This window comes from Acipenser ruthenus, chromosome 31, assembly GCF_902713425.1.
Source record: "Acipenser ruthenus chromosome 31, fAciRut3.2 maternal haplotype, whole genome shotgun sequence".
Lineage (NCBI taxonomy): Eukaryota > Metazoa > Chordata > Actinopteri > Acipenseriformes > Acipenseridae > Acipenser > Acipenser ruthenus.
Window position 1 is genome coordinate 6,474,376 of NC_081219.1, and position 102,343 is coordinate 6,576,718.

General features: G+C 40.6%; 2 protein-coding genes across 7 annotated transcripts; both read left to right on the forward strand.

Annotated features, from left to right (window-relative positions):
* The first annotated feature begins 3,640 nt into the window (after positions 1-3,640).
* LOC117396768 (HAUS augmin-like complex subunit 4) lies at positions 3,641-13,515 on the forward strand. 3 transcript variants are annotated; one of them, XM_059005514.1, is made up of 11 exons: positions 3,641-3,730; positions 4,085-4,147; positions 5,533-5,633; positions 6,283-6,422; positions 8,392-8,523; positions 9,197-9,337; positions 9,632-9,728; positions 11,399-11,544; positions 12,069-12,199; positions 12,325-12,393; positions 12,924-13,515. In XM_059005514.1, the coding sequence occupies exons 1-11, from the start codon at positions 3,663-3,665 to the stop codon at positions 13,105-13,107; spliced, it is 1,272 nt and encodes a 423-aa protein (XP_058861497.1). In that variant the 5' UTR covers positions 3,641-3,662; the 3' UTR covers positions 13,108-13,515. The 3 variants fall into 3 exon arrangements, with proteins under 3 accessions (XP_058861497.1, XP_033850842.3, XP_058861498.1); XM_033994951.3 differs by having other exon boundaries at positions 3,648-3,730; positions 4,046-4,147; XM_059005515.1 differs by lacking the exons at positions 3,641-3,730; positions 4,085-4,147 and adding an exon at positions 4,206-4,475.
* An 8,420-nt stretch (positions 13,516-21,935) lies between these two features.
* Positions 21,936-101,893, forward strand: LOC117964728 (golgin subfamily A member 2-like). Of its 4 annotated transcripts, XM_059005379.1 has the most exons (29): positions 21,936-22,126; positions 34,235-34,354; positions 38,423-38,503; positions 39,900-40,070; positions 40,677-40,720; positions 44,471-44,537; positions 44,699-44,761; positions 46,192-46,272; positions 47,404-47,442; positions 48,018-48,080; positions 48,760-48,853; positions 51,385-51,491; positions 53,882-53,940; positions 54,615-54,756; positions 58,707-58,796; positions 59,368-59,475; positions 59,808-59,895; positions 60,172-60,308; positions 63,513-63,731; positions 66,722-66,835; positions 72,875-73,099; positions 75,902-76,001; positions 84,805-84,893; positions 85,976-86,129; positions 86,605-86,672; positions 87,088-87,190; positions 92,299-92,405; positions 92,879-93,047; positions 98,743-101,893. In XM_059005379.1, exons 1-29 carry the CDS (start codon positions 22,079-22,081, stop codon positions 98,979-98,981), a joined length of 3,189 nt encoding a protein of 1,062 aa, XP_058861362.1. In that variant the 5' UTR covers positions 21,936-22,078; the 3' UTR covers positions 98,982-101,893. The 4 variants fall into 4 exon arrangements, with proteins under 4 accessions (XP_058861362.1, XP_058861364.1, XP_058861363.1 ...); XM_059005381.1 differs by lacking the exon at positions 39,900-40,070; XM_059005380.1 differs by lacking the exon at positions 38,423-38,503.
* The last annotated feature ends 450 nt before the right edge of the window (positions 101,894-102,343 follow it).

The following is a 102,343-nucleotide window of genomic DNA, read 5'->3' on the forward strand; positions in this document are numbered from 1 at the left end:
TTTTGGGACATGTCTGCTTGACAGGTGTTTGCTGAGTATTTTATATCAAAGTTGCCAATAGGCCCCTCCGTGGAGTGACGTCCTCGATCCCACCTCCCCAGGTAATAAATAGTCACTATATGGCGCCTTCAGTCTCTTTTGCCTTTCACGAACAGGTAGGTAGGGTGAGCATAAAAACTAACTTCTTTAGTTGTGTGACTGACTCTTTTAAGAGCTCTTTCTCTTGAATTTTCTGTAGTTCCCTAGCAATTTTATTGCTGATAGAAGGCTCGCCACTTCCCCGGAATCAGAAACTCGGCAGCTGAAGGCTGAGCTTATAACGCTACGCAACTGCATTTCGTTTAAGGAAAAAAAAAAAATTATCTTTTCGAGCCTACATCATGTAGCGATCGTAGTCTGCTTCAAGGTTAGTAATGTTAAAACTTTACAATGCATTAGTAAGACCTCATCTAGAATATTGTGTTCAGTTCTGGTCACCTCACTACAAAAAGGATATTGCTGCTCTTGAAAGGGTGCAAAGAAAAGTGACCAGAATTAATCTGGTTTTAAAAGGCATGTTATATGCAGACAGGCTTAAAGAATTGAATCTATTCAGTCTTGAACAAAGAAGACTACACTGCGATCTGATTCAAGCATTCAAAATTCTAAAAGGCATTGACAATGTCAACCCAAGGGACTTTTTCGACCTGAAAAAAGAAACAAGGACCAGGGGTCACAAATGGAGATTAGATAAAGGGGCATTCAGAACAGAAGATAGGAGGCACTTTCTTACAGAGAATCGTGGGATTCTGGAACCAACTCCTCAGTAATGTTGTTGAAGCTGACACCCAGGGATTCTTTAAGAAGCTGCTTGATGAGATTCTGGGATCAATAAGCTACTAACAACCAAACGAGCAAGATTGGCCGAATGTTCTAATCTTAAGAGTTAGTTAAAACATTTAATCAATTAGAAATCACTACTTATCAATGTAGCTATTTGTAACGGGAGATCTGTGCTGACTGTCTGGTGTGTCCATGGTTCTGCAGGAAGAGGGCAGCAGTCTTGCAAGATCCGCCTGTCAGTCATGGCGATGACACGGAGAGGTGGGGAAAAGGGTGTGTTGGCGTTCCCTCTCTCTGAGTGGCTGAGAGGCGGGCCTTGGGGGATTGCTCAGCCCAAAAGAACTGAGCTTGGTTGTGCATTCGGGTGGCCGGAGAGAGGATACCCAGTGACGCTTGCGGAAGACGTCAGTGTAAACAAAGAACAGGCAAGCACGGCTGAGTGAGACAGCCTTCCTTAAAAGAAACTAAAAAGTAAATTAAATAATTACGTACCCAAGGGGACGTGTGCAGTTGTACGGGGAAATCTGGCCACCCCAGTGTATAGGAATTAACTGAGCATAGGTCGGAGGCTCATACTGACCAGCTTAACGGCAGTGGGGGCACTGCGTAAGCAGCACTTTTGTAGTTTTATTACTGTGTTTTATTTTCCCTTTTTCTTTCGCCTTTTGTTTTCATTATTATTTTTGAGCACTTGTATGTGCACTGGACTGTATACCAACACTTGTAAACCCATGGTCCTGTGTACTGTTGCCAGTATTCAGGCCACGGACAACAGCGCCCTCTTCGGGTAAAAATAAATCAGTGCGCCTGAGCTGCGTTACTATAAAACTTCTGTCTCCCATGTGTGCCCACCACCCTTCCACGCTATATTATAAAACCATCAGCTGTAAAACAACTGAAGCAAAGCAGTTTGTGCACTTAGCAGAGCATAGTTCAACTGAAACTACAGAAAGAAGTGGACGTCCCAGGAAAATTACGACTGTATAGCATGTAGGAGAATTCTTCGAGCAGTTCGCAAAAATCCAGCATTAACAGCCAAGGATTTAAAGAAGCATCTGTCATAGCAGTGCATGAAATAACTGTACAAAAATCATCTAAACACAAAAGGCTTGTACATAGACCTTGATGATAACCACATCTGACATCAATTCAATAATAGAAACGCCTTAAATTATCTATTAGTTAAGGGTGTCGATACTATTGTCTGCAACTGCTTCTCTGCATCAGGGCCTGGAAAGCTCGTGAAGATATAGGGCAAAATGGATGCAGCAAAGTACAGAGAAATCCTGGAGGAAAACCTGCTGAAGTCTGCAAGAGACCTGGGACTTGGGAGAAGATTCATCTTCCAGCAGGACAATGACCCCAAACATACAGCCAAAGCCACACTGGAGTGGCTTAAAAACAAAAAGGTCAATGTCCTGGAGTGGCCCAGTCAAAGCCCAGACCTCAATCCAATTGAGAATATGTGGAAAGAGTTGAAAATTGCTGGTCCTCATCCAACTTGACGGAGCTTGAGCAATTTTGCAAAGAAGAATGGGCAAAAATTGCAGTGTCCAGATGTGCAAAGCTGGTTGAGACTTATCCAAATAGACTCATGGCTGTAATTGCTGCCAAAGGTGCCTCTACCAAATTTTGACTCAAGGGGGTGAATACTTATGCAATCAATTGTTTTCTGTTTTGTATTTGTAATTAATTTAGAACAATTTGTAGATTTTATTTTTCACTTTGACATTATGGACTTTTTTGTGTTGATCAGTGGCAAAAACCCCTAATTAAATCAATTTTGATTCCATGTTGTAACACAATAAAATGTGGAAAAGTTTTTTCTATGTACAATGTTTAACTGTACCATAAGCGTCAGTAAACACTAGTTCATGTATTTTATATTTACTGCAAAGGCTTGTATATCTCCCTTTTCAATTTACCGCGGGATGATCTTTTGTAAGTTTTACAACTCCTGAATTCAGCTTTTTATTTATATACAGTAGGTGCTGCTTGGTAGCCATTAAAGTTGTCATTATTTGAAAGTTGTTCATAAGCGAAAAAACCATAGGGTTGGTTCCTGTAAAAATGTTTATAACCAAGAGTTGTCTTTATCAGAGTTGCTAATAAGCGGCATCTATTGATGCATAAATAAATTGTCTGTTTATTGTCTGCATCTATTAATTAATAGCAACTGCTTCATTTATAAAGATGTATTTCTTTAAGAAGCTTGTCATAGGTTGAAGTCTGTTTCATATCCTTTCTCCTTATATGTATGATCCATTGTTTACGCATTATTAAGTGTATTATTAAAAATACAAAGTCTATTATTGAAAATAGTGTCTTATAAAAAAAAATACTGTATATTTATGTGTTATTAATTAAGCAACGGCTTAATTTAAACAGATGTAAGTATGTCTCTTTAAAATGATCAGCTTGTATTATATTCTTAGCTCAGTTCTCAGTTACGGTTGCAATTCATGACTGCACAGTTTTTAATATTCTAACAATCGTAGTTAATGTATTTTATGTATGTTTTAATTATATCCTCTTAAACTTTATATTTGATTTACGGATATCAAAAGATCATCCCGCGTAAAAATAAAAAGGTAGATATCACTATTTTTTTTCAATATTGCCACAACCTCCGATGCATTATACTGTACTACTAGTTGAGATTTTGCCAGGTGAAATCATCGATCGTAGAAATAATAACACGTCTGTGTTAAGGAGGAGTGTCTCTAAACAAATCCAGGTGAGTCGTTTCTAAAAATGCAATAGTTTTAAAAAGAGAAGAATAGGAAATGAGGCAGATTTGACCTTATACAGAGTCGCTACAGGAACGCTCGATTCCCATAATGCACCGCTTCGACAGAGTCGGGAGAAAAGGGGGAGTTTACTATTTTGTCTATATAGAAGATCTTTGGTATTGAGCCATAATTATAATAAAAGCTAACACAAGTTACAGATTTCGTTTTAATATTTGTAAAATACCGCATATTTGTAATAATTGTTGTATTGATTTACCCCCGTTTCAATTATTAACTACCCCCTTGTAATACAAAATAAGTAGATAATCAACAGCAAACTGGGAAAGACCAAATGTAACAAAAAGGGGACAATTTAAATATAAATAAGTAATACGTGCTTAGAAATCAATTATTTTATATTATTACCTAAATGGTAATCTAGATTATTGCCAAGGAACACTGTTAAATAAAACTTATCTTTTTATTTTAAGGATTACATGTTACCCTTTCTCTTCTGTCTGTTGCTCCAGTGGTGCGGTCTATTTTGACTGGAAACGAGCGCGATCTGGGACTGGAAAGTGGGAGGAAGTCTGGTAATATTACATAGATTTTACTTTTTGACTGTTTATTTGTTTATTTGTTTTCTGACACGTTTGAAGTAGATATCTGGCACTCAGCAAACAATTATTACTGTTTACTATGCAAATGATAAAAGAATGCCTGAAACTTTCAGTAGTGTTGTTAAGAACATAAGAAAGTTTACAAACGAGAGGAGGCCATTCAGCCCATCTTGCTCGTTTGGTTGTGAGAAGCTTAAGTTATTGATCCCAGAATCTCATCAAGCAGCTTTTTGAAGGATCCCCGGGTGTCAGCTTCAACATTACTGGGGAGTTGGTTCCAGACCCTCACAATTCTCTACGTGTACGTGAGAGAAAGCAATTTGTTACTTGTCGTTAAAGGCAATACATCATTTTTGTAAAATGTTGTTGATATAACGTAAACATCTTATATGTTTTAGGTAGTGTAAGCAGATTGGAACGTCAACAGTGTCTGTTGCGCGGAAGGCTTTTAAGTTATATTTCCTGCATAATTAGAGCTGCAGGTAGAACTGTCTACTTTTGTCTACCTCACTTTTGTGGTCTTTAGTTTTGATATGACATATATGAACTGTGCAAACAGTTGAATGTTTTTTTTGACTGTTCCTCGAGACAAACTAATTCTATTTTTAACATGCCCTTTGGACACTGGGAAGACAGCAGCCATTAAAACGGTGGTGTTGTGTGTTTTTATACTGTTTGATGTCTAAAAAGTGCATTTCCTTTGTAATGCTACAGTAAACCACGCCAATGAATAGCGTAAATAATCACATGGACAAAATACAACGAACCGCTGATGCATGTGCATATCACAAAGTAATGCAAAATTCAGCGGGGTGCAAAATTCGGCTCTACAAGAAATTGTTACTTTCAAAACATTGGGTGCTGTTTTTTTTTTTTTTCATTGACCACATGGACACTATTTTCAACACAAGTAAGACTTCAGTGTGCTATTCCAGTAAGCCTTATAAAACTCATAGTCTTCATCAGTCCATATTACAATTAGAATTCCCAATTACATGGAGTGGGAGATTGTCATAACCAAAAAGATAATGTTTTGTGACCACATGAATTCATCGTGGTAGCTTTCAATTCTAGTTTCCAGAACTTCCAACCCTTTTCCTGGATAGTGCTCTTTCAGCATGCACTTTGACCAACTGCACTGCACTGTGCTGAAACTGCATTTTCCCATTTCCCATCGATACCATTCTACATGAGTTTTGAACTATTGCATGCCAGCAACCATAGGGATGGAATGGCCCTAAATGGTCCATAGACTACTTGAAGACTTTGCCTGCTGTACTGTTGGATTTTGCCTTACATTCCCAGTTAAATATCTCTGTTTTTACAATGTCTGTCATTTGTGTTTGCATCCACTCCAGGATTTTGAAGACTTGTCTCTGGATGTCTGCCCGGATGTCTGTGTGTCCGGACCCTGCCTCTGTTCCCTCGCTGGCCAGGGGAGATGGCCTGCATGAGCAAGGTGGGGAGCCTCTCCCTGCTCTCAACCCTGGCTCTTACATCTTCTCATGCAAAGTTTGGGTCCCTACTAAGCTGGACATGCTCATTTGCAATTAATGTATCTTGGCTTGTAAAATGGCTGCTAGTTATTTTACAGGAAAAAATTTCTAAACAAAAATTACAGTTTCTGAGTTTCTCTATTTGTTAACTTACGGTTGCCAGAGTACAGAGAGTGCAGAAATGAAAGTTGCATCCCTTATGTTTTTTCATATTTCTAGGAACAAACCCAGTCTGTCTAATGATGAATGATTGACAATCCAGAGGTTGAAAAGGAACATACCTCTAGTTAGTAATCCTAGTAAATAACGATCTAATCAAGGACAACAGAGAGTTATAGAGATCACACATAAGGTATTAAACAAGAAATTCAAAAGAAAATATTGATACTCCTTTGGTGGGTATAATACAGTACAGGAGAGATGTCTCGCAGTACTACTCACAGGATTCTACTAGGCTAAAACATGTTTGTTCAGCAGCCTTGGTTTGGATCACCTTTCCTTCTCCCCTGCTGGGGATGCATATCCAAGCCGGGGGATAGTTCAGGCTGGTGTGTGTGTACATACGTCACACTTTAGAGTTTTAATGACTGAGACTGGTCTCTACTCCCACAGTGTTGACATCTTTACCCATGTGTCAGATGAGTGAAGATGACCTTTCCCAGAATCCTCAGTTCTCCAAACTGCTGTCTGCACTCTGTCAACACATGGATGAAACCGGACTGACCATACAACTGAAGAAAAAACTACAGAAGGTAAGAGCTGTACACGAGCAGAACAGGTTGAAACGACAGAGTGATGCCCTGTGGTGCAAGTACACGAGAGGATGTTCCCAAACACCTGCTGGAATAGTTACTGTATGTGATGAAACTGCATGGGGATTGGTTTCAGCGATGCCAGAAACTATAAATGTAGGTAAGCGAAAGAATGCTATTTCTTATTTATTGTTTTGTATCAGGTCACAGGAAGACATTACAAATAAAACAATACCATCCAAACCAATACAATGTAGATGGACAAATAAGGACTGTTAAAATGATGAAAAGCTTGATCCTTATCATGACAAGGTGATTTCTGGTTTGAATTGATTTTGTTTCTAGTGTTTTAAAAAAAAAAAAAAACATGACGTTAATGATAATTACACTGAACAAAAATATAAACGCAAACATGTAAAGTGTTGGTCCCATGTTTCGTGAGCTGAAATAAAAGATCCCAGAAATTTTCCATACGCACAAAAAGCTTATTTCTCTCAAATTTTGTGCACAAATTTGTTCACATCCCTGTTAGTGAGCATTTCTCCTTTGCCAAGATAATCCATCCACCTGACAGGTGTGGCATATCAAGAAGCTGATTAAACAGCATGATCATTACACAGGTGCACCTTGTGCTGGGGACAATAAAAGGCCACTAAAAAATGTGCAGTTTTGTCACACAACACAATGCCACAGATGTCTCAAGTTTTGAGGGAACGTGCAATTGGCATGCTGACTGCAGGAATGTCCACCAAAGCTGTTGCCAGAGAATTGAATGTTCATTTCTCTGGCAGTACGTCAAACCGGCCTCACAACCGCAGACCACGTGTAACCACGCCAGCCCAGGACCTCCACACCCGGCTTCTTCACCTGCGGTACCGTCTGAGACCAGCCACTCGGACAGCTGATGAAACTGTGGGTTTGCACAACCGAAGAATTTCTGCACAAACTGTCAGAAACCGTCTCAGGGAAGCTCATCTGCGTGCTCGTCGTCCTCACCACGGTCTTGACCTGACTGCAGTTCGGCGTCGTAACCGACTTCAGTGGGCAAATGCTCACCTTCGATGGCCACTGGCACGCTGGAGAAGTGTGCTCTTCACGGATCAATCCCGGTTTCAACTGTACCGGGCAGATGGTAGACAGCGTGTATGGCGTTGTGTGGGCGAGCGGTTTGCTGATGTCAACGTTGTGAACAGAGTGCCCCATGGTGGCGGTGGGGTTATGGTATGGGCAGGCATAAGCTACGGACAACGAACACAATTGCATTTTATCGATGGCAACTTGAATGCACACAGATACCGTGACGAGATCCTGAGGCCCATTGTCGTGCCATTCATCCGCCGCCATCACCTCATGTTTCAGCATGATAATGCACGGCCCCATGTCGCAAGGATCTGTACACAATTCCTGGAAGCTGAAAATGTCCCAGTTCTTCCATGGCCTGCATACTCACCAGACATGTCACCCATTGAGCATGTTTGGGATGCTCTGGATCGACGTGTATGACAGCGTGTTCCTGTTCCTGCCAATATCCAGCAACTTCGCACAGCCATTGAAGAGGAGTGGGACAACATTCCACAGGCCACAATCAACAGCCTGATCAACTCTATGCGAAGGAGATGTGTCGCGCTGCATGAGGCAAATGGTGGTCACACCAGATACTGACTGGTTTTCTGATCCACGCCCCTACCTTTTTTTTTTTTTTTTTTTTAAGGTATCTGTGACCAACAGATGCATATCCGTATTCCCAGTCATGTGAAATCCATAGATTAGGGCCTAATGAATTTATTTCAATTGACTGATTTCCTTATATGAACTGTAACTCAGTAAAATCTTTGAAATTGTTGTATGTTGCGTTTATATTTTTGTTCAGTGTAGCTATTTAAATTATTGAGTGAAATGTTCTATTGGTCTTGAATTTTTTTTTTTAATTGTCCTGGTTGAAAGAAATTTAAACTGAATTTCTTTGCAGGCTGAGCGGGAGGTTCAGTTACAGAAGTTGTCCTGGCTGAGATCAGAGAGTTTGTTTCGTTTAATTCAGGAGATGATTCAAGAATATCACATCAGAAAACAGGATTCACAACTGTTGCACGAGGATTGTAAGGTACAGGAAAAACAAAGGGCTAGGGTTCTGAAGCCATCCCAGTTTTCTCGCAGGAACTTCGTAAAACATCTACTGACTGCTTGTGTGGCTTCTTTCTGTCCATGTTTATTGTCTACACTAGTAGTGGTGCTATAATATAATATTCACTTTTATGACTAGCCAGGAAAACAGGCTAAAACCTTTTCATAGAAGTTCACTGTAAAGAAAGAACCAATCAGCATTTATTCAAGCCCTCAAACTGCCAGGGCCAATCAAGAGGGGAATTTTATAGAAGGTTTTAGCCCAGAATCTGGGCGACTTTGTAACTTGACGAGGGGGGTGGACACAGTTTTCTTCTTTATTTTTTTTGGGTGTGTTTGGTACCCCCGTATAATTTATTTTGGCAGCTGCCGGTTTAATTTGAGACTAAATGTTACACGAAGGTCACAGATAACCTGTACAACATGTAGCACTTTTCTCACGTGTGTGACGTGTGCGTGAAAAAATCACTCGAATAGTACACATGGCTATTTAGATTGTCATCTGAAAGTCAGTTTTTTTTTTTAAGTTAGTTATGCGAAGCTTCATGTTATTTCAGCCTCAGGTTTAAAAACTTATTAATTATTGGAAACAAAGAATTAATTGTTTTACACTGGATAAAAATAATGAATCTCTCTTTTTATGTCTTTTTTAGTTATATGAGACTCTTGAACAGTGCTTACTGGTGACACAGTGCGTGAGGGAACTGGATCCCAGTTCAACCACAGCGGAAGACAAACCACAGCTTCTGGGCCTCAGCAAGCAGAATGTTCTCAATCGCATGCCACCTGATCAGGTAGGGACACAAACAAAATTTTAAAAAAATTGTGATTTTTTGAACAAGAACCACAAATCATGTTTACTTTCTTTTTTTTAAATCCATAACTTCAAACACTGATGTAAAATGTTTACGTATTGTTTTAATAACTAGTAAGTTTTACCCGAAGAGAGAACGTTGTCAAATATTTTGCTGATGTGTAAATTTAATTGCCACTGAGCAATTAAAGTTTGCTTGCAAAGTGGCTAACTGGTATTATAATAATTACTCTGTACTGTATATTGAAAAATCAAGTTATTTTTTTGTGAACAGGATGCCAAGCGAATGAGGCAACGATTGGTGAGAGAGTTTGAAGACAGGTTGAAGAGGAAATGTTTTACCATCCTCTCATACTACCAGCCAGACTGGGGTAATTGCACCATTTGTGCAGTAATAAGAAGAATACAACTTTTATATAGCCCCTTTTATCACTAGTGATCTGAAAGCACTTTACAATAAAAACATTAAATGAGGGCAGCAGTGTGGAGTAGTGGTTAGGGCTCTGGACTCTTGACCGGAGGGTCGTGGGTTCAGTCCCAGCTGGGGGACACTGCTGCTGTACCCTTGAGCAAGGTACTTTACCTAGATTGTTCCAGTAAAAACCCAACTGTATAAATGGGTAATTGTATGTAAAAATAATGTGATATCTTGTAACAATTGTAAGTCGCCCTGTATAAGGGCGTCTGCTAAGAAATAAATAATAATAATAATAATAATAATAATAATAATAATAATAATAAATGAATAAAACAATTGGATCCATCAAAACCCAAAAGCCCAATCTCACCCTGGCCAGTCATCATAACCCCATCCCGAGACACCGAAGCCACAAGGCTAGACCGGTGGTGTGGTGGGAAATAAAAAAGTGGGTACACGCCCCTGTTTGGTGGAGTTGAACATATAAACATGAACACATATATTATAATTGGCTCTCAGCCTACCAGAGCCCCCCTATACAGTTATTTCCCTCTCAGGTGCTGTTCATGTATGAACAGTCACAGACCCAACGGCGCGCTTCACATGAACAGTTCTGTGAGTGTCCTTTCACGGGCTAGGATGAAGGCTACTAGCACTGCCCTGCAGGTCCAGTGTGCATAACAACAGAACATAAACAACCAATCACAGAACACACACACAAACAGAACACACAGTCCAGTGGCCACACCCCCTACTCCCATCACAGTTCTGACTGAGAGCTCTCAGCTGCCAGTCTCGTGCACAGCAACACAACACAGACACTCACCGTTAAAATGTATTGTCTTTAACCCAGGATTTGCACATCACAGGATAGTAGAAGTGAGTAAACTCTGTATCCCTTATATGGAAGTGGGTAAACGCACCAGGGGTCACAAATGGAGATTAGCTAAAGGGGCATTCAGAACATAAAATAGGAGGGACTTTTTTACACAGAAAATTGTGAGGGTCTGGAACCAACTCCCCAGTATTGTTGTTGAAGCTGACACCCTGGGATCCTTCAAGAAGCTGCTTGATGAGATTCTGGGATCAATAAGCTACTAACAACCAAACGAGCAAGATGGGCCGAATGGCCTCCTCTCGTTTGTAAACTTTCTTATGTTCTTATATTGCCCAAATGAAAAGTGTTTTTTTTTCAATTCCAATTCCTTTTTAAAATGAATTCCCAATTCCAATTCCCATTCCCTTTTAAGCAATTCCAAGGCCTAGAGGCCTTGGAATTGGAATTGATAAAAATGGAATGGGAATTGGAATTGATTTTGAAATGGAATTGGAATTGGAATTGATTTTGAAATGGAATTGGAATTGGAATTGATTTTGAAATGGAATTGGAATTGGAATTGATTTTGAAATGGAATTGGAATTGGAATTGGCCCCATACCTGATTGCAAGCTTGAATGTCTGAAAAGGAACTATGTGTTCACAGGATGTGTTCTTGTTCAATCATACACACGTGTTTGTTTTGATACTCTAGTAAAAATAGTGTGGAACCACTAACACACGTTCACCTTGAGAACCACATCTTTGTTCCAATGAAGTTGTGCTCGTTTATCTTTCCACCACCAGAGGGAGAAAGCGAGGGTCTGAAGACCTTGAAGCTCTCAAGACTGCCAGAGAGCCTGGAGAATGAGAGCAAGAGACTAGAGAGCCAGCGAGCAAAAGAAAGAGAGAGTGCCATTCTGCTGCACAGGCAGACTCACTGCTACCTCAGTGTGAGCTCCAGCTGGTTGTATAGAGTCTTAAAGGAGTTACATTTTCATACTTGTTATTAGCTTTAGTTTTATATTATTACTAGCCACCCTTTTATTGTGCTAAGAATCTTTTGTAAATATTTCAGATGCAGCGTTGTAGACAAACAGCTGCATCTTGATACCCATGCTTTAAGTGACATGGTCTGATTGCAGCTAGAGAGTTTAAGCTACACATGAAGTGATTTGGTACCAGGAAGTTACTGCAACTTGTCATCTGTTGTGTTGTCTTTGAAATATCTGCATATTCCAAATGAAAGTTGTCCAGTTGTACACTACAGTATATATTCACTGCATTGTTTCATAGTTTAGCCTTCAGTGCACTCTGCTTTGTCAGAAGGTGGTGAGATGGTTTTGGGCAGAGTTGATTGTAAATTATGTGATGGTATTGAGGAGATTTCCTGTATCTCCATTTACGATTGTATTTGTAAGAACGTGTAAGGTTGTGATGTAGATTTCTTACCATCCCTGTATCTCTCTCCCTGCAGGAGCTACTGGGCTGTATACAGATCTTGCAGTCGCTCATCCTGGATCACCGACTGAGGGCTCAGAATGATCTTGATCGAAAGAAAACCGAGTACATGGAGGCCAAGTGTCAAATCATCATTCTGAAGATCAGGTCAGACAGCCATAAGACTGCTCTTTCCATCAAAATACATATTATTGGCAAATTACCTTGGGAGCGATGTGTACAGGCTCTTAATTGCATACCAACCATGGCTAACTCTTTCCTTTTTTCTGCAGGATGGAGATGTTGCAGGTTCAGTTAGACACCTACACACCCAAGAAGATAGCTGTGCATCGCACAATCAGGTTAGTGAGAGAGGATAGTTCCAGTATTGTTCTTGTGCAAGTAAGCAAAAACTCACTAGAATATGTATGAACCTGCATAGCAACCTACACCACAATTTTCTTGCCTCATGCTGTAATTAGTATGTTTTTTAAGTCGGTCAGTTGTGAGTTAAGAGTGAGTTAAAAGTGGTTGATCCACTTTTCAAATACATGACACCATACCAATTTTCATAGGTGGAGTACAATGGACCTTACAATGTAGTAATGTAATTCCTGAGTCAATGAGGGAGTTTATTGACTCAGGAGTATTGAGAGCGGGGTGAAGCCTCCATGTGAAGTGTTTCAGCATCAGTAAGCAGTGGTTTTAGAGCAGGTGTCGTTAATTAGTGTCTAATAATTGACTAATAACAGAGTGGCTGACCTCCAAAGACAACAGCAGGAGAGAAATGTCTAGTAGTTGTATAATTACTATAGTCTGGTTGTTTTTTTCCTTGTTTCTTCCTTTGCCAACAGTTGCAATGCTTGAACCTCTCTCTGTCCCTCTCTTTCAGGGACACTCTGGAATCAGCCCTGAAGTCAGAGCAAGTTGAGCGGCAGTCCTCTCAAAGAATGTTGTCGTCATTTGAGATTTTGGGGCAGGACTTTGAAGCAGTGGTGAAGGAATACTCCCGTCTCCAACAGGAAATAAAGAACAAAAAGTGGGCCCTGCAGGAATTCTCCCAGTACAACCACTGAACTGGCACCAGTGCCAGACAGATACCTCCCTCCTCTATACACCACAGATATAGTCCTCTAGTTAGCGGCTATTAAAGAATAATCCACTCCAGAATGGACATATAACCTCACCAGTGGAAAGTGCCGCCATTCATTTTGAGCCTTTTTCAGGAATATGGTTTAACAAAATAAACAAAAGTGATATGGAATATGGATTTTTAGGCTTTCCACTTGTGGATGTATTTATAAATGATCACTAATATTAAAAAGAACCAACCTGTGTGACATGGGTGACACCTCACTTACTGTATACTGTACCATGTGGAGGCTGCTGCTGCAAAGTTCAATCTGAAAATAATAATCAACACTGGTGTTATTTCTTATGTATAATAAAACTTGTTAATAAAATTGAATGTGTCATTTTCATTACCAGCAATGTGTGTGTGTGTAATGTTATATAGATAGATAGATAGATAGATAGATAGATAGATACAGTGCCTTGCAAAAGTATTCAGACCCCTGACCAATTCTCTCATATTACTGAATTACAAATGATACATTGAAATTTCGTTCTGTTTGATATTTTATTTTCAAACACTGAAACTCAAAATCAATTATTGTAAGGTGACATTGGTTTTATGTTGGGAAATATTTTTAAGAAAAATAAAAAACTGAAATATCTTGCTTGCATAAGTATTAAACCCCTGTGCTGTGGAAGCTCCCAGTTTACACCTCGTTGCCCTAACGAGGACACAATTACCTTACCATTGGCCTCCATCTCTGAAGCATTAAAGTTGCTGTCACATTTTCTGGATAAAAACCCCAATGTTGAAGGATCATTGGTCAGGCTGTGAATCTGAAGGAAAATGAAGACCAAAGAGCATTCTACAGAAGTTAGAGATAAAGTAATACAAATGCATAGATTAGGGAAAGGGTACAAAATAATATCCAAGTGTTTGGATATCCCGGTGAGCACAGTTGGATCAATAATCAGGAAGTGGAAGCTGCATCACACCACCCAGGCACTGCCAAGAAAAGGCCGTCCCTCAAAACTCAGCGCTCAGACAAGGAGGAGACTTGTGAGAGAAGCCACAGAGAGGCCAACAATCACTTTGAAGGAGCTACAGAGTTCAGTGGCTGGGAGTGGAGTAATGGTGCACCAGTCAACCATATCAAGAGCTCTGCATAATACTGGCCCGTATGGGAGGGTGGCAAGAAAGAAGCCGTTACTCAAAAAGTACCATCTGAAAGCACGTCTCGAGTTTGCCAGAAAGCATAAGAGTGACCCAGCTGCGATGTGGGAAAAGCTTTTGTGGTCAGATGAGACCAAGATAGAGCTTTTTGGCCAAAACTCAAAGCGCTATGTGTAGCGCAAACCTAACACTGCCCATGCCTCAAGACACACCATCCCTACAGTGAAGTATGGTGGTGGCAGCATCATGCTGTGGGGATGCTTCTCATCAGCAGGGACTGGGCATCTTGTTAAAATTGAAGGAAGAATGGATGGAGCAAAATACAGGGAAATACTGCAAGAGAACCTACTTCAGTCCGCTAAAAAACTGAAGCTTGGGAGGAAATTCACCTTTCAGCAGGACAATGATCCCAAGCACAAGGCTAAAGCAACATTGGCGTGGCTCAAGAACAAAAAGGTGAATGTCCTACAGTGGCCCAGTCAAAGTCCTGATCTCAATCCCATTGAGAATCTGTGGCACTATTTGAAAATTGCGGTCCACAAGTGTCCAACCAACCTGAACAACCTGGCACAAATCTGCCAAGAAGAATGGGCCAAAATCACTCCGACACTGTGTGCAAAGCTGGTACATACTTACCCCAAAAGACTTAAAGCTGTTATTGCAGCGAAAGGTGGCTCTACCAAATATTAATGTGTGGGGGTTGAATACTTATGCAAGCAAGATATTTCAGTTTTTTATTTTTCTTAAAAATATTTCCCAACATAAAACCAATGTCACCTTACAATAATTGATTTTGAGTTCCAGTGTTTTAAAATAAATATCAAACAGAACGAAATTTCAATGTACCATTTGTAATTCAGTAATATGAGAGAATTGGTCAGGGGTCTGAATACTTTTGCAAGGCACTGATATATATATATATATATATATATTATATATATATATATATATATATATATATTTTAGCTCAAAGAGCCAGCTGCCCAACGTTTCGATATGTTGTACATATCTTTCTCAAGGGAGCCTGTGTTTGAATCCAAACATTGGAGGTATTTATAGGTTTTTGACGGCATGACAACTACTTGTTATTGTTTACATTCAAATTCATGATTTATTCTTATATATATATATATATATATATACACACAGTGCCTATAGAAAGTCTACACCCCCTTTCAAAATGTTCACCTTTTGTTGCCTTATAGCCTGGAATTAAAATGCATTAAAATAGTTTTTTTTTTTTTCATTTATCTACACATCCTACCCCACAACTTCCAAGTGAAGAAAATATTCTAGAAATGTGTAGAAAATTAATTAAAAATAAAAACTGAAATAGCTTGGTTGGATAAGTGTCCACCCCCCTTGTAATAGCAATCCTAAATTAGTTCGGGTGTAACCAATCGCCTTCAAAATCACACACCAAGTTAAGTGGCCTCCACCTGTGTTAAATTGTAGTGAGTCACATGATTTCAGGATAAATTCAGCAGTTCCTGTAGGTTCCCTTTGCTGGGTAGTGCATTCCAAAGCAAAGACTCAACCATAAGCACCAAGGCAAAGAACTCCGGGACAAAGTTGTTGAAAGGCACAGATCAGGGGATGGGTATAAAAAAATATCAAAGGCCTTGAATATCCCTTGGAGCCCGGTCAAGACGATTATTAAGAAGTGGAAGGTGTATGGCACCACCAAGACCCTGCCTAGATCAGGCCGTCCCTCCAAACTGGATGACCGAGCAAGGAGGAGACTGATCAGAGAGGCTACCAAGAGGCCAATGGCAACTTTGCAAGAGCTACAGGCTTTTATGGCCAAGACTGGTCAAAGTGTGCATGTGACAACAATATCCCAAGCACGCCACAAATCTGGCCTGTATGGTAGGGTGGCAAGAAGGAAGCCATTACTCAAGAAAGCCCACCTTGAATCCTGTTTGAAGTATGCAAAAAAACACTCAGGAGAGTCTGTAGCCATGTGGCAAAAAGTTTTGTAGTCTGACGAAACTAAAATGGAACATTTTGGCCTAAATGCAAAGCGTTATGTTTGGTGCAAACCCAACACAGCGCATCACCCAAAGAACATCATCCCTACTGTGAAGCATGGTGGTGGCAGCATCATGCTATGGGGATGTTTCTCATCGGTAGGGACTGGGGCACTTGTCAGCATAGAAGGGAAAATGAATGGAGCAAAGTACAAAGAAGTCCATAAGGAAAACCTGCTGCCCTCTGCAAGAAAGCTGAAACGACCCAAAGCACACAGCCAAAGCTACACTGGAGTGGCTAAGGAACTGAGGCTTCCAGTGTGGTCCAATGGTTAAAGAAAAAGGCTTCTAACCAGAAGGTCCCCGGTTCAAATCCCACCTCAGCCAGTGACTCATTGTGTGACCCTGAGCAAGTCACTTAACCTCCTTGTGCTCTGTCTTTCGGGTGAGATGTAATCGTAAGTGACTCTGCAGCTGATGCATAGTTCACACACCCTAGTCTCTGTAAGTCGCCTTGGATAAAGGTGTCTGCTAAATAAACAAATAATAATAATAAGCAACAAAATGTCCTTGAGTAAATGTCCTTGAGTGGCCCAGTCAGAGCCCCGACCTAAATCCAATCAAAAATTTGTGGCATGACTTGAAGATTGGTGTCCATCAACACTCCCCAAGGAACTTCACAGAGCTTGAACAGTTTTGTAAAGAAGAATGGTCAAATATTGCCAAATCTAGGTGTGCAAAGTTGGTAGAGACCTATACCAACAGAATCACAGTTGTAATTGCTGCCAAAGGTGCTTCCACCAAGTATTAAATCAGGGGGTGGAGACTTATCCACTTATTATCTTTCAGTTTTGTATTTTTAATATATCATTTTTTTATATAATATATCAATAAAAACTTTTTTTCCCCTTAACAGTGTGTAGATAAGTGGAAAAAAAAATCATCATTTAAATGCATGAAACTCTGAGGCACTGACAACAAAATGTGAAAAAAGTTCAATGGGGTGTAGACTTTCTATAGGCACTGTATATATACAGACGTGCTCAAATTTGTTGGTACCCCTCCACAAAAAACGAAGAATGCACAATTTTCTCTGAAATAACTTGAAACTGACAAAAGTAATTGGCATCCGCCATTGTTTATTCCATATTTAATAGAAATCAGACTTTGCTTTTGATTTTATATTCAACATAATATTGTAAATAAGAAAACAAATGAAAATGGCATGGACAAAAATGATGGCACCGCTACCTAATATTTTGTTGCACAACCTTTAGAGGCAATCACTGCAATCAAACGTTTTCTGTAGCTCTCAATGAGACTTCTGCACCTGTTAACAGGTAGTTTGGCCCACTCTTCCTGAGCAAACTGCTCCAGCTGTCTCAGGTCTGATGGGTGCCTTCTCCAGACTGCAAGTTTCAGCTCTTTCCATAGATGTTCGATAGGATTCAGATCAGGACTCATAGAAGGCCACTTCAGAATAGTCCAATGTTTTGTTCTTATCCATTCTTGGGTGCTTTTAGCTGTGTGTTTTGGGTCATTATCCTGTTGGAGGACCCATGACCTGCGACTGAGACAGAGCTTTCTGACACTGGGCAGTACGTTTCGCTCCAGAATGCCTTGATAGTCTTGAGATTTCATTGTGCCCTGCACAGATTCAAGGCACCCTGTGCCAGGCGCAGCAAAGCAGCCCCAAAACATAACCGAGCCTCCTCCATGTTTCACTGTAGGTATGGTGTTCTTTTCTTTGAAAGCTTCATTTTTTCGTCAGTGAACATAGAGCTGATGTGACTTGCCAAAAAGCTCCAGTTTTGACTCATCTGTCCAAAGGACATTCTCCCAGAAGGATTGTGGCTTGTCAATATGCATTTTAGCAAATTCCAGTCTCGCTTTTTTATGTTTTTCTGTCAAAAGTGGAGTCCTCCTGGGTCTTCTTCCATGGAGCCCACTTTCGCTCAAAAAGCGATGGATGGTGCGATCAGAAACTGGCGTACCTTCACCTTGGAGTTCAGCTTGTATCTCTTTGGCAGTTATCCTTGGTTCTTTTTCTACCATTCGCACTATCCTTCTGTTCACTCTGGGGTCGATTTTCCTCTTGCGGCCGCGCCCAGGGAGGTTGGCTACAGTTCCATGGACCTTAAACTTCTTAATAATATTTGCAACTGTTGTCACAGGAACATCAAGCTGCTTGGAGATGGTCTTGTAGCCTTTACCTTTACCATGCTTGTCTATTATTTTCTTTCTGATCTCCTCAGACAACTCTCTCCTTTGCTTTCTCTGGCCCATATTCAGTGTGGTGCACACAATGATACCAAACAGCACAGTGACTACTTTTCTCCATTTAAATAGGCTGAATGACTGATTACAAGATTGGAGACATGTGTGATACTAATTAAAGAAACTAATTAGTTTGAAATATCACTATAATCCAATAATTTATTATCTTTTCTAAGGGGTACCAACAAATGTGTCCAGGCCATTTTAGAATATCTTTGTAGAATAAGCAATAATTCATCTCTTTTCACAGCTTCTTTGCTTTATTCTATGACATACCAAAGGCATGCAAGTATACATGATAAAATAGCTTTTAATTTCATCACCTTTCAGGAGGAATGAAGCATTATTTCAATGAGCTGTAAGGGTACCAACAAATTTGAGCACGTCTGTATATACACACACACACACACAGTGGTTTGCAGAAGTATTCACCCCCTACCTATAATGTCACATTTTGTTAAATTACAAATAATGTATGCATAGTTTTTATTCAAAGCTGTAGTGGTTAAACTGAACACTGTTATATGAGGAGGAGGTTAAATGTCAGCAAAACTTGCAAAGAAAATGTACAAAATGAAATGTACTGGTTGCATAAGTATTCAGCACCTTAAGTCGGTACTTGGTAGAAGCACCTTTTACAGCAGTTTCTGCTATGAGTCTTTTTGGATAGGTCTCTACCAGCTTTACACAATAGAATGGTGACATTTTTGCCCATTCTTCATGGGAAAATTGCTCCAGTTCTGATAAGTTTGTTGGGGATCGTCGATGGACTGCAATCTTCAAGTCTCGCCATAAATGTTCAATTGGATTCAAGTCAAGACTTTGACTGGGCCACTCAAGAACATTAATTCTCTTCTTGTTCAACCACTACAGTGTGGCTTTGGCTTTGGGTTTCAGGTCATTGTCCTGCTGAAATGTGAATTTCCTCCTCAGTTTGAGTCTTGGCTGACTCAAACAGGTTTTCCTCAAGGATTGGCCCATACTTTGCACCATCCATTCTCCCCTCTATCCTGACAAGCTTCCCAGTCCCTGCTGAAGAGAAGCATCCCCATAACATGATGCTGCCACCACCATGCTTGACAGTTGGGTTGGTGTTGACTGGGTGATGTGCAGTGTTGGGATTGCACCAGACGTAACGCTTGGAATTTAGACCGCAAAGTTCCATTTTTGTCTTGTCTAACCACAAAACCTTTTCCCACATGTCTGCAGTATCATCTACATGCTTTTATCCAAACTCCATACGTGTTTTAAGATGAGGCTTTTTGAATAATGGGTTCTTCTTTCCACACGTCTATACAGGCCAGGTTTGTGTAGGGACCGGCTTATTGTTGATGTGTGAACACTGACTCCCATCTCAGACACAGAACTTTGCAGATCTCTCAAGATCATTGTTGGCTTCAGAGTGACATCCTGAACCAGTTTCCTGCTTGCCTGGCTGCTCAGTTTGGGAGGGTGACCTGATCTGGGTAGTGTCTGGGTGGTATGATGCATCTTCCACTTCTTAATGATGGACTTCACTGTGCTGAGAGGGATAATCAGCGTGTGAGTTGCAGCTTGAAAGTCTTTATATACCTGAGGGAAATGACCTACAAGTTAAACCACTTTGAGTACACACAGGCTGAAACCATTTCACTAATTTTGTGACCTTTCAAACAGATCATTTGCACCTGAGCTGATTTAGGGCTGCAGTAGCAAAGGGGTTGAATACTTATGCAAGTGAGATTAATCTGTTTTTCTCTTTAAATCTTACTTATTTATATTCTATATGCATTTTTTAACTTTAACAATGTGGAGTAGTTTGTGTAGATTCTACATGTAAAGTGTAATTTGAAAGCGTAGTGGAGTACGCTCAGGTGCCAACAAAATGTGAAAACTTTGCAGGGGGATGAATACTTTTGCAAGCCTCTGGCGTTTATTTACAATATTTGCCAGCAGACCCGGCGCGTATTTGAGACCAGCGATTATATTAGATCACTAGCTCCATATGCTCCATGCGGTCAAGCCGCTAACACACAATCTTGTAACAATATCGTAACTCCAAAAAAAAAAAAAAAAAGTTAAAAAAGGGAAAGGGGTCTGAGCGCATTGTGCGACACCCAAGATCGGCAACTTTTAGGAAACCGTTCCCCAATTTGTCATGCATGAAATATAGAAATTTCCTCGGGCAACGCCGGGTACTTCAGCGCGTATTGGAGACAGGCCATTATTTGATGCTTCAGCTTTATTTGGATGATTGCCTTTACCTTGTTTTAATTCCCCGTTCCTCTTCAGTTTGTCTGAGATACGAATGTACCAGTTTTACATCATTTTTTTTTAAAAAATGTATTCACATTTTGTTGATCATTAATGAACTTAAATTAATTTCTGTACCGTGGGTGTTGTCGAGTGATTGAAAACGAGACATTTTGTGTTTGAATTGAAAGTGATGGTCTCGGAGTCGAATGGGTCAAAAGTTCGAGTATATTTTCCTCTAGAGGAATTATCACTCTTTGACGTCACTACTGTGGTTTATGCCTTTTTTTCGAATGGCTCAGGATGCAAATATAGCCTTCATCCATATATATATATATATATATATATATATATATATATATATATATATATATATATATATATAATCAAAGTAAATGAAAAAAAAGATGCACTGTCATTGATGTTAGGGATAATTTTCAACATCATGATGCTGTACGTTTGTGATAAGGGAAGTTTTAGGGTATATTTAGTAAGGCTGGGTAATAATAGAAGAGAAGGTAGGAATGTGTTTTTTTTTGTTTGTTTGTTTTTAAATATGCATGCAATAGTTTATAAGGTGAGATACAAAATAAAAAAATCACTATGGAATTAGATCCCATCAAATTCCTCACATTTACTGTGCCCTGCGGAAGCAGTGACCCAGCGCTGCACTCGCGCACACTGCAAACATGGGAAACTTTAGTTTTGCGTGATTACGTGGATATCCAGGAAGCACAGTAGAAAGGGATACGCTTGCTTTTATAGTTGTTTTGAGTCGCTACCATTCTTTTCTATGCAGATTTAGACATTACTATTTAATCTTGAAGGCCAAATGATTACCTCCTAGTGCAGCAAGTAGGATCCAGTAGGGTTCAATATTTTGTTCTCAGATTGCCATTGTAAATAATAACCACAGGTTATAAAAGTGGGCGGGGCAGGGAGCCCCTATCAAACTACCCTGATCATGTAAACAAACGGGACTGTCAATAATTTCTAACACGGTTAGAAGCGCCCACAACTCGTAACTATGGACACATGTATTCAATTATAAGAACATGAATGTAGGACATCTAAAAACATTCCAATGGCACTACTGCCAAGCGGTAAGCAAACTACAAGTGACCTTGTTGCTATTTAGGGTTTGATTAATCTGTGACCGGTGATACGTGGCAAACCAGTGACAGTAACTTGGGGATAAACCGCCTACCCTTCGCTGCCTTGATTGTCTTGTTTTGTCCAGTGTGTGCCTGGTGGTGGTTTGTGAAATTGCTCTGCCGAGCTCTTGATGACGTGTGCCGTTTACATCCAGGTTGATGCAGAATGGCTGACGAGAACAGACAAATCAAACTAGCTGCGGCCAAGAAAAAGGTACATACTTCTTACTTAAATAAACTGTAGACCGTAAAGAACCATGCAGGGGAAGGGACCTTGGTTTTGTTTATCCATAGTATAAACTTGGTAAGGTGTCTTGGACAGAAATCACAAGGACTTCCACGTCTACCGGCTTCTCTCCGGCTGCTGACCGACACTGAAGCGCTGTCTCTGGGTAGCATTATAGCTGGAAAGGCCGGGGTTCGTGTCGGCCCTAGAAGTGAGGTTTAAGCACAATAACCGCTTTATTTAAAAGATAAAATATGTCAGCTTGATATTTAGGCAGAGAAACGACGGGATGTTCATGTTATGACTGCATTTTCTTGTAACTTATGTGCTGTTACACTTTGATGATTTTTTAGGTAGGCCATGCACTGTGTGTTAATTTGGATGCTTATCAAATTAGTGACATTAATTAGCATAGCAGTTATTAATGTTTGTGTTTTTAAATGTATTTAATAGCAAAACGGAGAATGTCGACTCGTTGCATGCTACTCTGCAGCTTTATTGTTTGACGTGTACTGTGGGTGCTATGATTTAATAATGTGACGCGTATTTATTACTTTGTATTCTTTTAAAGATAGTTTTTTTATTTTATTTTATTTAATAACGTAGTGTATGCTTGTAATTTGTTACCAGCCCACGAGCCCAACCCAGCCGGAGCTACGACCAGGAAGAAGTGTTGTGGTTGCGTTGAGTCACGTCAGTTGTGTCACGTCAGTTGTCAACACGGTCATTTTTTCCTGTTAATGTAGTTCTAACGAGTGATAACAATTCACCGAACAAGAGGCAATTATCAAACTGGAATTGTAAATTCACAAACTATATATGAAACAATATGGGATTTATTTATAATATATTGAACTTTACATATACAGTATTTTTCATAGTGCACTGTTAATTTCTCGGTTTTTCTGTGTGGGTTAACAGCCTAAAATGGGATATTTCACCTATAAATAAAATGGATAGAATTGCACACGGTTGAATCCTGTTTTACCATTATACACAGCTGTAACAATGACTATATTCACACAATGATTGTTTTGAGATTAACCTTTTATGAGGGAGCTCCCCTAAACCCCTTGTTTAGAAAGATACAGGGTATTAATGCTTGTGCCAGAGTAGCAGTCTGCTGTGTGGGTGTGTGCATTGGCTGCTGAGTGACTGGCAGGAGATAGAGATGGAGATTGAGGTTGAAGTTGATATGCCCCAGCAGGCGAACAGGATTTATTTACATATCAACACACTGAACAGCTCACGTGACAACACCAGCAGTGGTTGCAACAGGTAGTGGACAAAAAAATGGAAACACCAATGTAAAGTCACTTAATAGGGCGTTGGGCCACTATGGTATCCCGATCTGTGGAGTTCTCTGCGGACCGTTTTTGATGAAACTGGCTGCTTGCGCCCCAGGTTAAAATTTGGAGTCAATTGATCTGCGGTTGCTCGTCTGTTTTGCCTTGCACGTTGAATTAATGCACGGATGTCACGATCCTGGAGTATGCGCTTCCGTCCACTGTTGCCCTTTGCTGATGATGTCTTTCCCTTGGAGTTCCATGCCGACATCACCTTAGATATCGTTGCTCATGAAACATCAGCATGTTGAGCTGTCTTGGTCACTGAAGCTCCTGCCAAATGCACCCCAACAATCACCCATCTTTCAAAGTCACTGTCTCCTCTTGCAGCCATGCTAGCCATAATTATAGGCAACCAAGCCTGTCCAGCATTTTTATACATGACCCTAAGCATGCTGGGATGTTATTTGCTTAATTAACGCATGAGCCACACCTGTGTGGAAGCCCTTGCTTTCAATATACTTGGTGTCCCTCATTTACCCAGGTGTTTCCATTTTTTTGTCCACTACCTGTACAACACACTTGCACAGCTGAGCTGAGCCCTCACGGTAGGGCTAGTTTAACACTTGTCATTTTGTCGAGCTGAGCAGATCTGGAACTGTGAAACTCTAGCCTCGCAAGATATCTGGTAGGTGTTGAGCAAGGCTGGGGGCGAGGTTAACTTGTACTGTCCGAAATGATAAAGTCTACCATAAGATTTCACAGGATTTGAGAAATATGGGACTAAAGTGCAGCGCTAAACAGTGTTGTGAAAAAATAAAATAAGTAAAAACAGGATTACAAAAAACAAAAGCTCAGAGCAATAAAAGCGGGTCAGACTGCAAAAAAAAATAAAAAATATATAATATAATGGATGCAGTTCTTGGTCACAGACCTGCAATGAGCGCCGATGTGTTGAATTCGGCGACTTGTCTTCTGGAATCGTTGTGCAGTCCCACACGGAATGAAGCAGAGTTTACATATTATAACATTCTTTAAGCTTTGCTGTTTTTTATTATTTTTTTTAAAGTATTTTGCCTTTAAATTGTTTAACGCTGACAGGTATCATTTAACAGACAAAAAAAAACTTAGTGTGTGTTAACTGCAAGATCTGCTGCTGTTTCATCAATTGTATTCCATATATTTTTTCTAACAAATAAAGTGATCAGTAATTGTGCATATTATGTTGTGGTTCTATATAAACCAGTCCTTAACAGAAAAAAAGATACATGTATTGAAATGTGCAAAGTATCTGAAAATCACATTCAATATGGTAATTGCTTTGTAAAAATACCATATATTAACATTGCATGTATAAAAATAAGTTGAATGAATCTGACATCACGTTCCACAGGGCAGCTTCTACTTTGAAAAGCAGTGCGAAGCAGCACACATGAATACCCCCTAGAAAGTGTCCTGAGGGCATCAGATGCTTCTTAATGGTTAGGTATTGGGTTTGAGGTTCGGTTTTAGGGCAAGGTTTGCTTAAGATTAGGGTTAGGGTTGGGGTTGGGTTAGGGACAGGGTGGCTTGATTTCGTAGAGTTGCCGAGCTCTGGAAGTGAAAGGTGGGAGTAAATGGCAAATGCCCTCGAATCATCTGATGCCCTCAGGACACTTTCTAGGGGATATTCCTTTACGCTGCTAGTGCGAACACACCCAAGCCGCGCTGGGTGGACTTGGCTTGGTTCCGGCTTGGCTTGGCTCGCGTGTGCAAGTGTGAAAAGGCTAACCGTGTACGAAAACTTTGGTGGGATCTGCGATCTCTGAACTAGAAGGTTCTTCGATACTAATTTGCATAATTTACTGGGGAACATCACCATAGCTGCTACTAGTTTTATATTTGATTGAAAATCCTATTATTTTTACAGGTAAGCTATATAAATGGCATAAAACATTAAGGCTGGGGTGATGCCTAATTTTTCACTATTGATATATTGTTCTACAAAAAGCAGATGCATCGACGTTATTGAAAGGTTAAAAAAGCAAAGTAATACATGTGGAGCTGTGGATTAGTAATACATGTGGAGCTGTGGATTACTGTGTAACATTGCTAGTTATGCTTTAAAACTAGAAGGACCGGAGATACACCCTAGAAGCCCCGCAGCAGTCTCTCTGACGGCTGTATTCAAAACACTGTAAATTAGTATAACGAAAGGAGAAACAGTCGGATGTAATTTGTTTTTTTTTTATTGAGTATGTCACATAAACATCTGAACCACCAAAGCATATATATATATATAATATATAATAATGTGAACATTTATTTTACGAATCAAAACAAGAAAATGTAAATAAATAAACATCTGAACAGACATCAGAAAACTGAAACGATAGCAATAAATTTAACTTTTTAATCGGTTTATTATCAGATGAGCAAAAGCAACTGAACAACGTAGATAAATAAACTTAGAAAAAAACATTTTACAGAGGCGCACAGCACAAGAAGTATTAAAAAAAGTCTTAATTTTCTTTTTTTTTGACAAAAGGGGTTTCCTTTACCTTGAGTCTAAGGCTGTTCACAATCAACACAGATAATGCGCTTCTCCACGCCGCCTTTCTGTACAGGGCACAGCTGTCCGAAGTTTTATTTTTATTGCACTTGCCAACCTGGCATTGGCGTCTCTTGTGGCTCTCAGCGGGGTTGCCAGCTTCAGCTGTAGGTACACGCTTGGCAGTCTCCCTCTGTTCCAAATGCTTCTTGCGAAGTTGCTGTGCTAACTGTAAAATATGTTCTCTCCTTGGTAAATTCTTCTCCGTGCATTCTTTGTAACGTACCCAGGAGTTGATGGCTGCTAGGTCCAATACATTGTAAAACACCTGAACAGACCACAGTCGGGAGCCAGCTTTCACAGAATACTTCCGTGCCATCTAATCCAAAACATCAACTCCATATTTTGTTGCGTTGTAAAACTCCACGGTCTCTGGTATTTATTTTCGCTAGTCCCAATGCTAATTGACTGACCAAAGCAGCGCAGCTGGTAAGCAGGCTCCAGCCTTCAAAACGCTGATTGAAAACAATAGTCTGTCAGTCATTCACTCATGAAGAGAGTAGAGACTAATCTAATTACAGCTAAACGCATTGCGACTGGTAAATAAAAATAATAAAGTAGAATACCTTTCTGTATAATCACAATACAATTGTTTTATGTGTGGCCGTCAATGTGACTGCTCCCGGGGCTTTTAGGTGTAATGTAATATGTCTCCTTTATTTCTGCACTCCCGTGTTTCATGCTTTGTGAGAATATTTAATACATGCGGACAGAAAGGTACATGAACGCACAGCCCCATATGTGCTACACGACTGGAGAAAATTACATTTTAAAACCAAAAACCACGAAAATGACTGCCGCGGGGCTTCTAGTGTTAAAAACTATTATGCATATTAAATTGATTACATCAGTTTATGCATATATAGTAGTAATTTAAATATTTTTTTGGATTTGTACTAGTTGGGGGTCAAAGCAAAATCCCAAAAAACGTTGTTTAAATCCATAACAAGTCAGAGTTACAACCAATTGAGAAAAAAAAAAAAAATTAAAAAACAGTTTAGTAACAAGAGTGTTGCCCAATGCTTATATTTAAATTGTGTTAAGGGACATGATAGAGTCCACTTTTTTTTTTTTTTTTTTTTTTTTTTTTTTAATAAATTTAGTTGTTGCCTATTATTTTCTCCCAATTTGGAATGGCCAATTATTTATTTATTTTTTTAAGCTCAGCTCACTGCTACCACCCCTGTGCTGACTCGGGAGGGCAAAGACAAACACACACTGTCCTCTGAAGCGTGTGCCGTCGGCCGACTGCATTTTTTCACACTGCGGACTCAAATGCAGCCACCCAAGAGCTACAGCGTCGGAGGACAACGCAGCTCTCGGGCAGCTTACAGGCAAGCCCGCAGGCGCCCGGCCAGACTACAGGGGTCGCTGGTGCGCGTTGAGCCGAGGACACCCTGGTCGACCTAACCCTCCCTCACCCCAGGCGACGCTTGGCCAATTGCTCACCGCCCCGTGGGAGCTCCCGTCCTCGGTCGGCTGTGGAATAGCCTGGACTCGAACTCGCGACTTCCAGAGTATAGAGCGCATCCTGCACTCCACGTAGAGCGCCTTTACTGGATGCGCCACTCGGGAGCCCCCACATTTTGTTTTAATTAAGCGATGACTGGTACTTGCTTACAATTTGCCCAGCATTACAGAATACCTGGGGACTGACGTTGCCGGGATGCTTCATACTTCTGACCAAAGATACAAGTTTTGGAACGATCGTGGTTGTTTTTCTTCATTTTTACGGGGTAGTTCAAATGAATAAATGCAGATTTGGTTTCAAGTTTTGTAGGGTGTCATCTCCAGAGGTCGCGTTTACGCAGGACATTTTAATAAAACGCAAACAGTAACAGCAGTCCGTTTCTAAAATGCAGATGTAAAAGACAACATTTCCTCTTTTCATCCCTATCCAATAATTTTGTTTATTATAAAGTAGGTATATGCAATGCAACATGTAAAAATGGTTCCACTGCTCCCTGCGTCCTCTTTCTTTTATTTATTTATTTTTTTAAAAGCAGTGGAGGTCTCAGTATCCCATGTAGCACTGCACATGTCTCTGGTATTAGAGCGACTCAGTAATCTGTAGCAGAGCATCTTACCTGTTGACTCTCAGCCAAGAATTTTGACAAGATTAATTCTCAAACTGAACGCATTAGGGATTCAAGGAAATGCATGCACATGAATTAGGGAGTGGTTAACATGTAGAGAACAGAAAGTACAGATTAGAGGAGAAACCTCAAAATGGAGCGAGGTAACCAGTATTAGATCCTTTGCTCTTCCTAATCTACATTAATGACTTAGATTGTGGTATAGTAAGTAAACCTGTTAATTACTATATGCGTAATATTTTTTAAAGCGTTACTAACAATGTTACACAGTAATCCACAGCTCCACATGTATTACTGCAGTTATTATTTTTTTTACCCTTTCATAACGTGGATAAATCGATGCATCTGCTTTTTTGGAGAACGATATATTGACAGTGAAAAATTAAGCATCACCTCAGCCTTACCATGATTTTTGAGCATGTGTTCTACTTGTAACATAAGAAAGTTTACAAACAAGAGGAGGCCATTAGGCCCATCTTGTTTGTTTGGTTGTTAGTATCTTATTGCTCCCATAATCTCATCAAGCAGCTTCTTGAAGGATCCCAGGGTGTCAGCTTCAACAAGATTACTGGGGAGTTGGTTCCAGACCCTCACAATTCTCTGTGTAAAAAAGTGCCTCATTTTCTGTTCTGAATGCCCCTTTATCTAATCTCCATTTGTGACCCCTGGTCCTTGTTTCTTTTTTCAGGTCGACATTGGGGACCCATATCCCTTGGGTCGACATTGTCAATACCTTTTAGAATTTGGAATGCTTGAATCAGATCACCGCATAGTCTTCTTTGTTCAAGACTGAACCGATTCAATTCTTTGAGCCTGTCTGCATATGACATGCCTTTTAAACTCCGTATAATTCTGGTCGCTCTTCTTTGCACTCTTTCTAGAGCAGCAATTGTAGCGAGGTGACCAGAACTGAACACAATTTTCTAGATGAGGTCTTATTAATGCATTGTAAAGTTTTAACATTACTTCCCTTGATTTTAAATTCAACACTTTTCACAATATATCCGAGCATCTTGTTGGCCTTTTTTATAGCTTCTCCACATTGTCTAGATGAAGACATTTCTGAGTCAACATAAACTCCTAGGTCTTTTTCATAGATTCCTTCTTCATTTTCAATATCTCCCTGGGGCAGGATGGCTGCAGTGGTGACGTCACTGTCCCGGAAGAACACAAACACACAGCAGCTGTGGGTTAAAACCGAGACGCGAAAGCGCTCGTTTTCTTTATTAAATAATAATGAAATGAAGGGTTTTATACAAACCACAAAACAAACGGGCACAAGGGCCAAACAAACCAGACAAACAAACAAGTAAGTGTCGTGCTGGCTAACCCAGCACGTTTTAACAGTTGTTATTTTTAGATTGTCTCCTCTCTATCTCCTCTCTGTACACCCCACCCCGACTGAGTGACAATGTGCGTCTTTTATGCAGTTGTACCGAGACTCGATTGCGAATCAATCATTCAATTAGAATCTCGGTACAACTGCACATGGATTAATTACGTGTCCTTCCCCGTGCTCACATAGTATTACATTTTAATCAGCACGTGAAGTGATGTGCAACCCTCGTGGCTAAATACAAATATACATTTTATCACACGTGCTACACAGACCCATTTATATCTCGTGTACCAATGACTATACACCAACATTTAACACACTACATGCAACATATAAACAAACAATACGCACAAGGCAGGGTCACACTGCCACTCTCCCATATGGTATTTATAACGCACATTTTTATTGCCTACGTGCAGTACCTTACACTTTTGTCTATTAAATGTCATTTGCCGTGTGTCTGCCCAGTTCTGAAAGCTGTCGATCATTTTGAATGACCTTTGCTGCTGCAACAGTGTTTGCCACTCCTCCTATTTTTGTGTCGTCTGCAAATTTAAGAAGTTTGCTTACTATACCAGAATCTAAATCATTAATGTAGATTAGGAAGAGCAGAGGACCCAATACTGATCCCTGTGGTACTCCACCTCTTATCAGTACTTTCTGTTTTCTACATGTTAACCACTCCCTAATCCATGTGCATGCATTTCCTTGAATCCCTACTGCGTTCAGTTTGAGGATTAACAGTAGGTAATTTGCATTGTACAGTAGAAACCAGGGCGCTACATGGCGCTTTCTATTGAGCGATCTTTACACTGCGAGTGCTTCCTAACAGTAGCGAGTCAAGCTCAGAGCTGCTTCGCTGGAGGTTCAAAATGGCAGACCTGCATGCGGTGGCTGCAGATTGATTTTTTAAAATATGAATTTGTTTGACCAACGCATGTGTGACAAGTAATATTTTTGTTGTCATTTTGGCTTTTTAAAACCGATTTATGGTATTTTTTATAAGTGATGATTATTTTAGGACTATTGAACTATTTATAACTTGAGAAATATGACTTGTGCTTCAAGATGCTAAACCAAAAAAAAGATTAGGGGCCGAGCCATTTTCGCCTGTTTTTACTGCTGTTAGATTTGTGGCTATAACTCCAACTATTAAGGTTACAGGTACATGTGCACACACTAGGCTTTCATGAAAATAAGTGAAATAGGCTGAAACTCACCTTGTTCAATACAAATAACAAAAACCACAGAAAAGGAGAGAGAGTTTTTAGAAAAAAACATTATTTATTATTTATAAAAAATATTTTAGCATGGCCAGCTCAAATCTGTCAGTTCACAATGAAACTTCAACATGTAGGGAACATGGAAAAAAAATGAACAAATTGGATGATAAATAAGGGAATTATGGCCATATACAAAAGAGACCAAAAGCAACCAAAAAAAAAGATTCATTGAAAATGTGCAAAAGGAAACAAAAAAGAAACAAAAACCCGTTCAAATTATTCATCCCAGGTACCCTGATTTATTATTATTATTATTATTATTATTTATTTCTTAGCAGGCTCCTTTATCCAGGGCGACTTACAGTCGTAAAACAAAAATACATTTCAAGAACCACAGTACAAGTAATAATACAATTAAGAGCAAGATTAATACAATGACTTTGGTTCCAGCAAGTACAAGTATGACAAAATACGATTCAGTAACGGAGCAGATAAGTGTCCGTGATAGTTACATCAGGATATAATTAAATTCAAAATACTACAGATTAAGTAATTTGACAGATTACAGTACTCTAAAGTAAAGGATCAAATGCAAAAAAATAGGGGGCAGATAAGAGCAAGTAAAGCGCATTTAAGGAAGAGTGATAAGTGTCCAGAGGGAACAAAAGAGGAGTTTTACAGGTGAGAGGACCCAAGACTGACCCTTGGGGGGACTCCTGTTGAGAGAGGGCGAGGTGTGGAGGTTGCTCCACGCCAGGTTACCTGATAAGTGCGATTGGAGAGGTAGGAGGAGAACCAGGCCAGAGCAGTGCCAGAGATTCCCAGGTCAGCGAGAGAGGATAGTTGAATAGAGTGATCGACAGTGTCAAAGGCAGCAGAGAGGTCGAGGAGAATTAGGACAGAGGAGAGAGAGGCAGCTCAGGCAGAGTTAAGTGGTTGGAGAGGAAAGCAGAGAGCTGGCGGTGTACAGCCCGCTCGAGGGTTTTGGAGAGGAAGGGTAGCAGGGAGACAGGACGGTATCTCTGGAGGGAGGTGGGGTCGGGGTAGGTTTTTTAAGGAGGGGAGTGATAGAAGCTTGTTTGAAGGCAGAGGGAAAGAGACCAGAAAGGAGAGAGATGTTGAGAAGGGAGGAGATGAAGAGAAGTAGAGCAGGAGCAGTAGCTTGAAAGAGGTGAGTGGGGAGGGGTCCAGGGCACGTGGTGGGTTTGTGACCCTGGAGCAGGGAGGAGAGGTAGGAGTCTGAGAGGGGGGAGAGAAGGTGGAGTAGTGGTTAGGGCTCTGGACTCTTGACCGGAGGGTTGTGGGTTCAATCCCCAGTGGGGGACACTGCTGTTGTACCCTTGAGCAAGGTACTTTACCTAGATTGCTCCAGTAAAAACCCAACTGTATAAATGGGTAATTGTATGTAAAAATAATTTGATATCTGTATAATGTGAAATAATGTATAATGTGATATCTTGTAACAATTGTAAGTCGCCCTGGATAAGGGCGTCTGCTAAGAAATAAATAATAATAATAATAATAAAGAAGGAGGGTGAGTTAGTAGGGGATGCAGTGGGTGTAGGGGTTGGAGCGGGAGGGGGTGCGGGGGAGGGAGAGGTGTTAAAGAGTTTGCAGATATCTGAGATTTTAGAAGAGAAGAAAGAGGCAAAGTCATCAGAGGAAATTGAGGAGGGAGGAGGAGGGGGGAGGGTTTAGGAGGGAGGAGAAGGTAGATAATAGTTTACGTGGGTTATTAGTGGAGGCTTGTATTACAGATTGGAAATAAGTACATTTAGCAGAGGAGAGAGAAGAGGAGAAGGAGGAGAGGAGAGTGCGGTAGAGGTCTAGGGCAGCAGGGAGTTTGGTTCTCTTTCATTTCTTTTCAGCAGATCGCAGTGTGGTTCTTGCTGAGCGGAGCGCAGAGGAGAACCAGGGTTGGGAAGGGGAGGGGACAGAGGGAGTCGAAGGAGGAGAAGAGGGTGGAGGTAGTAGAGTCTACAGAGAGTTGGGAGAAGGAGTCGATAGGAGGGAGGTGAGAGACAGCAGTGGAGGCAAGGACAGAGGGGGAGAGAGAGCGGAGGTTACGGCGAGAGGTGACAGCGGGGGTAGGAGAAGCAGGGAGAGAGGGGAGAGACAGAGACAAATAGATGAAATAGTGATCAGAGAGGAGTCGAAGGAGTGAAGTAGAGGGATGAATCCGGCAGAGTGACTGGGGTCGGAGAAATGGATATTGAAGTCACCTAACAGGACAGCTGGGGTAGACAGAGAGGGGAGGGAGGAGAGTAGATAGTCGAGTTCATCGAGAAAGTGAGCGAGAGGTCCAGGGGGGTGGTACAGTACAATTAGCAGGAGTTGACAGGGAGAGGTTAGTTGGACAGCATGAAATTCAAAGGTGTTGACAGAGAGTGAGGAGAGGTCAGAGAGGACAGAAAAGAGTAAGGAGTGAGAGAGGAGAACACCAGTCCCACCTCCCTGTCCAGTGAGACGCGGGGTATGGGACAAGATGTAGAGAGAGTTACAGTGTTATCAGAGGACAGCCAGGTTTCAGTGAGAGCAAGGAAATTGAGAGAGGTGGGAGGCAAAGGCAGAGATGAAATCAGCTTTGTTAGCAGAAGAGTGACAGTTCCAGAGTGCACCAGAGAGGGGCGAGGGCGAGAGGACAGAACAGGGATGTGAGAGACAGTCATAGCAGGACAGACGAGACAAATAGGTACAGTGGGAGCGGTGGGGTGGAAGGTACAGACCTGACTAGTAGATGGCATCTTCCAGAGCGCTGTTAGGTTCGGATCTATTCCAACAGCGTCTCGGCGCAGGCCTCCCCTCGCTGGACTCCCACAGCTAGACTCCCACAGCTAGACTCCCGGCTCTTTTGTTGAGGCTCTTCGGTTGGCTGGCGCTTCGTGCTGGCGTGGAAATAGCCTGCCTGATTAATATAACAACTGGGTGGGAAAAGAAACAACTAAACTGTGTGGAAGCCAATCAAATAGCAAATCAACTTCTATTCAGTTTAACCAATTTGGCACAAGAGGGAGCTGTTCACTTTGGCTTGAATGGCCAGCAAGGTGGCGACCAGTGCTTGTCTTGTGCATCTGATCCACAAACACGAAAAACAAATATGTATTTATCGGGAAATAGGTCCTTATGCCTTTGAAGTCGCCATTTCTCTTATTTTGTAAATTTTTTGTGTGAAAATGTTTGTTTACTGCACAAGGTAGGTCTGTTTATCCGCGTCGCAGCAACATTCCAAAACACTCGCATTCAAGCCTGTCTCTTACTATTGTCATCTACCGGAAATACACAAGTAGGACCTCGTTTGAAAGCCCTGTCTCTCACAGTGCCTGTGTAAAAATAGTTAGAGCCATTGGGCAGACCCTAAAGAGTTAAAGCGACTGTTTTAATACACCGTGATGTATTGCTGCTGCTGTTATACTGCTCGCTCCTAACAGAACGCTCAATAACTGCTAACATGTTACGGGGCGCCAAGAGAGAGCGCTCTGCTATTGAATGCACTGCAGGTTGTTGTTTTCGTGTCATGCATCTTGCATTTTCATTTATGTTTTTCTCTTTTGGTTCCCAACAGCTGAAGGAGTATCAGCAGAAAACCACCCCAATATCAAATGCAGGGGCCAAGAAAAAGAGGAAGGTGCGAGACGGGAGCCGTCCAGACACCCCCTCCAATGACAGACACTCCCCTGACAATGTGAGTCAAGTTGGAATTCCTTATGAGCAATAGCTTATCTTGCCATGCTCTTCAAATAAAATACTACTGTGTGTTTTATTAAAGTACTTTGCTCAGTTCTGTTTTATTCACCCTCTTTTCATTTCTGTGTACCTGTTTCAGTTTCATTAGTCTGTTTCATTAGATTTTGCAGTGTAATATGCCTGAGTTTTACAATTGAACATTTATATACAGGTAACCACTTCCTTGTTAGGCCTAGAACATTTCGATTTTGCATGAGATGAAATAGATCTTCTACGTCATAACATTTCAATTAAAAAATAACTGACAGTGGAATTTGGCATTTTAGATTTGAAATAGAAGCACATACACTATTTGAGTGATATTTATCACAATTACTAATGAGTGAAAATGTTTCTCCCATAAAATGGTGTACTGTACACATGCATTCTTTATGTAGGCACCACTTCCAAAATGCAAGCTGCTGTTTATTTTTTGGAGTTAAGGGATACTGTGGTATTTAGATTTCCAGAAAGCTTTTGACAAAGTCCCGCATAAAAGATTAATTCTCAAACTGAACGCAGTAGGGAAATGCATGCACATGAATTAGGCAGTGGTTAACATGTAGAAAACAGAAAGTACTGATTAGAGGAGAAACCTCAAAATGGAGCGAGGTAACCAGTGGTGTAACACTGGGATCAGTTTTAGGTCCTCTGCTATTCCTAATCTACATTAATGATTTAGATTCTGGTATAGTAAGCAAACTTGTTAAATTTGCAGACGACACAAAAATAGGAGGAGTGGCAAACACTGTTGCAGCAGCAAAGGTCATTCAAAATGATCTAGACAGCATTCAGAACTGGGCAGACACATGGCAAATGACATTTAATAGAGAGAAGTGTAAAGTATTGCATGCAGGCAATAAAAATGTGCATTATAAGTATCATATGGGAGATACTGAAATTGAAGAAGGGACTATGAAAAAGACCTAGGAGTTTATGTTGACTCAGAAATGTCTTCATCTAGACAATGTGGGGAAGCTATAAAAAAGGCCAACAAGTGTTGAATTTAAGTCAAGGGAAGTAAATGTTAAAACTTTACAATGCATTAGTAAGACCTCACCTAGAATATTGTGTTCAGTTCTGGTCACCTCGTTACAAAAAGGATATTGCTGCTGTAGAAAGAGTGCAAAAGAAGAGCAACCAGAATTATCCCTGGTTTAAAAGGCATGTCATATGCAGACAGGCTAAAAGAATTGAATCTATCCAGTCTTGAACAAAGAAGACTGTGGCGATCTGATTCAAACATTCAAAATCCTAAAAGGTATAGACAATGTCGACCCAGGGGACTTTTTTGACCTGAAAAAAGAAACAAGGACCAGGGGTCACAAATGGAGATTAGATAAAGGGGTATTCAGAACAGAACATAGGAGGCACTTTTTTACACAGAGAATTGTGAGGGTCTGGAACCAACTCCCCAGTAATGTTGTTGAAGCTGACACCCTGGGATCCTTCAAGAAGCTGCTTGATGAGATTCTGGGATCAATAAGCTACTAACAACCAAACTAGCAAGATGGGCTGAATGGCCTCCTCTCGTTTGTAAACTTTCTTATGTTCACTGTGCTGAGGGATAATCAGCGTCTTTGAAATTTTCTTGTACCCTTCTCCTGCTCTGTGCCTCTCTAACACTTTATCCCTGACTTGTTTCGAAAGCTTGAAGCTTGGTCTTCATGGTTGCTTTGTTGGATCACTATGTGAGTTGCAGCTTGAAAGTCTTTATATACCTGAGGGAAATTACGTACAAGTTAAACTACTTTGAGTACACACAGGCTGAAACCATTTCACTAATTTTGTGACCTTTCAAACAAATCATTTGCATCTGAGCTGATTTAGGGCTGCAGTAACAAAGGGGTTGAATACTTATGCAACTGAGATTAATCTGTTTTTCTCTGTTAATCTTACTTATTTATATTCTATATGCATTTTTTTTAACTTTATCAGTGTGGAGTAGTTTGTGTTGATTCTACATGTAAAGTCTAATTTGAAAGTAATCTGTGCTCACTCTACTGCTTGTGTTCACTGTTCAGGAAAGTAAAAAACCTAATCTGGCTGACCAGCCTTTTCGCTCGGCAAAAAAGTAGCGCACTGCATTGAATATTCCTAACTCTGTTTTTAATATATATATTATACAGTACCATTGTACTTTCACACTGATAACATTACATTATACCTTGTTCTAAAATACAGTGGTCAGGTACCACATGGTACATTTTTTATAGGGGTAGCAGACACTTTTACTTCTCCAAAAAAATACTTCATTTACACGTTGGCTTTTTATTAATATTTTTTGTAGAGAAGCAGAATTACAAATTTTGTTTGCAAATTAATTTTTTGGGGGAGTTGTTTTTACCAGCGCCACAAGATAATTATTTATCGAGTCAGTGTTGATATATTCTTTGTTGACAATTATAAATACTTTACATAAAATATGAATTATCAAGCATTAATTGAAGAAAGAGCAGAATAACTTAGTTTTTAAATAACTGTTCACTATTTCAAGCTAATCAAATAAACAAACAAAAAAATACTATAGAGATTTGTTTTTACTGATTACTTCAGCTCGTCCTATGATACCTACTTTTACCATAAACCATCCGCTCAACCGTGCAGTCGAGCACGTTTTTAATTAATTCCTTATGCTGCTGTTGTTTAACGCATTTGGCTTTTATTAATATCTTTCTGTTCCTTGTAATGTCTAAAATATGAAAAAATTGCCCCTTACCTATGGAGAAGCTTTTGAAAAAAATAAGTAAATTGGAGTTTTCGTACATCTACACTTCCTGAAATGTGACCACTAATAAGTGTAATTAGATGCTGCAGTGAAAAACAAGGAGTATACACTTCTAACCGCTAGTAGAGATGGCCGGTTCAGTCACTGGAAAATCCTGCAATTTTAATTAATGTGGATGTTAATGTGTGCTCGACCGCCCGGTTGAGCTGGCCGTTAAATAATTAAATCTGGGTTTGAAACAAATACATCTTTGAATTATTTTTTATTTTTATTTATTTATTTTTGCACTTGGCAAGTCCAACATTTGCTAACATTTCTAACAAATAAATCTGTGAAAAAGTACATGTAACTTAAATTCTTTTTTTTTTTTTTTTTTTTTAAACTTGCCGATTTCAACATTTACCTAACTGATACATCTGAAAAACATTATCGTTCAGCAATTACATCTAAAAAAAAAAGAATCTGAAAAAGTAAATCTGGGTTAAAAAATAAATAAATAAAAATGCTAGCTACCGTTATATCTGAAGCTGACATGCAAACCCACGTCCATTGACGCGTTTGATTTGGCATTGTATGCTGCAGAGCTGCCTACACTTGTCACCCCATACATGGAAACCACCATTCCGGCTGTGTTCACTGCAGTTTCACTCACACTCGCCACTTCAAACATCATTTCTCTGGTTGTACAAGTCCTAGAGTGATCGTCAATGGCTCATTTGAAAGGTAAGAACTTGGACTAATTAGCTGTCATTTTATGTATTTATTTAAACTGCCCCTTTTGTCATAGTCGTGCCCCCCTTCCTGACTCTCTGCGCCGCCCGCTTCGCGTACCACTGATCTATATGCAGGTGTATGAAATGAACGATCAGCTTAGCAAAGAAACATACAATACATTGCTGACAGCAAGTAGCCTACTACTAGTGTTAGAAAATATATACTTTTATAGCCAGTTATTTAGTAAAAATAGTAGAACTACAGAAATAATAAAAAAGAAAGTCAAAATGTCCTTTTAACTTAAAGCGTTAGATGAATGAGGAATTGCACAATGCAATACTGAATTGCAGCTCTCTGGATCTGTAGCTAACCTCTTGTTAAAGGAGAGAAAGTTGAACTGTGTTCAGTTTTTAATGCATGTTCTGTTACTAAAACACATGGATCCGATGACTGAATCGATTTGCTAATCCTCTGCAAACAGGAATGAGAGTACTCTGCTGCATATCTCTCCCAGCGGTTTGGCTTGTCCCTTCCTATCACTCTTTTTGAGCTCGCTTTTCTCTCCATTTTCTAACCCTCTTCCAGATTCAGAACATTCTGAAGGTGTTGGTGTCTGATCTTTGTCTCTCTAATGGGGTAGCAGTACCTCCATTGGATAAAGGCCAGGTGAGGTCTCTATAGCTGGATTTCTCTTGCCACTGCATGCTTACATTTCTTCAGATGACTTGGGTAGCCTGTGGTTTTGCTCAGGTTAAGGTTTTCACCTTTTGAATTGTCTTTTATTTTTTTGTGTTTAGTGAGTATATTTTACAGTTTGCTGTTTTCTTTGTCTTGCATGGTTTGTGAGCATTGTGTCTTGGGTTCAGACTCCAGGGTTTCTTCTTGCTTAATATTTTGAAGATTAACAGTTAGTAGGACTGAGACTTGCCAAACCCTCCTTTTCAGTGGCACAATCAGACCCCTGCATGTTTTTTCTTAAGGATGTAAGGTACCAAAAAATGCAAAAATCTACCTTTTCAGCATTTGACACTACAATCTATCAAAGCCTTTAGCTGAGAGGCTTGGGAACAGATCTCTTCTGTTAGAAGATGGTTAGACCGAGCCAAGAGTGGGGAGGGGGGTGACATGTATTCAAATGGTAGGATCAAAACCTTGTCTTACACTACTTAAAACTGTGCAAGAAGTGGTGGTAGTCAATCACACTAGATAAATAATAAAATGCTTGCTAAATGTATTGGCCAATACAGTTGTTCTGAGAGATGGCAGTAATGTTGTGTTTGGTGAGTAAACTAATTATGCGAGTACCGTGTGGTACCGGGGACGTGAGTACTCTACTATGTGGCCCCATGTGTTTAACTGGGGTCTGCACAACTTTGAATAGTGTTTATGTTCAGGGATTTTTTTTACATATCCTGCTAAAGTATACGGAGGGTATGTCAGGGAGAAGGTTCCTGCAGCGGGACCTGCCTTTTAGTGGGAGCAGCGCTGAGCAGCTTGTTTTAGAAGTTTTATTAACTCAGCTGCTTTTTCCCTCACTGTGTGTTTTGTTTGCCTTTTTTGTGTTTATTTTTGCTTCCACTCTGCCTGTGTGTGGATGCGCCTGCATGCTATACCATTCTTGGTACAGCCACGTGGTTTACCCTGAAGCAACCCTGCACTGGGTGATACCACTGCTAGTACCCTAGTGGCAGCCACCTGCAATTGCAACTTGGGTTGTCTTGTAAATTTGGCGCCTGTGCCATCAGAACGACTCTCTCTCTCTCTCTCTCTCTCTCTCTCTCTCTCTCTCTCTCTCTCTCTCTCTCTCTCTCTCTCTCTCTCTCTCTCTCTCTCTCTCTCAGTGGATCCCCACAGTATACCGTTTTACCTACACTTAGGGACTTAGTCTTTAATGCCAAATCAGAAGGTTCCAATCGGTGATAAAATATAAAACGGGAAAGATAGGAAAATGTTCTGTTATGTGAATTGTGTGTCCATTGCTAAAATGTGCTCCTCTTGTTTGCTAGCAGCTTGTGCTTGTTTGTGAGTGGTTGTGAATGTTTATGCTGTGTTTCCCTGGCAGGCCTACACTGATGGTGAAGTGGGCAGCCCCCCCAGCGGACAGCTGGTTGAGGACACGCCTGGCGTGTTGTTTCACGCCTCCATTGTGTCTAACAGCAGCAGCAGCAGCAGCACTAGTGCTACTAACTCTGAGTGTGTAACCTCGTCGCTTCACTGTGAACCCAACTTGCAGGTTTGTCTGTGTCTATGTCTGCTGCTTAGTGTTGATGATCCAGCCTATTTTATCACTGATTCAGGCTATTTTCAATTATGTGAATTCCCTAATCCTTGCTGATTTGGCAATTCCCAAAAGAGAAACCAGGCTATATTTTTTTTTTTTCTGGAATTCTTGCATTTCCGTAACTATTTCTAAGTGTGTAACACCCATGTTCTAGGTAAATGCTGCTGATTTATCCTGAGAAATGTTTTCTAAAAAAGAACAAGCCTGGTCTTTTTATCAAAATCTCAAATTAGAGTAAAGCGGGCCTCCTTGGCTTTTAATACATTTTTCTTGACGCAAACCTTTTTTGTTCATAAACGGACAGCCTCGAGCAGATAACACTGAGGATTTTATATATTAATGCTGTGCATTTTTTGTGACAGTGTACTGGTTTTGAATGGACCAGTGTGCAGTAAAGAAAATGGATGGTTTCAGATGTAATTGAGCTGACCTGATATTGGTGCGTCTTTTTGTGTTGCTGTTATGTTTGTATGTTTTTATTTTTTTGTCTTGTGGCTAAACACTTGTTTTCAAATGGCTGGTAATAGCTCGTCATAACAATTTTGACTCTCTTACCAGAACCCCAGTGCAAATTGCAATGAAAACTCACAGGATGAAAGCAGGTAAGCAACAGTTTTTATACATCCATTCACAGCCATCATGGTCTGCTCTTTATTTCCAGCTGGCCTTTTAGAAGCAGTCTATATTGATAAAGCATGAGCAACACCCATCATACAAACCTGAAGAAAGGATGTCTGATTGTCAGGCTTGGAATTTAGTATTTTTAAGGTGGAATTTTTGAGCACATTGTAGTGTACGGTTTATCATTTTTGATACATCTCAGATTCAAATGACAGCTCTTGCAATACTAAACGCTAAAACATGTATAAAAGGAACATACCAATGCTGTGTGTGACTTGGGTGGGTGTTGCCATGCTGTGAACACTCGGATGTATTGAAATGCATGTTGTCAGCGCTCCAGGTAAGTTGCATAATGGGTGTTTTACGCATATAAAAAAATATGAATTACGCATGATATTTAAATGTAATGTGTAAAGAATACACAGCAATTTCACTGCACAGCTTCAGTTGGCATGTTTTCAAGCTTCTTGTACTTCGTTGGTTCTTTGCATCTCAATGGTCAATTGTGAATAAACTGCATGCAGTAGCTAGAGAATGGATCATAGGAATGCTGGGACAGCTACTGGGAATTGCAAGAAACACGTGACCAATAAGTCCAGGTGACCAATATGTCCGGGTTCTGTACAGTAGTTCAAAGTAACATTACAGTTAAAATGTAAGATTGTAGTTATTGCATCCTCCACAGGTTAGCATTAAAGTATGTACTTTATTTATTGAAAGTATTCATCAGTGTAGTAGCCAGCCATGAAAAATTACAGGCACTTACCCATGCACCTCCTGCCCCTTCCCTTCCCCAACTAAAGTTTTTTATAACAGAAGAAAAAAGATAAGAGGATATTCTTATATGTTGTGTATTTAAATACACAAGTTTAGTTAATATTTTTTTTTTCTGATATAATAGAATTTTGAGTACCTGAGGTTCTGAATTTGGAGGACCTGTGTGGGTTTTGTACAGTGCAAATAAGTAGCCTTTTCTTTGCAACAAAGAAATGTAGCAATGCCAGAATATTTATTGTAGACATATACTTAGTTTTAAATCCTAATCTGTCAAACTTGAATTTAACAGTGATGTCGTTATCCAAATACCAAGAAGACGAGTGCTTGCATACATGTTTTGTGTGATATTAATTATAAAATCACATTCAGCAATAAAATGATCTTAGCGGGTTGACAAGTCGGAGAGAGCTTAGCTGTGCGTCTTCTGACTTATACTCATGAATATGCATTTGACTTATACCGCAGACCGATGAACCTATTTCACAAAGCTTACAATTAAAAAAAATATTTAAGCACATGGTATGTGCAGACAGGTCAGTGTATATGTTAGGATCCCAAGTCGAAATACCACCCCATCTGCTTGGGGTTAAATTACATTATAAATAGCCGGAATCTTGTCGTTTTCTGCTTCGGGTTGTCTTGCGACCGAGTTATTTTAAAGGGAAATTTAATATAATAATAAAAAAAGTTAATGCTGTAATAAATACATTGCAGACCTTTTTTTTTTTTTTTCTAAGAACGTATAAATTATAGTTATCAAATGTATTTGACAGAAATTCATGTTTTTAATAATCAGTTTTATTAAAAACATAGTAGTACTCACTGGAACCGGATCCTTGGCTCCAAAGCAGGAACCTGGTACCTGGTTTCAAAGGAACCGGTTCGCACATAAACTGTGTTATTGTATAGAATTGTTAAATGTGCATAAACTCGGTCCACTAAACTGCAGTTTAGAAGCTGCTTCCACTAAGCGGTTTAGAATTTGAATATTAATAAGCTGGGTCCGCTAGGCTGTGGAGTACCAAGGGAATTTATTATTCTTTATTAGGCAGATCTATACTACGTTCTAATCAACATTATTACTTTGCCTCACCTTTTTTAAAAAAAAAAGTCGCTAATAGAAGGCCATTGCACACTGGATCCGATCATCAAAAAATGATCATGTGCATTCCCTATTGCACCTTGCGCACTGTGTCCGTAATTGTCTTACGACGGTGATGCATCAATTTTGGAATCAAAACAAATTCGATTTGATCCAATTTAAGGTGCGTTAAATTAAATTGACCAATGAAAAACGACTGGGAAGACACATGGTTTCTTGTAGTTTCCCTGAACAAAATGGAAAAACTAATTGTGTGTGTCGCCAAACAAAAATTACTTCAAAATCCAAAAAGGTATAGACCCAGGGGACTTTTTTAACCTGAAAAAAGAAACAAGGACCAGGGGTCACAAATGGAGAGTAGATAAAGGGGCATTCAGAACAGAAAATAGGAGGCACTTTTTTGCACAGAGAATTGTGAGGGTCTGGAACCAACTCCCCAGTAATGTTGTTGAAGCTGACACCCTGAGATCCTTAAAGAAGCTGCTTGATGAGATTCTGGGATCAATAAGCTACTAACAACCAAACTAGCAAGATGGGCTGAATGGCCTCCTCTCGTTTGTAAACGTTCTTGTGTTCTTAAAGTTATGAACTGGTAGTATACATAAACACATGGATTTTGTGCAGTATAGGTTATTACAAGCATATACGTATATACGTTTTTGTTTCAATTGTAGTTGAGGAAGTAAAGAAACAATGGCATAACCTGGAGACACATCAGAGAAAGAAGCGTGACAGGGCAAGAGCGGTCAGGGCTGAACAGTCAGAAAAGAGGGGCAGTACATGAAAGTGATGGAATTTCTGAATCCAACACAGAGAGTAGAGGGTCATTATGTATTTTCGGTAGTGCAATGCTAGCTCCCCAACTTTTAGATATATTTATTACAGGAATTTGAAATAAAATATTGGTCATATGGTTTCTGATGCTATGACAACTGTAAGCAGTTGTGTAATATCATGTTGTGTTTTTATATGTATTGCATAACAACATTATTGTAGATCTAGTAGAAACATAGTAATTAGCAAATGTTTTAACTTAGTGCACTAAAGAATAAAGTGGTTTATGGTGAGCGTTTGGTGATCATTAAGTTTATTTTTATTTATTTATATTTATATAGCGCCTTTAACCAAGGCGCTTAACAAATTTTAAACTAAACGGTACAATCAGGAAAAAATGGCTGAAGGAAGAAGGTATGTTTTTTGGGCAAGGGTGAGGAAGTAGAGAGTGTTGCTACAGTGAGAACAGAGGCTAGGGCAGGGTTGGGCAAACAGGCAGGGTCCTGACCAGGGGTTAGGGGCTAGGGCACGCAGTGGGATGAGCTAGGGTGAAAAGATGTGTTTTAAGGGAGGAGCGAAAACTGCGTAGTGTAGGGGACTGTTATATTGAGTGGGAGTTTTATACGACATTTAACATTATTTTGTGTTCAAAGTTGTGTAAGAGTTACAACAGAATTGTATTTTTTTTAATTTTTTTTTTATTAAAATACTGAAACTAGGTATATTTTCTACAAAGCCTCCACTGCACATCAGCTCTAGTGTGCAATGGATTGACTTTTTCAGGTGACGGATGCTATATGACGGAACGGATCAATGTGCAATGGCCTTAGTCGTTTCAAAGTCACTTGAACACGTTTAACTCACGCAGCCATGGTGGTATGAACCCGTACGGTGTCGCTGTAGTCTGCAATGACAGTGTTTGTGTTGCTACAGTGTACATTATGAATGTGACTTTCAAGCTATGTGAAGTATTCTGTACCAGTACATTCATTCGACACGATAAACACACAAAAATTCCCCAGAAATGACTGGTGGCTGATATTCTTATTTTTAAAGCGTGTGTTTGCTTGTTGTGCAGGCCTCCTGTCTCCTCCACGGAAAGCCTGCGACAGCTCTCCCAACAGCTGAATGGCCTGCTGTCCGAGGTAAGTGTAGCTTTACTTTTACTGTTTGCTTGAATCAAGAAGCTATGAGGATGGTAAACAGTCTCTGTTCTCTAGCATGTTAACAGTTCTAAAAAATATATATTTTCCTTTTTAAATTTCATTTTTACTGCAGTCCTATAGTTTACTACTTTGTATTACAGTCATCTTCATCCTACGTCAACGGGGATAGTGCAATAACAACTGCCAATGAAAAGGAGCTGGAGGTACGACAAAATATTTTTCATTGTCACCATTCAATGTGAAATGTGACTGTTCAAGGGCACATAAGAACCAAAAGTGTTTGATTAATTGAAAAAGAAGACTTTTCAGTATCCTACCTTAAAACAATCACTTGACTGGTGTTGTAGGTACTAAATCATTTTGATTGGCTCTTGTACTATGTGGAGACTTGTGAAGAGAGTTTGCTAATTCAGGGATCTGTGCTTCACTGACCTTCACAGTAGTGGGGAAACACCTTGGTAATCCAGAGCAAGCAGATAATACAGGTCCCACTGTAGATTTTGCACAATCTTGTCCCGGTCTCCAATTATGGGGATATGCAATTCTGTTTGAGTCCTGAAATGTTTTCTGCAAATATAAACTGCTCTTTCTCCTGAATGTTATTCCATTAAAAGAATAACAATTAACACTTCATTTGAGACTTGAATATAAGAGTCTGTATTCCTTTTTGTTTCTTGTGCTTCAAAGTTAACTAACAGCCACTCTGAGATGACTTGAAGTATATGGGTTTTTGAATTACAGGCCCCCAGTAATTAAGATGATGTACTGTACATGTATTGCTCCTGATGTTCAGTCATTGACTCAGTTTATTAAGATCATGTGTTTTGATTTAGATATTTAGAACAGGTTTTTTTTCTTTCTGTCTTGTGTTCTGCTTATAAACTGGGTAACATGCAAAGCCTGGAAAGATTGAAGTTTATAAACAGACATCTGTGGGAACCTCCACAGGACACATTGGCACTAAGGTTGTCCATTCCACATATGTATAGCTAAATCCTGGGACAAAAAAAATAACACAAATGAAATTCAGTCGCGTCTAAGCAATAGTATGTAAATTACATCTCCAAGGCTGTGAATCCAGCAACTTTGACAGCCACAGCATATTAAGCATACATGCCAACAGGCCCTATATGGTCGGGACAGCCCCGATTTTTGTAGCAAATGTCCTGCGTCCCGATGCTTAGGAAGAAAGTCCCGATATTTACACGGAGAAAATGTTATTCTGCACAGTAGAGTTAGTGAAAACCACACGCTGTGCTCTTTGTGCGGCTGACAAATCTGCTGATCACTAACTTACTGCTATACAAAGGTAAGAATGCTTCATTGTGTCACTGTTTACTGTCGTGCTGGTCATGTGGTGTTGAGTTGAGGGGATACGTCTATTATATGATAGTGTTTTTTGCACACGACCCCTCCCATGTGTATGATGGGTATAACACACCCCCCAGGGGACAAGAGTCCCGCTGAGCAGTTTCCAAATGTTGGCAAGTATGTGTTAAGAAGAAAAAAGTAAGAAAATGAATATAAGCAGTTAATCTGGCTAGTCTGAATATTTAAACAATGTGTTGTTTCCCTCCCTTTTCTCCTTTCACTGTCTCCAATTCCTTTGTTTCTTTGCATGCATGCACATCAGACACGAAACCAGGAGCTGGCAGCTGCCCTAGACTCCAGCAATCTAACAAACACACAGCTCTCTACAAAGATAAATGAACTGGTAAGATCCCTCAGCACAGTGCAGTCTCTACTGCTGCTCTCTGGCAGACTCTCTGTGTGGCTTGCAAATCTTCAAGGGCCAGGCTACCAATGCATGTATTTTCTGTTTTGTTGACTATTTATTTAATTTATTTTTCAATAATTTGTCATTTTAATATGGATAACAATTGTTTGAATAGGTATAGTTTTGTTAAATTAAAAATATAATTTGTGAAAATAAAATTTGAATCTTACACTCTAATCTCTCATAAATTAATGTTTTTTTTTTCCATTCATTTATTTTCATTATGAAATTATACTGAGCATCAAAATAAACTTATCACTATTATAACACATTTATGTTAAGGTATATAAGTGATGGACATTGACACTCGATCATTCATCCTTGACCATGACACGCTTAAGTGACTATGACTGAAGCATATGCACTTAATCGCCTAATTAGTGAGACAGTTGATTGGACACTGGATATGGAGGGATTTCAGCTGTTGAATTGCAAGCTTGAATAAAAGCAATAAAGAAAATCACAGAAAAAAAAACAATATGCCACATCTGTCAAGAGAGCAGCACCTTCGTGCAATTGGCATGATGGATCTAGGGCAGCGTACTGTGGCTCGCCGTCTTAGCTGCTCACAGCCAGCAATTTCAAACCTGGCGAGACGGTATAACCAGTGACACTGTCAATGACAGGCCAAGAACTGGGAGACCAAGGGTTACAACACCTGCCCGAGATAAACAGATCATTTTGCAGCATCTTCATGATGTCAGTTGTTAATCAGCACAATAAAAAGTCACTGCACCTGCTCTAAAACAGTTTTTCATTTTTCGATCTAGTGAATTTTATCCAAATATAAGTGATAAGTTTCTTTTTATGCTCAGTATATTAATTGTATTTATGTGCAGAGTAATTCTCTCATTCAGATTTTATGGTTGTCTCAGAGTGATGATAGGAAGTGTCAGATTTTCTGTTTAATTTAAACTACTAGGAATTTACTATTTGCATCTGGTAAACCATGAATTAAAATATCCTTGTTAGCACCTCTAGCTGCTTCACACCAGTATCACTATGTAAATAAAGCTGATGGAAGGTGACGTGGCCCGAGTTGTATTTATTTTTCTGTTGTTTGTTTAGAAGCAGCAATCCCAGGAACTCACAGACCAAATGCAGAAGGTAATTTCTCTCTCAGCAGTGGCCATTACTGTATTTACCAAGTGGGATTACTGCAGAAAATCAGTGAAGACTCTTCCCAAATTTCCACCCAGAATGACAATACCCAAACAGTGGCAATGCCTAGCTAGATTTTCACATGGCCAAAACTGTAGTGTTATAAAAATGGGGGATATTAAGAACAAGCATGTTTTTAGAGCGTTTTACAATGTTGCCAAGTTTAATTAATCTAGACATTTATATGTATTAAATATATTTTTATGAAGTGGTAAGTCTTCCACAGATAACTCACATGGTGAGAATGGTTTATCTAGTGCCTATTCAAGTGATATTCAGGTGCCTTGAATAAGTTGTGTTTTCCCCCTATGTTTTACATGGCTAATTATTTTTGTGGAATCCTTGAAAATCTGAAATTGACAAAGTAGGTAAAAAATAAATGATGTGCCTGTTACCCTGTCTAGGGATATGCTGGTAACCTGTGTACCCTGGACTGTTTGATGCCTGTGGATTGCTTAATGTATTCATTAATAAAGAGCACCCTTGATCTTTTATATTAAAGACTTTTTTCTCTCTTTTAGGAGCATAAGGAATTTGAACAGAAGTTCTTAAAAGAGCAGGGAGCTATGCGCGAGCAGCTGCAGGTGAGTCTCTGGTATTAACTTCTCCAACACTGCTTCTTCACAATAAAATGAATTTGCTTGCACACTAACTTCTGGATTAGACAGCAGCTCATTCAATTGAAAAACGAGAGAATATTTTGATACTGGAAGTAAGGCAGTTGTTTTGTACTTCAGTTATCTTCACACACTATAGTGGAGAGTTCTTTCCTACTGATTTCAATCCTAATGGTCTTGCTCCTGATATTTATTTATATTTTTCATAAGCACTTCAGCAGTTCTTTTTTTTTTCTTCCCACAAGGCACATATTTCCCATTGACATGAACCTAACAATGGCCATGGCTGATCCAGATTTTTACATGCCCAAAACTAGAGTAATGTAGGGCTATTAGGAACAAGCATGTTTTAAGTGCATTTTTAAATATTGCCCTAGAGTTAGTTGATCTACTAACACATTTTTTATTGTAAATCCTGTTATGAACTGCCAAGTCTGTCACACAAAGATCACACATTGGTTGAATCCTAAAATGTACATGTTTTTTTACATTTAAATAAAATGCATTTGTACTACATGCACCCTTCTAAAATAAACCTGAAATGAATTTATACAAATGTTGCCACAAGCTCACAAATGCACACTAATAAGATTCACCAACACACACAGATGTATCATTTGAACAAGTTTTGCTATCCCCCTTGCAGGTTCATATCCAGACGATTGGAATCCTGGTGTCTGAGAAATCAGAGCTACAAACAGCACTTTCCCACACACAGCAGGCTGCAAGGCAGAAAGCAGGTAAAATAACACAAACTCTTATTATTGAATTACAGAGAAGACCTACCTTCCACCATCTAGAATAAAACCATGACCCCTGTGTTTTCAATGACTTGTCTCATAAGCCAGTTGAGAGAGAGTTTTCACTTTGTGTGTTATGGAAACTCCCCTTCACTTTTAACTTGTGACCTGATATTGCTGCCTTCATTACAGTTCACTCAAAATAGAAACAAATAGCTAGTGTGTGTGTCATGAATGGAGGAAAAACTTTAAATGCGTATATATTAAAAATATGACTTCATTAGTTTCAATGTTCCTGCTCACAGCCAGCGTTTTCCGGCTTTCCACATACAGTATTTGTTTTACTTCAGGTTTACAACCTGTTCTGTCTGAGGTGCCTTTCTCTTTAGACTGTGCCATATGGGATTTGGTTTGTGTTTTTTTTTTATTATTATTATTATTAATAATAATAATAATAATAATAATAATAATAATAATAATAATAATAATAATAATAATAATAATATAATTAGGGCTTCTGATTTTCGGTATTAACCGATTTAAAACCTGATAAAACACCCCCAATACAAAAAAAATGAAATCAGTGGCTAGCCAATAAACACCGGAAAACACGGGAAAAACTGTGGAAATGGTTAATCAATTCACGTTGACTTTACCCTTTTCCCATTAAAAAATAAAACCTACTACAAAAATAATAATAAATACATTTCCCAGCTCTGCTGGGCAATGTCCCGCCTTCCTGACTTGCATCTATCATTGATTCGTTCTCAATACTTTAAACCCGCCCCAACTACTGAGTGACAGCACATTCCTACATTTCTATTGAGACTCCCTTGCGAGATTTAAAACGAGATTACAATGAGGATGGAGGCTTGTTAGCGGGATTTCAAGATGTATTACAGTTAAGATATGGAGAATTTAAAACAGAATTGTGGCGAAATGTACAAAAATGCCTACACACAAAAACCCCAGAAGAATGTGCCCATGACCATAGGGATTTCATTGAAGGAAAGAAGGTACAACTTAAGTGTACAAGTACTGTCGAGTTACTACTATACATATTTTGACACAAAATAAAAAAACGCTCAAGCATTTTGGAAAGTAACCGAAAACACTAATTTCATACAGTATATCAAAAACGAAAGTCCTGAAAAAAAACAGTTTACATAAAACTCAAAAATAGCTAAAAATAAGTACCAAAAAGTACAATTAATAAAACCCAAAAAACAGAAGCCCTATTTTTGTGCAGATGACACAAAAATAGGAGGAGTGGCAAACACTGTTGCAGCATTCAGAACTGGGCAGACACATGGCAAATGACATTTAATAGAGAAAAATGTAAAGTACTGCATGCAGGCAATAAAAATGTGCATTATAAATATCATATGGGAGATACTGAAATTGAAGAAGGGAACTATGAAAAAGACCTAGGAGTTTATGTTGACTCAGAAATGTCTTTGTCTAGACAATGTGGGGAAGCTATAAAAAAGGCCAACAAGATGCTCGGATATATTGTGAGAAGTGTTGAATTTAAATCAAGGGAAGTAATGTTAAAACTTTACAATGCATTAGTAAGACCTCACCTTGAATATTGTGTTCAGTTCTGGTCACCTTGTTACAAAAAGGATACTGCTGCTCTAGAAAGTGTGCAAAGAAGAGCAACCAGAATTATCCAGGGTTTAAAAGACATGTCATATACAGACAGGCTAAAAGAATTGAATCTTTTCAGTCTTGAACAAAGAAGTCTACGCGGTGATCTGATTCAAGCATTCAAAATCCTAAAAGGTATAGATAGACAGTGTCGACCCAGGGGACTTTTTTGATTAGAAAAAAGAAACAAGGACCAGGGGTCACAAATGGAGATTAGATAAAGGGGCATTCAGAACAGAAAAATAGAATGCACATTTTTACACAGAAAATTGTGAGGGTCTGGAACCAACTCCCCAGTAATGTTGTTGAAGCTGACACCCTGAGATCCTTCAAGAAGCTGCTTGATGAGATTCTGGGATCAATAAGCTACTAACAACAAAACGAGCAAGATGGGCTGAATGGCCTCCTCTCGTTTGTAAACTTTCTTATGTTCTTATATAATACATGGATGAAGGCTATATTTGCATCCTGATCCATTTAAAAAAAAAAAAAAAGACATAATACCACAGTCGTGATGTCAAAATGGCATATTCGTCTAGATTATAAGAAAGTTTGAGAATTAATCTTTTATTCGGGACTTTGTCAAAAGCTTTCTGGAAGTCTAAATAAGCCATGTCATATGCTTTGCAATTATCCATTGTCGATGTTGCATCCTCAAAGAAATTCCTAAAACCATGCTGACTACGGTCTCGTAGTTTATGAAGTCACATAAACCCTAGATGGAATTATTTTCCTGTAACTCACTGAAACCCATCTATTATTCTATATGTATTTGTTTGTTTATTTTTTAGGCAAGTAATGAATATGCAATATAATATTACATTTTTACTTGTTTGTTTGGAAAATGAACTATAATGTGACTGCCTCTCTCTTTCTACCAGTGGAGGTAGAGGAACTTGGCAACAGGCTTCAGTCAACCAGACAACGAGTGGGAGAGCTGGAAAGAACCTTGTCCTCTGTGTCCACGCAGCAGAAACAGTTTGAAAAGGTACAGAGTGAAGTCTTTCGAGTGAAGTCTGCCATGCTACCCCTCTGCTTCGCACCCTCCGCTGACTACCTATCTCTGCTCGCATTCAATTCAAGACCCTTGTTCTTGCCTACCAGTCTTCAACACACTGCCCCCCTCCTAGCTGCAATCCCCCGTGTCTCCCTTCATCCCCTCTTGCCCTCTCCACTACTCCTCCTCTACAGGCTGACTGGTCATGCCTTCCATCCACTCTCCATCCTTCTGTGCCTGCTCCTTCTCTTCCCTAGCCCCTCTGGTGGCACCAGCTAGACTGCACTTGTATATGTCTTGCTGTACTGCTCCTATTATGCACTGGACTTGCCTGACCTGTGCACCACGTTACTGGATCCTCCGCTAATGTACTATCCTTGCACTACTATGTCATTATAGATATAACTGTAATCTTAACTTGTTGTATCCTAGTTCATATCATATTTTATTGATATTATTTGTACTTGCTGTAAACTACACTGTTTTTAAATACTAAGCTTGCTTGTAACCATTTACTTCCCTGTAACACTCGCCTTGGATAAAGGCATTTGCCAAATAAATGAATAATAATTATTTAGCCACCACAAGATTTGATTGGGTGGAGCACAAAATACTTTAGTAAATCACTTCCCTTTTTGAGTAACAAGCTGACTCAAGTTCTACTACAAACCTATTAATTTAGGCTTTGTTACATGCTATAACTTTCAATTTATTTTGACCAGCTGAAATGCTGTGTACTACTTTAAAAAAAAAAAAAACACAAAAAAACTTAAAACCGGAAAGTCTACTTCTATAACATTAAAATACATTATAAGGGCCCTTTCACACCTAGTTCATTTTGGAGATGATAATTCGCACTTGAGTTCAGTTGACACCTAAGTTGGGTTCGTTTTGGCAGGTGTGAAACGTCCAAACGCATCAGAGTGCGCACCAAACAAATGGACCCAGATTCACTTAAATAGGTGGTCTCTGCCCGTTTGGGAGGGAACTGTAATGCGTTTCAACCTCAAATTTGGACAGTGTGAAAGCAATCTCATTACAATCCAAGATGCAAACTAAACCGAACCAACTGATGTAATGCATAACCCACAGTACATTGCGCTCAGAAAACACGCATAGGTGTGTATGGTTGAAAAAAAAAAAAAAGAACATAGTGCCGCATGAAAACGTCAGTGTTCCTCAGCGATATGTCTAACACGGGTTTCGTGCTGACATTCTAACAGCAGCGGTCGAACAACCCAAATGAATGTACATTATGTAATTATTACAGATACAGTATTTAATAGACGCTCTGTACATTTACTCCCGCTGATTGTCTTCCAAATGTGTAGACCTGTCTATAACCAATAAAGTTCACTGAAAGAACAGTTACGGGCAGTGCACACATTTTGCAGGATATGCCAGAATCGTGGCTTTGAAAACGGCTATGAAGCTGCTTTCAAAATTAAGAGGGATTTACAGCTGGAGATGGCGAATCGTAAAAGCAGACAACTTTGGACAGCTATTTTTAAAATTGTGCTTGATTTATAAAATGTAAGTACAGTATCAACAGTTTACTTTTCTCTAAAGACAATTTGTAGTATAGTAGGTTACATTATTGCAGAGTAGCCTACAGTAGCTTACCGTAGGCCTATTTTTATTATAGTTTGCAATGGTTTATTCTTGTATTTTGTTTAATAAACAGAACCGTAATGTCTATCTCAGTGATGTTCTCTTAAAACGCGTATTTCAATGATGTGCTTTCTAAAAGTACGGTGTATATAGGCTCCATATAAATAAACTTGAAATTAACTTGAAACGGTGGCTTTCTGCTTATTAACAACTTCGGTTATTAACAACATTTGGCTGGGATCCAAGGGGTTGATAATAAACGGCATCTACTATAGCAGTCCTATCACAGGACTGACACGGGTGGAGTCCTCCATGTTTATACGTTCACTGTAGTTTCTACTGATATCGCCACGAACATCTGCCTAGGCATCAACAGGAAGATATCATTTTGGTCACGTCTACAACTAGTCGATAAGATTCACTTGAAAGAATTGTAATGTGAAAGCAAACGCATTCTAGTGCGATTACAGTTGTGAAGACGAACTTTAAACTCGCTTGGAGAAAAAAAAAAAGTTTGTTTGATATTTTTCAGTGTGAAACCAAGTGAAGCAAAATTGCAACATTTTAGTTAGTTTGCAAGTGAATTTTGAATCAGATCTTTATAAACAAACTAGGTATGAAAGGGTCCTAAATTATATCCTGATCCAGGATTTGCATACATTGCAAACAATATACATCACATCGAAGCTTAAATACAGTTACCAATAGAAAGAGACTGTTCAACACCATGAACTTTCACTGAAGGCAAATATTCATCTTTTTCCCCACAGCATAATAAAGAACTGGAAAAGGAACGGGACAGCCTTAAGCTTGAAGTTTACAGATTGAAGTAAGTGACTGGCTAAAAAACAAGACTTCCTGAGTCAGGGTTCATTTTATAAATGATATCCTCTGGGCACAGAAGTAGGAGTCAAAACTTAAAAACAGGTAATTATGTTAAAACATATTACCATACACTGAATGTGAATACAGTTGTTTTATTTCCTTGGTTAGGTTAGGGTGGGGGGGTGGGGGGTTGTTTTTCCTCTCCTGAGTGCTAACGGACCATGCTTGCATCAAAGTGAGCGAGCATAGCTGGGCCGAATGGCCTTTTCTCATTCTTGTAGTTTAAAACTAAAATATGTACTATGTTGAAAACCAGAATTTTTTTCCCCTTCCCTAAAATGCTCCAGCTATGACACCTGAAATATAAATGTTGTATTTAATTCTCCAAGTAGAGATGTTTGGCATAGCTGCAGAAAGACGGGCCATGCTCTTTACCTGGTGCAGAGACAGGGCAGTGCAAAACTGTACCACATTCTTCCAAACACATGAAAGAATCGTTGCATGATCTTGAGACCCTAACTCAAATTAAGACCTGATTTAAATCTTAAGATCAGTATTAAAATTCTCGCAGCTGGCCTGTCTTTCTACACCTGTGACAGATGTTTGGTACTTCACACTTTCACGCATGTTTTTGTAAATACTTATTTACTTGAATCACTGCCTACTCTGTGTCTGCAGTAAAGTGAGCGAGGAGGTGAAACAGGAGACCTCAGAGCTGTCAGAGCAGCTGCGATTGAGAGTGAGTGAGAACTCTGCCATGAAACTGGACATCGAGGACTTGCGCAAGAAGCTTGAGATGGCTGATCTCATGATCCAGCAGGTGAGCAACTGTGATTGTGGCTCATACCTTCCACTGGAGCGAGGAGTCTTTCTGGAGTCTTTTCCACAATCCAAGCATCTATAAGATACTGTCAGGATGTGAGTGGTGCGTAAGGGTTAAGCAGTCAGTGTCCAACCAGCACTTGCAATTATTAAACCTTGGGGTATTTTTATTTTCCCAAAAACAATCAACAACTAATAATACACTCCTCTACCAGCAATGGTAGGGAGTGTACACAAAAAGGATTACAGTTCCGCACTTAAATAATAATCTGCTCCACTACCAGCAATGGTAGGGAGCACAATCCCAGAAACAATAATAAACTAATTATAACTCCTGCACGTTTGCACGGCAACGTGCTCTTTTCTCTCCGGTGCTGTACAAGTGTCCCGTGTAGAGTGGTGAGGTTTGTGTGCGTGGATCAACAGCTGGCTCCGTGGCGACAGCTTCCGTGCTACTCGTACTCTGCAACAATAAGCAAAAACGAAACAAAGAAAAAACACGGCGCTCTGGTTTGTTAGTCATCAGTATAAGGGTCCGTACTCGCGTAGCTGCAGCTCCTTAATACTGCCCAACTCCTCCCCGCAATCAGCTCGGTGTCCTGGTCTATCCACCCTCCGCGGACCCCGCAGCTGTTTGCAGTGGATTTGTTTAGCAGCCCTGTTGCTATGCGACCTCCCCAAGATGGCCGACTTTCGGTGTCTACCCCCCCTCAGTCCGACCTCATCCTGTGAAAGCGTACAACCAACCTTACACTGTGCCTTTTCTGGCCCGGAGGGAGATTTACATAATAACATAAGAAAGTTTACAAATGAAAGGAGGCCATTCGGCCCATCTTGCTTGTTTGGTTATTAGTAGCTTATTGATCCCAGAATCTCATCAAGCAGCTTCTTGAAGGATCCCCGGGTGTCAGCTTCAACAACGTTACTGGTGAGTTGGTTCCAGACCCTTACAATTCTCTGTGTAAAAAAGTGCCTCATATTTGCTGTTCTGAATGCCCCTTTATCTAATCTCCATTTGTGACCCCTGGTTCTTGTTTATTTTTTCAGGTCGAAAAAGTCCCCTGGGTCAACATTTTCTATACCTTTTAGAATTTTGAATGCTTGAATCGGATCGCCGTATAGTCTTCTTTGTTCAAGACTGAATAAATTAAATTCTTTAAGCCTGTCTGTATACGACATGCCTTTTAAACCTGGAATGATTCTGGTCGCTCGTCTTTGCACTCTTTCTAGAGCAGCAGTATACTTTTTGTAGCGAGGTGACCAGAACTGAACAAAACTCCCCAGTAATGTTGTTGAAGCTGACACCCTGGGATCCTTCAAGAAGCTGCTTGATGAGATTCTGGGATCAATAAGCTACTAACAACCAAACGAGCAAGATGGGCTGAATGGCCTCCTCTCGTTTGTAAACTTTCTTATGTTCTTCTTATGTTCTTAATGCATTTTAAAGTTTTAACATTACTTCCCTTGATTTAAATTCAACACTTTATTATATATCCGAGCATCTTGATGGCCTTTTTTTATAGCTTTCTTTATAATGCATATTTGTATTGCCTGCCTTACACTTTTCTCTATTAAATGATCATTTTGAATAACCATTGCTGCTGCAACGGTGTTTGCGGTGACTCCTATTTTTGTGTCGTCTGCAAATTTAACAAGTTTGGTTACCTCACTCCATTTTGATGTTTCTCCTCTAATCCGTGCTTTCTGTTTTCTACATGTTAACCACTCCCTAATCCATGTGCATGCATTTCCTTGAATCCCTACTGCGTTCAGTTTGAGAATGAATCTTTTATGCGGGACTTTGTCAAAAGCTTTCTGGAAATCTAAATCAACCATGTTATATGCTTTGCAATTGTCGATGTTGCATCCTCAAAACCAAATCTAGCAGGTTAGTTAGACCTGCTTAAACCATGCTGACTGTCTCCCAGGATACTGTTACCATATAGGTAATTTTCCATTTTGGATCTTATTATAGTTTCCATAAGTTTACATATAATAGAAGTCAGGCTTATTGGTCTGTAGTTACCTGGTTCGGTTTTGTCTCCCTTTTTGTGGATCGGTATTACGTTTGCAATTTTCCAGGCTGTCGGTACAACCCCTGTGTCAAGAGACCTGTTGCATGATCCTGGTTAGCGGTTTGTAAATAACTTCTTCCATTTCTTTGAGTACTATTGGGAGGATCTCATCCTGCCCAGGGGATTTGTTTATTTTAAGAGCTCTTAGTCCCTTCTACCTCGTTTATGCTAAAGTTACTTAAAACTGGATAGGAACAGGTCGACGTGAGGCATGTTGCCTGTATCCTCCTTTGTAAAAACTTGTGAAAAGTAATCATTTAATATATTTGCTATTTTTTTCTCTTCGTCTATGATTTTGCCATTTGTATCTCTTAGACATTTAACCTCCTCTTTGAATGTTCTCTTGCTGTTATAATATTGGAAAAACATTTTGGAATTGGTTTTAGCCCCCTTAACAATATTGATTTATATCTCTCTCTTGGCCTTTCTAACTTCCTTTTTGACTTGTGTTTGCAGTTCCAAGTACTCTTTCTGTGTACTTTGTTTTTGGTCCCTTTTAAACGCTCTGTCAAGTGCCTTTTTTTGCTGAATATTTTTTTAAATTGATCTATTAAACCATTTTGGCCATTTTGTTTTAGATTTAGATTTGTCTACTTTTGGGATGCAGTTGTTTTGTGCCTCTAGTACTACATTTTTTATATGAGGGAAGTTGAAATCCCCCATTTAATATGGCTTCTCCTTAGCTGCACGCATTTAAGAACAAGAAGAAGAAGAAGAAGATTTAAGAAAAAGTTTACAAACGAGAGGAGGCCATTCAGCCCCTCTTGCTTGTTTGGTTGTTAGTAGCTTATTGATCCCAGAATCTCATCAAGCAGCTTCTTGAAGGATCCCAGGGTGTCATCTTCAACAACATTACTGGGGAGTTGGTTCCAGACCCTCACAATTCTCTGTGTAAAAAAGTGCCTATTTTCTGTTCTGAATGTGCCTTTTATCTAATCTTCATTTGTGACCCCTGGTCCTTGTTTCTTTTTTCAGGTCAAAAAAGTCTGAATTTGGCGGTCTATAGCGTGCCCCTATTATTATGCCCTTTTCAATTTTTTGTCCATTATTCTGACCCATATTGATTCTGCATTGTTTTTCTTCCAGATTTAACACCTGGGCTTCAAGACTATTTTTGATGTATAGCACTATCCCTCCACCTCTTTTGCCCTGCCTGCCTTTCCTATGCAATGTATACCCACTAATATTATATTTGTCTCCATCACTCTCGGTTAACCAAGTTTCTGTAACACCTATCACATTGTAGTTACATGTTAGTGCAGTAGCTACAAGTTAAAACATTTTGTTTCTGAGACTTCTAGCATTTAGATAAATACATTTAATGGCTGTCTTACCTGAGTTGTTGCCCTTGTTTTGATGTTGTCTCCCTTCCTTTCTAGTTTAATGCTTCTGAACCTCCTCAAGGATCCTTGATTGGTTCCCTTTTTATTTAAGTGCAGTCCATCCCACCTATATAGATTGTTCTTGTTGTAGAATGTGGTCCAATGTTCAAGGAAGGTGAAGCCTTCCTGTGTGCACCACGTTTTCAGCCATGCATTTAGATTATTTATTTCCAGCTGTCCGTATGCTCCTTTGCAAGGTGCCAGCAGTATCCCAGAAAATACCACAGTTTTGGTCTTGTCTTTTACAGTTCAGTTCAGATCCCTTCTCTCTCTGTCACACATACACTTACACATTCTGCAACCCAGAGTATCAGACATGCTGGTGTTAAATTCAGCTTCAAAGTCCTTGTATTCACTAGTTAAACAGGTCTTTGAATACATTAATGATCCCACGTGTTAGGAAATGGAGCCATATAATCCTCATCCTTATTTGGTTTGAGTCTTGAGTTGTTTCCATGTCTTCTCAAGCCCCCCTTATTTTTTCTGCTTAGTTTTCCAGCCAGTCGGGACCTCCAGATGCCAACCATCAACTTCATATGGTGATGGAGGAGAAGCTGCAGCTTGAGGCACAGCTGGTACAGGTATCTATGGGCTGTGTGTTCTTATCAGATAAGAGGAACCCCAGGGTTTTCTGGTTTTGCTTCTGCTTTGGTTTAAGACAAATACCTTCATTTTAGAATGAGGGTTAGATCAAGGGTGGACTGGATCCAGAGAAACATAGAATGATGAATGACTAGGTAACAGCCTTCAAATTAAAAGGGATGTCTAAAAAATGCTTGAGTTTTAGTTTAGAAAACCCAAGTTCTCCCTGTCCCCTTGTATTGGATATTGTAAGAAAAAGATTTCACAATACATATCTGTCCTTGTTTTGGCATGGGCTTTCTACTTTTTTTCTGGTAAGTTTTACTATGTATGTTTTATTTTATTTGAGTTTTTGAAGTTCTGGATGTCCTGGGATTGAGAGTGAGAGCAGCCTTTTGTCACAGCATTTGAGTTTGATGGGTGGCTACAATTGAAACAACAAAAGGAATTCTGTAAACCCTGAATATTAAACTATGTGTGTAAGGTTTTTATACCTGATTTCAGATGTTCTAGTTTTGTATTTCTAGTATTCATTATGAAATGCTTGATTCAGTGCTATCTGTGTTGCAGGTGATGGAAACCATACAGCAGCTTAAAACAGAGAGAGATCAGTATGCAGCACAGCTAAAAGAAGAGGGTAACACCTGGAAGGAGAGGGTTGAGCAGCTGGTTGCTCAGGTATGTGCACAAAGACTTCTTTTTTGCTGAGCTTTGCAGTCAGTTAAAATAGAAAACATGTTTCTTTTCTGAGGTGATATAGCCCTCAAAACCAGTTACTGAATACTACTGTTGTGTTTGGTCAGTGTAGCATTAGGATGAAACGATAAACCATACTACTATTTTCCATGGTCTGTACAGCCTAAAGGAGGAGGCTGCTACCCTCTGGTCGATCAGTTTGGCCTTCATATTCAGTTATTACAGGAGTATGTGGCTGACTGGTCTGCAGGATAGTATCATTGACTTTTTAATTAAGTAAAATGTGTTGCTCAAGGCCATGTGCCTCTTGCCAGGTGAACATTCTTTCAGAGGAGAAGGAGAAGAGCCTGGTCAAGACCCAAGAGCTAGAAGCTTTAGTTACAGAGTTGCAGAACACCCCTGGTAATGCTCATTCATTTTTTCCTTTACTGTTAAACTTTATAAATATCTACTAAAGCCAAACCACTACTGCCTGCTGATTTGATAAGAATTTAGTTTGCAGTTTTTTGGCTTGAAGACATCCTAGCGCTATCAGCAATTTGTGAGGTTCCTTAAAATGTGCTCTAACTTTCTGCATTGCAGAACCAAGGAGCTACTCCTGTATTGCATACTGCAGTCCAGCACTGCACTGGTTCCATCAGTATTAATACCATCTCGTGTTTGATGATGTTTCTGCAGCCCAGATGTCCCAAGAGAGTGTGCCCCAGGCTGCCCCTCAACCCGAGGGACCTACTGAGAGTGAGGCTGCTCTGCAGGAGGCTGTGAACTCACTGCAGCAGGAGAAGGAAGCCCTTGGAAACCAGCTCCATGCCCAGGTAAGTCTAATTCAGGCTGACCATTTTCTTTTAGAAACTGGTTAATTACCGTGTAACTCAGTGAGAAAAGATCGTATTATACAAGGAAATAAGATCCTTGCTGTGAAGTTGGAGGCAATCAGATGGGTCCATTATCTTCACTTTATGATGAACCAAACGCATTAGGTTGCAGCAGTTTTGTTTCTGCATTGTTGTGTTAAGCTGGGCTTTAGATGGGTTTGGGTCTCTTGTGCAAATAAAATACATTAAGAAATGCTTTAGAAATTTGACACTTTGACTAATAAAGCATACAGAGGAACTTGAGAATAATACATTGAACAGATTTAACGACAAACTCCCTTATATATGTACTTTAGTTTCAAATGTAATTTTTTTTTGCATACATGTTTACAACAGTTGTGTAATTTTATATAAAAAGATTAAAGCTTTTTAAAAATATGACAGTGATGAGTAAATGGGTCGTAATCCAAAATGTCTAGAACACTCAATTACATCTCTGTGACGAAGAACTCATCACTTAGAAGTACACGCATACAACTCCACCTAAAATACTTAAAAAAAAAAAAAAATTAAATACATATATATATATTAAACTTTGTACTTACCTGTGTGAAGAGCTGGGAGGAGTCCTGGTAGAATCCTGTTAGAGAAAACGTCATGTTGGAGCGGGAGCGTGCCCTAGAGGTCAGATTAAAATAGGGTTAGTCTGGGGGACTTTGCATCCATATGGAAATGAAGGAGCTCTATGGTTTTACAGTTAGTATTAAAGAGGGGAAATTAAAGGTTAGTTGAATTTGAATGTTATTTTGTAGTAGATAAAATGTTCTACATTAATGGTGAGGCAATACCAACAGTGTCTGAGAAGCCAGTGAAAAGTCTTGGGAGATGGTATGACGGGGATCTAAAGGACACAGTTTGTGTGGGAGAAGTTAGACAACAAGCAGTAGAAGGGTTGAAGAGCATAGACAGCAGCGCTTTACCAGGCAAACTGAAACTCTGGTGTTTTCAGTTTGGTCTACTGCCGAGGCTGCTGTGGCCACTGTGTACGAGGTTTCTTTGACAACAGTAGAGAAGCTTGAAGCTTTAATCAGTTCATACATCAGGAAATGGTTGGGAGTTCCACGCTGCCTCAGCAGAGTGGGACGTTATGGTAAAGGAATACTGGTCTCAGTTCAGCTCCTCCTACATGGCACAAGGCAGCCCCAGCTCAACGGAGGAAGCTGGTAGTCAACGAGGTGCAAAAGCAGGAGGAGAGGATGAGGTGCGTAAAGGCCATTTCCCAGGCCAAACAGGGAGAATGGATGAGATGGGAGAGTGTGGAACAACGCAAGATTGACTGGCAAGACCTATGGTCAGTGGAACAGAGTAGGATCAGTTTCCTCATCAGGTCAACATATGATGTTCTCCCATCACCACAGAACCTAAACCTCTGGGTAGGAGAGGATCCCTCATGTCCTTTGTGTTCATCATCTGCAACATTAAGGCACATTTTGACAGGATGTAAGCTGGCTCTTAGCCAAGGACGGTTTACTTGGCGCTATGACCAGGTGCTACAATGTTTGGCCTTAGCATTGGAAGAAAAGTGTAACATGACCAATAAGTTGCCACCAGTTCCATCAAAACATTACACACAAAAGACAACATTCCTCTGCCCAGGAGAGCAACCACCAAGAAAAGGTGTTAAATCCAAGCCTCGCCCAGGACAACTGGATGCTGCTAGAGACTGGAAAATGCTGGCAGATGTTGGTCAATGGCTTATTTTTCCACTGGTAATTGCCACCACTAACCTTTGATCAGATATTGTCTTGTGGTCTGGATCAGCACACCTTGTTCACCTGATAGAGTTAACAGTACCGTGGGAGGATGCTGTAGATGAGGCGTATGAGAGGGAGAAACTGCGGTATGCTCAACTAGCCGCTGAAGCGGAACAGCGAGGATGGAGAGTCCGGGTCTATCCAGTGCAGGTGGGTTGTCGAGGATTTGTGGCACACTCTACGGAAAGTCTGGTTGTGGATCTCAAGCACAATAGAAAGAAAGAAACGCTAATGTACAGGTAAGTAAGCTGGGCTGAGTTGAGTGGGGGACGGAGGGGAGTGATGCTGGGACGCCAGGATCACCGTCGAGCCCTCTTGAGGTGTCGTGAGCTAGTCGACGAAACACCGAGGATGGAAGGTGCCCATTTGAAGACCTCAGAGATGTACCCTAATTATCTCAATCCTGACGGTTGTCATGCTGATGCGCTGGGGAGACCGCACTGTGGTTGATCCCCGGAGCCAGCATCGCAGCCGTTGTGTGTGCTGATGCGCTAGGGAGGCAAATAAGCTGATCCCTGGAGCCAGCATTACACTTCAGCCATCAACCCCAGGCAGAAGGATATCTACATCATCATATGGAAGGAAATGCAAATGGGTGGAGACACAGATGGATCACATTAGTTTACTGTAAAGCTACGTCTTAGTTGGTGCTTATCTTGGCGAGAAGTTTTAACATCTACTCTTTTGTAATGGAAATCATGTATAACTACAGTAATTGTGATTTAAAATAACCTTTTGTTAGACTTAAATTTATTTAAGATGTTAGATAGTTCCAGGGGGAGGAGCTTCCTACAGGATCAAGTGTATATACCCCTCTGTGGCTCATTCAGGGGTGAGAGGGTTGAAGTGCAGTCTATGCTCCAGGTAACCAGTGAGATGCAGCTGCCCAAGGTTTGGAGTACTAGCTATTAGTTACTTCATACTACAGCTAAATTATTATAGCTGGGTTAATAGTTAGACTGTGATAGCTTGTTGTTTTTGATCAAATCTAGTCTAGTGTTCTCTGTTTTGGATGTGTTCAACAAGAAATTATTAACTTTTGCAACTGTGGTGCCAAGGAAATCAAATAAAAAGAACTGTTCTTTATTCAAACATCATTGTCTGCTGATTTCTTCTTGCCTAAGTTACCCCAACCTCTACCTCTGGCTAAGCTACCCTTACAATCTCATAATAGCCACGGGGTGGATTTCTGGGTTGCTTTGAGGAAACCTTTTTTGTTTCCCCCACTACATTTTTCAAGCTTTCATAGAAATAAACATCCAAACAGAACATCCAATCAGTTTTTAAAAAAGCATTAAGTACTGTTGTCAATGATGTGTATGAACTGCTAAAACACGACACTCATGATCGTGTTTTGCTGCCAATTACCAAGCTTCTGATTTGTGTGCAGGTACGAGACAACGAGCAGCTGAGCCGACTGTGTCAGGAGAAGGAGGAGCGCATGCTGGAGCTGGAATGCATGGTGCAGCGCTTCAATGACAGCTCGGTGGACCACCAGCAGATCCTGGAGGACATGCAGAGCGACAAGGCCACCATCAGTCGGGCCCTGGCACAGAACAGAGAGCTCAAAGAGCAGCTAGCAGAGTTGCAAAATGGATTTGTCAAACTGGTACGATCCCAAGTTTTCTCTTCTATTGGGAAACCTGAGTGCAATATGTGGGAAGACAGGGTTCATTAGTCTGTGGGTCTGTTTAGAGCTGTGGACTTGTGGTTGGAGATATGGTTCCCAGAGACAATGTAGGCTTGTGGCTTGAGCAGGTTAGAGCTAAAGGACAGGGTGACAGACTAATCTAGTGGTTGAGAGAGTTGGAGATACTGCTTCCTAGTTGTGAAAGGTGAAGTTAGAGATCCAGGACAAAGACAGAATTAGTGCGTTTACATTTACAACTCTGGCTTAGGATCAATCAGATTAAAAGATTCTTTTCATTTGAGCCACCGGTTTACACTTAGCACTGATCCAGGCTGGCCCTGGCCCTTCACGCACGTGCATAGCCCCTGAACTGCAGTGCCTGATAATACCATATCCACCACACCTTGCTTGAAGACATTTCCCCATCCCAACACACTTTTATGTGTTTCTACTTCAAGGTGTTTCTAATTAAGATTTAATTTTGCCATCAGACATGGAGTGAAGCATTGGCAGCAAGAGGATCTGCCATCTATCACTGCGTCTGATGAGGCAGTCGATCGGGAGTTCCCCTCTGAGGAAGGTGACTCGGATAGTGCAACACCAGTAGTGCAGGTGTCACTATCAGCAGAGCTTTTGCCACTGATTAAGAGGGCCACGCACGTTTTGAATGTTCCGTGGTCTGTAGATGACAAGCGGTAACGCTCAATTTTTGAGGATGGTCCGGCTCTCTTTCAAGTGTCTCCTCCGGTACACCTGGATTTCCTCTTTGAGGTTCTTTCATCCTGGGGTCACCCGGCTACAGCGCCTGCTGCTTCACGTTCCTTGGGAGCGCTGTATAGCCTGCATGAGGCAGATAAACTTGGCTTGGCTTATTTTCCACCAGTAGATGATGCCGCTATCGCATCCTGTCAGCGCAATTTTTAAAACGTGCCCGACTGGCTTCAGCTGCCTATGAAGGACATTGTCCCTTGTTGGAGGCTTAATGTGGTGCTGGAAGTGCTTATGAAGTCTCCCTTTGAGCCCTTACATTCAGCAGAGCTGAAATATGTATCAATGAAAGTGGCTTTCTTACTTGCTATTACATCTGCGAAGCGAGTCAGTGACATGCAAGCCTTTTCGGTTGCAAAAGTCTGCTTAATTTTTGCACAAGCCGGGCGAAAGTCACACTTCATACGGCAACTTCATACGCTTTGCCCGGTGTGGGCACTTTATGCGGAGAAAAACAGAAGTTGGAGGCAGTCTGAGCAATTGTTTATCTGTTATGGGGCTAAGTCCCATGGGAAAGCTCTGTCCAAACAGAGGCTATCAAGATGGAGCACAGATACGGTTCAGACTGCATATGAACGAGCCAACTTGCCCCCTCCAGAGAAGCTCACTGCCTATTCAACCAGGGGCATGGCAACTTTGTGGGCTTTATTCCAGGGCGCAACTGTCAAAGACGCTACAGCCCACACTTTTTTACGCGGATCTATTGGCTGAAAGACTTTTCTACTCCAGCGAATAATGTGCAGAATGAAGGCGGTGGAATGAATTGGAGTGAATAAAATGAATTGCTCTTCATTTTAAGTAGTGCTGTTATAATGCAAACACATAATTATCGCAGTTATTATTAATTGTATTGAGTTTTTAGCCAGGGTGAAGTCTTTGTTTTATGAAACAGTTAGTGTTGCAGCTACAACCTCCAAGCAGCAAGGGTAAATGTGATTTTATAATTCATATCACATAAAACTTTATGTATGCAATCACTCTTGTCTTCTTGGTATTTGTATAATGACATCACTGTTAAAAGTCAAGTTTGATAGATTAGGAGTTAAAACTAAGTATAGGTCTACAACAAATATTCTGGCATTGCTACCAGCGTCGTAACCAGAGCTGACATTCTACCGAGGTCAAACTTAGGTTTCAAGCTATAGCTGGCAGTATTTATATGACTGACTGGTATTTACTATTCAACCTGCAAATCTGTGTTACACGGCAAACCAACAGAGAAAATTAAGGAGTCTTTTGTACTTTACCAGAATTTTTACATGAGCATCAGCATTGATGATGCAAAAAAACAACCAAGGACACGACCTCGGTGTCCTCCTAGCTAGTGACGGCCGTGATTGCTACATTTCTTATTTTCTTTTATATTGAATTTGAATGAACCTCGGGTACTAGTATTAGTATATTATTCAGAAAAAAAAACTATTACTAAACTTTTGTATTTACATGCAATAATATCCTCATATCTTTCTTTCTTCTGTTATAAAATCTTTGGGGGGGGGCATGGGTGGCTACGGCTCTGTACGATGAGTACATTTAAAAAATAAAACCTCTACATTTAAATTCATTAAACTTTCACAAGCATGTGACTTTAGTTTTCAAACTGTGTAATTGTTAGTGCTGTATTGCAAAATTAAACAAGCACTATGTGTGGGTCATATTGATACATATCAAAATACAATCACAGTTTACGTTTGAAAGAAAAAGAAATATATATTCTGACAAGGCGTCGTGGCAACTAGGCTTGTTTCACGTTTATCCCACATGAATTATTTAATGTCTTTTTTCACATTTAAAGCACAAATATAAAAGTCTGTTTTGTGTTTTGGAATCCTCTGTCTGTCAGCATTCTGTCAAAGATATTGTTTGTTTCTGTTGTCCAAGTAACAGTCCCTATTTGTTGTAGTCTGTGCCAGTTTGACGCTGACAATGGGGGCGTTGCCCACAAGTGTACGTGGCAAATGTGATTCGTCTCGGTGACCGCTGCATTCACTGTAGCCAAAAAACAGACCAAAGTCGTCGCTTCAGTCCCCTCTGCAGGCCACTTTTTAGGACGGCTGGACCTGGGCTGGCTGCGTTTACACTAGAAAAAGAAAGACCTAAGCCATCTCAGATGGCTTTGAAGTAGCTAGTGTAAACTGGGTACATTTATTGTTAAATGTTAGTGCTATGCAGTTTTACTGAGAGTGCTATGTTCCCTGCAGACCAATGAGAACATGGAGCTGACCAATGGGCTGCAGTCAGAGCAGCATGTGAAGAAGGAGGTGGCCAAGAAGATGGGGCAGCTGCAGGAGGATCTGCACCAAGTGAAGGAACAGGTGGGTTGTGACTCCATTCTTCCAACTAGACCGTGACTGTACTGGTGGTGTCTGAAGAGCTGTGCACCAGCCCAGAGATTTATCAAAATGTGAAGACGTTCTTTAGCATAGAATCTGGGGATATGTGAAGGAATATATGTGTGAATTTTGCAATCTTCTATTTTTAAATGTGTTTATAATCAAGTAATTATATTTCCCTCTTAAATACAATTAGCATTCTTTTTGAGGTTAAGTTGCCTTTAACTGCAAGGAGTCTGGAATGTACAATTAAAGCATGGGTAGTTATTTCTTCAACTGTTGTAAAGCTTCTGATGCATTGAGTTCATTGCTACTTACTCCATCTATCATTAGATGATTTGGTTACACCTACACCTCCTTGACTAGTATCTTAGATACTGTAGCACAGTTAATATGGAGTGTCTTTAAGAAGCTTGCTGTGGTTCAATGAAAATTTAAATGTGAGGGTTGTAAATTGGAGTGTAGATGGAAGGAATGCATGTTCATTACTTTGCATGGAAAAGCCATCCGGTAAAATATAGGAAGGCTCTGGCATTGGCTAGATCATCATATTATTCTAATTTTAATCAAAACCAACAAAAACAATCCTGATTTTATTTTTGCTTCCCAAGATAAATTAGTAAGTAAGGGATGCGCGACTATGACTAAAGGGGCAGTTCTCAGTAAAAATGTGTGTGTGTTTTTTTTTTTTTTATAAAAGGATAGAACATTTTAAATACATAAATAATTATTATTATTTATTTCTTAGCAGATGCCCTTATCCTGGGCGACTTACAATTATTACAAGATAACACAATTTTTTTTTTCATACAATTACATTATTTTTTACACATTAATTTTACATACAATTACCCATTTATACAGTTGGGTTTTTACTGGAGCAATCAAGGTTAAGTACCTTGCTCAAGGGTACAGCAGCAGTGCCCCCCACCTGGGATTGAACCCACGACCCTCCGGTCAAGAGTCCAGCTGACAGCTGATTAGTCCAAGTTCTTACCTTTTCAAATGAGCCGTTGACGATCACTCTAGGACTTGTAGAACCGGAGAAATGATGTTTGAAGTGGCGAGTGCGAGTGAAACTGCAGTGAACAGAGCCGGAATGGTGGTTTCCGTGTATGGGGTGACAAGTGTAAAAATAAAAAGCACTAATGTTTTAAAAAGTGTTTTTTCCTGGTTTTAATCTAATCGCATTTTTACCAAAAAAAAAGTCCAGATTTAGCAAAATACATAAATGTTAACAAACACATTTTTAAGTCTGAGTATAGGCAGTACTGCAGCATACAATGCCAAATCAAACGCATTAATGGGCGTGGGCTGGCCTGTTAGCTTCAGATAACTGGTATTATTATTATTATTATTATTATTATTATTATTATTATTATTATTATTATTATTATTATTGTGTGGTGTGTGTGTTTTTTTTTTTTTTTTTTTTTTTTTTTTTTTTTTGAAAACCCAGATTTATTTAATTTATTTTCTTAGATTTAATTGCTGAACGATAATGTTTTTCAGATTTATCTGTTAGGTAAATGGTGAATCGCCAAGTAAAAAAAAAAAAAAAAATGTACAATGTATTTTTTCACAGATTTATGTTAGAAATGTTAGCTAAATGTTGATTTGCCAAGTTTAATAACAAAATTTTAAATTCACAGATTTGTTAGAAACCCAGATTTAACATGTCAGCTAAATGTTCACTCTAAGAGTTTATATGTTAAATGTTGAATTTGTGATACGCTTATGCTTATAAGACTTCAGCAGTGAATAACCCTGGTTCCTGAAATAGAAATGTAACCATTACCGTATGGATGTTTACCTTTTAAAGACCCCAAACCTGAATAGATTAGATTATATCAAAGCTGCGCGCCACTGCCTATGAGATTGCAAACAAGAAAGTTGATTTTTAAGCAGTTTTAAAAAAATCAGCTCAACTGAATGCAAGGGTTCAACTGGAGGCTTCATGAGTGCTTCAAGCACCAAATTAAGCCTACAGCGAGGAACAATATCCTTCATAGGCGACCGAAGCCACCAAGCTCCTTTCAAAAATTGCCCCGCCAGGAAGTAAGCTCCTGGGGAGACTGAGTCAGTTTTGACATGGCAAGCTGAAATAGCTGCCAAATATACCTTTTAGAGGGGGATTTCCCCTCGTCGAACAGGTCCTGCAAAAATTGCAGTGTAACTGCCATATGGGACAGGTCGTGGGGTCAAAACCCCCGAGGCAGGCACCACGTCTGAAAAACGCCCCACTTGTACCGGTACTGGGAACCCCTGGACTCTGCTCAGCAATCTGCAGGTGTCAATACTCCTGTTGGCAAGTCCCAGACAGCTCAAATCCAGCCGTTCAAGGGCCAGACCCAGAGCTGTCGGCTCGATGGATCAGGATGCCACAATGTCCCCTGCGCATGATAGAGCAGGTTGTAGCGTTTGGGCAGGCTCCACGGCTAGCTGCTCAGGAGCTGCATCAGAGCTGAAAAAGAGTCTCCTGGGCCAGTAGGGATAGCACCCTGGCCCGGTCCTGCCTGATTTTCTCCAGACACAGTGGGAGCATGGTGAGGGGTGGGAAGGCATACAGCAGCTGCCTCGGCCACTGGTGTGCCAAGGCATCTATCACCAGCGGGTGCCCTGCTCCCACTGTTATGGAGAACCAGAGGGGACAGTGGGTCGATTTCTGGGAGGCACAGAGATCTATCTTTGCTCTCCCGAACCTCTCCCAAATGAGGCTCACCACCGTGGGGTGAAGCCTCCATTCTGAGGTGCTGGGAGCTCCCCTTGTACTATACTGACCTGGCACGAAGGCACAGAACCGGTACTGAACCGCAACACCGTTCTGGTACCGCTCGGTTCCATCTCGGTTACATACAGTGCCTTGCATAAGTATTCACCCCCCTTGGACTTTTCCACATTTTGTAGTGTTACAACCTGGAATTAAAATGGATTTAATTAGGATTTTTTGTCACTGATCTACACAAAATAGTCCATAATGTCGAAGTGGGGAAAAAAATCTACATATTTTTCAAAATGATTTGCAAATAAAAAACTTGTCTTGATTGCATAAGTATTCACCCCCTTTGCTGTGACACCCCTAAATAAGCTCTGGTGCAACCGATTGCCTTCAGAAGTCACATAATTAGTTGAATGGAGTCCACCTGTGTGCAATTAGTGTCACATGATCTCAGATTAAATACACCTGTTTCTGGAAGGCCCCAGAGTTTGTTAGAGAGCATATCTAAACAAACAGCATCATGAAGACCAAGGAGCTATCAATACAAGTCCGGGATAAAGTTCTGGAGAAGCACCAATCAGGGTTGAGTTATAAAAAAATATCCCAAACTTTGAACATCCCCCGGAGCACCGTTAAATCCATTATTTAAAAATGGAAAGAATATGGCACAACCGCGACTCTGCCTAGAGAAGGCCGTCCACCAAAACTCAGTGACCAGGTAAGGAGGGCATTAGTCAGAGAAGCAACCAAGAGGCCAATGGTAACTCTGAAGGAGCTGGAGAGACCCACAGCTGAGATGGGAGAAACCGTCCATGGGACAACTATAACCCGGACGCTCCACAAAGCTGGGCTTTATGGAAGAGTGGCTAGAAGAAAGCCATTGCTGAAAAAACCCATATCAAATCCTGTTTGGATTTTGCCAAAAGGCATGTGGGAGACACAGCAAACATGTGGAAAAAGGTTCTCTGGTCTGATGAGACCAAAATTGAACTTTTTGGCCTGGAGTGGTTTAAAAACAAGAACCTGAATGTCTTAGAATGGCCCAGTCAAAGCCCAGACCTCAATCAGATTGAGAATCTGTGGCAAGACTTGAAAATTGCTGTTCACCAACGGTCCCCATCCAACTTGACAGAGCTTGAGCAATTTTGCCAAGAAGAATGGGCAAAAATTGCAGGATCCAGATGTGCAAAGCTGGTAGAGACTTACCCAAAAAGACTCACAGCTGTAATTGCTGCCAAAGGTGCTTCTACCAAGCATTGACTCAGGGGGGTGAATACTTATGCAACCAACAAATGTCTTTTTTTTTTGTTGTTTAATTAACTTTTGTGTCACAATAAAAAATATTTTGCACCTTCAAAGTGTTAAGTATGTTGTGTAAATCAAATGGTAAAAATCCCAATTAAATCCATTTTAATTCCAGGTTGTAACACCTATAAAATGTGGAAAAGTCCAAGGGGGGTGAATACTTATGCAAGGCACTGTACCGTACCGACTCGGTGCAAAGTCACAGACCCGGTCCCCACTGTACCTATTCAATTATTTCACCACAAGTCCTTCAAACGCTCATCTATAACCCATGAATGCTTGTTTCAGAACTTTGCAATAATCAATTTTTAAAGATGACAAAAAAGAAATGAGGTCAGCAGTACCTCTGTAGCCCTGTGACAAATCACTTGCATATAAAGATTACACATTTTATGGGTTTAGTTTTATGGATTTATTTATTTATACATGTTTTATGGTTTCTCTTGGTTTAAACGCAAACTATTTGCTAATATTTCACCCTGTAACCGAAAACAACATAAATGTGTGGTGTTCATGTTTGTATATTTAAAAGCCCACCAAAGGTCAGTTTGTTAACTCGTGTTCATCCTGAAGCCTTTTTGTGGGGTCATTAAATCAGACGGTAAAGTAGGTAGACAGTAGCAGAGCTGCATACAGGTGGTCAGTTACATTATGAGCACACCTAAGCAATTTGAAAGTGATATTTCTTCTACTGTAGAAGGAACACACACTTAAAAATCACTCAGGAATTTGACAATTGAACAATTTTTCAATTAAGGCCCCCAGCAACACAGAAATACTAAAGCGGTGGTACTTATATTGCATGAATTCTACAGAAGACCTGGCTATATGTACAGAAGCATTCATAGGGCTACTGCATTCTAAATTTCATTTTTAGATCTTGAAAATCACTCCAAAACGAGATGTGTTTCAAGAATGACTACCCCCCTACAAAAGGGGGTGTATCTCGGCAAATCTTCATCATTGAGCTTAAATATCTGGCCTGGTTTCATACTTGACCTGTGTCTTCCACTACACAAAATATAAACAAAATCTCAATCTTGAGATGGGGATTTTCCTGGATTTTGGTTGATTTGACATGGAATGACCCTGTTTTTTTTTGTTGTGTGTGTGTGTGTGTGTGTGTGTGTGTGTGTGTGAAGCGCCTTGGGATCCTTGTGATGAAATTGTTGTTGTAAAAGATTGTACAGTTATCAATGCATTTGTGCTGCATATTTGGTCCAATGCTGCACATTAGTGATCATTTAGATAAAACATCTGGGGTTATACTAAACTCGTAAAGCAGATTTAAACATAAAATAAACATCCTAGGGGCTCCCGAGTGGCTTATTCGGTAAAGGCACTCTGCGTGGAGTGCAGGATGCACCCTATAGCCTGGAGGTCGCCGGTTCAAGTCCAGGCTATTCCACTGCCGGCTGTGGACGGGACTTACAAGGGGGCGGCGCACAATTGGCCGAGTGCCGCTCGCAGTAGGGAGGGCTTAGGTTGGCCAGAGTGTCCTCGGCTCACCGCGCACCAGTGACCCCTGTTGACTGGCCGGGCGCCTGCAGGCCTGCCTACAAGCGGTGCAGAACTGCATGGTGCTCCGACGCTATAACTCTGGGGTAGCTGCATGGCGGAGCTGCAATGAATAGAAGCGATGGGTGACGGCACATGTTTCGGAGGACGTGTGTGTTCGTCTTCGTCTCTCCTAGTCAGCGCGGGGATTGCAGCAGTGAGCCAGGCTTACGAATTGGGCATTTCAAATTGTGGAGAAAATGGGGTAAAATACAATTGCCGATTCCAAATTAAAATAAATAAATAAAAATAAACATTGTGCCTTAAAAAAAAAAAAAGTGATACTTTGCTAATTATCTAAATAATCAAAGCAGTGATCTATAGATTAGGCTAATCAAAACATTACAAACCTTGCAAACTGCTCGTCCAAATTTCCTTCCTGTGCTGTGGGACCAGGAGCTGAAGTGTAGTAACCAGTGTGCCTGTCTCTGTATCCCCAGATGGAAGTCAAAGTGCAGGAGGCCACAACTCTCCTGGAGCAGAGGGATCAGTATTTCACACACCTGCAGCAGTACACAGCTGCGTACCAGCAGCTGGTGGCTGAGAGAGAGGAATTGCACAAGCAGTACCTGCTTCAGACACAGCTGATGGACCGGCTGCAGCATGAAGAGGTCCAGGGCAAGGTGCAGCTGCAGGTCACCCAGAAAGAGCTGAATCAGGCCAAGGTGGGGCTCATTCTCTCTGTGAGGAAGGGGTTACTCGCTGCTCCTCTGTGCTTCACTGGAGCTATGCTGATTTTTATAACGGGTAGATTCTTAGATGCATCCCAATCCAGTTCCTAGATTGGTGTTGAAATACTGACCAGGATTCATCTTTCCCCAACATTAGTATCCACCAGACAGTTCTCTTTACTAAAAGCTTTGGTTGTACCTATGTTGTATGTTTATAAACATTACCCAACACAGAAATTGATTTAAAAGCTGTGACATTGACATATATGTGTGTATGTATGTGTAGTTGGCAAAAATAGATTGAATTATTACTCTGACATCCTTACACCACCAGGCTATAGTCTCCGTCTGTCATGTGATTGGTTCACGTCACTGTCAGCCCGCCCCTTTTCAAAGGAACACGCTTCTCCCCTGCACTCACAACATGAGAAAATGGCTGAACATCAATTCTGTGATTTAACAGAAAATTAATTATAAAACATACTACAAAAGAAAGGTGCTCCAAACACTAAAACGGTGATTAAAATGTCACTGTCACTGTTTTCTGACTTGACGATGTAAACAAATATGAAGGCCGGGATATAAACCGGATTATGCAGCAGTCAGCAAGCCGCATGGAGAGCTGGATGCCAAAAAAACTTTTATACCTACTGTATGCAGTATGAACTTCAAAAACATTTTCTCATTGTTTGTTTATGTATTTATTTATTTATTTATTTATTTATTTATTTATTTATTTACTTAAGCTGTATCAGCTATATTTAAACAAAATATGTAAGTCAATATTTATTTATGTATCCGCTATATTTAAACAAAATATATAAAGTCAATTATAGCCCCCTGTCGGTAAAAATAGCCTTCCCTTAAGTCAATAATATTCTATTATAGCCCTCCTCTCCAGTCCATTTATCTCTCTGTCTCTCTCTATTTATGTATCTATCACAGTAGAACCTCATTTATCCGCAACTTCAATTATACGCGGCTCCCTGACGTTTGATCTCATTGCCAATGTAGACTTACTGCCTGCAGCCCACACACATAACGAAGCATACATCAGTCTAAAACAGGGTGAGTAGAAAGTAAGCTTACCACATCTATGCACCTTATGTTGATATAGTAAACTTACTTCCTAATCGCTCTGTGTACATACATACGGATACAGTGGTTTGCAGAAGTATTCACCCCCCTGCAAAGTTTTCACATTTTGTTGGCACCTGAGCGTACGCCACGACGCTTTCAAATTAGACTTTACATGTAGAATCTACACAAACTACTCCACATTGATAAAGTTAAAAATGCATATAGAATATAAATAAGATTTAAAGAGAAAAAGAGATTAATCTCAGTTGCATAAGTATTCAACCCCTTGCTACTGCAGCCCTAAATCAGCTCAGATGCAAATGATTTGTTTGAAAGGTCACAAAATTAGTGAAATGGTTTCAGCCTGTGTGTACTCAAAGTGGTTTAACTTGTAGATAATTTCCCTCAGGTATATAAAGACTTTCAAGCTGCAACTCACACAGTGATCCAATATAGCAACCATGAAGACCAAGAAGCTTTCGAAACAAGTCAGGGATAAAGTGGTAGAGAGGCACAGAGCAGGAGAAGGGTACAAGAAAATTTCAAAGATGCTGATTATTCCTCAGCACAGTGAAGTCCATCATTAAGAAGTGGAAGATGCATCATACCATCCAGACACTACCCAGATCAGGTCACCCTCCCAAACTGAGCAGCTGGGCAAGCAGAAAACTGGTTTGGGAAGTCACTCTGTAGCCAACAATGACCTTGAGAGATCTGAAAAGTTCTGTGTCTGAGATGGGAGTCAGTGTTCACACATCAACAATAAGCCGGTCCCTACACAAAGCTGGACTGTATGGACGGGTGGCAAGAAAGAAGCTATTACTCAAAAAGCCTCATCTTAAAGCATGTATGGAGTTTGCGAAAAAGCATGTAGATGATACTGCAGACATATGGAAAAAGGTTTTGTGGTCAGACGAGACAAAAATTGAACTTTTCGGTCTAAATTCCAAGCGTTACGTCTGGCACAAGCCCAACTCTGCAGATCACACAGTCAACACCAGCCCAACTGTCAAGCATGGTGGTGGCAGCATCATGTTGTGGGGATGCGTCTCTTCAGCAGGGACTGGGAAGCTTGTCAGGATAGAGGGAAGAATGGATGGTGCAAAGTATAGGCAAATCCTTAAGGAAAACCTGTTTGTGTCAGCCAAGACTCTGAAACTGGGGAGGAAATCAGCAGGACAATGACCCAAAGCACAATGCCAAAACCACACTGGAGTGGTTGAACAAGAGGAGAATTAATGTTCTTGAGTCGCCCAGTCAAAGACCTGACTTGAATCCAATCGAAAATGTATGGCAAGACTTGAAGATCCCCAACAAACTTATCAGAACTGGAGCAATTTTCCCGTGAAGAATGGGCAAAAATTTCACCATCCTACTGTGCAAAGCTAGTAGAGATCTATCCAAAAAGACTTGTAGCAGTAATTGCTCCAAAAGGTGCTTCTACCAAGTACTGACTTAAGGTGCTGAATACTTATGCAACCAGTAAATTTCATTTTGTACATTTTCTACATTTTGTACAAGTTTTGCTGACATTTAACCATTTTTTTTTTTGAAAACTGTGTACACATTATTTGTAATTCAACAAAATGTGACATTATTGGTAGGGGGTGAACACTTTTGCAAACCACTATACATACATACATACATACACACATACATACATACATGTCAGCAGTGCAAGGGATAGAATGACTATCTAACTTGTTTGTATTTCAGGAGAACCTGAGCCAATTGTTCAAAGAGAATGAGGAATTGAAAGCAGAGGTCCAAGAACTACATGCAAATACAGGGCTCAGCACATTGCCAAGAGATCAAGGTACATGCTTTTATATGATAGTAGTATTATTAGTCTGCATTCTTCAAAGTGAACTCTGACATATATCTACCATGTAACAACCTCTGTATAGCTTTAAACAAGAAATGCATAGTACTGTTTTGAATTACTCTATTTAAACTTGCAGTCTTGCAAAAAAATATGTTCTTAATTTCTTGTGCTTGACTGTAATGTATTTCATGTTCAAACTCTTGATGAGGCTATATCAAATATGTAATTTACTTTCATCTTTAAAAAAAAATATATATATATATATATAATCTAAAATCTTACTTTAAATTAGATACTTTGAAATGGACATCACACACCAAGCAGAGGTTTACAGGGCAGTTCCCTTTCAAGTACAAAATGGAATGATTACCAAATGGGTATTAACCTCTTTAAGACCCGAAACCTGAATAAATATATCAAAGCTGCTCACAGAGCCTCTGTGTCACAGTCATGCCCGCCCCCGAGGGCATAAAAGGACTGCACGCACAGAACTCTGCGCCATTTGTTTTTTTTCAAGAACTGATCTGACAGGAGAGCCCATTCAGATAAGTACTTGTTACTTTTTCTGTATAAAAAAAAATATATATATATATACATTTATTGTGTTTTATACAAATCATATGTAATATTACAAATAATCGATGTATTAGATTTACTAAATACACATGTTTGTGTACTACAGCCTGTTTGTTACATCCCGCTGTGGCCTTGTGCCTCACGTGAAGCCGGATGCTTGAGTCGAGAACACATGTAGTGAGAGCAGCTGCTCCGAGTGCAGATTGGCAGCAGGATGACGTGCTCTCACTCGCTGCCTCTGAGGAGGTTAGCAAACAGGAGCTGGCGTTCCCATCTGAGGACGTGGAGTCAGACAGCACGGCCCCTGTGGTTAAGCTCTCCCTGTCAGCAGAGCTTGTGCCATTGATCAAGAGGGCCACTGAAGGCTTGCAGGTGCCCTGGTCTACAGAAGGCAAGGCAGGAAAGCTTCTCAGACCCTACCTTTGGGTCTCCTGCACATGCGCCCTCTGCAAGCCTTGTTCAACAGTGTGGTTTTTCAGCCTGCGTTGAACCGCAACCGCCTATTGACAAGAGTTGTCTAAAGGCATGTCTTGGTGGAAACAGCCTGCATAGTTTGCAAGGTTTTTGCTCCGGGCACACTAGAACCTCCTCTCACTGCGGGCAGTAGGGTATTCAGCCCTAACGCACCTCCTGAGCGGCCAGCCGTGGAGATTGCCCAAGCACAGCGTCAGGTGCAAGGGAGCTTATGGCACCCCAACCCATCGACCCTGTAGCTCTGGGTCTGGCCCCCTGAACGGCTGAATTTGAGCCGCCTGGGTCTGGCCATTTAAGGTTGTACTGACACTGCTTACTGTTACTACTGCGTTCACTACTACATAGTGCAGAGTCTGTTCTGCCATGCCTGGGTTTCATGCATGTGTTTCTTGCAAGGGCAAGTTGCCTCTAGAAGACGGACATGTTAACCCTTAGCGGTCCATTTATTCAGTGCATCTCAGGCGCGTCAAGTCCAATTTATTTTCACACGCGCAGTATATTTTAGACGCACTGTTTTCACAGTAAAAACAGGTTTAAAAGGCACTGAATATCAACAGGACACTCAGTACTGCATCTCCAGCCCCACCCCACCCCTTGTTCGCTGTATTTTTCACATACCTCTTCATAGTAGTGCATACCGATAAATCATCTCCTGATCACTCGTTTTATCACCAAACTCAATAATTATTATTATTATTTCTTTCTTCGCAGACACCCTTATCCAGGGTGACTTAGTCGTAAGCAAAAATACATTTCAAGAATCACAGTACAAGTAATAATACAATTAAGAGCAAGATAAAAATACAATGACTTTGGTTCTAACAAGTACAAGTATATGACAAAATACGATTCAATAACGGAGCAGATAACAGTGTCAGTGATAGTTACATCAGGATAAAATTAAATACAAAATACTACAGATTAAATAACACGTGACACATTACAGTACTCTAAAGTACAATATTAGTAAAATAGGGGGCAGATAAGAGCAAGTAAAGCGCATTTAATAATGCGATCCAAGTCATTATTTTATTACTATAACATCTAAAAAAAGCTCTGCAAATGTGTGTGATATTCTTTGAGCGCTGGATGCAGAAGCAGCTATCTTGTTTGTTTATGTCCGTGTTATCTCTGTGGTGCCGGGGCTATCTGTATTCGTGAGATACGCCCCCTTTTTTTCCCCCCTTCGGCTTCTCTCAATTCCTATCAGTCTCACTCGGCCATTGAATGGTTTTCTCGGCTTTTTCCGGAGAAAAAACGACTAGAGACCTGTGTTTTACATCTTTTTGATGATGTCGGACAGGGTCTGGAAAGGGAAAATTGCAATGTCATAGGACATGACATAGGACCGCAAAGGGTTAAGTGCATTGTCTGTCTAGGTCCTGAGCACTCTCAGAAGGCTCTGATTGATCGCACTTCGTGTGATTTCTGTGCCCCTTCACCAAGCATACGCCGGACTTATCGGCTGGTCCGTCATTCCAGGAAACACTCCCTCACATCCGCTCAGCACTCAGTCAGTGAGGCTGGACCCTCCCCCCATGGCTCTGTGTCAAAGGAGGGGGAGCATCACAGTCGAAGTCCAGTATGAGAAGCCATGCCCCTCGTCTTCCTTCCCCTCCTCCTCCTCATCTTCCTCCCCCAGTTCTCCCACTCCTTCTCCCCCTCCAAAATGGTAGATAAAGAAAGCTTGCTGTTCACGTTCGCCAGGTAGGGAGCAGATAGATAAGATCTGGGAGGTCCTGTCACAACAGCAGGTTATTGTTACTGAACTGCTGCAGGAGCGCACAATAGCTCCGGTACCACCGGTCTCGTCTCACCTGCTCCTGTGCAGGCAAGGGCAAGTGATCTAAGGGGTTATGCATTGTATTGTCACCTCTGAGGAGGATCATGAACAGGATATAGCGTTCCCATCTGATGGTGCAGACTCTAACAGCGCCCAGCTTTTCTTATCGGAAGAGCTTATGCCCCTGATACAGCGGGCTATTGTAGTTTTGCAGCTGACGGTGCAAGATTCTGACTTCGCAACAGCTGTTGCAGCTCAGCAGGCCAGGCATCTGGTTCAACATGGTGAACCCATGGGACTACCATGTCCTTGCGTCAGCTTGGGTATACTTCACCCATTTGTAATGGTTATATTCCCTCCTTGAAAGGGAACGTTAGGTTATTATCATAACCCTGGTTCCCTGAAATAGGAATATTAACCATTAACTTCAGGGTCGCGGCGTTCATGGTCACAATCCTCAAAGGAAAATGGCATCGCTGTCGGTGCACGCAGCTCCTTTATTCTCTCGGGGGTGGCATCACACTGCTCTGCCAAGAAGTCTTAGTATAAAGTTTCAGGTCTGAGTGTCTTAAAGGGGAACACCCATTTGTATGGTTAATATTCCTATTTCAGGGAACCAGGTTTATGATAATAACCTAGCCTAACCCTGGTTCTCTGAAATAGAAATGTAACCTTAACCTTCAAGGTCACTGCGGCCATGATTGCAGCAGGCTTGAAGGAAAAATGCCGCAAAGTTCTGTGTGTGCAGGGGACTCGGGCACTCGGTGGCGGGCATGACTGTGACACAGAGGCTCTGTGAGCAGCTTTGATATATTTATTCAGGTTGCAGGTCTTTTTAAGAGGTTAAGAACACAGTGTAACAAATAATTATTTTTTTTTTGTTCCTGGGTAGTAAGTGTTATTTCCTAATTGCTTATGCCTCAAAAGTATAGAAAATGGCTATTATTCCCCACAAACTTTGCTTTTGTGACCAGGACAGTGATATTTTGAAATTTACCTATTTTCCAGAACATTCCAGATAGATTCAGTGCTGCGTAAACTTGGAGTAACTTCTAGAACTTTCTAGAACTTTCCAGTAATATAAATAGTGGTATAAATACATGGGCCTTAAGCCCACCAGTTCAGTTTAGTTCCAGTTCCAGTGGATACATATCTGCATTTTTCTGAGATGGCATCAAGGTCATAGGAGACTTCAAAATGGTGGCATTCCTGATGGGTCTCCAAGGCGGTCTCCAAGGCGGTTTTACCAAGTTTCCCTGCTATCTTTGCCTTTGGGACAGCAGGGACACCAAGGCGCACTACCACAGGCGGAACTGGCCACAGCGGACCGAGTTCTCTGTGGGGAGGAACAACGTCAAGTGGGAGCCACTGGTGGACCCCCGGAAGGTGCTGATGCCACCACTGCACATCAAATTGGGCCTTATGAAACAATTTGTCAGAGCTCTAGATAAGGAGTCGGCAGCCTTCAAGTACCTTCAAGACTTCTTCCCTAAGCTGTCTGTGGCAAAGGTCAAAGCCGGTGTCTTCGTTGGACCACAGATAAAGAAGATCCTGGAGTGCAATGAATTCCCCAAGAAGATCACTAGTAAGGAGAAAGCGGCTTGGAACAGCTTTGTCGCAGTGGTTCGGGGCTTCCTGGGCAATCAGAACGCCGAAAACTATGTGGAGCTGGTTGAGACTCTGGTGAAGAACTACGGCACAATGGGCTGTAGGATGTCCCTCAAAGTCCATATCCTTGATGCTCATCTTGATAAATTCAAGGAGAACATGGGAGCGTACTTGGAGGAGCAAGGCGAGCGCCTTCACCAGGATATACTGGACTTTGAACGCCGCTACCAAGGACAGTATAATGAGAACATGATGGGAGACTACATTTGGGGGCTGATTCGTGAAAGTGATTTACAGTATAGTCGTAAATCTCGAAAAACTACTCACTTCTAAATCTTTTGTAGTCATTTTTGTATTACTTATAGTATAAATACATGTTAAATTGGATTCATATGTTGTTTTTTTCTGACTTTATGTGAACGAAAAGACACAAATTCGCCCGTTTTCTCATTGGAAATAGGTAAATTTCAAAATATCACTGTCCTGGTCACAAAAGCAAAGTTTGTGGGGAATAATAGCCATTTTCTATACTTTTGAGGCATAAGCAATTAGGAAATAACACTTACTACCCAGGAGCAAAAATTGTGTTACATAGTGTAACCATTTGTTAATGGTTACATTTCTATATTAGGGAACCAGTGTTATGATAATAACATTTATAGCCGTTTATATCAAGACTTTTCAGTGGTGTTTTAAGTGGTTGCTTGAATCAGGTTTGACTATATATGAATACAGCACTAGACCACAGGATGAGTTGCTGTGTGTTAAAGTAGGGCCAAGGATCACACAAAGGAAAGGCTTTAACAGAAAAAATTAACAGATTTTTTTTTTTCTCACCATTTATAATTTTTAAAATGTCTAAATTACCAACAATTAATAATGGTTGTGTCATTTTTTATGCATTTTGGGACCAAAACAAGGCCAAAGTTCTGGGTAATGCATTTTAACAAGACCAACACATAATAAAATGTGTTTTTAGTATTTTCAGTCTGGAAAATATGACTGTACATTGAATTTAGTTTTGTGCACTTTTGCAAAGGCGTACCTCATTTGTTTTTCCATACACAGCCAAGAAAAACACATATTGTCAAAAAAGAATACACACGTCTGCTTTTTTTGGCTTTGTATGGCATACATTTCAATTTTCTAGCTTTTAAAACATTTCTGTTGGGGCTGTCACTCGATTTAAAAAAATTTGATTGGTTAATCTATGGGCATTAGTTGATTAATCCGTCCATATTTTTAAAACGGTAACAATCTTATTGTGGCTGTCCTGCATAGTAATACTTCTAAATCAATATAATCTTTGTAAAAGCATTTATTATTATTTTTTAGTAAATGTAACATATTTTCAAAGAACAGTCGTTCATTCAGGCCACTGTCAGTCACATACCTGAAAACATGAGACAGCTGAGCTGCGTTTCTCATTACAGCTACGTACTTGGCTTCCTTCTCCTTTTTATTGCATCTAGCAAAACCTGAGACACCAAAGAGATGAAATCATTCTGAATCTTGTTAGAGGTACCCGAGAATACTGTGGCTATTGACAAGTGATTGCTTAACATGCTGTCGTAGAAAGTACCAGAGAAAGTAATTCCACATAATTACCTCTATTTGAGGAATTGGTGCCTTCATCGTGCCTCTGAAAGCCAGTTCTTACTTGCTCATTGTGATGTATTGTATCCCTAAGCTTCTGCTCATCCATTTGACCATCAATCCTGGTTTGTCCAAAAGTTTTGAGTGTTACAGTGGCTTGCAAGTGACTTTGGGAACGCTCATGTTTTTGTGCCGACTTCGTTAGACATCCTAGATTGCTGTAGCCAGTGCTGTTCCATATCGCCTTTTCTGTACTGAACAAAAGACCAGCAGTATTATTTTTGACAATAATTGACAGCTACCGGTAAGATACCTTTAATAATTTACATTTTGGAAGTGGCAAGTATATCTCTCCCCTTTCTGTGTCAGTTCAGGTATTTGTGGTATATACCTCCCTTTAACAATCTCCATTTTTTTCTGAGAAAGCTCTTCTTGAAAATTGATTCATAACCAAATCGACCATGATGCCTCCGTTGTCTGATGAAATTTGTTTTTTATTTGTAAAAACTAAATTGAAATATTACTTCGACATCCTCAATATAATTCTTCACGCTCTATAATAATCAATATCACGCAAAATTCAGCTGTTGTTACACCGCTTGGGGCCTAGCATATTTATGTCCAGCCTCTGCTCAATTTACTCAAGACCGTCAGCCAAGGCAGAGAATACCTTCAACTGTTTGTCCCACCTCTGCTCACTTATGTTTGGACTGCTGCAGAGAAAATGGAGATCTGCTTTTAGTTGGTTTTATTAGAGATTTAATCAGAGAAGCTCTAATTTCTATACATCTATTCTTTGAAACAAAAAAATATGTTTTCTGGAAAAATATGAAGATACAATGAATTATATGCAGTAAAAAGCACTGGTGAGTAAGGGTCAGTCAGCACACCAACTTCCTACAAGAAATCAGTTTGTTCGGAATTAAATGTTCTCTGTGTTTGTGTCCCTCATAGTTGTTTGTTAGCCCATTCAGTCACAGTTACTCTGTGTTTTAGAAGCAGTGTTAGTCCATTCAGTCACAGTTACTCTGTGTTTTAGAAGCAGGTTAGCCTATTGTCATAGTTACTGTGTTTTTAGAAGCAGTGCTAGTCCATTCAGTTACAGTTACTCTGTGTTTTAGAAGCAGGTTAGCCCATTGTCGTAGTTACTGTGTTTTAGAAACAGTGCTAGTCCATTCAGTCATAGTTACTGTGTTTCAGAAGCAGTGTTAGCCCGTTGTCATAGTTACTCTTTTTTAGAAACAGTGTTACAGTCAGCACTCGGATATCCGTTACCCAGATACACATCAGTCGCGTTTTACCACCCCTTGTATTAAGAATAAAATCAATCCCCATTATATGTATGTAACATATAATTTTTATCTTTTGCTAAATTGCATTGCCTTCTGTGTTTTACGCAGTTCTGTGCATGGGTAACATTTTGATTTCATTTTGCTGTTGGGTTGTTAATGGGGAATTTTACATACTGCTACAATATGTACTGGATTTAAAGGTATTGTAATGCTGAGCTGTGGGGTTTCCAGGATATAATGAGACAGACAACAGTTGCGGTTCAAAGCAGTAGGAAACCGCTGTATTTATTTTTTAATTTGTTTTTAGTTTTTAGTGAACAATGGCTCTCATTCCTCTTCTCTCAACTCTCTGTCCGTTCTCCCACCATCAGGTCCCGCTTCTCTCGTTCAGACTGTCATCTCCACACACACACACCCCAAGTCCCTTCCCGTTCCTCACTCATTGGTCCCTATCCATGACTGGTTGTGTCAGACCTGCTCCCAGCCCCCTCAGTGACACACTCACACACAGGCAGTCTCAGCTCTCAGTCACACAATCACCAAAACACGCAGAGTACGCTAACAGATCTGAACAAGAATAACACAGTTTACAAACACACATTATTTACAGAGTACTCCCATCCCCTTCCCCAGTCCATAATCGGGTCCATTCCTATACACTGTCTTGCAAATCAGCTGCCCCCCCCCGCTATAGTATGTACTGTGAATTACAGTGCACGTGTCTTCTCTTTTGGCAAGTTATAGTTTCAGAATCTAACATTCTGAATTAAAATACTACTTCTGTTGAAGATATAGTACTGTACCAACCAAACCAACTACAGTACATCTAAATGGAAGCCTACTTATTTTAAAACAGTCCAAGTGCTGATTGTAGTCCATTCAGTCATAGTTACTCTGTGTTTTTAGAAGCAGTGTTGGCCAATTCAGTCCATCCTTTATCACTATTTGCACTTGCACTTGCACTTGCATGCAGCACATTTCATTTTGACATCGTAGCAGGATTTCTAACAACTGCCTGCTGTAGATTTTTAACTTTTTTCCCCAGTGTCTTTTTTTTTGCATATATGGTATATGATCGCTCGTTGTGATCACTTCAACTTCCTCCGCTGGCACGTATGTGATCGAGGAAGTTTCTCTAAACGGAATGAGGTTTATAAAAAAATTTGCTAGCAAACTTTCCTTTTACTGTGGGCGCTGACATCTTCTTCATACGCTATCAGAAGTGCTGTAAAGGATACAAAACATGGTGGAAAACATGCAAAGTAGCAAAACGTGATGATTTGTCACACACATGTGACCTTTCCTTAGCCACACCTTAAGAGATGGAAACTGGGGCTAAGAGCAATCAAACCTTTTATTAAAGGGCATTTTTAGATGGTGCTTTGTGAGTGGCCCTTCTAAGCATGGTTAACTGAATGTATGTTAGACCAGCAGTATAATTCACTTCATATGTGTGGTCATCTAGGTGACGGTGTTGAGAGTAAAGCTTTGCCTGAAGGATTTGAGAAAATGCCTATTGCAATCCCCGAAGACTTCGAGAGCAAGGAAGAAATGGTAAGATTTCTCTTGCATTGTGACACGGCTGAAGTTCAGAGAATAGTGAATCGCTGCTTGTTCCGTAGTTAAGACTTGCAATTAGGGGGCTCCCCAGTAGTGCATCCAGTAAAAGCACTTGCGTAGAGTGCCAGATGCGCCCTATAGTCTGGACGTCGCGAGTTCAAGTCCAGGCTATTACTTTGCCGACCTAGGACGGGAGCTCCCAGGGGGCGGCGCTCAATTGGCCGAGCATCGCCCGGGGGGAGGGAGGGTTAGGTTGGCCAGGGGGTCCTCGGCTCACCGCGCACCAGCGACCCCTGTAGTCTGGTCGGGCTCCTGCGGGCTTGCCTGTAAGCTGCCTGAGAGCTGCGTTGTCCTCCGACGCTGTAGCTCTTGGGTGGCTGCATGGTGAGTCCGCAGTGTGAAAAAAAGCGGTCGGCTGACGGCACACGCTTCGGAGGACAGTGTGTTCGTCTTCGCCCTCCCGAGTCAGCGCAGGGGTGGTAGCGGTGAGCTGAGCATAACAAAATAATTGGCCATTCCAAATTGGGAGAAAATAATAAAAATAATTGGCAACGACCTAAATTTATTAAAAAAAAAAAGACTTGCAATTACACTGTAACCCTACACCAGTTTACAAAAACTGATTGATTTACAATGAAAATGTAAATTCTAAGTGTTTGTTTTCAAACTATGTAATTGAGCATACCATGGAGGCAGACAGGAAAGCAATATATCTAGGTGTAGAGTTCAACACTGTGACTGTCCTATGTGCTCCTTGAAATTTGACTAACTCAGATTGTAGTTTGGTGCCTTAGAATTATGTTACTGCAGGTATATCATTTTTAAATGCACTGGAAAATACAACACCTGCACAGGTTTCTTACAACTGACTATTTATCTTAAATTCATCTGCCTTTAATTCTGATTGAGAAGGTAATGGATGGTGGCGTTTAAAGCTGTGCCTCTGGAATAGGACAGTACACAGCAGATGCAGACTGTAATTTGAAAGCAATAGTAGTATTATTTGAAAGTAGTATTTAGGGAGGCTGCACTCTGGTAGGGACAGTCTGACTGCACTGGTTTTGTTTTGTTTGCAGGCTGCCTTCCTGAAGTCTGCCCTGTCTCGGCTGGAGAATGAGAGAGATGAGATAAGCCAGCAGTATGCTGAGCTGAAACGGCAGCACCAGGCTGTCATCCAGCAGATGACATCGCTAAGGAGCGAGCATCAGCATCACACTATAGCCGCTGCAGGTAGGCAAGCGTACCGAGAACTGTGTCTGAGTTTCAGGAGCCGATCTTTTTGCATTTTCATTAGTCCTGGAAAGGTGTGTTCCTACAGATTTGTTTTTACCAAGACAAAATCAGGTTTCCATCCTGTTGAAATGAACATTGTGGCTGGTGGCTGTTTACTCCTACACCCAGTTAAATGAAAATGTAATTAAAAAGTTTTATTTTTTTTGTTTTTTGTTACTTTTCTTAAGCATCCCCTTGATCTATAATGTTTCTGTAATTCACTGCCACCACATTTTTGACTGCCGGTATCTTAAACATTTAAAAATCAATCAACTGGTTGTAATCATAAAAAGGTAAAGAGGATATTATTAAATGTTATTAAAAACACACAATATTTTAACTGTGTCATAAGATTTGGGGAGGGGGTAACTGCTTAAAGTTTTACCTGCTCCAAGGTAGGCTGTTACCGCTGTTTATTGTTTGGTCTCTGCAGGCTCAGGTGGGGATGGAGTTCCAGTGGAGGTACATGAAGCCCTGAGAGCAGCAATGGAAAAACTGCAGGTTGGCATGAAAAAAAAGGCTGTTCTTGAATATTGTAAAATACAATGCCGCCTTGGGGGAGTTAATTAAAGGGATTTCCTATCAGTAGAGTTCAAGTTGTACAGTTTACTGTAGCATGCAGAAGAGGTGAGGTTTTGACTTAAGTACAGTAGTTTAAATTGCTGCATGCTTTGATGTGTATTGTATCTGTAGAATACACTGAGGCAGACGTGGGAGTGAACTGTGACTAGACCAGCTGAATGTACCCCCACAGCCACGACTCTGTGCTTGCTTTAAGAGCATTGAAGTTAACAGCAGAGATCACTGGCTCCATATAAAAGATAGCCAACTGAATTTTACTTTCAACAGGCAACGTATTAGGATGCATTACTGCTCACTGACTGACTGTCTGCTGTTCCTCTGTGTTTCTGCCCAGTCTAGATTCACAGCGCTGATGCAGGAGAAGGTAGACCTGAAGGAGAGAGTGGAGGAGCTAGAGCATCGCTGTATACAGCTCTCGGGAGAAACAGACACAATAGGTAACAGCAGAACACTACATAGATGAGGGTCTGCTATTACAGCAAACGGAATGTTTTCAAAGAGCAACAGTTTTGGTAAAAGCAGGTGCCATTTTAACATTGCCACTGCTGTACATGACTAAAAATATTTATTATACAATTACCTTTTCAAATTATATTTGAGCATGTAACATTATTTCCCTTTCAAGTATGAAATGTAACCATTACCGTATGGGTATTAACCTCCTTAAGACCTGAAACCTGAATAAGATATAACAAAGCTGCTTGCAGAGCCTGTGACAGTCATGTCCCGCCCTCGAGGACATAAATGAACTGCACAGGTCACATTGACATCTTTCCTCTCAAGACTGACCTGACAGGAGGAGCTTATCACATAAGTACCTGTTGCTTATGACTGTATAATTGTTGCTAATTATTGTGCTTTACATAATTTATGCGATAGAAATGATTACAGCGTAAATTAATTTTTAAAAATGAATTACGTGTATATTGTGCTGCGGGACTCGTGTAGTGAGGTAACTGCTGGGCTCAGCAGCACTGTGCAGGACCAAGAAGCTGCTTCGGGAATCCCTCCCACAGCATCTTGATGCCGTTTTGGTGACAGCTTTCACATCACCATTATGAGGGCTGTTAGTTTGCTAACAAGTTGGCTTCCCTCAGTCTCCAGTGGGTACTGACTGAGTGGTTTTGCCAGTAGCTTGCACAGGTAAACCAACCAGACCCGTACCGGGACCGAGGTTACCGCACTGGTACGGTGGAGAATAAACCGTTCCGGGACCTACCAGCCCAGTGCTACAGATGCCGAACCGACCCAGTACCGTCCTGGTTCCAACCCACTACCGACTGGTGCTTCCATTCCCAGTCTGGTACCAAGCTTGTTGACAGTCCAGTTACTGTCTTTAGCAGCTGAGGCAGCAACTGTACATTCTTACTGTACATTGTTTGCTATTTGCATAATGCCTGGGGTTATCCCTGTGACACATGCAAGGCCAGCCTGCCTGGCATGGCAGATACTCTTGCAAAGGAGGCACTGGTAAACCACAGTTTCTGCGAGTTTTGTGCTAATTTCTCCAAGTGTCTGCTGAGAAACGTCTCTCCCACAGCTCTCGTTTACAACGGACGCGCCCAGCCTGTGCTGGGGAACTGTGTGGAATGGCAGGGGGGCACAGAGGGTGTGGTACCCTCCTTGGCAGGGTCGCCACATCAGTATTTTGGATCTGCAGGCAGTTTACCTGGACTTGCAGAATTTTTTGCAGGAGGCTGAAGGGAGACATGTGCTTGTCCATACAGAGAACACAACAGTGGTGTCTTAAATTAACCACCAGGGCAGCATCAAGTCTCCCGCTGTGTCTGTAGAAAATCAGGCAGGACCGGGCCAAGGTCCTCTTAGTAGCCCCTTGTTGCCCAGGAGACTGGTTTTCAGCCCTGATGCAGCTCCTGAGCAGCCAGCCATGGAGTTTGCTTAAGCTCAGCAAACTGCTCAGTCAGGCAAGGGGGACCTTGTAGCATCCCGACCCATCGAGCCTGCAGCTCTGGGTCTGGCCCCTGAATGGCTGCTTTCAGCTGTCTGGGTCTGTCTGGGTTATTGTCACCTTACAAAATGCCAGAGCAGCGTCCGCATGTTCCCAGTATGGAAAGGGGTTTGGCAGCTTCAGACACCTATGAAGGACATTGTTCCTCGCTGGAGGTTAAACGTGGTGCTCAATGCACTCTCCTCCATTTGAGCCCATGCATTCAGCTCAGCTGAAATATTATCGCTCAAGTGACTGTTTGCGTTCTATCACCATTGCAAAGCGGGTGAGCGAGATGCAGGGTTTCTCCTTAGCGAGAGCCTGCTTAATTTTTAGATGTGATGAGAGAATCTGAGCTGCAAGAAGGGCGCTAGGTAAGGTTGGTGGTACACTTTCTCAGAGAAGGCCCAATGGTAAGAAGGAACCGTAAGCTGGCCATTTTGGAGAAAGCACGTAGTTGCAAGACTGCTAAACAAATCCGTTCTGATCAGCTGTGGCGCACGCAACGATTGGAGTTTGGCAGTACAAAGGGGACGCAGCTACGGCCCCTTACGGTGAAGTTACTAATGCGCCAGTGCTGTGGTTTGTTTGTTTGTTTGTTTGTTTTGTTTTGTGTTGCAGAGGAGTAGGAGCTGCAGCCACAGCCAGTACAAACCCCAGAGCACCACTATCACTGCACATCACAGCACAGCACCCCACCACAGGAAGAAAATATTTCACCCGGCGCACTTTTCTTTGCACTTGTGGATTTAATGTATTGTGATTATTATTTGTTCAACTGTTTTGTTTGGGACTGAAAACCTGCCGTTTTCAGTCCCAGTAGTTACTAAAAAGTAACATTTTCATTGTAAATATACCTCCTGATTGGACATTCACTTCTTTCCACACCACTCACATCCTGACAGGCCAGGACAAGGGTTACGCTCTGTACCAATCCTGCCTTCTAGTCTGTCAAGAACTGCAACTCCATATGCTCTGCCCAGTGCGGGCCCTGCGTACTATGTTGACAGGACGAAAAGTTGGAGGCAGTCCGAACAACGTTTTGTCTGCTCTGGGACAAAGTCCCATGGTCAAGCCCTGTCTAAGCAGGGGCTGTCCAAATGAATAGCAGGCACATTCAGGACTGCCCGTGAGATGGCCAACCTGCCCCCTCCAGAAAGCTCCCTGCCCATTCCTTCAGGGCCATGGCAACTTGATGGGCTTTATTCCAGGGTGCATCTGTCAAGGATATTTGTAATGCAGCGGTGTGGGCTACTCCCCATACCTTTACTAGGTTCTACAGACGTAGGTCGTGGGTCCTCAAAACCCTGGTTTTGGAACTAGAGTGTTAAGGGTGGCTTCTGAGTCGACACTTACAACACAGGCGTAGAGGCAAGTTTCTCCCTCAGTTGTTTTTTAGCCTTAGCTACTTGTTAAGAACATAAGAACATAAGAAAGTTTACAAACGAGAGGAGGCCATTCAGCCCATCTTGCCAGGGTGTCAGCTTCAACAACATTACTGGGGAGTTGGTTCCATACCCTCACAATTCTCTGTGTAAAGAAGTGCCTCCTATTTTCTGTTCTGATCCCTGTGGTACACCACTGGTTACCTCGCTCCATTTTGAGGTCTCTCCTCTAATCAGTACTTTCTGTTTTCTACATGTTAACCACTCCCTAATCCATGTGCATGCATTTCCTTGAATCCCTACTGCGTTCAGTTTGAGAATTAATCTTTTATACAGGACTTTGTCAAAAGCTTTCTGAAAATCTAAATAAACCATGTCGTATGCTTTGCAATTATCCATTGTCAATGTTGCATCCTCAAAAAAGTCAAGCAGGTTAGTTAGACATGATCTTCCTTTCCTACAACCATGCTGACTGTCTCCCAGGATATTGTTACCATATAGGTAATTTTCCATTTTAGATCTTATTATAGTTTACATAAGTTTACATATAATAGAAGTCAGGCTTACTGGTCTGTAGTTATCTGGTTCGGTTTTGTCTCCCTTTTTGTGGATCGGTATTACGTTTGCAATTTTCCAGTCTGTCGGTACAACCCCTGTGTCAGGAGACTGTTGCATGACCTTGGTTAGCGGTTTGTAAATAACTTTTCATTTCTTTGAGTACTATTGGGAGGATCTCAGCCGGCCCAGGGGATTTGTTTATTTTAAGAGCTCCTAGTCCCTTTAACACTTCTGCCTCTGTTATGCTAAAGTTATTTAAAACTGGATAGGAACAGGTCGACATGTGGGGCATGTTGTCCGTGTCCTCCTTTGTAAAAACATGTGAAAAGTAATCATTTAATATATTTGCTATTTTTTTTTTCTTTGTCTATGATTTTGCCATGTGTGTCTCTAGACATTTAACCTCCTCTTTGAATGTTCTCTTGCTGTTATAATATTGGAAAAACATTTTGAAATTGGTTTTAGCCCCCTTAGCAATATTGATTTCTATCTCTCTCTTGGCCTTTCTAACTGCCTTTTTGACTTGTGTTTGCAGTTCCAAGTACTCTTTCTGTGTGCTTTGTTTTTGGTCCCTTTTAAACGCTCTGAAAAGTGCCTTTTTTTGGGATTCCATATGGTAAGGCACAAGGCATCCTCAGCTTAAGGCTGACACCTACCAGACGTGATTTTGTTCATTGGGCGACAAGATACTTTTGCAGCAACGTGACCATACACACCAGAAGTAACAAATAGGGGATACGACAGGTTTGAAAACGGTAAAACTATTAAAATGCTATTGACAAAACTATGATCAAGACTGGTACATATTCATCAACATGATGGTGGAATTATGAGTGTCTTCTCTGATGGTATTTCAACATACATGGCAATAAATCATACATATCAGGCTTATCCAGTTCCTTCGAAATTGACTCCATATATTGCCTTTGAAATCTGTATCTTTATAATTGCGGTGAAGTTTGTCATAAAGCAAGTATTATTGTTTCCTCTGTCATTCTGGATACTGCTTCACCCTGCTAGACCTCATGCATTAAAGCTGTTCTCTGATTGGTTAATTCCCTAGTTGTCGCATGAAAAATCATAAATAGGATTCAATGAAAGATACTTATCAAAAGTATAGGTTCTATTCATTTTGTTGCATTGCTGCACAGTTTTGCTTGTCGCATCGTGTCTGGTGGGTAGCAGCCTTTAGCCTTGTAGCATTCCATTGGTGCAGCAATCTGCCCTTGTAACGGCTTGGATATACTTACCCACACGGTAATGGTTATATTTCATAGTTGAAAGGGAACGTTAGGTTATTATCATAACCCTGGTTCCTTGTAATGGAAATGTAACCATTAACCTTCAAGTTCACTGCGTCCGTGATTGCAGCAGGCTTGAAGGAACAATGACAGTGAGATCTGTGCGTGCAGTTCATTGCAGTGCAGTTCGGGGGGCGGGACATGACAGCGTCACAGGCTCTGCGAGCAGCTTTGTTACATCTTATTCAGGTTTCGGGTCTTAGAGGTTAATACCCATACAGTAATGGTTACATTTCTATTTCAGGGAACCATGGTTATGATATTAACCTAACATTTTCTCCAGTAATTGTAGAGTCATATTTAGGGTGAGTGGCAAGGTGCTTCCCCTGACCTTCCCTTTTTCTGTGCTCCAGGGGAGTACATCGCCCTGTATCAGAATCAGAGAGCCATCATGAAGCAGAGGAACACTGAGAAGGAGGAGTATATCAGTATGCTGGCCAAGGACAAAGAAGAGATGAAGGTGTAGCGGCACATCTACCTCGTTTTGATTAACTTTTATGTATCAAAATAATGGCTTGAACTTTTCACTGTATATGTTTTAAACAAGTGCTAAATGTACTTATTTTAATTCCTCACCTAACATATTTGATTTGAGATGGTTCTTCATTATAACATCATGAAACCTGTTAACTGTGCAACAAGTTTCGGAGGATTTTTTATGAGATAACTTTCCATTTACTCTATGTATCTGATAAACTGCATTTAAATGCATCTGATCTCATATAAAGGAGCCCAAAGGTGAGTTATTTATTAGGGTATAAAAATATGCATCAAGGCCTACTTGTAATGTGCTCACTGCTTTTGATTGCATTATTATTGATCAGAAAAAACAAAAAGTTAAAATCATTGCAATCATTGTACTTGTCTGTCTTTGATCTGGTTTTATGGGCTTTACCTCACTCTAAACATGTGTTCCCTGTATTGTCTGTGCAGGTGAAGCTTGGGGAGTTACAAGATCTGGTGATGCGGTTGGTTGGCGAGAGGAATGAATGGTACAGCAAATATATCAGTTCAGTACAGAACCCGGATGTGATTGCCAGCAACATAGAGCCCAGTGTCCCTGCTGAGAGGCGCATCGAGCTAAATGCCACTGACGGAGAAGGTAGGCACTCACAATTCAATATCATTTGTTATTTATTTGTTTATTTAACCAGGAGATTTACCCATTGAGAAAGAGGCCTCATTTGATTTACAAGGCATATCTACATGCTTAAGCTGCCTACAGACTTGCACATGTTTTATTGTTTGCTGTTTTGAAGTTCCCTTTCATGTAGGGAATATTAACCATTACACAATGGGTGTTCCACGTTAAGACACCCGAACCTGGAAACTTTATACCAAAGACACTCGTGAGAGGAGGGTGACGTAGTGCTGCTCCGCCCCCACAAGCATGAAGCCACAACACACCCTAAAAGTATCGCCATTTTACTTTCAGCTTAACCTGATTAACATCAGAGAGTTGATAAGTATATCCTCCTGTATATTTCCGCACTCTTTTTTAGCATTTGTTTACATGCAGAATCATTTATGGAATTGCAAAAAAGATGTTGTATTCTTTGTAGCCGAGTTTCTGTTTATCTGTATTTTCAGCTAGCGCTGGTTAACCCTATGCCACGTACGGGGAATGACCATATTTGGGTGTGAATATATGACTACTTTGTGTTAGCGCTTGTAGTTTGGTAACCGTAAATCAGAAAAACCCAATATATCAACAGAAAGGCATGAAGTAGACCTTTCCAATGATATGATATATGTTTGGTTGTGGGATGTGTTATATTTTTTCACATATAAGCCACGCCTCCCAAAAAATATAAAAAATTGTATAATAATAAATATTTGTAAAACATACAAATGTACTATTTTCTAAACAAAATCAGAATTGAAATTGCTTGTATAGTTGCAGAGCTATGCAGGGTTGTGTAATGCGTGTACAAAAAAGAAATGAAACTGGAAATGTAATATCTTGTTTGTGATAAAAGAAAATTATGTGTATGGAGGTAGCTATATATGTAATTATATATATATATATATATATATATATATATATATATATATATATATATATTGTAACGTAGCCTCTCTGTCGTCGGCTTGTTTGCCCTTTAAAAACAGACCCAGAACTTAGATTTTTGAGCGCTTCTGCGCACTTTTAATTTTTACAACACAAACAAAACAAAAACCTAGCTCAAACGTAGCTACGTAGTGTGTTTAACAGGTCCCTGACTAACACACAGGACGGCTAAGCCGTTTACCTGTCAACACACACTTTAACAAAACAGTTTACCTTTTATTTTTTTTTAAACAGCCAAACACTTCTCATACCAGCTCCCTGGTGATCTCTCTCTAATGGAGCTGGGAGCTCTCTTTTATAGTTTGTGGCTGTTCCCAATTAACACCAATGACCTCGTTTGGGAACAGCCACATTCATGCATGTTTTGGCAGGGAGAGGAATTAACCCCATCCCTGCCAACCACCACCAAAACACACAACACCCTGACTTTATTTACACTTCCTCCCCCTTGTGTGTAGCACACCGGCCATTCGATGGCCACCTCCCCCCCCCCCTCTGAAACATAACCAACCACCCTCAAGTCCAAAAAAATCAGTTTTCGCCCCTTCCTGCGGGCGGGCTTGAGGATGGGTCGGTCCCTCCGGCGCTTCTGGGTAGGGACCGCAAACCGGCGATGAGGGACCCCAACGGAGTGACAGGTGTGCAGACCAGTGATCTGGCAGGAGCAGCAGCAGCAGACAGAGGTTCGAGGCTTGGCCACGGCGGAGAGATGTCTGAGCCACCAGGGGGAGCCCAAGCGACATCTGCAACATGACGTCTGGAGCCTCAGGAAGAATGGAACAGGGGACCAGACGAGGAACTGTGTCTGGTGGTGCGCCAGCTTGATCTCTAGGCCCAGCAGCTGGAGGTCCGGGCACTCTGGCAGGGTGTCCAGGAGCACCATCTGGCGCCGGACTGGTTTTCAGGGGTGGTGGTCGGGGCTGTGGTGGAGGTATCTTCTTCACCTCCTCCCCCTTGATTGTTGCTTCCCCCTCGGGCGCTGAAGGCAGCGGGGCTTCTCCCTCGGGCGCTGGAGGCAGCGGGGCTTCTCCCTCGGGCGCTGGAGGCAGGTGTTGACCTCACCCATCTCTGGAACATTAACTGCAGCTCTGTTGGTTCCGGCTCTGGAAGTCCCCGTTCCACTCTCCACTGCCTGTTGCTCTCCTCCTGAGCAGTGTTGGGTCAGTAGGGCGCGTTTTTACCGCTGCCACCATATGTAACTTTAAAAAAAAAACTTTAAAAACATATACCCAGATTTTTGAGCGCTTCTGCGCACTTTTAATTTTCACAACACAAAACAAACAAAACAAAAACCTAGCTCAAACGTAGCTACGTAGAGTGTTTAACAGGTCCCTGACAAACACACACTTTAACAAAACAGTTTACCTTTTTTTTTTTTTTTTTAAACAGCCAAACACTTCTCATACCAGCTCCCTGGTGATCTCTCTCTAATGGATCTGGGAGCTCTCTTTTATAGTATGTTGCTGTTCCCAATTAACACCAATTACCTCGTTTGGGAACAGCCACATTCTCACATATTTTTGGCAGGGAGAGGAATTGTATATATATATCTATCACACAAGTTGTTGAGTGTTGTTTTTTTATTAAAAAAGAAAAAAAACTTGCAAATACAGTACGCTACTGTATTGGTAAAAAAAAGACAAAACGAATGAAAGAAAACATACTACCAATAAAAAATAGTTAAATGATAATAAAAGTAATAACTACATCTAAGTAATTATCCATCATTTTACACACACGGAAATTAATAAAACATAGAGAAAGTACAAAAAGAAGAATTAAAATACTGAAGTTACACCTAAGTTACCTAAGGCATCGGATGCGTTCAACTCATTTATGTTAGTTCATCCACTTGGACCACTGGGAACAGTGCATCACAGACCCCAGGGTGCTCAGTACTGTGCAAACCAGTTACTCTCTCCAGCTCCAACACGGACCTTCTCCTTTCCGGGGTGTAATAATAACAACCGTCACGGAACCGCAAGCTGCCACTCGGGTGGCTCAGGAGGTAGCAGCTGTGCCATTTGCATAGTAGACCACCCCACCCCCCCCCCCAGCAAGACAGAGGGTTCCACTCCAGGCTAGGTGGCTGGGTCATCACAGTGGACCTGGATAGAGCTCGACCGATATGGATTTTTCCAGGCCGATACCGATACCAATATTTAAAAAAAAACATGCAGCCGATATTATAGGCCTGTATATGAACATTAATAATTTAAAATAAATAAATAAGAACCACACAAAACATGTAACCGTTTTCAATTAACTATAAAAACTAGAACATAAACACAACAGTTAAATGTTTTCTTAACTATAACCGATATATAAAATCCTCACAAATGTCACATTTCAGTCCAGTTTTTCTTCTGTCAGACTTGGTATACATATCTTTTTGTTGTTTCTAATAGTTCCAGTTTAAGTGCTGCAGGTTGTAATACAGAAAGGTTCATTTTTCAGCATTCTCGCCTTTCATACTGCTGCTTTTGTCATTATATATGTTGCCAACAGTGCTGAAGACACGTTCACTTGGAACTGAAGAGGGCGGTGCACAGAGAAATTTTCTTGCCAGTGGTGATAGAACTTTGTATCGCTCACCGTTTACCTTCCACCACTCCAGCGGCTTGCCACTTTTGCAATCTATGACTGGCTCACTTAAGTACAGATCAATCTGTTCCTCTAGCTTAACAACCACTTCAGAGCTTTCAGCTTGACTTGATCCAAGAAGATTGTCATATATACCGTCTAGTAAACTTAGGAGGAACTTCTTTTTGCTTTTTTGGGTTACTTTCTTTTTCAGAGCTGGCACTACAGCTTGGTTGGCTTGCTGCTTTTGAAGCTCTGTCAGCTTCACTCTCTGCTTCTTCCATGAGCCGTGCCTCTGCTTCTACCGTGAGCCGTGCCTCTGCTTCTACCGTGAGCCGTGCCTCTGCTTCTACCGTGAGCCGTGCCTCTGCTTCTACCGTGAGCCGTGCCTCTGCTTCTACTGTGAGCCATGCTTTGGCTTTGGTTAAGTTCATACAGATGAAAATGTCCTTCCTTTATAGCGGGGGTCAAGCACACATGCAAGTACTACAGATTTGACGTCTTCTATTTCAGAGAACTGTCTGGTAAGGCTCTGCAGAATTGTGCTGCGCATAGTTTGAATTCCTCTGGAGGAAGGTCCTTCATGCTGAAGTAGGCGTTTTAGACCGTGACACTTGGAATTATGCAAGATGAAGGGGCATCAGATTTGCTAATTTCTTTAACAGGAGTTAGTTTCCACTAGATGTGAGGCATGCTTTCCAGGACTCAGTGAAGACTTAGTGCTTTCTTGCTCCACTTTCTTAGATTGTGTTTTGTTATAAGCACTGGGGTGACGGGTCTTCAGATGATTCCAGATATTGGACGTATATTTCTGTTTTTCTTTTTTTGAGTCTAAGCTAACTTTAACAGAACAGAGGCTGCACTGTGCTGTACCAGGGTCAGTTTCTGGAAAGAACAGCCATACTGTGCTATTCTGCTCATCTGTCCATACTGTGCTCAGGACCAAGTTCACGTTCCACAGAACCCCAGCTTTCTTGCCCAAATGTATTTCGACCTTCCACGTCAACCAATCAGTGGAGCTGGAGGCTTTCCAACCCTCCTTTCAAGTCAGATAGGGAGTGTAAGCTCCATGCGCTTTGCCCTGTTATGGCATTAGCATATTATATTGACAGATCAAAAAGTTTGAGGCAATCCTGAACAGCTGTTCATCTGCTATGGTGCTAAGGCCCACGGTAAAGCCCTGTCTAAACAGAGGCTGCCTGGTTGGATTGCAGAGACAGTCAAGATTGCTTATAAACAATCCAACTTGCCCCCTCCTATTAAGGTCACTGGTCACTCCACAAGAAGTACGTCTACCTCTTGGGCGTTGTTCCAGGGTGCATCTGCCGCTGACATTTGTAATGCTGCAGTATGGGCCACGGCCCATAGTTTCACAAGGCTTTACAAACTAAACGTGCTGGATCCTCAAAACCCTGGCTTTGGGACCAGAGTGCTAACGGCGGCTTCTATGTCAATACTGGAAGCACCTGCAGAGAATTGATTCCTGCTACATACTAAAAATAATAAATAAATAAATAAATAAATAATCTCTATTGTGGCAGCCTTACCATCTGACCCTCTCAGATTAAAGTCATCCTGCAAGTAATGCACTTTGCGACGGCTTGGGTATAATTACCCATTGTGTAATGGATACATTTCATACCTGAAAGGGAACTTTAGGTTATTATCATAACCCTGGTTCTCTGAAATAGAAATGTATCCTTTTACAATCTTCAGTCGCTGCGTACGTTACACATAGCAGGGTAAAGAAGAAAAAACTTGACTGCCACTGTTCAGCTGTCTTCACGGAACCTAGTCTGTTCCAGGAGGGGCGGAGACTGGCATGATGACATTGTCGGTCACTACGTGACAGCTTTGAGTCTCAGAATTTTCAGGTAAACAAAGTTAACCCATTATTTAATGGGTACATCTCTATTTCAGGGAACCAGGGTTATGATATTAACCTAACCTTATAAATAATAGAGCAATTTAACAAGTTTTCAAAAGTTGTATTCTTTTAGAATTTATGATCTGGGACTACATTTTACTTTTGGTGCCAATATCCTTATAGCCAGTGGGTAAAACGATACTAGGGAACTGAGAGTATGGACAATAAAGTGTTGTTTAGTTTCTTCTGTTCTTCTATTTCCCCTCCCTGTTGTAGAAATGCCAGAAGTGAGTTTGTCAGATGAGGTGGCTGGAGGCAAGTTGGAGCAGAGTCCAGCTGCCCAGGAGGGGAAGCCTAGACAGCAGGAAGACAGGACCACCCGTCAGATCATGCAGCTGCTGCAGGAGATCCAGAACCCTCAGGCCCGGACCAGCTCCTTCTTCGGGGAGAACCCCTGCATCCCCTTCTTCTACCGGGCCGATGACAACGACGAGGTTAAAATCATGATCGTCTGAGCTGAAAACGGGCTGCAGTTTGCATAGCAGTGTAGGAACCCAACAAACTCTAAAAACAACACGGCAGACACCAACAAAAACATGGTCACTGTTTGTCTGAATTCTTTCTGACTGTTTCATAACTTGGGTGGTTTTGTTGTTTTAAACCAATGAATTATACGTTTTTCTGATTTCTGCCATCAAAGTTTTAGTTCTGTGCCATCAGTTTAAAAGAAACATTTCCCAGCTAGATGAAAAATTACACACATTTAAAATGTTTTATGTGCAGCGTTCTACATTCTTCAGGAGACATCAAATAGATTTAATAAGTTATCCAATTGTGCACAATGGCAGCATCAAAAGCAGCATTCTTAGAATAGGAATCCTTAAAAATGACCACAAAACACTGCTAAGGCTTCAGTGTTTTACTGTATTTTTTTCTGCAGCTTGGTATTGGTGAATTGCAAAGTCTTGCACCCTCCATTGTATTCAAGCATGTATTTGGAGTTGGGAATTCATATCACTACAGACTACAGCTGATCTGCATTAGTCTCAGAATAGGAACCATAAACACTGGATTATGACCACTGTCAATTTCTGCCTGTTGACAGGATAGTTTGTCCAGAAATTATATCTTGCACACTAAAATAACTAAGATTGTCCTGCATGTAATTCTGCAGGTTATTTTGGGGTTCCTTGGTTCCTGGCTTGCATACAAATTGCCTTGTGTTATTGGCAAATAAGAAAGGCACTTTGTACTCATGAAGAGGTCCACCATAATAAATACTTTGTTTTTGAAAGATTTATTTAAAGGATTGTTGAATAAAAAGATAGGGTATAGCAAGAATATTTCCTTTTTGTTTTTGTGTTTAAAAAAAAAAAAAAAAAAAAAAAAAAAAAAATCTAGGGTAATATTTTCACAAGTAACAAACATTAAGCCTTTAAATTGTAGTAAGTTTTCATGAGGCAGGGTGCATAAACTATGAACTTGGGTGAGAAGAATGATGACACTAAAGGTCAGAGGTGGCTGGTGACAAGGAAGATACCATTTTGAACAATGAGGAGACTATGGGCCGCACACTTTGCTCTTGTCGTATACATTGATGTAATGAAGTAATTGATGGAAGTACTCTAATGAAGAAATTTGAGCTTTGGGTGTTAATATGGCATTTAAGATGTGATTACCCAGGCATTAATACTCAAATTTGTATGATTTATGAGCAGAATCAATTTTCAGTGGTCTTGCACTGGTCAATGCAGTCCTAAGAAGAGGTACAGCATTTTATTTAAAAGCCTTCATTGTCGCTACTGTTTTAAATACCACATTATTTAAAAGTATGATCACATTTTTTTGTACCCCTTTAAAAATATGTGCTGTGTGGATATCTAAATCTTTTAAACTTTAGAATTCACGATTTCAGTAGTGTTTGAGAAAAGTCTGAAGAAAGATTGTGTAGTGAAAAAGAAAATGTAACTTCTGTTCTGACAATGCAGATTTTTGTGTCAAGTGTTGGGTAAGATTTAATTTACCCAGTACTTGAGTGCAACAGTGGAAGATATAATGGGGCTTGGTGTAGCACTCTGTGCTCCTTTACTGTGTAATTTGCAGCACACAAAACCTGGTACATAATGAATAGGCTTTGTTCTGTAAATGCACAGGATTGAATGTGCAATTTTGTGAAGATTGGCACTGGGATTAGAATAAAAAAAATTCTTTCATGGGAAAAGGTTACTGGAGGTATGTTAGAAGTAATGATGAAGGTGTAGGGAAATCATGCAAGTTGATTTCTTTTGTTTGTTTTTTCCTGGATCCAAAGAGCACTGGAACTGGACATGCTTACAGGCATGTGATAACTATCCGTAAATGTTTGTGTTTTTTCACAGAAGACTAATCTGCGTTTTCCTACAGTGGACAGTCTCACTTGGCTGATGTTGCTGTTCAGGGTCATTTGTAGAATGCCATGGGAAAGTTGAAGGCCTTGATAAAATAATCCAATTGTAGGCTGTATTTTTATCTGTTTAGCCTGTGATTATTTGGAGTCATTCTTACAAACTGTGTTTCCATTGGCTAGCCATTGCCATTACTTACCCTAATTTATATTTCTAGTGTTTCATAGCCTTTTAGTGTCTTGTGTTGATTCATCATCCAGATTATCTTTATCTTTATTTTATAGACTCTCAGTTGCTCCAAACACTACTGCATTTTGCTGTCTAAAAATGGAGGCTTATCTGATAATACCAAATGTATTTTACAATATAAAACACTTTTCCAGCCTCTGATCTTAGGATGTGATTAAGGAAATGGGTTCAAGCCTTGTTTCCATGAGGCACACAGTATTCCTGCAATGTGCCCAACTGCAATTCATCTTCTGATGGCCGAAAAGATTATGATGCCATCGCAAAATTCAACTGGACTCAATTGTTTGAGGGGCCTATTTTTATTTTTGGAAGATTTGAGACCACCTTGGTTCCAAAACTATTATGAACTTAACTGGCTGTGTTATATACATGTGTGTAAGAAGTGATGCAACTGGATCCTGGCCCTAGTTCTGTTATTAAAATGATTAGGGGAAAGGAAGTCTTCTGTAAAATAATTCTGTAAATACTGTATCTGTGTAACATACTGTATATTCATTGAGTAGTTTAAACAAAAAAAAAAAAAAAAAAAGGTTTGCATCCTTTTCTGCTGCTCTGGCATTATTTACCTGTAAATCTAATCAGAGGTGGCTGGGGGGGTGATTTAATATTCAGGGTTTAAACTAAAAAACTCTTAAATACTCATATTTATTTACAATACACATCCGTTTAAACGAATGTGAAGAGAGATGCAATAATAGGGAAAAAGCAATTGTCTGCATTATATTTCTGAAATGATTAATCCTGTTTAGAATTCGTTTTCTGAATAAAACTGATCCAGCAAATCTGTTAAATCAGAGTTGTTTTTTTTTGTTTTTTTTGTTTTTTTTTTTTTTATGTGCAACATTCTGTTTTCTGAATTCTAATATGAAATTCCAAGTTTGGTCTCATCTATGCATTCATTGTACAACCTCATCATACCCTCCTTTGATTTGTATTCTACATTTTTGGATATATACTCAGGGTTTGTACAGTCATGGAAATCCTGTGCTAGCTGCACCTTTATACAAAAAAACCCTCAAACATGTAACCTTTAGACATAACCAGACATACAATGTAGACACAAGAAGACACGCTATTGGACCCCACAAATCAAACGAAGCACAAACACAACACGATTGGACAATATTCACAAACACTGGTCAGGATTCAATCACGCTCCCTCCCACCCTCAGGCACTCACTCACATGCACAGGCACTCCGCACATAGACAAAACACAGACCAGCGGCACAAAACAATATAACAC

Coding starts and splice junctions, on each gene's coding strand:
- LOC117964728 (XM_059005379.1), top strand. CDS start 22,079: ATGGCTGACGAGAACAGACAAATCAAACTAGCTGCGGCCAAGAAAAAG. Junction 40,071..40,676: donor ACTGTGAACCCAACTTGCAG/GTTTGTCTGTGT, acceptor CTCTCTTACCAG/AACCCCAGTGCAAATTGCAA. Junction 93,048..98,742: donor AAATGCCACTGACGGAGAAG/GTAGGCACTCAC, acceptor TCCCTGTTGTAG/AAATGCCAGAAGTGAGTTTG.
- LOC117396768 (XM_033994951.3), top strand. CDS start 3,663: ATGCACCGCTTCGACAGAGTCGGGAGAAAAGGGGGAGTTTACTATTTT. Junction 6,423..8,391: donor TGAAGAAAAAACTACAGAAG/GTAAGAGCTGTA, acceptor ATTTCTTTGCAG/GCTGAGCGGGAGGTTCAGTT. Junction 9,338..9,631: donor ATCGCATGCCACCTGATCAG/GTAGGGACACAA, acceptor TTTTGTGAACAG/GATGCCAAGCGAATGAGGCA.